General features: G+C 31.1%; 4 protein-coding genes and 1 long non-coding RNA gene across 5 annotated transcripts in view; 3 read left to right on the forward strand and 2 right to left on the reverse strand.

The window, feature by feature from the left end:
* Window positions 1-12241: 12241 nt before the first annotated feature.
* Window positions 12242-12687, reverse strand: LOC136969690 (uncharacterized). The gene is made up of 2 exons (XR_010879853.1): window positions 12568-12687; window positions 12242-12338 (listed from the first exon to the last, which is right to left on the reverse strand). It is a non-coding gene; the product is annotated as an uncharacterized lncRNA (long non-coding RNA).
* Window positions 12688-19034: 6347 nt separating this feature from the next.
* Window positions 19035-48274, forward strand: LOC136969536 (uncharacterized). Its single transcript, XM_067263731.1, has 4 exons — window positions 19035-20166; window positions 25614-25737; window positions 35533-35588; window positions 46802-48274. Exons 1-4 carry the CDS (start codon window positions 19258-19260, stop codon window positions 46937-46939), a joined length of 1227 nt encoding a protein of 408 aa, XP_067119832.1. The 5' UTR covers window positions 19035-19257; the 3' UTR covers window positions 46940-48274.
* A 5154-nt stretch (window positions 48275-53428) lies between these two features.
* LOC136969505 (transmembrane protein 145) lies at window positions 53429-82628 on the forward strand. The gene is made up of 6 exons (XM_067263678.1): window positions 53429-54212; window positions 65871-66042; window positions 66150-66383; window positions 75441-75578; window positions 81009-81264; window positions 82251-82628. The coding sequence occupies exons 1-6, from the start codon at window positions 53740-53742 to the stop codon at window positions 82415-82417; spliced, it is 1440 nt and encodes a 479-aa protein (XP_067119779.1). The 5' UTR covers window positions 53429-53739; the 3' UTR covers window positions 82418-82628.
* A 14362-nt stretch (window positions 82629-96990) lies between these two features.
* LOC136969533 (PHD finger protein 7-like) lies at window positions 96991-117109 on the reverse strand. The gene is made up of 10 exons (XM_067263725.1): window positions 116965-117109; window positions 107735-107800; window positions 104053-104144; window positions 103870-103971; window positions 103672-103796; window positions 100538-100706; window positions 100358-100461; window positions 100167-100280; window positions 99963-100084; window positions 96991-97875 (listed from the first exon to the last, which is right to left on the reverse strand). The coding sequence occupies exons 2-10, from the start codon at window positions 107796-107798 to the stop codon at window positions 97361-97363; spliced, it is 1407 nt and encodes a 468-aa protein (XP_067119826.1). The 5' UTR covers window positions 107799-107800; window positions 116965-117109; the 3' UTR covers window positions 96991-97360.
* A 477-nt stretch (window positions 117110-117586) lies between these two features.
* Window positions 117587-144179, forward strand: part of LOC136969506 (cell growth regulator with RING finger domain protein 1-like) — a 28940-nt gene continuing 2347 nt past the window's right edge. Inside the window, exons 1-5 of the mRNA XM_067263679.1 lie at window positions 117587-117928; window positions 123293-123420; window positions 127738-127903; window positions 130915-131068; window positions 137592-137699. Coding sequence (XP_067119780.1) covers window positions 117831-117928; window positions 123293-123420; window positions 127738-127903; window positions 130915-131068; window positions 137592-137699 — 654 coding nt within the window. The 5' untranslated portion in view covers window positions 117587-117830. The remainder of the gene's footprint in view (window positions 117929-123292; window positions 123421-127737; window positions 127904-130914; window positions 131069-137591; window positions 137700-144179) is intronic.

Here is a 144179-nt window from a genome sequence, read left to right on the forward strand (position 1 = left end):
GATGTTTGCATATTCATAAATATAACTGAAATTTGTCATACTAATTAATTAAAAAACATTTCTAATCTTTAGTTAATTTTTTTCAGATGCTAAACCAAGTTTCCTATGCTGGAATACACACAAATCATCCATTGTTTAAATCTGTTTATTCTATAGATTCTTCCATAAACTTTAAAGCTTGCAGTATGCTACGTCAAATAGGAATGATCACAATCAGAACTGGTTTTATGAACGAAAACAAAGTTTTTTTAGTACTTGATTACTTGCTGTTCTCTCAATTGGTTGTATATTCCTTGGAACCTAGCATAAAATTGCTATTGAGAACTTAGGAACACTCCTGTTGATGTGTGTGATGTGGTAAGTTCTCAATAGCATTTTTATGCTAGGTTCCAAGGAACATAAAAACAAATTTTGCCTACACATTTGGATCAGAAGTGTTAATACTTAAAATGGAAATATTAAGTTTCACAGATTTCCTCCCATGTATTCACTTTCCTGACAGCATCATAATTGAGAGAAACGCCATTGGGTACTACTGAACTAAAATTAATTTCTCATCAATTATTTCAAATAAAAACAAATCAATCAATTGCAAACAAAAAATTTCTGGCAAACAGAAACAAGTACATGTTTGTAATGAATGTGCAATAAAAAAATGTCAGTGCATCTGTAAATCATTTTAGAATCAGTTAAAATATTCTTCTGGAAAATCAATTTCAATACAATTCAAATTAGTGCATGGGGTTCCATTTAAACACTTGTTTATTAAAAACATTTAACCATTCCAATCTGTTGTACTGTGCAGAAAGCTTAATACTTTCAAAAAGTAAAAAAAAAAAATGAGCTTTGGAAGAAATGATGTAATAACTTCCAAGTGCCATTAACAGCAAAAAAGTAACAATTTAATTGGAATTAGAAAAAAATTTCAGAAAATGGTCAATTGCAAATGGAAATTAAAAATCACTAAAACATAATTATATGTGTTTTGTATATCGTATTTATGCATATTGATGATTAACAATGAAATAAACTATAAAAATATTATGACTGAAATCAGTACAAAAGGAAATATATAAATAGATAAAACAACTTCTATTGTTGATCATTTGTATATATTGACTAAATTAAATTACATCTTTCACATACTAAACAATACTAGTATAATTATTTGATCAAACCAGTAACTTTGTATGATAAGTTAAAATTGGTACATTGGTTAAACTGTGTAGTTTAATAGCACAAGAGGCTCTTGGCTCTTCCAGTAACCCGTAAGTTAAAATATCAACTATCGCAGTGTCATTGGTGAAATGGCTAACTGAGAAGAGTGTCTGGAAGCATGCTATTTTATGCAATATTCATTTTATAAAACATTCTTCAGCCAAACTTATAACAAAAGCTTACTATTGTCAAGAAACCTTTGAGTGTTATTTGTAATTAGCATTTGAAACAGAAAATTTTTTGAATAGTCCAAGTATGAAAAAAACTTGATCAAATCAGAAAAAAAAAGTACCATATATTCCAGCGTATAAGATGACCCCCGACTTTTACAGATAAAATATAGAGTTTGGGATATACTTGCCCTATAACACGACACCCAGTGTATAAGACAACCCCCAACTTTTGAGAAGATTTTCCTGGGTTAAAAAGTCTTATACGCCGGAATATATGGTAATAATTAGAAATTATAAGAAATGAAATGTCTAGTACTGATCAGATCAATAAAAAAAAAGAAAGCACTGAATAAGAAAAAAAATCCTGATAAGAAAATGCATCAGAAAAAAAAATGTAATTTCTTCCAGAATTTATGCATATTATTATAAACTTAAATATTTGGTTCAGGTAAAAAAGAAATTTGAATTACTTTTTTTAAGCACATCATTTAATATTTTTCAAAATAATCCCACCCCACAGTTAAGGCAAGTATTCCACCACTTCACAAAAATATTTATTTCCTTCTAATAAAATTGGCTTGGCTGCTTGCAAACCTATTCCATGATTCTATCTCACATGTCATCATCTGATTTCTATAATTAAGAAAATCATGTATTATTGAATATATCAAGCTATATTTAATCTGAAAACAGTTGGCAACTTCGTCGACAGTGATGGGCCAGTTACTCTGGATTAAGACATTTGCAGCATTAATATTGGTGATGGCCTTTGGCAACATACGAGGTTAACAGAAAAGTAGACTAATTTCCACACTGAGCCCACAGGATGGGGGCTATATGCAAGACAGGGTTATTTATTAGATGTGGAAGTTTTCACCAATATATTCTTGGTTCAAGGACTAGTAATGGCACTCACTGGGTGTGCCTTTTCTGTGTTCTCAGGTGGAAAAGAATTTCTTTGACACGTGTTCTTCACTTGGAGTGCTCGGTCCTCCAGGTTGAGGTTCTTGCCATTCTTTTGTGTGAAGAGAATCTTGTTCATCATCATCACCGACACCTCTGCAGCTGTGCATGCCCTGAAAGACAAGGACAGTCTTCAACCACTATGCAGGGACATTCTCAACATCATCTCAATTAGTTCTAACATTTTTCTATTGGGTGGACTGAGCACTGTACTCTGGGGAATGAGAGAGCTGATCAGTTGGCATGGGCTACTGCCAACAGTTGTGACATCATCTCGTCTGGCTACTGTATTCTTCCAACCTTGAGACAATCTTCTCCTTCATAAGGAAATGATTGAGATTTGGCAGCATGAGTGGGAAGCTATTCCCCGGATCACATCTCTAGGAGCTTATTTTCAAGCATCAAGCAGCATCTCCAGTCAGTGGTTTAGTCCAAATTATTAGCTAACTCAGTTTCTTACGGGACATGGGCAGTTCAACAACACTTATCTCTGTTGATTCCTTAAGTCTGTGGTTCTCAATCTTTTGAAGTCACAGAACACTAAGCTTTGATATTTTTTTCTGCAGAACACTTAAAATGCATCAGCTTTAAAGCAGGGGTGGCAAACCTTTTTGAAACCAAGATCACACTCAGTCTAGTATATGATGGCATTTTCTGATTACATTCCCATAAAAAATTATTTTACGTTGTATTAATTTTTCTTTTGCAACAACTTTTAACTGTATATTTGATTTTTTCACAGAACACTTGAAGTGGCTTCATGGAACACCCATGTTCTGCAGACCACAGATTGAGAACCATGGCCTTAAGTTCAATGCTATGCAATTATTTTGGAGAAGAGGATGGGGTTTGGCACTACATCTATGCCTGCTTGATGCTTCACGACATAAGGAAACCATTATTTTTAAAAATTATGCAAAATAAACTTTTATATCTTCAAGCTAATTTACTTTTACTTCTGAGATGGTCTGTGTAAAGGATAAAAAGAAATAGACAAAAAAAAAAAAAAAAAAAAAAATACATAATTCTTTGAAAGTCTTCTATAGCTTCAAATAAGGAAACTTGTAAAAGTTGCAAGCAAAGAATGTGGATTGGCCCTGCAATCTGAGTCTCTTGAGAACAAAGACAACTACATCTTGCTAAAGGACCTTATCAAGAGATATTTTGAAAGGATTTGCATCCGGTGACTAGCTTTATGCACCACAACGTTGTCATATGCATCTGGTGATTGTTTTGTCTCTTCTTCTGTTCACACACAATGTACCAACTGTTGAATTTATTCTACCTGTTGGTCATGACTCGACATGATTCACAACCTAGGATCTGTAATTCATCTGTTTGCCACAAGAATGTGGCATTATACACGGCTGTTCCTATTTTATTTTTCATAATCTTACTATTATAAACCAAATGGCCACTCTACTCTATCCGATTGTGCCTTGTGGTGTCGAGGAAAGAAATAAAGATTGTGTGTGTGTGTTCCAGCATGAATGGTGATATCAGGACAACTTCGATCTGCTACTATGCAAGTTGTCCAGTCAAAGACTTGCATTTTTAACAATGCATTATTGTCCTAAACAGCTACGAATTGATGATGAATTTCACTGTGTTTAAATTTCTTAATGTCAGAAATTCAATGACTGAATGTTATCCCTCCTTGGATGGGCTTGCTACTGATAGATGACATTTTATAGAGTACATTCCCTGCACTGCTATACAGTAGCAGTCCTGATAATGTATGTGAAATATTAATAGCTAATGATTCTACATAAGTGCCAAATTCTGTTTTTCCAGCATGAATGCTTTACTTTTAACAGAATAATTCTGGTTTTTTTTTGACTGAACCACATATAAGATTATATGCTGATAATTGTGACTGAAAACATTTTTAATTAATAAAAACTGGCTTTCTGAAATTAGCAGTAAATTATTTATAGAATGAAAAAATAAAAAACCCCATGTCAAAAATTCAGAAGGAAAAATCATTGGATGCTTGAATGGGGAGGAAAACGCAGAGAATTAGGAGTAATAATGGTTTTCATTATTTAAACTACAGGTATACCTCGCCTTACATCAGTAATTGGTTCCAGGAGAGGCGACGTAAATCGAATTCACTCGTGTAGTTTCGACGAACTACGGTGGAAAATGCCAATAATAAGCACTTAAAGACCGCTAAATAAGATGACAACACAGAAACACACATTTTCATGTTTCGTTCTGTAGGATTTATGATGATTATATTAACATTTATTGTAAATGTATATATTTTAATATAATTTTATGTGCTTTTAATGCTTTTCTAGTAATATTACGACTTCAATATTTGTGGTGGACAGATGTAAAGTCAAATAAAATGACTTAAACTTAATTTTTATTTTTCCATATACTTTTTTGACAAACGACATATAACCGAGAATGACGTAACTCGAAGTATACCTGTATATCACTCACTAAAAAAAAAAATAAAAAAAAAAAAAAAGCAAAGAGTTGCTTAAGTTTTAAATATTGCCAAGAAAGTTATGACATTTTATTTTAAAAACTTTTTATATTTTTAATTATCATAAAATGGCAAAAAGCTTAATTTTGAGGGCAAGGATGGGTTTTATAAAAAATTGTAAATGCTAATAATGAGTAAAATCATCGTTAAGTCTGACTCTACTGTTGATAAAGGGGGGTCGAGTGTATCTCCCCACTCCTCGACCTTTAACCACCAAAATTTAATAGCATCAATCCCCTGATAAACAAACCCCCGTAATAGATACAGAAATTATCCCCAAATTTTGCATTTCTCGACATTTCAAGGTCCCAAGTCTAAAAATGTAAAAATCTGGGGGGGGTCCATTTTTTGACTGATTGCCATATTTTCCCTCTGTTATATATAACAGCCAGGAAAGTAAAAACTACACCTGATCAAGTTATTTTGATCATGCACAAAAAAGATACAACAGAAAAGCACTATTGTCTAGCATGTCAAGAGAAATCAGTTCAAAATGATACAGCTAGATTCTTATTAATTTTATAGCCTGATAAGGTATCTTATCAGGCTCTTTATATGGAAATGTATTTTGACAAGATATTGACAAGATATTACCAAAAAACATTTTCATTAATTTTAACGACACTGTTTCAATTATTTTGTATTATTTTTCTGTGAATAAATATTTTATTCTCTAGAATCATAGCTCATCTGAAATAGTGAAAAAAAGCTATCTATTATTTACACCTATTTGCTATAGAAAATAATATATATAATAATAAAAGCTTAAAAAAAGGAATAATTTTGTTCAATTCAGAGAATAAATCTATTTTTCAAAACAGAAGTATAAAAGTAGATTATAATAGGGCACACTAAGACAGGATACCCACTTGCTGCTATACAATATTTGGTGAGAGTATCAATCTATAGTATACAAATTGTTTTATTTGCAAAAACTTTTGTTTTAACTGAATTGAACATGCTTTTGTCACAAATCAAAATAATAAAATGTCTTCATATCTTGTCCTTCTTCAATAAGCTCAGGAACACAACTATAATTAGTGCTTAGACACAAAAGTTGAACATCTCTTCAGCAAGAAGAATACAACAAAAAAAAAAATTATCCTAAAAACAGAAGGACAAATAAAATATTAAAAATGAAAATAATAAAAAAGGAAAAATAAACTAAGATTCAAAAACCAAATCCAGAACAGATGAAACATAATTACAGTGAATACATAAATTTAGTTATAAAATGATGAAATGTTATATCAATCAAGGTATTTTAGTAATTTAAATAATGTTACCTATATAATTAAAAAAAGATAAATTGTCTATATTCAGAACTAAATTAATATTTGTTGGTTTATGATATATACATATGGATTTCTGTTTACTATATTTATGTTCATGGACACTTTTCAATGAACTTTGAAACTGAAACAGAAATAACTCCATAATAATGAAATGGGTTGAAAATATTTGTTTTGAATGTAAATATTCAAAGTGAATAATTTTCAGGTTGCATGTCTAAGAAAAATCATAAAAAGAATAAGATTCTACATTCAAATGTTAGTAATGTATTGAAATAATGCAACAAACTAAACAAAAACAGTTGTATCAAATTATATAAATACAAATAAATTACAGTACTTCATTATTTTTTAAAGTTTTTTTTATATAATTATAGTTTTTATTTAATAAAAAATTAAAATAATATAATGAAAAATTTTATAATCAATATATATTATAAAAGTAAGTGTACAATGTGCGTGCCACTAAAACTCAAACAAGTCCTGGTACGATGAAGGGAGTTATATGGTGTGGTAGCCCTCTATCCCCCATCCGTGAAGAAGGTTCCCATTTTTACCTGAAGGGCATGCTATTGAAGATATAAGGGCTGGAAGTTTCGGCCTCTAGAAATTTTCCACTGACCAGTTTTCCAGTAGTCCTAAGCATTGGGAAGCATCCCAACGCTTAGGACTATTGGAAAACAACAACCACTGGAAATTAACACTACAAAAAGCCTCAATCACAGCCTCAGCTGAACAAATCAGAGACTTATTCACCATAATTCTAACAACATGTAACCCATAGCTATGGGACTCCTTCAAAGAGAGTATGAGTGATGATATACTGTACCAAATCCAACAAGATCATCCAGAACTGGCCATCGAATTCAACGACAACATCTTCAATGAAATACTCATTCACCTAGAAGATAAATGTTTAGCAATAAAAAACCAGACCTTAGTACAACTTAGGATGCCAGCACCACGAAAAGCTGCTTTCAGTGTGCTAAACTTCAAAATTACAAAGGAAAAAAGCTACATCAACAACAAACTACTTCAATACATTGGTCAGAACAAACCACTCCTCAATGACAATCAAAAAAAAAATTATAACGTTATCATGGACTGTATCAACAACAACACTGGCAGAATTATTTACTTGGACACACCAGGCGGCACCGGGAAAACGTTTCTAATAAATCTATTGCTGGTGGAAATACGTGCTAAACAACACATTGCACTTGCACTGGCATCATCTGGCATTGCAGCCACACTTATGGAAGGAGGACGAACTGCCCATTTGGCCCTACAACTACTGTTGAATATAGCCGAAGAACAATTCCCAGTATGTAAAATCTCAAGAGGATCTGGACGGGGTGAACTTCAAAAACAAACTAAAATTATCTTCTGGGACGAATGCACAATGGCACAAAAAAAATCACTCTAAGCCATGGACAGAAAATTACAAGACTTGCAAGGAAACTCTGAAGTGATGAGAGGAGCTCTACTCATACTCTCAGATTTTCGACAAACACTTCCAGTTATCCCCAATTCAACACCAGCAGACGAGATCAATGCATGCTTAAAAAAAATCACATCTCTGGCCACACATACAAATACTGCAACTAACAAAAAATATGAGAGTTGAATTCTCAAAAGACAAAACAACAGCACATTTTGCTCAAAAACTTTTACAAATAGGTGAAGGCACATATCCCACTGACCAGACGACCGGCCTCATTGAACTCAACAGTGATAAATCGATCGACACGATCGTAAACGTTGAAGAAAGTGTCAACTTCCCTACAGAATTTCTAAACTGTTTGCAAGTACCAGGAATGTCATTACACTGCCTTCGACTGAAAATTGGATCTCCGATCATACTACTCAGAAATCTGTACTAGCCAAAACTATGTAATAGAACAAGGATGATCGTCAAACAGCTATCGAATAACATCATCGAAGCCGAACTTATGACTGGAAAGGACAAAGGACACACAGTATTTATCCCCAGAATATCACTGATCTCTACTGAACTGCCATTCCAATTTAAAAGACTACAATTTCCAATCAAATTAGCCTATACTTTTACAATTAACAAAGTGCAAGGACACACTTTAAAACATTGTAGCATCAACCTCAAAGACTCCTGCTTCTCTCATGGTCAACTATACGTAGCTTGCTCTCAAGTAGGAAATTCGAAAAATTTGTATATATATACCCTGGATAACAAAATGAAAAATGTTGTTTATAAACAAGTATTGTAAATAGTTAGAATATGTTTTCAATAAAATTTTTTTACCTCTTGGAATAAAAGGATAAACTTTAAAATATAACTACCACACAATCTCACATCAACTCCCTAAGCGAAACCGGGTACCCCAGCTAGTAATTCATATAAAGGCAAATTTGAAATTGATGTCTAAATGCCAGCGACTGATTTTTCTAATTTCCTACCAATTTTCATTTGTATAGCTTATTCTTGATAGGATCTCAATCTATGTAAATATTATGTTTCTAATACCCTATATATGCGATAGGGTATCTTAATTTTAAAAAGAAAGTATTAATTAAAATCAAAATTAAACTTTTTAATTAAAACAACCTATTTCTTGAGCTTCAGAATCTAAAAATTATTACAAAATCAAGTACTATGAAGTACCATATTCAAATATCATATTTCAAATAATCAATATTTTTCCTTTTTACTTAATCCATCATAATTAAAATCTGCAATTACAGAACATAATTTCAGTATAATTGGTATACATAGGTATTCAGTTAGGTATACATATAACCATTAGTTTATAATATTTGCAGAATAATTAGACAGACAATTTATAAAATTAATTCAATATGCAGAATCTTTATTTTCCATATTAAATAATTGTAGATATTAAAACAAGTTATTTTTTACAACTCAAAATCTAAGTTTTGTCAGGAGTAATTAAATTTTTAAAATTATTTTTATGATGTTAAGTTATTGTTAGCATTTAATGAAAATAACCAGTCAAATATATATGTGCTTTTAATTCAAAAATTAAGAAAAAAATGCACCATGTCTTAAAAGTAAATGTAAATTTTTGAGATCATATAGAAATTAATTTTATTGTCTAATTAATTAATTTCTATCAGTCTTTTCATTATTATTATTATTATTACAGTAGAGCATCGATTATCCGACTTAATTGGGGACTGGAGTTGGTCGGATAACTGAAAAGTATGAAAAAATACATTATTAGTATAGTGTATTAGGCCTGGTTTTAATACTGGCCTCCCTTCCATGGGCGAGCCAGTGCTGCCAGCTAAAACATGCAAAAATTTAACAAAAATAATATTAAAGTAGCCAAGACATAATCAAATATTGTAGCGCCACATCACTAGCAGATATTTGAATTTGCTGACTAGAACATAGTCAATTAACCGATAAGTCAGTTAATCAAGGGTCGGATAATCGATGCTCTAGTGTATTATAATTTTCAGTGTTTAAATGAAACTGAAAAAGGTGCCTTATTGCCTCAACCTCAAACCACATTTTTTTAAATTTCCTGCTGATTAATCAAATACAGTCAAGCAATTAAGGTCACAAATCATAAATCAAAATATTCTAGCTATCGGTCAATTGATGGTCACTTTAGAATGGTGGCAAATGTCAACATGCAAACATGTTCTAAAAATGTACATTCAATAAAGCTGCAAGTCACAGTAAAATCAACATGGCAACAAATAAACAAATGAGGTTAAAGTAATGTGTATTCTGACAGAAATAACTGAATCTAATTCAGATTTGACTCTGAAAGATGGAGGTTATTATCCCAGTGAAGTTTCTATAACGATGACTCACCTGAATAAATATGCTGTATTCACTCACATATAAGACGAGGTTTTTATTCATTTGTCACAGCTTCAAATTCCTAGGTTGTCCTATACGAGCGAGCGAAGGATTCTTTGCATTTTTTTGCAAATAATTTTTTGTGTATTCGCATTTTTTTTTACCAGATGCTTACCTGGATCTTGTGTTTAAAAACAAAAGAATTTTATCTGGGTTGTTTACTCCTGATAATACACAAGAATGATTCAAAGATGAATAGCAATAGGCAGGGCTGGATTTACATAAGGGTATTTGGGGCCTGTGCCCAGGGCCCCCACAAAACTAAAAAAAATTATGTTTAAACATAATTTTTTTTTCTATTACCGCGACAGCCTATGTGTGGCCTAATCACGAGGGCAACAGGCAGAGAAAACCAAACCCGGGGAAAAAACCTATGAAACATCGGAAAATTTCGGGAAAGAATTTCACATAGGTATTTTTCAGTTAAATTAAAATAATTAGTTTTACACTATAAAATATATGTATGTTTACAATAACCTTATTTACCTTATTTTTAAATGAAATTTACAACTTCCTAGTTCAAATCTAATTGAAAGTACAGTATTTTGTGTAAACTTTCTAAATCATCAAATTTGCCTACTCTTAAAGGGGAGACCCCCACCGAATTTATGCCCAGGGCCCCTGGATTGGTAAATCCGGCCCTGGCAATAGGAAAAACAAAGCTTTTGAATTAAATTTCAAAATCACACGGGACCCTAATATAAGTTTTAATCCATTCCCACATGAAAACAGATGATTATTTGGAAATCAGAATTCGAAAAAATTCACAAGTGTAAAAGACAGAGTGGATTCGACTGTTAAGAATTGACAAAAAGGTTCCCAATTGTCCAGCTTTACATGAACAAATTATGTTGTCAATTTTACAAGATTTTTTCGTTAAAGTTTAAAATTCTGGTAATTTTGTGGGACAAATGTGTGCATTTATGTGCATTTGATATTTTATTTCTGATTAAACAAAATAAAAGTAAAACTTAGTAATATTTATAAACGAAATTTTCTTTATTTTGATGTTTAAAGTCACACCTCATCCTATATGCAAGATCGTTTTATACTCAAGTAAATATGGTATTATTAGGAGGCTTAAGAACCCCCTTACTGTAAAATTTGTAGCTTATGTTTTGTTTGCATTAAAAATTAGATTAAGCATTTTATATCTAACAGAACCATAGACATTATTTATCCACATATTATATTGTCTTTTGGTTTAAATATTTATTTATATATTACATTAATCCCAGTGTTTGTGTTAAAAAAAAAAAAATATGGCTTATCTATATGACTTATATCCTTTTAGACTGACATTTTATCATCACAGAAAATCCAAATAGGTAATGAACGAAGTGTTGATCTTATTAAGAAAGAAAATACTGAAATAAGTGCCAACAACAAAGCAATAAGTTAACAACAACTGTAGCCAATGGAGGAAAGAAGGTGAAGGCAGAAAAAAACTTAGAATGTTCTTATACTAAGTCAGCACAAAGAAACAAGATCAATTGGAGAGACTCTTAAGAACTGTAAAAAAGGTATAGAACAAAGTATATTCAATTCATTTTGGGACTTAGAAACATCAGGAAGCAAAAAGTAATGGCCCAGTAAAACTAAAAAGAAAATACAGGATTTAAAAAAACTTAGCTTTATTAAAAAAACTGAGTTATAGGTTATATTCCATGTATTAATGAACAGTTTTATCTTGATATTAATGGAGACAGTGAAAAGGAATATTGGAACTCAAACATATATAGTCTGAAAAGACACTAAAATAAATATAGATGTTCAGAAAGATCAAAATAGACTACAAGCTCAAGATACTTTTTGAAAATATTGCTATGGCAAATATTTAAAATTACTTTGAAAAGTTTGTATTGTTACTTGAATTTAAAAAAAAGGTCATAAGTCACATTTATAAAAAATAAATTTTTTTAAAATTGAAAACATGCAATTTGTCACTTTTTTTCAGGTTAGTATTCAATAAAGTATTGTAAATGCAAAAAAGGAAAATGAAGTCTCACAAATGCATAAACTTGATTTTAGGATCTGGACAAAAACTATAAACCTATTTCTAAAAAAATTTTCTTAAAAGAGGCATAGGTCCCTTACTACTCAGACCTCTTCACTATCAGAATGTTTTAAGCATATACTGTATTTAAAATAAAAAAAAAAAAAATACAAATTATATGTAATACACAAAAAGTAATTTACCCATTGAGCTGGGCACTCAGCTTCATACAGTTGCTGATATTCCTTGCATTTACTTAAATCATTCTGATTTTTATCCAAACATTCCCAAAATCTATCTCTTGAATCCCAGCATCTTCTCCTTGTATCTTTATTGGGAAAAGACATTATTCAACCTATAACATTAAACATATATTTATATAACTATAAATAAAGCATAACCATAATAGTTCACTTCTGTTATATAAAGAAACATGTGAAAACAGAAAAGTTATTTTAGTCACTTTCCAAATTTGCTTGAGTCATGACTTTTCACAAATGTTAAAATAACAAACCATTTCATTCCAATAAATGATTACTTATAAATTATAAATGTACCTTATTTAACAAAATATACACAATATATCGTAGAAATAAACCGGAAAAATTAATTAATAACTTCTTATCCGCAACACATAACTCGGCACAAACAAACTACACAACCTTCCACGCTTTGGTGTTATATTAGTTTCATATTATAACTACTAGGAGGCGTTTTTCCAAGTTAATATCGTTATATTAATATTAAATATTTATTGTTTTTTTTAAATAAGGGAAAAAAGAAAATGTTCATAAAATATTATGCTTATGCTAATTTAAATTTCGAATAAATTCTCAATCTAGAAAATAATTGTGTTATGGTTACATTTATAAGCCAAATATCAAAACCCAACTTCTCAACCCAAAAATTCTCTTATATTCGTTTCAATATTAGTTTATTTAATCAATATAATATCTAATAAAACAAAAAATATTAAAATAAAATATTAATTTTAAAGTATTAGACTTTTTTATTTAACAATATTTTTACTGACGACAGCCATAAAAAGATGACATATACTCTTGACAACTATATATGTATTTTTAATCTATTGTAAAAAGAAGAAAGTTTATTACTTTTTCATTTTTTAGCTGTTCTCGCCTGGAAAATATTAACAGGGCTTTTTATGCAAGCCCATCATATGCTCGTCCCAGATGCAACAGGGCCGGTGCCCCGTTTAGGTCTGGAATGGAGCCCGACATATCCAGAATCGCGCTACCCATGACAATTCCTGATAATCTGTACTCGAATTAAAGTATTTCACAGTGACAAGCTGAATCTTTTATTGTTTCGGCCATCTCATCCACGGAGCTATAATACTGAAGCGGCAGCCCCTAGAATCAACTTAAGCGGCGCAGGACGGAAGTCGCCATCTTAAGCGTGGAAGAAACACAATAAGCTTGTTGCTTAAAGTTGAAATTCGACGAATCATTTTTGCTTTTTATTTATTTATTAAAGTTTTTGATTAACTTGAAACCTTCGCTTAAGTATTAGTCACCTTTATGTGCATTAGAAAAGCTTTAAAATTAACAATAGAAAATAAATTTTATAGTTAATAAGGAAAACGTGTTTTAAACTTCTTTTATTTGACCGACACGACACACTACTTGTAACCCAAATAAAACGCAGAGTAGTAGAACCTACATGTTTATATGTAAATTTACATCTTTATTTTTATCTTTTAAATACGGAAGAATGATGAAAAGTGCTGACTACAGAAATTGGAGCGTGTTCCTGGATATGTCGGAAATAGATATATATCACGACTTATCAAAACCAAACTTTTAACGTAAATTATTGGCTTCAGTAGGATCTCAGGCAAAAACATTTATACATCGTAAGAAATTTTTTGACGTTAAATGACGTCGCAAAGCTGAAATTTTTCATTCTTGACAATTTTTTAAATGTCACTAAAATTAACTTATTTAAGCCGAAAAATTAGATATTGAAAAAATAAAAAATCCAGCAACGAGTTGTGTAATTTTCCCGACTGTTATGAGATTTTGTTTTAAAAAATAACTTATATTTTTAATTATAATGAATAAAATTGTGTGTGGCGCCATCTGTTATGAGATTTTATTATAAAAACTTTTTATATTATTAATTACAGTATTATAAAATGATAAAATGCTTAATTTTGAGCGTAGATATGAGTTTTATTTTTTAAAAATTGTAAACGCTAATAACAAGTAAAATCATCGTTAAGTCCGATTCCTCTCGAGTTATGACAAGTTACCCCATTCTATCTCCTCACCCTCTTGACCTTTAACAACTATCAAAATTTAATAGCATCAACCCCCCTCATATCAAGTAACTACTACGCTAAATTTCGTTTCTTAATCATTATTCATCCTGAGATATTAAACGAAATAGACGCCAGCACATATACGAAATTTGCAAAAAACTCGGAGCGTAAAATTTGACACGATTCCAATAATTTCCTTTTTTATGTATACACAGTGTACATAACAGCAGGAAAAGTAAAAAGCGCATTTGAAAAAATATCTTTGGAAAGGAGAATTTCAATGATATTTTTCAATGTGATATAATTCGGCTGAACAACATCAGATCAAAAGATATCGAGATTTTTAATAAGGCATAACTCAACATCCCTTAATATAGAAACGGTCCAAAAAGTTTGAGAAACACTGAGATAGAGCATCAAAAACTACTACTAATACAGGCCTGACTAAAATGCCAGATAAATATTTTTTGTTATAATTGTGTCCGAGTCGAATAAAGTACGTTTATTGAGCTAGTGCGTAGAAAAGTGAGATCGAAGATTTTCCCAGAAGTAAGAGATATATCGATGAAACATTTTATAGGAAATGTGGCTGCGCTGCCTGTGATAAATAAACCTAACCGAATGTTTTCTTTATGTTATTCTGTATCTTCTCTTTCTAATGTTAAGTTCGAAAGAAAAACAAACTTTCTTCCTCTCACAATATGGCGGGTTGTTCTACAGTGAAGCCACTTTTGGCTATGAGTATGCAGCTAGTAGCAACAGAACGCTGCCGCTCCAGTTAGATATTATAGCTACATGATTGAGACTGCCAGATGATCGTGGTGGTAAAAGTATCACCTATTGCTCTGTTGGACCAAAATTGAATGAGTTAGAATCCCAAAAACATTTTTTAAACCCGAATATATCGGACGCGTTCAATTACCACCCATCTAACCCATTGTGGGCCTGTCTAAACTTACGATGGCATAAAAATACCCTTTCAATACTTGAAAAGTAGAAAAATTTTTTAAAGTATTGATATTGGTATAATCCAAAAGAACTGCACTTTCTCATTAACAAGTCAATCATTTTAAACTAATTTTGATAGGAAAAATTAATATCTGAGAATGGAGTAAAGATTAACATACGAAATTTGGGATGGTAGCTTGTGTATAAGGGGCATCGGTGCTATTAAATTTTGGTGAGCTTTTTTTTGAAACTCTTTCCGCCCTGTGGGCACTAAGAGAGCCTCTTTTAGCAAGCTCATTATGGGTTCGGCTAGGCCCACATGGTGCGGCCAGGTGGTGGGGGACGAGGCCGACATATCCGGTCGGATCACCCCCCGAAAAATTCCTGGAGAGTTTTTGATCCCGGGTCCCCCAGATCGGCAGATTGCCACCTTAACCGCTCGGCCATCCGGCCGTCAAATTTTGGTGGTTGAAGGTCGAGGGGGTGGAAAGCTAGAAGGATGCCATGTGTCGTATTTCGAGAGGGATCAGACTTAATGAAGATTTTATTCGTTATAAGCATTTACAATTTTCTTTGTAAAACTCATTACTACGCTTAAAATTTTGCTATTTTATAATTAATAATATAAATAGTTGTTTTAACAACAAAATCGCATAACGGATGGCATCACATACAATTTTATTTATTATGATTAATAATATAATAGTTATTTTTTAAATAAAATCTTATAACAGTCAGGAAAGTTGCGCAACTCGTAGCTAGATTTTTTACATTCCCGGCTTGTAATGTATATAACGCGGGAAAGAATTAGAATCGTAACAAATTTGATCCTCCGGATTTTTACAAATCTTCATATTTTGAACCCTCCTGAATCTAAAAAAAAAAAACGTAAAAAAGGGGCAAAAATGGACACGAGTGCGTGTGTGTGTTAGTCTATGGGTGCGTTCTTTAATAGCGGTCGTTCCGCATCGCCGCTACTACGGGAGTGCGCTGCTGTTTGTAGGCATTTAGGAACGACGGTGAAAGAAAGAAAGATGGCGGCGCTCTCACTATCAATAGTATGGTGATGAAGGAATCTATAATTCTAAAATATGAGCTTTTAAAGGCAAAAGAAGGGTCCCAGTTGTAAAATTTAACCATAAAATGGATTATTTGTTGAAAAAGCATTCAAAATAGCCACGAAAAAAATTAGAATGCCAGCTATCATTCGAGAAAAATTCGAAAAGACACTTACATCACCGCGTGCACTAACTTGCGCTTTCACAACTTCTAAATTTTCATTCATAAAACCACATAATGGACCCCGAAACGAAACTATCTGAGCCATGGAGGACGCCATTTTGCTTTCGACCTAAACTACTGCTACAAACGGCTGTTTTTGCCGTTCGACGGCGCGCACTCCCACCGGAATTTAGGAACGCGTTCGACAGGAATTTTTAAACGGATGTCGCTCGCGCGGAGTTACGTGGAGGAATAAAAGAACGCACCCTATTTCGTTTAATATCTCAGAGTGGAGTAACAATTATGAAACGAAATTTGGCATGTTAATTCAATCCAAAATAAAATTGTAAAGTTCAAACCTATCTTTGTTTTTATTCTACATTTACATTACAAAATTTCATATAAAAATAGATAACATCTTCGTTTCTTTTGCAATGAATTTATTAAAACATACAAATTTATCGGCTTTCACAGATCCAAAACTTACGGCCGAAGGGAATAAGGCGTCAGCTACTGCTCTAGTGACCCAGAATCGAATCTTTTTGACCAATTTCAGGAATTAATTTTTCATAGGCGATTTGTTCTGGATATATCGGGCCTCATTCCTAAACACTCAGCCACTACTATTATGAATCTGGCCGAATCTACAATACAGTAGACCTCCATATAACACGGATTCGTATAACACGGAGAGAAAATTGCGATCGTGTTCGTATATCACGCTAAAAAGGACTCGTATAACACGGTAAAACGTCATTGCCGGTTCGTGTTGCGACAGGATTGGTCGAATCTGGACCAATAATGGAGATTGCACAAACCGTTGAGTTTAAACGAGCAGCGGACCTACTAAAAAACATTTATTATTCAACGGCCATAAAAATTATATTTTTATTAATGATGTCTCCAAAGAGCAGCGAATTTTTCGCAGAAAAATATCTTATCAGGAAACACGTGTCCGCCGTTCGATGAGCCGCTCCGCGACGAAAACAAGCTTAAGCAAAGGCGTCGTCAAACGGTGCACACTCGGTAAGTAATCCTACAATATTTTGTTTATAGCATAGTTTATATGGATTATTCCCAAAAAAATTATAGTGTTTTGGAAACTTTGAGTTAAATTAATCTAGAATCGATTAAGTTTATGGAAGAAAATCTTTCAAACAGCCTGTGCAGTTTAGGAGCTACTCCTAAACTGCACACGTGCCGGGCCGTGATTGGCTCATGTATTTAAGTGACTCGTACAACACGAAATTCATATAACACGGAACGTATTTACCGTGTTATAGGGGGTCTACTGTATAATAAAAAAGACCCTCTTAGTTTCCATAGAACAGAAAGTGTAAAAAACTAAAAAAAGCCGAATCCATTGCAGATAAGCCTGCCTATAATGAAAAAAAATTCATCGTTAGAAATACAATTCTAATTTCAAATCAACCGCTAATACAAAACATTGTCAGACTAAACCAATACACTTCCATAGAGTGAATGTGTTAAGATATTGCTTTACCTTTCCCTCGACAACACATTTATCTGAACACAGAGAAATTTAGAAAGTAAAAATTTGTTGAAATAATTAGGTAAGTATTGAAAGTGAAATCTTTCAATACTAGAAAGTAAAGAAACTAGACGGTCAGCTGGTTGAGTAGTTGAGGTGAGAAACTAATGCTGTTGGGAATTCAGGATCGAATTCAGACGGGTCGAAAAACCTCAGGCAGTTTTTACGTGTTGATATGTTGGACCATGTCCCTCATCACTCGACCACTCCATTGTAGGCTTCGTCGAGCTAATGTTCAACCAAGCCTTACTGAATGGCTTACTGAAAAGGCCTTCAATGTCCACAAATCGGAAGAAATTTACAACAGGAGACCAGGGCCGTGTTCAGTAACGCAGAACACCTAAGAATTCTGAGTGGCTTAGTGGGCGGAGCTAAGAATAGATAAAAGAAACTAATGGTGGGAGGAGTCAAGCAGTAGTTCTAACATCTCCATATGGAATAGAAGGAAGAAGAAGAAGAAGAAGAAGTCAAGCCGTAGTCAGAAACGAGTTCAACATTAGAGCATAACTAGACTTAGCAAAAATTCTGCGTTACTGAACACGGTCCAGGCAAATACCAGGCAATTAAAAAACAGGAGACAAACACTTTACAATTTTGAGCTGGACCACTTTTTCCCCTTTCTCAAGACCCTGAAATTGTAGCCTGCACTATAATTTTAAATACATTAGAGTTTTGTGTTAACAAGTGCGTCAATCGTTTTTTGAAATGTGCGACGTAATGTAAAAAAATATAATAGTCTAATTTGTTATAAATTTATATTTCTAAAAGTTTGATAAAATTCAAATTTAATAAAGTAAATTTTTATTAAATGAATTTTAAAATAACTACAATTAATTAACTAATAGTAAATGATACGAAGTCAATTAAGTTACTGGTATCTTTAAATTTATTATTATCAGTAATTTAAAAATAGAAAATTTAAAAATATATTTGAGTTATTTTTTTTTATTGGAGAAAACTATATGATTATAAAATTTGTTTTTGTAAAAAAGCTATAGAAGTGTAGGACGGAGTGTTGATGGCGCAGTTGATTTGAAACACATGCTAATATCGATTAAAGTTTTGTCCGTCGGGAGTCGCTGTAAATCATTATGAGGAAAGCAAAGAGAATTGAAAGAATTTATTAGTAATTTCATTTAATTATTAAATAATAGTAAGAAAGATTAATGGAAAGATGACGTTAATTACGTGAAAGTTAAATGTGCCACCGACTTAAATTACTTTAAGTGGATATTTCGAGCTATGGATGAAACTGAAATCGGAATAGCCGTAGCTAACCCTAACGATAGGCTTAGCTCATCTAATCTGGAATTGAATCGCTTGAATTCTGTTCAATTATTGGATTCACAAAATGTTAAGAAGGACTGCAGTCGAGAAATTAATTGTATCACAAATACGTCTACCAGTAGAACAGATATCAATGATGTTAGAAATCAGTTCAAAGAGAAATTGCATTTATCCAATACTAATATAGGTTTGTTGAATGGTTATAATTGCCATAATTTAAATGGAATAGAGGAGGAGAAAGGTGTTACCGATAATGTAAAGAAATGCTTAAGTGACTGTGAAATCATTAGGCCAGATTGTACATCTGAGAAGATTGTACAAAATTCTGATGATTTGTGTAAAAATTCAAATGGGAAATCTCTCTATGAAACTTGCCATACTGTTTGCATACATAAAAGTCAGCTGGATGAAAATTGGAGTGATACAGACAGTAAATTGTATCATTGTGCTGCTTTGAATAAAGATGCAGCTAAAAATAAAGTGGGTGAGATGTTACAACATTCTGTTACTTTTAGTGAAAATGAGAAGGCAAAAGTAGAAGATTCGGTTATCGCCAGAGAAGTTACTAATAGGTGCAAGAGTGTTAAATCCTCTATATGCAACTGTAAAACTAATACAGACAAAAAATGTTCTTATTTAGAAAATGGTCCTTCTAGTGTATGTCGTTGCTGTGATCAAACTGAAAAAAGACTCTGTGACAATTCTGATACTGCCACTAATGAAGAACTTATAAAATATGTTGGCTATGAATCTGAAAATCAGATGCCGGATATAATGCGACTTATCCAAAAGGACTTATCAGAGCCGTATTCTATATACACTTATAGATATTTCATTCATAATTGGCCAAAACTTTGTTTCCTGGTAGGTGAAATTCATATTGTTATTTAAATTTGAAATCATTAATAATCAATTAATATATTTTTAGTACATTAAATATGTTTAATAACCATTTTGGTTGAGGTTATCAATGGTTCCAAGATGGCGGCTCGTCTCTGATTCCAGCAAATAGAAGAAGGGAAACAGTGGGGATGCACGTTCTAACCTAACCTAACCTATTCTAATAAATTACCTTAATTATTACCAACAAAATTATTAGAATAGGTTAGGTTAGAACGTGCATCCCCACTGTTTCCTTGCTGGAATCAGACGAGCCGCCATCTTGGAACCATAGGTAACATTAACCATAATGTTTCAATAGTTTAATTATTAACCTCTTAAATTTTTTTTTATTGTTAAATCTCAAAAGTCTAAACTAAAGTTATTTGTGAGCTTTTTCTATTCACTTTCATCAAATTTGTTCCCATAAATTTCTTAATGAAAAAATTTATGATTAGAAAAATACATTTATTATTTTATATATAAGCAAATAGTTATAAGTGTGTTATAAATACTGGATTTTTTTAAAAATACAAATATCTTTCAATTACAGTAAAATCTCTCTGAAGCAGTATTTAGTGAAACAAGAAAAAATATTGTTGTAGAGAGATTGTTATAGTGAGTTTTTAAAAAAAATATCTCCTTTCTAATTTTTAATATTATCAGACTAAAAAATAGGGCTATTTCTACAAAGTTAGGTAATATTAGAACAGAAAAATATATAAACATTGGCTATCCGACTTTCCAACCGTCCTCAGTGCACCTGAAGAAGGCCTTTTAAAACGGCCGAAAACGTTTGTGCTCGTTAATTTGTCTGCTAGAAATAGTGTGTGAAAGGTTTTTTGTGCCTACGATTTTAAATTAGTTCTAGCTTTGTGTGCAGAGATTAATATATAGTGTTATTAGTGTCTTCTAATACAATATTTAAATTACCTTAGAAATAATATGGTATAAAATGTGCTAAATATCAAAATCCAAAATCAGTCAGAATCTGAATCTTCATAAGCAAAAATGAACTAAGTAAAACTAAAACCAAGAAAAGTAACACTAAACTGTAGTCAGTGCAGCAAAAGAGTAGACATGAGACAGTCTGAGTGGAAAGGATCTGTCAGATGAAAGGGGTTGAAGAAGACATGGGAGTTGACACATGGGTCACTGTATAACTATAATCCCATATTTGTAAAAAAAAACTTAAAATAATAAAATTATTTATGAGAAAGATAGTAAAAAAAAGTTTTAAAAATGTAAAAAACAAAACAGCTGAGAGAGATCAAATCCATATGTCAACTTTCACATGTCTCATCTGGCATAGACCCTTCCAGCTTTGTCTGACTGGTGTATACTCATTTGCTAAGCTGACTTTAGAATTACTTTTAGTTTAGAATTAAAATATAATTTTTTAAGGAGAGTGCTTTGTAATTATTTTAATATCTGTAATTTGCAACCTAAGATCTTTCTTTGTTCCCGTACACTTTCTAAGAGATCTGTGCTAAATGAGTTTAACATAATAAAATTCCTCGAAAAATTATACATGGATTTTTTAATGTTGCAAATTATACTAATTCTAAATGTAAAAGAGGCTTTTAAGCACTAAAATACCAGAAACATGTTAAATCTGACAACCATGCTCTCATTGGTACTGATGCTTACTGACTGCAAGTATTGTAGTATCACTGTTTTAAGAGATTACTGTATTTTGTTTCCAAAAACAAGTGATAAATTGAAATTTAATTTGCTGCATTATTGTTGTAGAGAAAGAAAAATACTGTGTATTTTACAAGTGCAGTAAAAAAAAAATGTATCACTAAACAGATCTATTGCAGTAGAGGATATTGTTCAATAGGGATAAGTTTTATGTTAGTCTAATACTAATTGTGCAGGGAACTATTTCTTATCATTTTAGAGGGATTTATTGTTATATCAATAATCACTATATTGAGATTTGTATTGTATTAATACATTACATTGTGATGGAATAAATTTGTATATATCTGTTGTAATTTATTTTATACTTAGTGTTAAGTTGTAGGAACAAAATAATTTATATATATTGTATTTTGCATTTATAACAGATCATACTTTTACTAAAAGTGTAATTTTTTTTAAAAAAAAAAACTTAGGTGAGTATGGAGACTTGGAAGTTTTCAATAAACTTTTACAGAAAAATTAATATTTGGCTTAAAGGAATGTATCTTTTATTATCTTATTAAATCTAGGAATCATCATAGTATAATTTAGACAACTTAAATTCTGTTATCATCGTGATGTTTTATATAATAGTTTACTAAATTAAAGAATAATATAAATTTGAATGTTATATTATTGAATGATGATAATTTTATTTAAAGACAGCAAACATATGTAGTTAAATTCATAAATTTTGATAAATTTATAACGAGTGTGCAGTTTTTTTAATAACAGAAAATATCTATATTGCAAAAAAGGTGCAAACTCAAATTTTATAGATTTTAGATTTAATAACTTTCATGTGATTTCTTGATAAAATAAATTCTACAGTTCAAAATTTGTGATTTCCTTCCTTTCAATTGTCAATAGCACTGGTAATTGAAAATCTCCAAGTTTATTGTCACACACTCATTTTTAGAATGTGTCATCTGTAAACATAGAGACATCTAAAAGTGTTAAATATAAATCTGTTGTATATTCTGACATATATAAAATATTTGACAGAAATTACTGCTATATTACATTAAGCAGACACTTACTAAGATTTTGTTCAGAGAGAAATTTTATATAGATTTCTAAAGTTTTAAAGATTATATATTAGCTGTTGAATGCCAGTAAATACATAAATAACCCAAACAACAAAATATTGCAGAAATTGTCTATATTACTGAATGATGATAATTTTATTTAAAGACAGCAAACATATGTAGTTAAATTCATAAATTTTGATAAATTTATAACGAGTGTGCAGTTTTTTTAATAACAGAAAATATCTATATTGCAAAAAAGGTGCAAACTCAAATTTTATAGATTTTAGATTTAATAACTTTCATGTGATTTCTTGATAAAATAAATTCTACAGTTCAAAATTTGTGATTTCCTTCCTTTCAATTGTCAATAGCACTGGTAATTGAAAATCTCCAAGTTTATTGTCACACACTCATTTTTAGAATGTGTCATCTGTAAACATAGAGACATCTAAAAGTGTTAAATATAAATCTGTTGTATATTCTGACATATATAAAATATTTGACAGAAATTACTGCTATATTACATTAAGCAGACACTTACTAAGATTTTGTTCAGAGAGAAATTTTATATAGATTTCTAAAGTTTTAAAGATTATATATTAGCTGTTGAATGCCAGTAAATACATAAATAACCCAAACAACAAAATATTGCAGAAATTCAGATTTTCTCCAAAAGATTTTATTAAAAATTTTTCATATAATTTCTTTACTACTAGTTCAGACATGTCATGCAATTTTAACAAAATCATTATTTTATTCAATACAATGTTTACAAGAATTGTGAGAGCAATAACTTTGAAATTTCTGCATATTCCAATTAGATAGTTTGTAGATGTTATTTTGCATTTTTTTTCTTTTGTACTCTCTTTTACTTGTTTTTTATTTGCTTATAAAGTTGTTTTAGATAGTATTTTTAACATTAAATACAAAAAAAGTCTGACAATTTATGTATTTATTTTTCTTACATTTTATTCAGTTCTCTCACATCAGCTTCTTTTGTTTTAGTGAATAATCAACATTTTCATTTTATTTCATTAAAAATCATTAGTTAGGCAAATAGATATAGTACTTTAATGTTATATAAAAACATGGTAGAGCAGTGATTCCCAAACTTTTTCGATCCACCGTTCCCTTTGTTCCATAAAGTTATACCCAAAGCCCCCTAACCCATTTTCCCTTGTTTGAGAAAGGCTTGAAATAATCTTAGGAAAACTTCTATGAATCTCACACTTTGTGTTCTTACCGTACATTGTCTCAACATCTGGAAATCATTAAACACAATGTTTCTTCTTACCTGTTTACCAGAGGAAAGGGAAAGACTGTCAGTGATCCCAACCTTTGCCTATTGTCACCATTCATTACCCTGCTGCCCACTTGCTTCTTTTAACCTTTCTAGATTTACTCACTACCCACAGGGGGGGGGCGATAGCACTCACTTTGGGAACCACTGTGGTAGAGTGATTGGGTTATGCCTGAACAATATAAAAATTTCAACTATAAGAAATAATCAGAACTCCTTCCTATTTATGAGATTTTGATATAAAAGAAATAACTTACCATATTTCCATGAAAATAAGAGCATGTTCTTATATGTGAAAATTTTGTTTTTGCTGCTTTGAAGCTTATGTCCTGCTTTGCTTATAAAAGCATACTTCATATATAAGAGCATATCATTATATGTGCTAGTTTGTTTAGGTTTATGGGAGCACAGCACTGTTGTGTCAATGTAAATTAAATGTGAATGTACTGATATAGTAACTATTCATTGACATCTCTGTGGTAACCGTTATTTGAAAATAAAAAGACAAAATAAAGAAAAGGTTTTTGATACTATAAAAGTTCTTAAAGAAATAGGTACTTTTGCAGAATATACTGCCAATTTTGCCCCATCTACAAGAGCATGCTCTTTTATGTGTGGAAATATGATAGATGACAATTATAAAAATGCATTTTTTTATTATTAAATCTAAGAAGATATTTTTCATAAAATGCAATCATATTAAATAAACTTAATATTCCATTTATTTTATTAATGTTGTAAAACATAGAATTAAAATTATTTTAATATTGTACAAGGGAAATATGAAGAAAATATACACCCTTTGTCAGAAAAGTTCCGGGACAAAGCTTATAAAAAAAACCCTTTGGCTATCTATACACAATTGCCAATATTTCTGGAGGTCTTGGAAGCAAGCAGAGAAAGCTTCAAGTGTGATGCTTGTTAGCTCATTTGTCACAGCCTGTTGGATGTCTGCGATATCTTGAAACGTCCCTTTCAGTTGCAACCCTTTGTCAGAAAAGTGTGAGTTTTTTCTTGTTTCCATCAGTGAAAAAGCAACTGAAAGGAACATTTCATCAAGATATTGCAGACATCCAACAGGCTGTGACAAATGAGCTAACAAGCATCACACTTGAATGAAGCTTTCTCTGCTTGCTTCCAAGACCTCCAGAAATATTGGCAATTGTGTATAGATAGCCAAGGGGACTACTTTGACAGGAGCTAGGATCATTACTTTGTAATTGCAATTTTCTATTTTTTATAAGCTTTGTCCTGGAACTTTTCTGATAAAGGGTGCACAATAAAAAATCAGTTAAGAATGAATCTTGTAAAATGTGTGCCAATGTTAATTTTAACATTCAGTGGTATTTAAATATATAGATTTTTCTTCTTATGATATTGCATTAAATAATTATACTTTTTTTTTTCATTTTTAGGCAATGGATAATGATAAATGTGTTGGTGCTATTGTCTGTAAATTGGACATGCATAAAAAACACAGCAAACGAGGTTATATTGCTATGTTAGCAGTTGATGAAAACTATAGAAAAAGAAAAATAGGTAATAAAAATGTGTATATGATATCATTATTTATTTTATTAATAAAATTTGAATATTTCTTTAAATTAGTTTATAAATTTTAAGATAATTTTCAGTAATTCAAATTCATATATTTGTTTTATTGTTAAGAAATTTGAGAATGCATTAATAAGTTTTTAATTACAGAGCCAAAGTGACTTACAGAAATATTACAACCTTTTAACAGTTCCAATGGTTGTTGAGCTACAGTCTGAAAAAATTAAATTTTTAATAAATACAATATTTTTAATAATTAACAATATTAGAAAGCAAACAATACACATGAAACAGTAGGCAACAGAAATGTGAATGTTTTTGACTCTGTTAACATGGCATAATAGGACAGATATACAAAAAATATTTATCATTTCTCCAAATTGTTATCCACTGTTAAAGATGTATTATTTACTTTTTCTTAATTAACAGTGTTAAAATTTAAATATGTTGATTGATGATAATCAGCATATTTAAATTTATATATATATATATATCAGTGGCGTGCCGTCATTGGAAGCGATGGAAGCGCCGATTCCACCTTCCAATGACCTTCCCTTGTATTTTATAAAATATAAATTTTCATATTTTAACGTACTTTGAATTAATTAAAATTAATATTTTATTATAACTGCATTATGTATCTTTTACAAATTTTTATACTACATGTGAAAAAAAACGATAAGATTGCTATTGTATATTCGAATAATTCAGTGGCGGAAGGAATGTCGAAACCGGGTCAGTTTCTAATCAGCCAGATTATATAGGCATTAGCACATGCGGTTTACAGTGCACCAACCTCACCCGGTTTAGCTGGTAGAAGCGACACATGCATAAAGAGTTCGACTTTATATCCCGGAGTGGTTGTGGGCTGTTAGCCGCCTGCCTGTCAACTTCCAAGCAGCCAGATTATAGGCATTGGCGCATGCGCTTTACAGAGCACCAACGTCACGGTTTAGCTGGTAGAAGCAACACACGCGTAAAGAGTTCGACTTTATATCCCGGAGCGGTTGTGGGCTGTTAGCCGCCTGCTAGATATTCGGCCACCCTCGCCTGATTATGTGAATCATGAGCAGACTAGATCAACGGCAGGCAACCCCCAGCCTGCGGGCCAGCTACGGCTCGCAAAAAGTTTTTATCCGGTCCGCGAGATCTTTAATAGGTTATTAAATTGGAAAAATAACTAATTAATAGTTATTTTTCCAATTCTTTGTAATTTTCGAAAACGATAAGAGAAATAAATGTAGTAATTAACTTTTTATTTATTTATTTCATATTTGCAGACAAAAAAAAATTACGAGTCACAAGAAGGCGTCAATTGACTACTACAGCCCGCGGAAAAAACATAAAATTTATTCTGGCCCATGTTATAAAAAAGGTTGCTCACCCTAGACTAGATTTATAACTTAACCCAACTGATAGGAATTTACTGGCATGTTTTTATGATAGTTCTGTATAGTTGACAGGAGTTTTAAAAAAAAATCCATTAAAATATTTGATATATTTATTCTGCGTTTATTCCGCTCTCCCATCTTATATTACTTACGGATTTCAATGTTAAACCGGTGATATTACGATTTAGTATGTCCCATCTGTAAGGGGATGCAGAAAAAACGTGTACAATTCTAGTACAGTGTTAAAAATTAACTGTTACTTTGGCAGCATCATTTACAACCAAATTTAATGAATGAGATGTACAATGGTACAAAAAAAAGCTCTAGAATTTATTTTCTTTAAATTTACAATTTATATATCTGTTGTCATAAAAATTTGTCTTTCCACTGTTTTTCCGAGACTACAGATATTCAGGTACAAAGTAACCGGTTTCAACTTATTTCTACTTAGTAGTAGTTAAATAATTAAGCGATTAGGGAATTAGAAACATATATAAAACCCTGATGAAAGAGCCGAAATTTTACTTTAACAGAAGCTTAACCGAACCAATCTCTTGCCGAGTACAGTGCGGTCTGATCTCTTCATAATATTAGATGTAATAAAGACAGAAATTTTTCCAGTTCAATGAGAGTGACCGAAAAGTTGTAAATTTTGGAAATTTCCGTGAACACTCGGTCCTAAAACAAATTAGTTAGAAAACGAACGATGGACAATCTGTTAAGTTTAACATATTTAGATTTTTACAGCTATGGTGAGAAACGTTTAAAATCTACAACAACCCTGTCGCGTCCTTTGAGATATACTAGTAATGCGACAAAAGAGGCATTTGACATTGACCGGTATCGGCACGCACACACCTACTTGGATCGTCTGATTTCATTCATTAGCCACTTGTAGGGAGCTATTTCACTAACTTGTAAGTGGATTGTTTTAAGATTTAAAAAGTAAAGAATATTTTGTTATTTTTATGTATGTTTCTTTACAAAGTTATATTTAATTATAAGTTTCTTTAAAAGTATATTCATACAATTGAAGAATTTTTTTTTACTAAGCATGTATATTCGTCACACATTTTGTTTTACTAAGTAAATTTTTTTTTTATAATTTTAATTTTAGCCCTTATATCGTGGCTAGTGATTCAAAAATTTATTTTAAAAAAGTTTTGGTTCAAGACCATATAATGAAAAAGAAAACATTATTAAAAGAGAAAGACCAATGCCTAAATTAAATATAAATACGTCAACAAAAAAATTTCGACATTTTGACGATAAAATTTATGACGAATGACGATTCTTTCTTAAAATCGAAGCAATTTGGAAATCAAAGCAGAATAGAATTTAACTTTGGTAGACAATATAAAATAAATATTGAAAATTATAACAAGATAATTACAATTAATAGATATATCTAAATTAATAGAAGTTATATATTTTTTTTCAAAGCAAGAATTGGCATTTAGAGGGTGTAGGGAATTTATTGAATCTAATAACAGAGGTAAGGGTAATTATATTGAACTTTCTTATTTATTAAGTACGTCGGATAATTTATTAAAAATACATTTAAAGAAGTATACAGTTTTTACTGGCTTATCGAACAAACGAATACGAACGGGCCCTGACACGCAATTGATTGATTGCCCCTGTAAGTCGGCTTCTTACAGAAACACAGCTTCCCTATCATCAAATGTCACGGCATGCCACTGATATATATACATACATACATACATACATACATACATACACACACACGCATAGCAACAGTAGCAATAAAACTTAAATTTTAATGTTTTTGGTCAACTTTATAGACCATAATCAGATATAACTGATTCACAAGTTTCTGTAATTGACAATGTAATGATGCAGATAGCAAGGGCAAGATAAAGAAAAAGAAAAAGAGCAAGCAAATAGCAAGATAGGAAGTTCCCTGTAATTTTTCCAAGGAAGCATTTTTTTAGAAATTGGCAGAATTCTGCAGTTTCTTCTGAAATTTACTCCCTGATAATTTTTAAGTTGATTTCATTCTATGCATATCATATGTTACCATGTATGTATGTGTGTTGATTTATAGGATTAGGAACTACTACAGGCTCCTAAGTTTTCTCAGGACTTTGAAAAAAATCTCCATTTCTCCTGACAGCCCTGTATGAAATAATGTTACATGTAAATAATCTGTTTCCAATTTCTGAGGATGTTTTAAACTACAAATTAATTATGACAATTTCACTTTCAAACAGAAGCTATTTTCAAACATTTATTGCAACATAATCACAATATCAGGCTGCAATTTTTAATTGTATTTTTAATTTAAAATGTATGCTCTATGCCTCAAATTAGTAGTAGCTTGCACCTGTACAGTACATCATACTTTTCCTGTTAGCAATAGAGTCGTGCCAGTCATCTATCTATCATAAAGAATTGAAATAATGTGACTTCTGGTTTGCATCAGAAGTTTATATATTCTTAATCTGGTCCTCCTGCCCTTAAGGTTTCAATATCTGGTCTCATCTTTCATATATCTAACTTCATTCTCGAGATTAAGGAAGGACAGATAGGCGATAGTGGGAATTTATAGGTCTACAGTTTTTTCAAATTGCAGCCCAATGACATGAATAATGCAAATGATGACCAGATATTTTATAAAGTTATTCCAAGAATTTGAAATTCTAAATTTAAAAATAACTCTAGGCTGATTTTCAAGTAATTCTAGATTGAATGTAGTCAATTCTATTTTTGAGGACTTAAGATAGAGATAAAACTTCTAAGCATAATTTTTTATTAATAGAAAAAGGTTTTAAAACAAAGTTGTTTTTAATACTTCATTGTTTCTTGTTTTCTTTATTTAAGTCTTTGGAAGTAAGCACAAAATTACTCTGGGGAACTTATCATACAGGAACACTGTTGATTCACTATGTAGACTTTATTACATAAAAAGAAAATGCATTTCAGGCTATTCACTCTTCTTTAGCTTTTATTATACATATCTAGTGAAACTGAAATGATGTATTTATTAGTGACAGCTGGAGTAACCAAATTCTTTTAAAACAAAAGGAGCTTAAAAGTAGTAAAACTGTAAAACAAAAATTAACCTACTGAAAATTGTATGTATAGTATTGAATTGAAATAAAAAAAACTAGTTCAATACTGTGATTCAGCAGTATGAGCCAAAGAAAATGTGAGAGACTTAAGAGAGAATTGTAGAATAGTGAAATTTTAACTTGTAATTATAACACCATAGATAGTCATAGAAATAGTGTAGAATAGACAGCAATTTAGAAATAGTCTTGAACACAAATTATCTTAAATTAACTGTAATTTTTATACACCATATTTATTTGATTCTAAGCTGCACTTTACTTTCTCAACAGGTTTTTGTGAAAAAAAAAAAAAAATACTGGTAATAAGATTTGTTTATGAAGTTCAAAAAATGAGAAGTAACAACGAGTGAAGAATTAATTTATTAAAAAAAAATCCTAAATACATAATTTAAAGTAAATCTTAATTGCTCTCACTATCCCTATCATATTGTGAAAACAATTCAATAGTTGCACTATCACAGCTGACTTTGGAATTGGTGTTGGTGTTGTCATTTTCCAAACTAAGTCATCTTCTGTGCCATTCATTGCATCTGTAATGCAGCATTTTTTTAATGGAATGAATTATTTCACTGGGAAATTTTTCTAGGTGACAGTATCCATTTTGCAATTTTTGAAACATTCTCCACCTCTATTTTCCCAGAAATAGTTAAAGCATTGTTTTCCAAATGTAACCAATTTTCATATTCTTTTCTGATGTCCTTAAAAGGCTTGTTGATACAAACATTAAGCAGCTGAAGTTAACTCATCACACTGTCTGGGATTATCATGAATTCAAAATTTTCTTGTATTTTTTTAAAGTATTAAAACACCTGAAAAGGTTAAAATTACTACAAAATAAGCAATTCAGTATTATCCTACGGCAGATCAATGGATTGTTTCTGAAAAAGGATCCTGACTAAAAAGTACTGGTTGGATAACAACAAAATTAGGTCAGGAGATAGTAGACATGGTATAGAATAGATTTATGGTACTTTAAAAAATTATTTTTAGATAAAATTTAGCCACCTTCAAATGTAAGCTGCACCCAATTTTCAAGGGCATTAAAAAAGTGCAGCTTAGAATTGAATAAAATGGTATCTGTTTCTTCATTTTCAAGAGAGTTCTTTTCTTAGTTACTTGCAACAATATATATAATTTTCACGATAGGATAGTAGCAAGAGACATACTGGTAGGGGTGAACAGAAGCATGTCAAACTGGATGAGAGTGCCACACATTGTCTGTTCAGTAGGGTGTGTGTGGTCACCCAAAACTGCTAAACACACCGACAGTGATGGGGCATGGACAGGATCAGATTGTCCAGCAGTTCTTGTGGGATCCTCTGCCACTCTTGCTCCAGGGCAACTTCCAGCTCAAGAAGTTGTGAGAGGCATTGGATGGTTTGCCAGGCGTCTTCCCAGTGCATCCCAAGCACGTTCAATGGGATTCAGATCTGGAGAATATGAAGGCCAGTCCATGCATTAGATTCCTGCCTCCTGAAGCATGTTGTTGACAAGATGCACATGGTGGGGCCTTGCATTATTGTCCATGAAAAAAGTTGTTTTCAACTGCTCCAACATAAGGTACCACTGTTGGGTGCAGGACCTCATCTTGATATCTGACAGCAGTCAGCAATCGTTTCTAATGACATGAAGGTTGGTACAACCACCAATGTTAATGCCAGCCCACACCATGATTCCACCCCCACCAAAGGAGTCCCTTTCTCGTGTGAAATGTGGATTCTTCTGTGTTCCTCGTTCGTGCAAGATCAGGACATGATTATTGTCAGGCTGCGGACTGAACCGTGACTCATCAGAGAAGAGGACAGTTTACCACTCATCATGGGTCCAATGACAATGCTTAAGTGGGCTGATAAAGCCCACTTTCTACAGGTTATATGGCATTCAGCAGATAACAGAAATCATACCATTGGTCACTGGGCATGCAGTCCAACACAATGGTGCCAATTTCATATGGTCTAGGTCAGGGATGGGCAACCTTTTTCTACGTAAGGGCCGCATTTCAAAACTTGAATTGACGCGGGCCGCACACAAGAGAGAAGAGGGGGGAACTGTCGGTAAATCACAATTCTTTATTCATATATAATTATAAATTAGCATATGTATACTTAATATAGCTTCTGGCACCGATTTAAATATAATATATCGGAAATATTTGGTTAAATATTAGTCACCGCTAGTTTTAAATTAGTTCCGATGTGTCTGTTAGCCGGTTTCTTGTTTTAATTTTTACTAAATTCATTGCGAAAAAACTTTTCACGAGTATAAGTTGTAGAAAATAACGTTTGAATTTTTGTTGAATATATCATTAAGCTGGGAAATTGATATATTTATTCATATTTTATGCCACGCGGGCCGCAAAAAATATTACTGCGGGCCGCATGCGGCCCGAGGGCCGCGGGTTGCCCATCCCTGGTCTAGGTGCATATCCATCATCTACTAGCAGAAAGAAACTGTCCTTGCAGCTCTGTTGCATTGCTGCACCTGTTTCTTCTTGCCAGTAAGGTCAAGTAGCAGTCATCTCTTGCTGTTGTAGCAGATGGGTGACCCTGCCCTTGTCTTCTTTGTACTGTGCCAGTCTCTTGAAAGTGATTCCACAGTCTGCTAATCACTCTTTGGGATGTTCCAACTGCTGTTGCCAATGTCATCTGTGTTTGACCAGCTTTAAGATGTTCTATGGCTCTCTGGCTTTGCATTCAAGCAAATCATGTTACAGGGGCATTGCAAGGGCTGGGAAATTGCACGATGTGCACTTTCAAGATCAGGGAACATGCAGATACACCAGAACTTTCAGCCTTTTGTATAGTGCATTTTCACCAATGAAATAAAAGTTGGTTTTGCATCTTATTTGAACAACTTTCTTTGACTTCTTGTTTGATTTTCTGATGATCTTGTTTAATAAAAAAATCAAATGCTTCTTTTTTTTTATTGCTTCATATTTATTTTGAAATATCCTCTAATTTTTGTGTGCAGTGTATTTTGAAAAGATTTTGACATTTCTCAAAAATTTATTTCTGGACTACCACAGGTGTTGGCAACATAAAACTTGTATTGCCAGAAAGAAAAAACTTTATGACAACATTATAATGATTCATTATGTGTACTGCTGGTCACATAGCAAACAACCAACCAATAATTGAATTCTTTCCAAACATATACCAGCATATCATGCAAGAGAGTAGCTGATGCCTCATATATTCAATTCTTTAGTTCATTCAAATAATGTGGCTTGTGTACCACATGTCAAATTATTGTATGGAACACGTTAGCTCGCAACTTGTCTTTCTTTTGGATTTCTACAGGCTCTGCTGTAAGGAAGTTTGAATTCATTTAAGTCTTTTCAGAAGTCAAGGGTTGTCTTGGACTTTTTTCTTTGCACAAGCAACCTTCCTCCTGGAATTTGGAATGCCAATTTAAAATGGAGAGTCTTAGTGGGGGTTTCTTTGCAAATATATGCCAGAAATTCTATTGTACAGTTGTGACAGATTCTATTTTAATGAATTCCAAGATGCAGAAAACCTTCTCCTGTTTGATAGGTGCCATTTTACATTATCAATGGCATCTAGAATTCTGAATGAAATTCTGACTATTGTGTTATCAGTTGATGACCACAACTTCACTCTATAGTAATTTGTTATCCATTTATCAATTCAATTCATTTATTTGAACATATAAATTGAAAGTCGCAATGACATTGATTACAGCATCATAATAGCATAGGTCTCCACATTAATTTTATCAATAAATATACTTACTTTAAAATAAAATACTGAAGAATATTTATTTATTTATTGGCTTCTAAAAAATTGTCTAAGTGCCTTTTTTTCCCCATGTCCTCAATGGGATGACTAGTAGTGAAGAATGGAGTCCCAACATATCCAAGACAAGATTACGAAACAGTTCTGAGGTTCCTACTTGGACTTGAACTCAGATCTCCAAAGAAGCTGGTACTTTTACTACCATAGCCATCTAGTTGTCACTGAAAAATATACTGTGTTAAACTGGAACTGTCATATAAAACAAAGTTTTATTGCATTTTTCCAATTATGTTAAACTGAAATTGTGCTGTGTTAGGTGTAAAATCAAATTTGAATTATTGGATAATTCAGACCATTGTTATTTTCCTTAAAATTCTTATTTAAGTTAGTGTTTAAAAATACAGTTAATTCTAACTTTCAGTATAAAATTTGGATAATTTGTAGTCAATATATACCATATTTCAAAAAATAAAGCTCTAAAAGAGAAAGTATCATGTAGTCAACTGTTTTGTAAAATGCATGCATTTCAAAGATTCTCCAAAATGAGGTTTTCTGAAAACTCTCAATATAGACAAAATTGTCACTTGTTTCAGTTTTAGTGTCTTTTGCATCTAGCTACTGGAGTTGTTTAGCTATTATTTCATGGTGTCTAAGTATGGAACAAATGAAAATTTATATTTTATGATTTCAACTTTTTAGGCAAGAGTGGAGAAGAAAATAGACCAAATGTGAGATTGCCAAAGAATATAGAACACTGCTGTTATAGTAGTAGTACTAAGAAGAGTAATTTGAACATTTTTGAATTTCTCCTGTATTCAGTTTAAAAGGTTTAACTGTATTTCATTGTAAAAGTGAATTTGTCACTGTCAGTAAAACAATATTTAAAGTTGAAGATATTTAAAATATATGAAGCATGCAATGCCATAATGTTGGAAATGTCAAAAAAAACTTTTCAGGAGAGGCAAAAAACACTTTATCTAGTGAATGAATTTGTTTTAATTTTACAATAAAAGGATAAACTTACTAGATTACAAATTCTCTGGAATATCAAAATGATGTAAATATAAGTTGTAACATTTTAGGTGCCAAAAGTCATGTGACTTGCACTTTAGCACTTTAAACATTATGGCTTCACATGAATTCAACTTTAAAATAGAGCCACTTATAGTGCCAATAACACCACAATATTCTTTTGCAGCAGAAAGCATTGCATTTAGAACTCAATTGTTCAATAAAATGTATTTAGAGAAAAATGGCATCTACAACATTATGGCATTGCACACTTCATGTATTTTTTGATCATATAACAGAACAAATTGTAAATTCAGGTGAATGCATTTTAACAATTTTTTCTGGATTCAATTAGTGCTATTTTCCACAAGAAATAAACGTTTATATTAATAGTTCTTTAAAATTGATATGATAGTAACTTTTAGTGTAATAGAATCATCATTTTCAATTTATTATCAATTTTATGTTTTTGTTTTTAATTATGTATCTAGACATGCATAATAATTCTGTATTTTTTTAAAATTTTAGGTTCAAATCTTGTCCTAAAAGCTATTCAGGCAATGATTAGAGATGAAGCTGATGAGGTAAAATTATATTTTTATTAAATGTTTCGTTAAAATTTTTATTTCTCAATAGTTTGAAAATGAAGTTTTAAGAAATTTGAATGTAGACTTGAATATAGTTAATTAGAGGAAAAAAAATTGATCCAAATATGTGTCAGTTTTTCATGTAATGTTAATATTAAACTTTTTTAATATTTATAAGTTTCTAATGTAAAAATGTTTGTATGAGCAACTTTTATCATTATTATTATTATTATGAAGGTTTGTAAATTTGTAACTTTGTAAATAACCCTTTCAGAACCTTTTTATCCAGTAAGGTACGATATTTAGATGCAGGAACAAATGTTTTCGACACTATCGAGTTCTGCTTCAGGTTCGATATTGCGATGTTGTTCCAACTTTGGAATGCCCAGAGTTAAATTTTAAACTGCCAGTTAATTCAAGTGTTCGAATTATTTAATACCAAATAATTTTGCTGTTTTTGTCATTCTCCGTTATATAGGCCCAGCGCTCTCATATTAATGTTTTCATCCATAATTCTATAAATAAGATGTCACTATTATTGGGGATCCTTCTCATAAGCATATTGCCACGCATATGATATTGTGTTATCTTTGTAGTTTATGCAGTTTCCTGCTCCATTGGCCTTATATATTTCTAGTATTTCCAGTGTTCTTATGTAATCAGTTTGGAATGACTGTTAGTGTTTCATATTATTCAGCTGCTATTTGGAAATATGGTTTGTTGTGTGGCTGTAGAATGATCAGATAGACCCAAGAGAGGCATAAAATGTATTCTATACTATGTGTGTTCTAAAATGTAGCTGTATAAGAAAAATAGTACACTGAACCTATTTGATATTAATACAAATGAATAAATAAATACAGTTGACTCCGCATAAGTCGTCACCCAGATAACTCGACACCGTCGGTTAAGTAGTCAGCTTTCTATGGTCCCGGCCGACTTAAATAGGCATTAATGTTAAAAAAAACTCCGGTTTACTCGACACCGTTTAACTCGTCACCACTGGATAAGGGTTGATTTACACACAACAGTGACGTGCTGGCACAGTGACCGTTTGGTGCATAAACATCGATAAATATCACACATAGCCAATCAGAGTTTTATCTACGACATGTGATCTGTATTCTGTCAATTATACAAGTGTTGTACATGAAATTCTGATTGACTATGTATGATATTTATTGATGCTTACTGCACTGTGCCAGCACGTCACTGTTGTGTGTAAATCGACCCTAAGTTGACATACTTTTGCTGTCTCACACTCTGATAAGTTGTCACCCCCTCCCGAAAAAATGAATTCATTCCGCACGTGGTGCGAACTCATTTTTTTTTTTTTTCAGGAGGGGGAGTCGATTTATTTATTAATATATAATTAATATATTTAATAATATACTAATATATTAATATTATTAATATACATATATACATATTAATAAAAATGCCTTAACATTTTATGTATTTTTATGTATAAAATAATAACAGATAAACAAAAAGAAAATATACAATCTGTATCAACGTCACAACAGAATCCAATTTTGCATTTTCTCACGCTAGAAGCATTAAGAATCCTTAGACATTACTTGCCAACGATTGACAATTGTGAAGATAATGTTTTCAAGGCGTTCGTGATCGTTGAAAAAGAAAGTAGAGACAGTTAAGTGCTCAAAACAAACAACACTAAATAAATTTTTCAGTTTATCATCTACAGAGTAATTGTAAATGGAAGACACAATGTATTGTAAGCCTATACTACTGTATAACGCACTACTGTATTTTATTAATTGTATTTTTTTGGTTTTTTTTCCAACTTTGCTTTAGTCGTCACATCGGATAACTCTACACATTTCCACTTCCCCTTGGGGTGTCGACTTATGCAGACTCGACTGTAAATATATTTATAAACTTTATACAAAAATTATTTATGTTTAACAAAGTTAAAAATGACAAAATATATTCAAGAATAAATGAAAGAACAAATGGTCCATAAATGCTTTAGCATTATAATAAAACTTTATTAATTTGTAAAAATTGATTTACATTTAATTTAAAATTAATATTAAGGAAATTAGATTGAATACTTTTAATGTATTTCAATATTATGTCAAGAAAAATATAATAAAATTTCTAGAAATTAATAAATACATTTTATTAGAGACTAATTTTAATAGATTATTTGATTGATTTAAAAATTATTTTTTATTGAAATTTTGTGTAGTTTTTATTATATCATTTGGTAAATGTTCACTTAGTTAAACCTGATGGTGGCACTTCCAGAATCTCCAGGTCTCTCTTGAATTTTAATGTAGGTGTTGCTGTCAATGATTTTCAACAATTTTAATAGTGTTAGGTTTTTAGATTATTTTTTTTATCAATTTGTAAACTTGTTTAGTGTTATTTTATTTTTATGTTTCAAAAATTTATTTTTTGGAGTTTGTATACAATTTTTTCAGAGTTAATAATTAATATTTTAATTTTTATTGTTGTAATTGGAATTACTTAAAGATAAAAAAGTTTTTATGACAAAAGTGGACCTCAAAGAATTATTTTTTGTTATTTAGAATTGGATTTTCCTGAAATAGTTGTTGACAAAAGAATTTTGTCAGATGTCAAGTTTGCCATAAAGTTCGGTTTACAACCTGTAGATGCAGATTGTGTGAAATGCAGTGGTCGTTGTAAATTAATTTATAGAAAGGATCTTGATTCAATTTTATTTCAATGTCACAAATGCAAAATGAGCAGTTTGCCATTTGACAGAACTTTTAAAGATGAATTCAGGAAAATTTCATTGGGAATTATTTTTTCTTCATTTGGCATCTAATTTTCATAGAGTGCACATTGAACGCAACATGTTTGGCTGTGGGCGTGAGTTATCATATAGCTGTTGACTTGGCAGACTTCATGCGACATGTTATGATGATTACCTTGTATAATTTATCCCAAATTAAAATTGGTGGGCCTGGAAAGATTGTTGAAATTGATGAAACTGTTGTTGAGTAAAAGGAAAACTGAAAAGGGGAGGGTTTTGAAAGTAACTAGGTGAGTTGTTGGTGGAATTTGTCGAGATGATAATTCATATTTTGTATGTAAAATAAATGACAGGTCAAAAGAATCTGAAAATCTAAAAAGGAAAAAAGACGAAATGTGTGTTAAAAGTACGGGAAAAGTGTCAAGTAAGATAAAACAAGATGTAGTTACAAGATTTTGCAGAATCATGCTCTAGTTTGAAGAAATTGAACAAAAATATATATAATTGGGTTAATTCTGAGTACAAAATTTTTTTTCTATACAATATGGTTTTGTTATTATTTATGCTGTTTTCCATCTTGTTTGTGAACGCTATGTCTACAAACAAGATGGTGACTGGAAGTGCCACCATCACGTTTACCTAAGTGAACATTTACCTATCATTCTTATAATCATTAATTAATAAGCAGTTTAAAATTTGCTTTTTATTGATAATTTAATATTATCTTGTTAATAAAAAATTCAGTTATAGTTATTTGCTTTTTTGTCCTATATTTCAATTCATTTTTTTAATAGCTATTTTTGTTATAATTGCAGACTTATCAGACTGCAGTTTTTAATTGAAAACTGTGGTCTAACAAGCCCTTAAAATTTATAGGAAATTAAAAATAGCTATTAAGAAGATTAAAAAATTCAATGTTGCTTGCTTTTGCAGTGGAGCACTATTAATGTGTTTCACTTTTTTTTCTTTTTGTCTGTCTGAAAACATTCCTATTTTTTTCAATGATGAAATGTTTTGTTCATACATCTAAATTTGTAATGGGATTTTATTTATAAATCATTTCCCTTCTGATACAGATATTGCAATATTTTTTTAGAAAATATACTGAGAATTTCTAGAAAACATTTTGTTTTAGTTTTGCATTTCTCTTTATGTTTTTGGAATTAAATGATGTCAAATTGATCCTACCAAGAGAGTTGGGATTAGTTATAGATTTTTAACTAATGGTGGGTGAAGTGATCACAATATAGGGAAAATCTACACATTTGTAGTATTCTGTAAGAGCAAAATTAAAGGATAATATAATACTTGTTTCCATTTTGATATTTGTCTTGAAAAAGTAAAAATTACTTTGTACATGAATTCTACTACTAAACTACTGATCTTTACAACTTCAAAAAATGTGTGCAATAAAAAATTTTATCATTTCTTATAATAAAAATAAAAAATAAACATTGAAATATTAAAAGCTGTAATACAATGAGTTTGTCATAAAACTATTAGTTCTGCTATATTCTGGTACATCTTGTGTAACTGAAAAGACATATAATTGAAATTTAATTAGTGTTTTTGGTTTGATTTCTTGAGATTGTATAAACAGTGCTCTGCTGCAGTTTAGGGATTAATTACAGATTAAACTTTTTATTACAAAATAATTGTAAGATTTTCAGTAAAATAAACAATTGTAATTTTACTTGCAAAAAATTAAAACTTAAGTGAAGTAAGATTGTATTAAATGACACATTTGAAATTTAGATTAATGTCATGTTCAACGTAAAAATATTAATCACATTACTAGCTACATTTCCGTTATTATATCATATATATACAAATATAATGTGACAGTAGAAGGAATTTTTTCTACATATATTTAAAACGTAGCTTGTTGTTAGTGATGATAGTCAATACTGCAGTAATGGAAGCTTGAGTAAGAAAATGACATCTATGTTGCCAGTTGGCCAAACTCTTATTTGTGGTTCCAGACCTCTGCATTTTTTAAAAAAATAATTTCTAACAACTTTTGTAAACAATATTAGCTTTGTGTTTATGTTAATATATTACTGTATTTTCATAGATGGTTTGACATGCTGGTTGAGACCATGAAATCAGATATTTCCTTATGATAAAAACTAGCATGCTGGTTTATCCTGGGGGAATGTCAGCATTCCAGTTTAAGTGAGGTTATACATGAGGGCATATGAAAAAAAGCAAATGAGTTATTTCATGTGACATCTTAAGGCATCAATTTTTATTCTAAAATTGTGAAACTGTCAGCATTACATCAAAAACTACAATTATATGTTTAATTTCTGCATTTTGTCTTCTTTCTAACGATATAAAATATTTGTGGAATGCCAAAAGTGCTTTTTTTAATGTTTGTTTTATTGTAATTTGATCCAAAAATGCAAAAATAAACATATCAAATTTCACAAACTCACTGTAAATTATGGCAACTTACACTGATTAATGTCCACTTTGTGTGAAATTCAAGAGGAAGGTGTTATCTTTCAAGGTCAGGGTAGATTGTCAGTGCACCCACACTGACTAACTACTACTACAGGAAATCCTCATTAATTCAAACTGGTACACGACAACAGGACAATTCACAGTGGCCGATCATCTGGGCAACAGAAACTTAACATACAATTAAGACTTATGTGTTATAAGTTACAAACTATGAGTTAAGAGTTATTTCTAACTTAGGAAAAGGAAATGTTTTGGAACAATAGACAGTGGGTGATCGGTTAACAAACAGTTCAGACTATGAACAAATTGGATATTACATTGGATAACACGAAAGATTTTTTTTTCTATGTTCAGATAATGAACACCCGACAGAACAAACACAAGAAGGAGCAACGATGCATTTAAGATTTGTAAAACTATATTTTAATGGCATTTATGAATAACGGTTTATGGAACAAGACTTTCACAGTTGTATACATAACCTTTTTAGCACTAGTTGATTTCTGTTCTCTGAATTTTTGTGTGCTTTTCTGACCTTTTTTATTTAAAAAACTGATAATATTATGGGGCCTAAAAAGAGTGGATTGTCAACAACTGTGTTCACTATAGAAACTTGGCAAGAGATAATAGCCAAGGTAGATGGGTAGAAGATGTCTTGTGTTGCTAGACAGTGTTGCTTCAATAGGTCTACAGTAGGCACAATATTAGCTAAGAAAGATATAATCAAAAAGACTCAAGCAGATAAAGGAGTAATGAAAATCACGTCTGAAAAACAAAGATGTGCCGTCCGTGATAAAATGGAGAGATTGCTTTTAGTTTGTTATTACATATAAATAAACATAGTAAGAAATTATATAATTTTTTATTTAGTTTTTGGGATTTCCAGAACGAATTAATCGGGTAGTGAGCATTGTCTTTTAATGGATTGTTTGTTAATTGATCACCCACTGTACTGTAGCATTGTTAATTATTTGATGTCAGAAGCAGTTAACAAAGCACATCAAAGAAAAGATTTCTTTGAAAATAAATTCTTTTGAAATATTTATATTTTCTTGTAACTCGTTTCTTAAAAATATTATTTAAATTTACCAGGCAGTAGATCAATTGAAAGGAAACATGACTTTTATATAAGAAAACAAAAAATTTTGTATTTTGTTTGTTGTTTATCTCTTAAATAAGAGATAATATTTATCTCTTATTTATTTATTTCTTAAATAAGAGATAAATAATAGACAAAATACAAAATTTTGTCACCCAGATGTCCAGCACTTGCTTACCATTGCACAGTTGATGGCATCCCATTCAAACTCAGATAGTTTGAAATCCTGTTAGTTTATTACTGTACTTTTATCCCAGCCAAGGTGTAGAGATTTACATGTTAAGGAATTCACTTAGTTTGAAATATGGCTACTTTGAAATTTGAAGTGAAAATTCTGACCAAACTATGTTATGCATATGTTAACTAGTTTGTTTAGATCAAAATGCCTCTATGCTATAAAAGAACAATAGACCAAGAACAACTCTAATCTGGTTAGTATGGCTTTGCTTTTACAGTAATACATTTTTGAGTGTAACCTTACACATGGACTATTCTTGCAAGATTGGGCTGCAAAGTAGCAGATTGAGATATTTGTAGGATCTAGGCGAATACATTTGAGTAACTTACTACTTTTTGAGTCACTTTAAAAATAATTTGAGCTACATTTGAGGAATTCTGCTTTATTTTTATAAAACTTAAATCTCTAACTGCACTTACTATAATAACCAAAATACCCAAATAGCCTTTCAAATGCAGTCCAATTTATTTACATACCAAACATTTTCGGTCAAATTTTTGCCAAATGGAAAATTCTGGAACGTTTTTAAATCCTAAAAACCTTCACAGATTTGATTGCGCAAGTCTTAGGTTTTACACAGTGCGGCAATTAAATTCTGGGACTGAAGCTATATCTCAGCAACCAGTAGCGACATCTGTTTAAATTTTATGTCATATGAAGTTTGGACATATATGAACATAACCTAAAACTTTTATTTAAATCGGTTGACATTTATCATTGTTTTTGATATTTTGTTTATCAGTTTATTTGTTACAGTCGGAAAACAATAATGGAACAACGTGGTTATTAAATTTCACGCTAAACTTGGCACAAGTGCCACAGAAACGTTCAAAATGATGCAAAAAAGTGTATGGAAGTGAGTGTTTATCACGGTCAAAGACTTTTGAGTGGCAGAAGCGATTTTTGGAAGGCAGACAATCACTGGAGGACGACAAACGTGTGGGAAGGCCAATAACAATTCGAACAGCAGATTCGATTCAAAAAGTGCAAGAATTTGTATCCAACGATCGCAATGCGACACTGAGAATGATGGAACAGGCATTAAACATTAACAAAGAGACAATACGACAAATTCTTAAAGAAGATTTGGGCAAAACAAAAGTCTGTGCTAAATTTGTTCCGCACACACTAACCCAAGAGCAAAAATTGATGAGACTAGAACATTCCAGAGAGATTGTACGAGCAGCAAATAACAGCTCAACCTTCCTCAAATCAATTGTTACTGGTGACGAGACCTGGTGTTTTCAATATGACCCACAAACAAAACGTCAAAGTGCCGAATGGAAGTCAAAATCATCACCTCAAGCCAAGAAAACACAAAAAGTTCCATCAAAAATCAAGACGATGTTCATTGTTTTCTTCGATAGCAAAGGCATCATCCACCGTGAGTTCGTCCCACAGGATCAAACAGTTACAGTTGCTTTCTACTTGGGAGTTTTACAACGATTAATGAGAAGAATTCGTCGAATTCGTCCAGAATATCGCAATTCTGATGACTGGTGTTTGTTACACGATAGTGCACCAAGTCACACATCATTGATTGTTCGTCAATTTTTGGCACGAAATCAAGTCTGTGTGTTGAATCATTCGCTGTATTCCCCCAATTTAGCACCATGTGACTTCTCTTTATTTCCAAAAATGAAAATGAAGTTGAAAGGGCGCATTTTTAATGATATTGAAACCATCCAAAGAGAGTCTACGTGCATATTAGAGGCAATACCAAAAATTGAGCTTGAGCAGGCATTTGAATCACTATTGAATCGCTGTAAAAATGTATTGAAGCAGGAGGAGAGTATTTTGAATAATTTAATAAAAGAATTTGAATAAAATTGTTTTGTTTTATTTTTATAGATCCAGTCCCGGAATATAATTGCCGCACTGTGTATAAAAACCAAAAAATCTATCTGGCAACCTGTGAGGTTCTCACTAGACGTGTGCTGTTTACCTGTAGTTTATTTATATTATTATTAATTATTAATGAATGAAAATAGTATTCTGTATATGTAACTGTATTCTGTTTCCTTAATAAATTACATCAATTACAATGGCATTTGGCATATTGTACAGAAATATGTAAAATTTGAAATTATTTTGTCCTTTGAATTTTGAACTAATCAGGATTTCCTGAACTAATGTCAATAAGCCACCAATTGTTTTATTGCCTTGTAAACAAAAACTTTCCAGTCAGTCATATTACAATATTATTATTTATTGTACTCATAAGAATGTTTTCTTTAACATGTATTTAACAACTAACTTTGTTAGATCTGATTTGATTTTATTTTTTAGTTACAGTTTAACTGGCATTCTGCTCTTTTCCAGTTATATGTAGCATGCTGGTCAATCTGTGGAAACATAGTATCTATATATCAAAACATTTTTTATTGAAAAATAATCTATAGTGTGATGAAAAAAGCAGTATAATTTAAAATTAGGTAGAGCAATTAATAATAATATAAAAATAATAATCTACAACAATTGGCAGATGGCACTTAAAAATGAACTGTTTAAAATACCATTTTGTTCTGTAAGCATTTATAGTTAAATTTTGATTTTAAATTTCACTGATTAAGGTCAATGCACTTTATATTAATGTAGGGTTACATTTATAGCAGGGCTGTCCAACTGGCGGCCCGCGGGACGTATACGGCCCACCAAATTATTTTTACGGCCCGCGAGTACATTTTACTATGAATAAATTTGTTACTAAATTATTATTATTAATATTAAAATTATTTTACTATGTGAAAATTACGGCCACAATGTTCTCATTAATATATTACGAATATTTTAAAGTTTTCTTTTTAGTTTAAATAAAATATTTCTTTAATTAACATAAACTGACTTTTCATTTATCAACCTTCTTGGCCCCCGAAATGTTTGGTGAAGAAAATATGGCCCGCAGGCTATGATAAGTTGAACAGCGCTGATTTATAGTTTCACAAGATTGTTATTAAAAAGCATTTTAAACTGTTTGAATTTGTATGCTGGAGCTTTTGTTATATTAGCTTGTTAGAAAAGTAAGCTTCCGTGAATGTAAATAAATGAATATTAGAGAAACCCTAAAATTACATTATGAAAATCACCTTTACAGCAACACACTTTGTTATATTGTCAAATACTGATTAATCAGAAGTTTTCATCAGATTTTGTTAAAGTATATAATTTTACCATTTTATGTAATTAATTAAATTTTATATGATAGCTGATAAAAAGAGTTTATTGGCAAATATTTCTGATAAGTTTAAACTATCATTTTCAGGCACAAGAATGCAATAATATGCATAAAAAAAGGATATATTCAAAAAATATAGGTAACACCATTACACATTTCTAGATCTAAATATTATAAGAATTGACAATTATTCATTTTAGAACTTTCCACATGTTTAGACTATACCTTTTAGTTATTCCAACAATTTATTCCATCTGGCTTCATAAAAATATTGCAATTGCCACTTTTCATTCATACAGTTTATGTTAATTCAGCTTTAATTCAAGCTTATTACTCTTTAAGTGACGTTTCATTCTATACATAGTGTTTTCTTTGCCTAACTTTTACAATTTTTACTAAATCAACAAGTTTGACTAACAAGTCCGATTCTTGCATTAGCTCTGTTTGCATTAAAAAAAAAACAATAATGGCTATCTTATCATCATCATCACCACCGCCCTAACAAATCTTAAAGTAAGAGACTAAAATAGTAGAAATACTGATGATTATAAGTTGCTAGATTAATCATTTAATTTTGGGAAACAGTTAGGATAAATATTGATTATTTTCTTTATGTAAAAATATTTTGTTTTTCTTCATGTAGTAATTTATAATTAGGATATCTATTTCATTCTGGTTTATCCAAAGACAACTGTCAAAATTAGAATATTTGCATTTTTATCTAATATGATAATTGTAGCCTTTAAGTCTGTTCCAACTGACTACCACCGTATTAGGCATAGTTTGATTTTTTAGATAAATTTTTATTAAAAAATCTTATCTTATATAATAGAAAATATGATGGTTGAGTGTGCATGTGCCAGGGATAGAATCCAAATGGGCAATTGTTTTCTGTAAGGGTTTTTATTGTTAACAAGAGCTTAATTACATTAACTGTTGTTAAATTTTTATGTTATTTAAGTTTATTTAATTTATTTTAAGCAATTATTAGTGATAAAATTATTTTATTACATAAATTAAAAATTGTTTCCAAGATTTAATCTTGGATCTTTGATGAAGATTTGATCTTTGGCTTGTATATGTGGCTATGGGAGGGTTCATGGAGGGCTGGACCATACTTTTTAGGTATTCAAATCTTATTTCAATAAGTACCATATACATGTTTCTTTGAATCAGTTTATATTTTTCTGTGCATCAATATTTAAAAAATTGCAATTTATCAATATTTAAAAAAAAATTAAAATATCACTATGTACAAAACTGTAAATATTAAATCCAAATATTTTTTCGGAGGTCCACATCAAATACTTAAGATAGTATATTAAAGTAAATTTTGGCTAAGCCATTAATTTTATATATATTTTTTTATTTCTTCCTCTTTAAATCTTAAAATAAGTCTGTTGCATTTTTAATTTATATATCATTTCTAAAGAATTTTTTAAAATAATTATTTAAAAGTAAAATAAATAATTTCATTTTCTTTCAGGTTGTTTTAGAAACAGAAATTACGAATAAGCCTGCACTTAGATTATATGAGAATTTGGGATTTGTTCGTGATAAACGTCTCTTCAGGTACTATCTAAATGGAGTAGATGCTCTCCGTCTGAAGTTATGGTTGCGATGAAGATATATTACGAGTGTGTGTGTTGTGTGTATGGCATTCTCATTTCTTCTGGACTAAGCAGGATTCTTTTTCCTGTGCTTCAAACAGGATTGTTACAATTAAAATTTTAGAATTAGTACTTAAATCAAAATTCTAAATTTCATGGAAACTTCTTTATTTGAACATTTAAAAATATTATTTGATCTTTAAAGCTTACTTTGCAAAAAAACTAAGAACAGTAAATTTATTGTATTTGTCATCACGTATTAATATAAAAGATAAAAGAATATAATTATATTTTAGCAAGTGCTAAACAAATGAATTTGATTATAGTCATATAAATTTAATCATATCATGTTGATGACAAATACATTGTGTTATTCATGAAAAAAATGTAAATGAAAATTTATTTAAATGTTGTAATTTTGGTTAAAGCCATATGTGATATTAATATTTTAGCCACTAAAATTTTGCTTCAGATAAAATTAGCCCATAACATAATGTGTAATTTACATGTAAAAAGTCTGTACATTATATGTGGGATTTATTACTGTTTATGTGAACAGTCTGAGAAGTAAACAGTTTTATCAATGTGAGAAATTGCTTAGAAGTGCAATAGCATGAATAAAAAATACATTTCAACCAAATGAGATAGTTGTTCATTTTAATCTTATATACTGTTAAAAATTTCTGAAATTGTTTACTTTGTATGTTAAAAAATTTCTTAAAATTGTATTTTAGTGTTAGAAATTTTCCAATAGAAATCTCCTTTCTGTATTGAAACTATAAAATTATCTAAATTTTTATTTGAACATTATATAAAAACTGTTATTAGTATGAATTTGAGTGGTATAGTTTATAAAGCTGATCCAAAATTGTTTATGGATTTTAGAAAAATTATGAGCAACTGTGAAAATGTGATCTAAAGTTATCCTGAACTAAACTCTTTTTATTCTTGACATTATATAAAAATGAAAACTTTATCTAAATAGATTTTTTTTTTAGATGGACATGAATAACAATTTACAAATTATTCTAAGTTGAAGTACTGAAATTATATTATGATAATAGAATCCTATCCTCCATTTTATTGTCATTTTTATCCACAGTTTAATTCATTGCTTTATGTGTTTGTGAACAATTGCCAAGATCTATTACCAAATACAGTCATGCTGATTTAAATTTCCTCAAAATATATGCAGAAAATATTTGTTGAGCAGCTTCCAGTGTTTGTTACTTTCTGATAAATTCTTAAAAAAAAATTTGAAATACAAAATGTTTAAAAGTTTACATAAAAAATAATTGTAAAAATTAATCTTTCAGATAATTATGTAATAAAGGAGTGTGTTTTATTTACATTTGACTTCAATTTTATGAATATAGTTACATACATTAACTGAAATAATTATTATTGTTTGAATAGGATTTTTCAACTATGTCAGTGATGGCAAACTGTGACCCCATGTGACAATTTCTAGGTCCCCATATTGAATGTTTAGAAAGTATTAGGTTTTTTTTTTTTTTAAATTACTTTCACACTACTTAAGCAGTTTTGAACTCTATCAAATATATTTTTGTAGAGTCCTAAGACTGTTGTGAAAAGTCTTAAAGGTCACTAATTATGAATGCCCAGAAAAATTATCATCAAATAAACAACAGAAAATAATTTTCAAATGAAATATTTCTTGGGATGCAATTTGAAAAAAATTGTAGACCTATAAATTTCCACTGTAGTCTGTATGTCTATTTAATCTTGAGAGTAGAGTTAGATAGATGAAAGATGAGACCAGATATGGAAACCTTAGGGGCAGGAGACCCCACTTAACTGTATGTGAACTTTTGATGCAAACTGGAAGTCGTGATTTCAATTCAAAAATTTTCTCCTGAAAGGTGTTAGATGACTGGCACGACTCTATTGTTAAAGGAAAAGTATGATGTACAGGGGCAAGCCGCCACTAATTTGAGGTGCAGAGCATATATTTTAAATTAAATTAAAAATTGTAGCCCAACATTGTGACGATGTCACAATAAATAATTGCTTGTTACACATCAAGTGATCATTGCTTGTTTCCATTATAATCACATTATTTTTATCTTTATACTTACATAATTTATTGTTATTTTCTGATAGATTAAAAAGTTAAAATGATGCTTTCAAATTTTATTTTGTTATTTTATAATTTTTAATCTGAAACTGTGTTTCCTTAATTTCTTTGATTCACTAACACAAGGTGTGTTACCATTTCAACACTTGGTTGTATTTCATCTTTATCTAATATCAACTAAATAAAGATGAAATACTGTACAGCCAAGTGTTGAAATGGTAACACCTTGTGTTAGTGAATCAAAAAATATATATATATTATAATTATTCAAATTAAATATTTAGCCCACTCTTGGAAAAAGGTTTGCCAACACTGAACTGTTAATATATTATTTATTCCGTACATACTTCTTATATTAATTTTGTTAATGTAGTTACATATCTTCAGTACTTTCAGAATGAAAAGGGCACAAGGGACTTTTACACACCTTGTACTGTACATATTACCATTTAATTAAAATATTCAGTAGTAGTAATTATAATAATATGCTTGTTCACACTTCCTCTCTCAATTAAACAAATAGATAAAACCAAATTATATGTGACTTCACAAAATGCAATCAGCCATACCATAAGGGTCAGCCTACATCATGGAGGTCTATGTATTTGATTTTGATTTAAATTCATATAATTTTTCATGGATAATACAACTCCAAGTTTGTAAGGTTTAAAAACTGATTTAAAAGTATGGGCAATTGATCAAATGAAAAACCCGACAGATGTGAAAATCACTACAAAGATTCTTGGGCATGGTAAACTTTGGCCAAATTTATCAAACATTCAGAGTTGACAGCACTATTTTACCAGCTCATGTCTGTAATGTTGAATGGCACTGGTATAATGAACACAATAAAGCAGTACAGAAGATCAAGGAATCCTTGAAAACAGCACCTATATTGGAATTCTATGATAGTGCTCCAGTAACACTATCAGTTGATGCAACTGTTCCTGGAGACCTTACTGCAGAATGGGAGATCTTTTGCCTATATAATACAAACTCACTGAAGCACAGAAAAATTAACCACAAATCAAAAAGAGGAATATGCCATTAGGTTTGGCTGTAAGAGATTTTATGAATAGTTTATGGCAAAGAACTAACTGCTTACTGACCACAAGCCATTAGAATTGATAAGCAAGCGATCACTACTGGTAGCTCTGATGTGACTTCACAATATGTAGTAATATGTTCTAAACCAGGCCTGGCCAGCCTGCAGGCCACATGCGGCCCGTCACGTTAAATTGTGTGGCCCGCTAAGCAATATTATTTATCTATTAAAACTTTTTTCCCGTTATGTGTATACCAAAACAATTAAATAAATGAAAATTTGCATGTGTCATTGATATATTGCGCAAGTGCGAGTACGAACTCTTGGTATAACAATAAAATCTTATTCATTTTGTATTTGTTTTACTTTTTTAAAAGCATGTTTGCCTAAATTGTGGCCCACCGTAATGTTATGTGTGATCAAAGTGGCCCGCGAAACAATTTGGGTTGGCCAGGCCTGTTCTAAACAGATCTCTATTCAAAACTGCTTTCTGCCTCAAAGTGACTTGAGCGCCAGTTATCGGCTACCTGATACATTAACTTCAGAACAGCTGAGACCAGGACCCTGTTCAGTAACACAGAACACTAAGAATTGTAAACGGGATTCCAGGAAAGGTTTGGCATCGTAGTCGGGCAGGTATCATTGCTGGTCGTTTGATTGGGCCATACTTTCTTCCATCCCACCTAACAGGTTACAAGTACTTGCTTGGCTTTTCTTTAAGAACTACTGCTGGAGTTATTGGAAGATGTGCCATTGACCATTCGGCAACAAATGTGGTTTCAACACAATGGCCTACCACCACACTTTGCAAACGTCGTCTGCAATCATCTGTGCCCAACATCCAAAAGATGGCCCAATATTTTGGCTTCCATAATCACCGGATTTAACACCACTAGACTTTTTCCTTTGGGGCCTTATAAAGAATCTTATTTATGAGATCCCTATAGAGTCGGAGGAAGATCTGCTTGTATGAATTATGGTGGAAGCACAAGAAATTCAAAACACATCAGATATTTTTGAGCAGGTGTACCAGAACAGGCTTCTCAGATAGGACGGCTGGATGGCCGAGCTGTCGAGGTGGCAGACTACTGCTTTGGAGACCCGGAATCGAAAAATCTCCAGGAATTTTTTGGGGAATCCGATATGTCGGCCCCCGTCCCTCACCTCGTGGGCCTGGCCAAACCCATAATGGGTTTGCTAAAAGAGGCTCTCTTAGTGCCCAGAGTGCAGAAAGAGTACAAAAAAAAAAAAAAAAGAAAAAGACTTCTGGGATACAATGCAAAGTATGTAATATTTACAAAGGACAAAAGTTAAAGGTGAATCTACTTACTATTTTTCTCAGAAACCTTTCAATTTAAATAAAATAAAACATGAACTTGTCCCCATTTGTACGAAAATCCAGAAGTAACGTCACTGAACTTAAACGCTGTAACTCCTTAATAAAGGTTTTATTCAAAAATGTTACTGAACATTTTTATCTTGGGTTTTTTTCGTAAGGAACCTGTTCTGTAAGTTTGTAACGGGAATTTCGAAATACTGTATAAGCTGACATATTATACCTTGCATAAAAATTTTTCAAAAACAACTGCAGTATTTCGAGTTTCCGATTCCCATCGTAAGTCTATGGTTTATGGGAAAAATTTCAATCGAATTCTATTTTTGTGGTTTTTTTTTTGTTAAATACAGAAATGTTTTGAACTACCTTAATAGTGGCACGTGTAACAATGTCCCCATCGTGTCGACCGTTTATTACTGTAATTAAGGAAGTTTTAGAACAAAGGTAAGAATTGACCGCTTATGCAGAGTGACGCGTCCTTTAATCTAACGCTCCTAATCTAACAAGTTCGCAAGCCGTCGCCTCGTTTCAGTCCAGGACGAAGTTCTAGTAGTACATTGTATCATATACGTATATAATAAATATTATATAAAAAGTTAATTATCTATAAAAATTACAAAAATAAATAATTCCTTATAGACTACAGAATGATTTTGGCGTGCGACTTATATTTACAAGATCTTTGAAATTTGGCTTTATAGTACCAAGAGCAGAAGATCTCGTATATCTATCACATTTTGAGACAAAATTTCTTACGCGTCAATTAAAAAAGATTAATTTTTTATAATTTAATCAGAAATTTAAAGCTTCTATTGATATTCTCATACGCCTACGGCAACGTTGAACTGAAAGAAAATGTTAATGTTGGAGAGTGGACAATTTCTAAAAGAACCACCATATAAGCAAACTTGGGATTACTAGTAAATTCATTTTTGTGAAGACGATGTATTAAAGGTGTCATATTATCTGAAAAAGGCGGAGATTTTCTAGCTCAGACTGACAATTGCTTCCAAAGGCAAATTCTCAGCCCGAAAGGTGAAGAGTTGGCAACTATGCAATTGTTTTATAATATTTGTTTTATTATTATTATTATTCCACTCAAAAAATTCAATAAGCTTTTCATCTGCACTTTGCAAGGTTTTAATTTTGCAATCCTGTAAGGTAAAAAATAGAACCTTGCAAAGGGCAGATGAAAACCTTAGTTATGACCCTACACTGGTTTTACAATATTTATCTGCGACAGCATTAAATATTAAACAAAAGTGAGGTTGTGGCCTAAGTTTACAACGTGAAACGTGAACGTCGGACGTTCAGCGTAAGCCTAGAAGTTTGACAATGGCGTTGAAAACTTCAGCCGCACTCTCACTAAAAAGATTTTATACTTTTGAAGAATACAATTTTTTGATATGAAGAACACTTAGTCGATTGATTTTGTAATTGAAACGATCCACTAGTCTTTTAAGAGCTAAGTTTTTTGCTTGAACTATGATCTTTAAAGTATAAAATAAGTTTCTCTCTCTAAAAAGAACACGATTTTTTTGATTTTGGATCTGTCTATGACCTTGACCACGTGAAACAGTGCCAAATGTTTCACGTAAGACAAGCATTTATGCTTACATAATCATGATTTAAGATATTGTTTTCATCTAATTAAACTTTAAGCTACGAATTTTTAAGTACCGACAATCATTAATAATCCAAATACACTTTTTTTTGTAATAAATTCTTAATTTTAAAGAGGAAAATATTTAAATAATTTCTTATTTTCATGCTCTAAATAACAGTTCAAACTGCATTTCTGAGAAAATTTCGAAACAAGGTTAAAAACATATTGCAATATCAAACAAAAATGTCAATAAATATAAAAGTAATTTCAACATGTATAAATATTTTATTTAAAGTTTCAATTTATTACGAATTATTAATTACGATAAATTTGTTTATTTTATTTTAAATGGATAAAATTGTTTCGCTTATCTCATTAACTTTCCCAATCAACGTCGCTACGTGTGACGACACGATTACGTCAGCCGGCAATTAAATCAATCAATTTCATATTAAATTTTTTAAATAAAAATAATATCATTGGCTAATACGAAAACGTCGACATTTAATTAACCAATGAAATTAAACATAAGAAAAAATAATTTGTTTTACTTTTTCCCTAGTATGTACTGTGTGTCGGACGGTCGGAGAGTAGCATCTAGTACAGCTGATTACTCAACGCCGGTAAATTAATCTTATCATAAAAAGTGGCAGATGGTAATGTGAAATATTATAAAAATCTATTTATTCTTAGATAATATAAAAAGTGTGATGTACGGTAAATTTAGCAATGAATTTGTATCTCTTCCTATTTATCGTTCAATTGTACCCTATTTTGGGTCTGCATTTAAATGGAAATTTTCATACCGATCAGTTCTTTCGATTTTTGGCTAAGTTCGGTTTTCAAAAGACAGACATACACGACAGAATAAATACACTGGGCTTTATATACGGGAATATTACAACCGAAATACAGAATGCCAGCAATATACATAAAGCAACTTTTGTGGTTGTGGATAGAGAATATTTCCTGGAGTTTTACCAAAAGAGAAATTTGCCCAATAAATCTATTGCCTGTCGAGATATGTTTCGCAAGATAGACACCATTGCCTACGATAGTTATTGTAACGAAGACGGCACCCAAGATTTCCTGAGGAAGGTACCTTGTCCGACTAATAAACTGTGCGACGACGAGGATACGCCCGAAAGAGTTGTTTCCGGATATCAGTTTACTTATGCCGTGCAGGATAATAATCAGGCGAGGTACGAAACAATATTCAATAACGAGTTAACATTATTAATTCAATATACTTTATTTATAATTTTAATCTGGAAAAATATGGGTTGCTTTTAATCCATATTTGTACTTAACTATAAACAGTTTAAAATTTTATTAATACATAGTTAAGGTATGTGCTTTTTAATAAGATTTTGATACATTTTTTAATATAAAATTTAAAGTGAAGTATTATATTTTGATAATATTTGTAGTTCATATTTGTCATTGTATATATAATGATAAATGTATTTTGCTTACTTTTCCATAGGATGTATGTGTTATAAATGTTCCCTGCTTTTTTGAGAATCCTGCTTCGGGTTGTTTTTGCTTGCAGGAACTTTGTTTTCGATCTTCGGAGGAGATTCCGTTTTGGATTTGTCAAACTGTTTTTTCAGTGTATAAAATACTCATTAGAATGTTAAAATTTTCACATAAAATAAATCTTGTAACAGTTTGACATTAATTTTTATTAAAATATTTCTGGAATAATTAACATATACTCTGCATTTTAATAGAATATAAGGATAAAACTTTTGAAATGTTAAGCATTTGAAATAAGACTTTCAAATATAACACTTTAAAAGCATTATTTTTTATTAAAATCAAAGATATGTATGATAAAAAATATTATCGAGATTCATTGCTTAATTGCTAATTAATCTTAAAACTAACTACTATGTAGCCAGATGCAGAGTATTAAATAACTTTTTGTAGAAATTATGAGGTTTGTATCTCGTCGGTGTGAATGTTTAAGTGATAAGCAAACTGAACTCATATAGAACTGTGTTGCAAATGTTTTAAATTACTGTGCATTTTTTCTTTTATATTTGAATATAGTATGTTCTTGTGCAGTCTAATGCTTTATGTAAAATTTTGGGAGTAATAATATTGATAGAAAGCACCATTTGAGCTATGATTTCTGTCTGTTTGTCACTTGTATATTTTGATATTATAATCTAGCAATATTATCATTTGAAGAGAGAATTTTGTTTACTTCTAATATTTGCCACTGATTCCTCATTTTAATGCATGCATTTATATATCTGGCAGGTTTGTAATATGTATGATCTTTTGAGTTGTCCATATTAAGAATAGCTATTATTGTAATATATAATTTTGTTCTATATCAATTAATACAGTGTCAGACAAAACGTAATAATAATTATCTATAAAAGTTTCTTAATTCCTCTTTAGACTTTTTCTAAAAGTATATTTGATATAATATGGATTTGTCTGATATTAAAAGTTTAAATTTACAAATATGAAATTTGAATATTTAAATTTGTTCATATTCTATGGTAATTGAATGCATTTAGTCTTGAAGAAATGAAATTTGAAATTAATAAAAGAACTTAATTTCACAAAATATTTTATTATATGCAAATTGTTTTGTAGGTATGCTTAGTAATAGTTTACTGTTTTTTCCTTATCCTCATAATTCCAGCAAAAATAACTTTAGTATGGCCAATACTAAAGTTATTTTTCTGGCATTATAAAGTTTTAATTTGTTTCTGAATGCAAAATCATCCAGTAATTTATCATTCTTGATAATGCAGCACCACTTGGGTCCTGTGGATGCCAGATTAACAAACTTCTATTATAGTTTAAGTTACTGAGTTTTGGAATGATAGAAAAGGTATATAGAGAGTGTAATGTAAGTTTTATAAAATAAATTGATAAATGTAAATTACAAACCTGTATTCAAAGAAGATATTCTAGAAACCAACTCTTACTTTTTTATATGAAAGCAACTTTATTGGATCATTTCATTTCAGCCCAGAAAGAATATATTAGTTTAGTTAAATTCACATAGAAGTCTCTAGAAATATGTAAGTTGATTACATAAAGTCATCGAACTTAGTACACTATATTTTTTGAATTGACTAAAAATGCAAATGTTTATATATTTTGAAAGAAGAAAAAATGGACTTATACCACTTTCAAAATAAACAGTCCATATCTACATATTAACTTTTGTTTTGTTTGGTTTTTTAGCTTTATAACTGTTTTTCCAATGCAAACTTTAGTTTTTCTGCATGTAATAGATTACTTCAGATTATTTCAATAGGTCTTTTTCTTTTCAATAATCTTTCTTATATTTCAACAGTTTAATACATCGTGTACTGAAATTATATTATATCTTTAAGGATTTTTTTTTTCCTCAAACTCCTTTTTTATATATGGAATTTTTACATACAGTGGAAACATGAATAGCCTATATGAATGATGGGACCAAGGGTCAGTCAGATAAACAAGGACTTCAGATAATCCAGAAACTTGTTTGTTTCTGTGGTCTGGGTACATCAAGCATTATGTATTTAAAGTTATTTATGTATGAACTATAATTTTTCATATGTGCTATATGTAAATTTTATATTAAATTACTAGAAATGACTAAGTCGTCTGTTCATTTTAGAACTGCAGAACTAGGCCATATATGACCTAGTTTTGCAGTTCTAAAATTGTTGAACAAATGTGGTTATAAAGCATTTAGATAATTAAAAATATGTCACTCCATTTCAGTCTGTTGCTTCCCTTTATACCTGGCACATTTAGTAATTGAGTTTTTTAAAAATATTTTTACTACAGTTTCAACGGATTAATTTTGCTCTACTATTTTTATCTTCTACAAAAGTCATCTGTCTATTTAGCCAATTGTTTGGACTCACTGTCCTAATTATCTTCTACAATCTCCCTATTTTCTTACTTAGAATCAATGTCATAATCACTCTCTTATAACTTTTTTCCTATTAGTTTTTTGACAATCTGTTCTAAAGCACCATTCAACTTCTTCTGGATCAAAGTTGTATAAGAGTGAGAAACATCATGAAAATCTAGCCATCTCAAAAGCTGTTTGATATATTTTCAAACTAATATAAGTCTAAAAATTTATTGAAACCTATGACATTGATAAATAAAGTTATATATGCAATAAATACGCAAAACATAAGCAACTTTTTCAAATACATTTAAAAAATGAATAAAAAAGTAAGCACAAATTATATTTATATTATGAAGCATGTAGTGGCAAGTACTGTACATCACAGATACAGAGTTGCCTAATTCAAAGCTAAAAAAAACAAAAATGGATAAACACAGAAAAACCATTTGATATGTAAATGGTGTCATATGGTAAGAATGCAGAGTACTGAAAAGAAAAACTGCAATATTTATGTACAATGTTCTTACACAATAAATTATTGAAATTTTGTGGCAATTTTCTGTGGACACGCCCTCCAAAGGGTTAAATTCCTTTTGGAATGCAAGCTGAACTGGTTATTTCCTATGTGTATATACAGAATTAAACTACCCAGTAAATGTACTTTGTATTTTACAAATATTTTCTATATTTTCAAATTCATCATATATTATACAAATATCATCTACAAATCTAGTTAAAAATATAACTCCAATTTGTTGGTTTAATTGATAGTTTAACTGTTTCATTCTTAGCTCTGCTAGTTTCGATCCAATAATGTGTAAAATAATCATTATTTAATTTAATTGAATTTTGTTATGGAAGTAACTAACACAACACTAGAATATCTTCAAAACTAGCAAATTGCTTAATAATCAAATGTTTTTGACCTTAGAAGACCTTCATCAGGCAAACAACTGATCAGAACAGAAAACTAATTTGAATAAACTGTTTGAATACTGTGTTTGAAAGTATCCAAAACAGTTTGTTTAAATGTTTGAAGGTATTTTGGTGTTTTGTTGTATTTTATACTATCAATTTATATGGATTTGATTAGTGGAAGTAACTGATTATAATTTCTGTTTCTATTTTCTGAAAGTAATGATTTTTCTATAAGATCATAAGTTATTGAGGTATGCCTATCTTACAATATCTAAGCTTGCAACTTTTTATAAGTTTTAGCTATCTTTGATGAATTAATTACAAAATAAAGATATAATGTTTTTCACTATAAGGGAGAAAAGAAATTGCAATGTATCTACAGAAGATTAGATGATACACGAAGAAAATTTTTAAGGTTTAAGGTGTTGAAGTATTCATAATTTTATACTGAATTTTTTGTTAAAATCTGTGCCTTTTTTCCTCAATACTAATAACTGAAGATAAGTGGATAAAATGAATTCCTGAAATGTATTTTGTATATTGAGGAAGAAGAAATTTCTGATAGTGCTTTCATATAAAAAAGTGAGAGTTGATTTCTAGAATTGTATCTTTTGAATTCTGGTCTGAAATTGTAAGGAGCTGCCCATAAAATATGTCTGCATTTTTCTGGAAACTTTTACTTGCCGTCTTCCCTTGTCCAAATTTTCATAACCCCCTCCCCTCTCTGGATGTTCAACAAAACTCAAACTCTCTTAAAATCTTTATAACTTTATGAATGGTACATACTACAAATAAAAATGAAACACATGAAATTTTGAAATATAATGAAAGGCATAAACTGTGTAAAATTTAATGAAATAAAATGGATATCCACTGAAGCTCAATGACATAATGACGTTCTCCCTTCCAGCGTGGATGTCATTTATAAGCCGCCCCTAATTGATGATAATGTACTGTACCAATGTTCAAAAGTACTAACTTTACATTTAATTTAATAAATCTTTCTTGTTGACGCTCTTTCTTATGAATAAAGTTAATTTACAAAGAAGTTAAATTTTTAATTGTCATTGTCCAAAAAGAGAAAAAAATTGCTTATTCACTTTCAGGAGTGTGATTACTTATTGGGATGTTAAAGATTGGAAAAACATTTAATCCTATTCATATTTAAATCAAACAGAATAGAATATAATGTACTAGTGTTACTACCCATCTGGTTTTCACCTGGACAGTCCGGGAATTGACTCACTGTCCAGGTGAACTATTAATTTTGTCCGGGAATTTCGTAGAAATTGTGAAATTACGATGAAACAAAGTTCTTGCAAATGTTGTTATAAATTTACACTATTTGAACAACGAAAGACCTCACACTCACTGAAACTCATCTGCTGTTCTGCCATGTTACTCTGTTCATGCTGACGTGTGACGTGCAACTTGCCTCTCAACTTTTTTTTTTTGTTGCTTGTATGTTACTCCTACGCAGGTCCCTAGTCCCTAACTGTAACTGATTTAGAGCCAGCATGCATGTTATTCTTTGCATTGTAAAATGACATTGCGCATGCATCAGGAACTTACTTCTGTTCGAAAAAACCTGACCTGCCGTCCGGATCAGCAATTTTGTAAAGATGGCAACATTATAATGTACAAATAGCTCTTTGTTCACAGATTGTATTCTGTTCTGTTTGATCTAAATATGAACCATTTAAAATTTTAAAATACCATATTTACTCACATATAAGACGAGGTTTTTATTCATTTATCACAACTTCAAATTCCTAGGTTGTCCTATACACGTGAGTGAAAGAGTCTTTGCGTTTTTTGCAAATAATTTTTGTAAACTGTGTATTTTCAATTTTTACCGGATGCTTACCCTCTTGTATTTAAAAACATAAGTATTTTATCTGAGTCGTTTGAATTGTTCTTGTGTATTGTTGGGAGTAAAGATGAATAGCAATAGGAAAAGCAGAGCTTTTGAATTGAATTCCAGATTGAAATTCCAAAATCACACGAGAGCCCGATTATAAGTTTTAATCCATTCCCACATGAAAACAGATGATTATTCGGAAATCAGAATTCGGAGAAACTCATAATTGTAATTGATGGAGAGTTGATTCGACTGTTAAGAATTGGCAAAAAAAGTTCCTGATTGTCCAGCTTTATGTAAACAAATTATGGTGTTGATTTTACAAGATTTTTCCTTAAAGTTTAAAGTGCTAGTAATTTTTACAGGATAATGTGTGCATTTACGCTCATTTGATATTTTACTTGAGATTAAATGAAATAAAATTAAAACTGTATTAATAAATCTAATTTTCTTTATTTTGATCTTTAAAGTTACACCTCGTCCTATATGCGAGGTCGTCTTATATTTGAGTAAATACGGTAGTTGATTCTAATAAATAAATGGACTGTTGAAAGTGAATAAGTGGAATTCCACTTCTCTCAAGATAAAACAGAATTAAGTATGTCTCAGCAACCATTCAAATATGTATATAATGAAAAATATTTACATTTTTTATCCTAATTGTAGAAAAATTTTCTGATCTCTGCACACAAAGCTAGAACTAAATTAAAATCGTAGGCACAAAAAACCTTACACACGCTGTTTCTAGCAATCAAATTAATAAGCACAAACGTTTTCGGCCGTTTTGAAAGGCCTTCTTCAGTGCACCTGAAGAAGGCCTTTCAAAACGGCCGAAAACGTTTGTGCTTATTAATTTGATTGCTAGAAACAGCGTGTGTAAGGTTTTTTTTGTGCCTATGAAAAATTTTTTGGCTTTGTTAAAAATTCTTTTTCTTAAATACCAACATCCCGAAACCAGATCTATTGATACTAAGCCAAATGATTGCCATAATTAATTGGGCTATTCTTATGCTATAATTAATAAATTAGAAATTAAGTCCTTTGATACTAGAGGTAGACGTTAGTTCCATCTTTTATCTAAATTAATAATTAAAGTAATTTAATAATTTATTAAATAATTTAGAACATCTTGGAAGCAAATAACTAGCCCGGAGCTTTTCTTAAATAAGCAGTACACATAAAACCAATATCCAGCATGAAACTATAAAAATCTACATAAAAACACACATTTTGTTATTTTGATAATTATCTGATTGTTTAAATAACATGATTTCCTAAAATTTTATTATCACAATACTCAATTTAAGAGAAAAAAGCTTTCTTCAATTATATATCAGTAAATAATGTACACTTGGTAAGAAAATTAGGACTAAGCACAGTAATAAGAGGAAATAATTTATTATTCATGACTATTCCATTTACATGACATTCCATCCATATTTCATTTACATGATTTAGATATAATGATAGCAAATGTTAGGCAGATGCGACTTAGTATTGCTAGATCTTATTTGAAAAGTATTCATTGTTTATGGTTCTACACACATCTTCATACATTAATAATTTGTTTTTTGACTAAAACATTGAAGAAGTTGAAGTTTTTATGCTTATTATATATTAATGATAAAAAATTTTGTATAAATAACTAAAACTCAATATTTTATATATAATGAGCAATTATTTATTGTGACATCATCACAATGCCAGGCTGCAATTTTTAATTATATTTTTAATTAATTTAATTTAAAATATATACTCTCCACTTCAAATTAGTAGTGGCTTGCCCCTGTACATTATACTTTTCTATTAGATGACTGGCACAACTCCATTGCTATCTAACTCCTTTCAGGGGAAAACTACTTTTGAATTGAAATAACATGACTTCTGGTTTGCATTGGAAGTTCGTATATAGTTAAGTGGGACCTCCCTCCCTTAATCTTTTTCATATCTGGTCTTGTCTTTCATCTATCTAACTCCATTCTTGAGATTAAGGACAGACGACAGTGGGAATTTATAGGTCTACAATTTTTTCAAATTGCCCAACAAGTACCCTCTAGTAACTGAGTTGATAAAACCACTGAATACCTGTAGTTGGTTGTGGGTTTGCATCTGGCCAAAGGACTGGCCATATGCAGTTTCTGAATTTCTTCACATTAATAACACCTAAATGTTTATGTTATGGTATTTGATATATATAACTACAATGGTTATCTTACATAAGAATTTATCACACCAAACGACCAATCTAACACATTTTAAAAATTCTTTATTCCTATACTGTACACAATTTAAAGAATTTTTAAAATATGTTAGATTTGTCACTTGGTTTGATAAACCCTTACATAAGAACCTTTAGTTATATAAATCAAATACTATAATACAATAGAAGGAGAAGGGTTAGAAGTACAAAATAATCTAATAATCTTAATGTTTGAACTAACTTTTAGCATGAGCAATGCCGGGCTTACCAGCTAGTTATATAATTTGATCTTATCAGAATTTTTTAAGTACAATTAGAATTGAATAAAACCATTAAAATAAGATCAAATAAACTAACTTGTCAAATGATAATGAATTGTTACATTTATGAAACTGTTAATATTATATCATATTTTATTTGCAAAACTAAAAACAGTTTTTCTAATATCTAAAATCCATAGCTTTTAGTTTAAATTTTTCAAAATGCAAATTAATTAGAATTGTTTTCTAAATTTTAAACAAATTTTCATTAAGTGATGAATATATTTGAAATTGAATTGTTTTTTATTTGTTAATACATGTAAAAACAAATATTTTTAAGTTTTGTTAATTTAGCTATTTGTAACTAAAAATTAAATGTTAAAAGAACATGTTTATGCAACACTGCTTTGGTCTGAATTAATTCAAAAATGGGTTAATCAAAAAAAGATTGACATGACATAAGGTGTTTATTATATTGACTTTCTTACTATTAGTATTAATGTGTCAGTTTGTTTATTTTGAAAAGTTTTGTTTTTATCATTCAAAGATTGCATTATAACTGTTCTTGTTCTTCTAACTCTATTGGTTCAGTGATTACCAAAAATTATAAAACTAAATCAAAATTTTTGTAAGTACACTTGCTTAAATATGTCATCTTTTAACCTATATGCATAACCAACATTTAGACATTGTTAGATAAATATTTGTAAAGGCTTATTTAGACATGTTCAATAATTTAGTTGAGTGACAAATAATTTAGTAACTTGCTATACACAGTGCGGCAATTATATTCCGGGACTGGATCTATAAAAATGAAACAAAACAATTTTATTCAAATCCTTTTATTAAATTATTCAAAATACTCTCCTCCTGCTTCAATACACTTTTTACAGCGATTCAATAGTGATTCAAATGCCTGCTCAAGCTCAATTTTCGGTATTGCCTCTAATATGCGCGTAGACTCTCTTTGGATGGTTTCAATATCATTAAAAATGCGTCCTTTCAACTTCATTTTCATTTTTGGAAATAAAGAGAAGTCACATGGTGCTAAATCGGGGGAATACGGCGAATGATTCAACACACAGACTTGATTTCGTGCCAAAAATTGACGAACAATCAATGATGTGTGACTCGGTGCACTATCGTGTAACAAACACCAGTCATCAGAATTGCGATATTCTGGACGAATTCGACGAATTCTTCTCATTAATCGTTGTAAAACTCCCAAGTAGAAAGCAACAGTAACTGTTTGACCCTGTGGGACGAACTCACGGTGGATGATGCCTTTGCTATCGAAGAAAACAATGAACATCGTCTTGATTTTTGATGGAACTTTTCGTGTTTTCTTGGCTTGAGGTGATGATTTTGACTTCCATTCGGCACTTTGACGTTTTGTTTGTGGGTCATATTGAAAACACCAGGTCTCGTCACCAGTAACAATTGATTTGAGGAAGGTTGAGCTGTTATTTGCTGCTCGTACAATCTCTCTGGAATGTTCTAGTCTCATCAATTTTTGCTCTTGGGTTAGTGTGTGCGGAACAAATTTAGCACAGACTTTTGTTTTGCCCAAATCTTCTTTAAGAATTTGTCGTATTGTCTCTTTGTTAATGTTTAATGCCTGTTCCATCATTCTCAGTGTCGCATTGCGATCGTTGGATACAAATTCTTGCACTTTTTGAATCGAATCTGCTGTTCGAATTGTTATTGGCCTTCCCACACGTTTGTCGTCCTCCAGTGATTGTCTGCCTTCCAAAAATCGCTTGTGCCACTCAAAAGTCTTTGACCGTGATAAACACTCACTTCCATACACTTTTTGCATCATTTTGAACGTTTCTGTGGCACTTGTGCCAAGTTTAGCGTGAAATTTAATAACAGCACGTTGTTCCATTATTGTTTTCCGACATGTAACAAAATAAACTGATAAACAAAATATCAAAAACAATGATAAATGTCAACCGATTTAAATAAAAGTTTTAGGTTATGTTCATATATGTCCAAACTTCATATGACATAAAATTTAAACAGATGTCGCTACTGGTTGCTGAGATATAGCTTCAGTCTCGGAATTTAATTGCCGCACTGTGTAAACAGTGAAATTTAGTCAAGTAGGTCAGTAAACCTCTTCACTTGTGTTTTTCCCAATTGAATAGCAGCTCTCTCATTGTCACTAACCAGATACAATTGCTTTTAGTTGAGCTCATTATTTCAATATTTCCTATAGCATTATTCAGTCAGTAGATGATCCAGAAGTACCCAAAGGGATCTAATTCAAAAATTGAAAATACTCGAATAATTAATAAATACCTTTTTATTAACATATGCATGACAATCGTATGGCAGATGATCTGATAAACCATATTTTCTGACATAAAAGTTTTAAAAACAATGTTTTGAAATTGAACAAATCTTAATTTTTTTTTTTTTGTATCAATGGGGAGATTTTAAATCCCTGTAGCCCTCCCCTTGTATTGTCCATTGTATTCAGTGCTAAACAAATGCTTTGTTTGTCCATCTTGAACCATATTCCATACTCAACTGTACTAACCTGGACACTTTTTTACTGCACTGAACCATTTAGTAGTAAGTGGTTACAAACCATCAATTACATGTCTGAATGACCATTAAGAGAGATAGTGCATAATTTTGATGGAAAAAAATTTATTTTTAAATTTATGTATAAAATGAAGCTTTATTATTTGAAAAGTTTTCTGAACAGATATTATAGTAAAGATGATTGAGAATTTTTGAAAGTATAGATATAATCCTCTTATTTTGTAATTGTGAGTTATGCAAATACCGAGTACAAAGAAACTGGGATTTTCAAAAACAGAATCTTTAATTCGCGTGACAAGATACAGGAACTTTGGTAGGATGCCAGCAAAACAAAAATTAATCTCTCCCTGACAAGTATATATATATATATATATCTTATAACTAAACTTATAACTAATTATAACTAATTTAGGATAATGGAAAAAATGTAGAAGAATAAAGTAGAGGATAGAATGAAAAAGAAAGCGGTACCCAAATATTACGGCATTATTTCGGTGCGATATATACGATGTTTGGTGGATCTCTTCTCGATCACGAACAATGTGAATTTCACCACTAGAACGAAAATTCCTTGACAGACGGGGACAAAAATACACTTGAACTTCCTTTTTTTTCTTTTCGGTCCTAATTTTCCTCCTTTCCTTTGTCTCTTTGTCGTCTCCACGTGGTCCCAAAAACGTGGTGGAGATCTACCCTTGGCGCCTCTTTCCTTCTCCAATCCTAGCCAAAGAATGACCACTTCGTCCCCGTTCTAACCTGAGGACCGCATACCGTCCCATTGTCCTCAAGAGACCACCTGCTGTTGCGCCGTTAAGCACCGGTTGGAAGAAAATACCAGGAAGGGAAGATAATAGTACTAGGAAGAAGGAAGGAAAATATATATTCTAATATAAAATAAAATATAACTATACAGTACAATAATGGCATTTAGCCACATAATATTAGAGATAGACTTATCATATAATTGTAATAAATAATTTTATCCTTAAATTTAAGTTATTTATTTAATCAAGTTAAAAGTAGATTTATTTAAGTTTTAGAAAAGTGTAATGCAAATAATTAAATACACTAAAAAAACAGGTAAAGGAACAACAAAGTTAAAATTTGAATATATTTGTACATGTTTAAACTGGTAATTTTTATTTTGTATATGTTATGTTTAAGAAGATCTATATTTATTTTCAATAGATTCTGGTATGTTACATTGGTTTCTTGTTATCGTGAAGGAGAAGGTCGCAACTGTACTTGGAAAGATTCCACAAATGAAAATATTAATATAAATTATGATCTTTGGTTAGTCAATGGAAATCCATACGGTTCTCAATATCCTTTTGAATTTCAGTTTTCATTTGATCAACAAGTAAGTTTTACTTACATTAAAGATATTTTTATGTATTTGAAAATAAAAATTGTTAAATGTATTAATTTATTATAAATGAAAGCATAATCTTAATATTTTTATTATAGGGCACAGTTGAACTATATTTAGGTTTCTTTTCTGTGTATTTGGTTTTGGTTCCACTTCAGTTGTATGCAGCCTTGCATCAGCATCATCATATTACACGTTTATTTACTATCTCTGTTGTACTACAACTACTATCTGTATCTTGTAATTTTATACATAAAGTTAAATTTGCTGTAGATGGCATTGGAGTAGAAGGTTTGGCTGTTGTTGGTGATGTATTGCATCTATTAACTCAAGTAAATAGTTTAAAATTTTTTTTTATATTCAGAAATGAAACTTAGTACCATATTTAAACAAAATGAAACAAACTGTTTGTTAGGAAAGACAAACGTAGGACATGCTAGATTGGTGATTTACTTTTTGTCCTTATGTTAAAATATGAATACTTAATTGAATGAATACTTAATACTTATATTAACAAAACTGGATATCACCTTATTGTAGCATCATTTCTGTAGTAGAAAACATCACTTACAAAATTAAGAAAAATTCTTAAATTTTGTTTGTACAAGTTGACTGACTGCAAAAACTTTCTTTACTTCACAATTAATTTCATTAAGCAACAATTATAATCTCTGGTTGCTATTTGTGCAGAAAACATAATATAATGTCTGTGAAAAATCCCAAAAATGAAGTCATCCACACATTAGCAACAAAATAGAATGTACCTTTTAAATGTCCGTAAACCTATCAAATTGTAACAAATATGGCTAAAGAGAGACAGACAGCCAGTCATACCATTGTCATAATAAACCCGTGTCTATCCACTTCTGGTGTGATTACTCTGACGACATTAATACTGCGTGATAAGTTTGCCATAGAGCCCAAAAACTTAGTGCCCAGATTCATAGGATATCCTAATAAAATATTATTTTTGGACTCCTTATCCTTAACAAGCAGTCTGTTTTTCTTTTGTTTTTATATTATTAAGAATAGGTTAATTTTCATAAGAACTCATTATTCTTATTCTCGTGTATAATGAATAATAATAATAACTTTCCCATCGTCATCACCTGATTATGGTAGGAGAGCTCAGTAATTTTACTGATCCATAGAGCAATGCCAGCTGGAGCACAAGCTCCTGGTAGGGACACCCATGCCAGTAAGGTCTATGGGGAGAAATGAAGCTAAGAGTGACCACACCCATCTTCTGTGGAGATAATTACCATGGTAATTATCTCCACAGAACCCTTAACCAGGTAATTATCTTTACACATATGTCGTCCCAGTACTCACATATTCTTTTGGATTATACATTGGATTCACAGAGATCTTGAGCAACTCCAAAGGAAAACAATAACAACACTTACTAAGCATAAACAACATCCTAAATTCATTGTAGAAAGATTAACCCTTCCACATAGAGATGGCGGATGTGGCCTGATTGACATAGTAAACTTTCACATACAAACAAATGCAGACACTGCAAGAGTTTTGCTATAAAAAATAAGAAACCTCACAGTTACATAAAGTAGTAACTCTAGCAGACTCAAATAACACACCATTAAAATTACACTTGCATCATATGGACGTGACACAACATATAAAAAGCATAGACACCATTAAGCAATCATGGGCTCAAAAGGCATTCCATGACAGACGTCCCTACAACTTAGCCCAGGATTTTGTTGACAAAACTGTATCAAACAGCTGGTTAGCTCGGAGATGTTTCTTTGGGGAGATGGAAGGGTTCATGATTTCCACACAGGATCAGGTCATAAATACTAAAAACTACAGAAAACATACTCAAAGATACAATACTCACAAATGACATGCAGAAAATATCAAATTATGCCAGAAACTATGTTGTATAGTTACATTACTTCTAGTTGCAAGCTCTTGGCACAGACAGATTATTTACATAGACATAATCAAGTAGCAAATATAATACACCAAGAGCTTGCAAACAAACACAAATTATTAGACATCCACGAACCATACTACAAATACATTCCACAGAAGTATTGGAAAACAACACGCACAAAATGTACTATGACAGAGCCATAATCACAGATAAAACAATTTACCACAACAGAGCAGACATCACACTCATTGACAAACACAATAAAATCACATACATTATAGACATATCCATTCCAAACACTCACAATATACAAAACGCATGCACTGAAAAAATCAAGTATACTGAACTCGCTCAGGAAATAAGGCATCTGTGGAGGATGGATACCTGTTGTTCTCTCTTCTATAGGTGTCATACCACACACACTATGCAAAAGCCTGGGCACATTAGAATTGAATAGAAACACATACATCACACTACAGAAGGCCACTATATTGAATATACATCATATTGTTAGGAAATTCCTGAATACAGACACACACACTGATACACTTATTTAATTTTTGTCTTGTTTTGGTTACTATGCCTTGACTGTGGTCTAGCATAGTACACAGCAACTGCTGTCAGCCGAGTATAACCCAGTACACCCAACGTAGTAATAATGTATTTATAATAATTTTCTTATTTTATACCAGTTTTAAGATTTGATAATTTTTATTTTATATTTCAAAAATCTATTGAATTCTTATAAAAGGGTTGAGCTTCAGAACTAACTGTTTGTTTTGGTTTATAAACTAAAAATTTCTAATTTATTTAGGATTGGTTGCATGAGTTACCATTTGTGGAAATACTATTTGTGGAATAAATTTAATTTAATGATAATATGATGAATTTAGCCTCTGTAATCCAAATTATTCTTGGCAGACCAATCTCACAGCAATCTTATTGGCAAATTGATTTTATTTTGTAAAGACTACATCATATGCATTTCGGGCTGGTCTAATATTTTCCAGTCCCTCTTCAGTGCTAAAACAATAACAAAGAAAGTAAAATGTTTAACTAAAACACGACATAGATGTATAGCTACATCTATGTTGTGTTTTAGTTAAACATTTTACTTTCTTTGTTATTGTTTTAGCACTGAAGAGGGACTGGAAAATATTAGACCAGCCCGAAATGCATATGATGTAGTCTTTACAAAATAAAATCAATTTGCCAATAAGATTGCTGTGAGATTGGTCTGCCAAGAATAGTTTGGATTACAGAGGCTAAATTTGTCATATTATCTACATATACAGCAAACCATTTATATATATATATTAATTTAATGAGTAAGCCATGCTTATTTCTATGAGTTACTTTGGCTTGGCAGATAGCTATTGGCCAGTTAGCTAAAAAATTTTTACTGTGCATCACATTATCAAGAGTAACAGTAAACAAAATGGATGAGTGGAAAATGAGAAACTGAAAACATGGAATGGGTTGGAGTATAGATTTGGTAAATGTTGTCTAAAATATTTTAATATGTGTATTTTATAACAAGAAGTGATTATTATGTTATATAAAATAAAGTTCACTTAACTCTGACAAGTAACAGAATTGTAGATTTTTAAATCAAAATCAATTCTTCAAATTTACAGTTACACATTATAAGATCTGATTTTCTTAAAAATATTCTGCCTGTATTAGGATAAATAGTATAAATAAAGTTTATAAATTTATCAACGTTAAATCAGAGATGATCAGTTGTCTTGTTTCTTCACTAATCTAAAGAATAAATTTTAGTTGTCCAAAATTAGTTGTGAACTTAGCTGGCAGTTTATCCCAAAGATTTACATCTGTACTGTGTTCAAAGAATTCTGTAGATTAAAGTGCGTTTAACTTTGAGATTAAAACTTGTGCAACTGGCCCTTAAACATTTTTTGCTCAGAATTTTTCAGGTTTTATTAATAAGCTGAAGAAAGCTTATTAACAAGGGGGAGAAAAAAAAATAGAATAAGATGATGGTCTAAATTATAACATTGGTTTAAATAAGTTTGTCTGTTCTATTTTGTTATTTAAAAATGAAGAAGCTTAGCATTGCTGTTCACAATGACTTCTAATGTAAGACACTATTGATTCTAAGACACGCCTTTATTTTGGACAAGTAAAAATGATTTTAAAAAAAGTGCATCTTAGAATTGAGAAAATATGATATTTAGTATCTTAAATTTTTACTGATAAAGTTTATCAGATAAATAAGATATATATATATATATATATACATACATACATATACACAAGGGTCATTCTAAAAGTAAAGAATATTTGTGTCTCTAGATATTTTTATTTAAGATAATGAAACAAAACTTATTTTACAACACACATGATACCTTAGCTATTTTTCTGCGTAGTCTCCATGCAAATTTAAACAGCTTATCATAGCTTATCACCAGCTTTTCTATGCCTTCTGCACACTCAGTTACTGCCAAGTTTTTGAACCAGTCATTAACGGCCTCTTTCTGTTTGTTGTCACTTCCATAGTGATTCCCAATCAAAAAGTCTTCAATTTGGAAAAAAGATGGTAATCACTCCGAGCCAAGTCCTGGCTCGAAGTCCAGCAACATGCAGATGTGCGTTATTGCTGCTGTGTTGACGAAGAACTTGCTTATGCAGTTTAAGTGTGAAGTTTTTGAACATTTTCCTTATAGCCAGCACTCGGAGTGATTACCATTTTTTTTCCAAATTGAAGACTTTTTGATTGGGAATCACTATGGAAGTGACAACAAACTGAAAGAGGCCGTTAATGACTGGTTCAAGAACTTGGCAGTAACTGAGTGTGCAGAAGGCATAGAAAAGCTGGTGATACACTATGACAAATGTTTAAATTTGTATGGAGACTATGCAAAAAAATAGCTAAGGTATCATGTGTGTTGTAAAACAAGTTTTGTTTCATTATCTTAAATAAAAATATCTAGAGAGACAAATGTTCTTTACTTTTAGAATGACCCTCGTATATATCTTATTTATCTTAAATATTTAAAATTAACATTAATTACTTTTTATTTCTAAGTAATTGTTTGTCATTCTGTCATCAGGTTGGACCACAATCTGATGATGAATGATTAACATTATGAAAATGTTAACCTCTTCATTTATTGAGGCAGTGCTTTAGTGGCTTATAGAATTAAGTTCATTCTCAAAATTTGATTGGTCTGTTTTGATTAAATTTTGTTATTTTACATAATATGAGGTGAGGAAATTAAAAACGTTATAAAAATCAATGTCCAAGATTTCATTTTCAAGATACAAAGTCAGTAGCATGAGCACATGCAATTTAAAAAATTTTTTTTTATGCCAGCAGCAGCTGCAAGTGATCATAGTAAGTGGTTCCCCAAAACAATATTATAGACTTGCTAGCACTTAGACTCAATTCTTAGTTCTTGTTTGGACAGAAAATAAATTGTGTCTAATTAAAGATATCTCCTGGCTTCTTGAGAACTATGCTGTTTATTTGAGGATACTCATTGGCTGACAGAGTTGCTGGATTTGACCACTTTGGACTTCTTGTAATGTATCTGAAAAATCAGGTGTTCACCACATGACCTCACTTGCTGACCTTAAGGATTGCATGTGGGACACTTCACAGAACATTCCCTTAGACATGTTGTATTGTGTGATAGAAGTTTTCATCTGATGCTTGGAGTAATGGGTTGTCTGTAATAGTAGACATCTATGGTGACAGGTTAAACTGCACCCCCTCAGGTCAGGTCTGACACATCTGTGACTTCTGGCTTACAAGAATCTTTTGGTAAATGTGTGCGTGACTGCATATGAGGGAACTTATGGGTAAGGGACAGAGAACCTGGAAGTAATGCACTCTAGACTGGTTAACAATTAAACAACAAACATTTATTTCACTAAATCTTATTGTATACATACAGTCATAAACTAATAGGTACTTAAGGTTGAATTAGACTTATCAGTGAGAGAGAGAGAGAGAGAGAGAGCTTACACATATTGCACATGACAATAAATATCTGCAATATCACTTCAATCTCCAAGTGTGTCTTGGAAGTTATGTTTTTAGGTTTAGATGGAGGAGTTTGTGGAATCTGTTTGGGACGTATCCTTTCTTGGAAGTGTAATTAAATAGGTCTGACTTGTATAGATTTAACTTGTCAATGGTGTGATTGAGTTCTTCTAGGTAGAGCAATTGAGGAATCAGCAGACAGTTGGTAAACTGAGAAGGTCAGAGGTGGCAGAGCACTATAGTCAAGGGTCATATCTATCATGATGAATGAACAGACAAATTTTCTTTCCATCTCTCCCTCTACTGTATCCTTCTCTCATCTTTTCTTTTATTTTGGTCTCATCCCTTTCCACCCTTATGCCTAAATTTAGTGAACTTGTGCAGGGAGTTAGTCCAATCCCCAATTTTTGCAAAGTTTCCTTTAATGATTAGGTTTTACCAGATGTTGCTTACAAAGGAAATAAAATATAGAACTTACTGGAATTGGTAAAATAAAACGAAAACAACATCTTTCACAAATTTCCAGCAGCTAGGACTGTGCTGTCAACAGTCCAATCATATAAAAATGTTTTCAACTGATTTGATCAGCCTTTTTCAGTTAATCAAACAAAAAATAAAAAGAATGAAACTAATAATTCAAATTCACGAAAGCAAGAGAACGGAAAGATTTTTGCGGTTGCGCAGACGATCTAATAATGATACAACGATAAATGGTAATAAAATTGCAGGTTCTTGACCAAATATACATTATCCAATTCTTACGCTATCCAATAAACGATTTCCAGGCAGACGACAGCCCATCCACGTCTCTGTGGTTGATGCATTGAGACGTTAATTGTGCTCTATATATCTCTAATTTCTCCATATGTCTAATAGCCTGTTTAGATCTAGTGGCTTTTATGATGGCAGCACTATTTCAGTGTACTGTGATCTCTTGCTGTCTAGCAAATGCTGCTAGGACTGTGCTGTCAACAGTCCTATTAACAGATTGCTTATGTTTTTTTATTCTCTGTTTCAAATTACGTAAGGTGGCTCCAATGTACACCAGATCGGCGTTAAAACGTTGGTCTCTAATTGGCATCGAGTACACTCCCGTTAGTTCATTTGGCTTCTCTTTTCTCTTATCATTCCTTAATAGACGGTAAACCGTCAGGTTGCGTCTATAAACTACACGTAGGTTCCTATCCTTGGTCACCTTCTTAACAATCCTGTTAATAAATGGAATATAGTCCATCACCACCATTTTCTGCTGTTCATTTCTGTGCAGTTGTCGTTTACGTTTCTGCATGCTCGTAATTAGTTGGTCTATGTCCTTCCTCCGGTAACAATACTGTGTTGCTACGCTTCTTACATACTCCAATTCTTTGTGTGTGTCACAAATATTTGCACAATGTGTGTATGCTCGTTTCACCCATGCCCACAAAGCCGCTAACTTAAATTGGTCAGGATCTATGGAGTTTCTGGGTATGATGATAGTCTTTTTGTGTCATTGTCTCTTTTTATTTTTTGGTTGATTAACTGAAGAAGGCTGATCAAATCAGTTGAAAACGTTTTTATACTATTAAATTTGTAGCTGGAAATTTGTGAAAGGTGTTGTTTTCGTTTTACAAAGGAAATGTTATAAAAAAAAACTCTTGCAAACTTCCTCCATTGTATTTGTCATCTCAGGCTTAAGTAATTTTTTTCTCTTCAAACAAATATTAAATAATTAAATTGCCTAAACTACAAAAACACTAGCCTGGATTGACACACTATCTGGTTGTCCTGGATGACATCAAGAAATGAAATTTGATGTCTATGGTATGAAAATGGCATCTTTTTGTGTCATTGTTATTTTTAAATATATTCTTCCATTACTTATATTGTGCTGCTCATTTATTTCTTATGCATTTTGCCCAAGCCTGATTATTTTATAATAGTTAAATCATTAAATGTTGGACTATTTGGGCTATATTATGGGTAACTATTAACAATTAATGTAAAATAATTGTGAGCTAGGTAAACTAATAGGTAAGTTATTGGGTTTTCTTTGTCTAGGAGTTCTTGAGTCTTTTTAGTAATCATTGTCAGAAAAAGCCTTCTAGTCTGGAATTCTAGTCTTCTAGTCTGGAAGTAAAGAAGTTTTGCTTGTTGTTCCCTTTTGTGATACAATCTGTCTTTTGGTTTATTTTATGTATTTTCATTTAAAAAAAAATATTCATTCACAGACTTGGTCCAATATAATCTTTTATTTTGTTAATCTATTAAATAATAGTAAATAACCATGTGCTTGCTGGTCTTATTGTTGTTATAATTATCATACTTGTCACACACCTTTCCAATTTCTTTAATTAACACTTAATGTCCTGGAATGCACTTTGGCTCTTTTAATAGTCTTCCTAGGCTGGGTTACATATATACTTCAACAATACAATATTATAATTAAAATATACATAAAAGAAGCCAATAAAACACAATACTCAAATTTGTAATAAATATATTAATAAAAATATTATTACTGTTCAAAATTGGTTATAAACTATTATCACCCTCTCTATATTATTATTATTATTATTATGGGTTAAGTGAGATATACTCGGTTAACACTGGTGGCTGTGTACTATGCTGGACCAAAGTCAAAGCATAGTAACCAAAACAGAAATTAAAGAAGTGTATCAGTGTGTGTGTCTGTATTCAGGAATTTTCTCACAATATGACATGTATTCAATATAGTGGCCTTCTGTAGTGTGATGTATGTGTTTCTATTCAATTGTAATGTGCCCAGGCTTTTGTGTAGTGTGTGTGGTATGACACCAGTAGAGGAGAGAACAAGAGATACAATAAGCACCCTATCCATCCTCCACAGATGCCCTATTTCCTGTGCGAGTTCTGTGTACTTGCTAATTTTTTCAGTGCATGCGTTTTGTATATTGTGAGTGTTTGGAATGGATATGTCTATAATGTACGTGATTTTATTGTGTTTGTCAATGAGTGTGATGTCTGGTCTGTTGTGGTAAATTGTTTTATCTGTGATTATGGCTCTGTCGTAGTACATTTTGTGCGTGTTGTTTTCCAATACTTCTGTGGAATGTATTTGTAGTATGGCTCGTGGATGTCTACTAATTTGTGTTTTCTTTGCAAGCTCTTGGTGTATTATATTTGCTACTTGATTATGTCTGTGTAAATAATCTCTGTGCCAAGAGCTTGCAACCAGAGGTGATGTGTTGTATAGTTTCTGGCATGATGTGACATTTTCTGCATGTGTCATTTGTGAGTGTTGTATCTTTGAGTGTGTGTTTTCTGTAGTTTTTAGTATTTATTTAGTTTTTAGTATTTATTTAGTTTTTAGTATTTATTTATTATTATTATTATTTTCAGTTTCAAAATTTATTTTAAAATGCGATTTTTTTTTAAATATATCTATTTTTTTAAATAGAATTTAATGTATTTAATAATAAATTATTTAATTATTTACATTAAAAAAAGTAATTTTATTTATAGAGTTTATTCATGCTTTTATTGCTTCTGTTGGCAAAAGGATGGGCTATTACTCGTACTGAACTTACTTGGAAGCCTGTTTTGTTTTTCATATGGCTGTTATATACATGCATTGGAGTTCTACTATATGTGTGGAATATGGTAAGAAATTTTAAATTTCGTGTTTCATTTTACATATATGTAAAAGTATAATTAAAGATAATTTAAATGAATTGGGTGTTATAATTTTTTATTTTGTATGCATAAATAGATCACTTATAATTTTAGACCAAATTGTGAAAATAGATAAAGTACTTTTAGTAAAATAAAATGAAACCCATTTCAATATAAAGTTTTTATAAGATTTTGTAGAATTTAACAATATATGTATATGTAGTATTTATATTTAGTTTAGTTTATCAAGTTTAGGACATTGTACAGTTAAATAAGAACATTTTTTGTCATGTCCTAAACTTGATAAACTAAATATAAATACTATTAAGAAAATTATAATATTAAACAGTTCAAAAATAGCTTTTTTTCATTGTGCTATCTCCTACTTTTTCCTCTAACTCCTATCATCATCACTAGTTTATCATTGAACATATATTCAGAAGTATTTAAGCAAAGACAAAATTCCTGCTGTATTCTTTAAAGTATGCAGTCAACTTGCCAATTTTATCCCTTTTATTCACATTTGTTAAAATGCAGCTTTGTCCCTAATTAATGATTATCCTCTTTTGTTATCACAGTCTCAAAACAACAAGCAGCATTTGACTTGAATTTGTTTTATCTTTCATGTATAAAAATATTTATACAGTAAGTCTTCACTTAATGCTGTGTTATCATAACATTGATATAAAAAAATACTAGTACATTTGTAATCATTTACAATATAGGCATTATTAAGATGTTTGTAATTGTAAATGATTATAATTACAGCATCTAGGCCCAATCAAGGTGTCTAGTTGCTGTAGCTGCTACTATATAGTATTAATGAATCAAAAGAAAAAAATGAAGAAGTATTTGGGTTAGTAAAAGGATAGAGAAGAAAATTGAATTTGTATAAAGTTATTAAAAGAATTAATTGAAGATGATACATCACTTTTTTGGGTGAGCATTTACTTATCAGTTTAAATTATCATTTACAGTTATTTCACTTCCTGGCACTTTTTAAAACTTTGATTTGTTTTAAATCTTTGGCTTTTCTTTGCCTCTTTCTCTACATTCTTAGACATGTTCAAAAGTATAATGTCTTTAGTACATTGTACTTAAGATCAGGGCTACCTACAGGATTGGCATAAAGATATATTCTATAATTTTGGAAACATTTCATATTGTTGTATGAATAAAAATGTTTTCTTCCTATTCATTTATAACCTTTATTTTTGCTTGCCATTTCTTTTGACCAGTGGCTATTGTACATAGAGCATGAAAATCTATTTGAGTAAACAAATAGTGTGTTGGGGGCCCTTCACTATACCATGATTAGATTATGATCAATGTAAAATGTCAGGATTTCTGACACCAGTCAATTTTTTCTGAAGAGAACTGACAAACTCAATGCACACGAGGCTTGAGGTTGCACAGGTTCAAACTTATATCATGTAGATTCAGTGCCTAGCATCTCATCCAATCAGCTATTGCTGTTACAAGGAGAATGGGAATTTCCAAGACTTATGAGCTAAACACTCAATTTTCAGAGGCCTGTTTTTTGGAAACACTTGAGAAGTGGGTCCTATTTGGACAAGGAGTTTTGTGTTTAGGGCTACTTACTCACTAAATTTCATTCAAATTGGAGACCCAAACATCTGGCTCTCTCCTTGTCAGATCCTCCCTTGGATACTAACACAAGTGTTTGTTGGAGTCAATTCACCTTTCATTTTGATTGGATTCTTGAACTGTCACTGGATGATGATCATCCAGGGACTGACTCATTTTTCCAGGAAAGTTCTAAACAACTTTTTCTGTATTTGAACACTTTGTTCACACAAGTTACAAAATTTACAATTATCTGATCAATACAAATTCCTTAGTGTTGTGATTGGGTCAACCTCACAAGCTAGACATGTCTAGACTAGCTCTGTCATTCACACTATCCCTCTAACTATTATTATTAGTACCTTATTTTTAGTATCTCAGGAAACCGACACTAACTGCAGCCAGTAAAACTTCCGTTCACCTAACGGGTACTTTACGTGGATTCGAGATTAGTTTGCCAGGCCTGGGCTTTTACACGTGCACCAAAAAAATTAGTAAGATAACGACAAATATCAAGTCAAAGAAAAAGTTTCAAATATATTTAATTAGTAAATCGAATTTAACTATGTACAAATGTCTATAATCCAAAACAAAATTTATTAACGAAAATCAACAAGTCAACCTGACAATAAAACTCAGCTACTTAGCTTAACTTAATCTTAATTCCCCTTTGAAAATTTGACAAATCAAATACTTAAGAACTATGAACAAAATCTCTTATGAACTAAACATCTATCTGTCACCTCACTATACTAGGAACCTGTTTTCTCAATCCTTTTGCTATCGTCAAATTGAATTCCTCTTTAAACACCTTGGATCGCCTAATTCTCAATCTGGACTTTGCCTCGAATTTTTCACTCAGTAGTACACCTCGATCAGGAATCACTTCGTTCGTCTTCGGTTAGCAGCTGGTTTTATGCTGTGAGGTGACGTCACAATTCAGCTAGGTTATTCCCCTTATTTACATACTTAATTTTCTAACATCAAATTTCTTTCTGGCAGCTTCAATTCTCCAACAAAATCTTATAAACCATTTACAAAGCGTTTAGCACAATTTTCTGGGATGTTTTATGATAGTTTAGTAAGTATTTCTTTTCTAGTGAGTGTGGGGATTCCCCCCTCCATTTTTTTCTGCGGACTGTTCATTTCCGCTGGGCAGCGCAAGTGCGCGTGATTTTTCTTACGGCGCTCGTTCTTTCGTGAGTTGGTTTATTATCTTCTTTTTTGGTTACTAAGAGAGTGGTGGGGAACCTTCGTCCTAACTAAACATAAGCCCCAAACAAAATATAATAATAAAATGAAAATAATGCTGGGACTCAGTTCCTTACAAGCTGAGATAAAGCCTCACTAGAGCAGTCTTGTTAATATTCACACTATGTAGATTTCTAATTAAAAAGAATGTTTTTTTTTTTTCGTATTTGTAATAATATCGCAATAATAAAAAGAATGTAATTGAAACTCCTTAGACAAGACATTATGCAGAAACATTACCAATTTATTTCATCTTGAAGTGTTTTATGTAATTTTTCTTTTTGTTAACTTTGTAATTGATTGCGTTCGATTCTGGACAACTGTGGTTTTATTCTAAACATAAAAACGTTGTTAACACTGAAAAGTTTTACTTATTTGATAAATTCTCATATCTTTCATCATCTGATTCTGCTAAGGTTGCAAGAGTGAGATTGAGGTAACCTAGTTTTTTTAAAATCATCTAATGAAATTTGATAGGTTTCTATTTTATAAATACAGTAAAACTTTGATTTAATTGACCTTGAATTAACGGACTTTGAATTTAACAGACAAAATTTCCGGTCTGTTTGTTACGTGTAAAAATTAACAGGTGATACTCTTTTCAAATCCAGGAGTCACAGCTCTTTACTTCATGCCACAATGAGTGTCTTGCTATATCATCTGAAGACAAATAAATAGGAAATCTTTGTTTTTGTCAAATTTAAATTTTGTATATTTTTTAAGACCATTATTTATTTGTTTAGTTAAATACAATTAAGATGTATGTTCAAAGAAACATTTGTTTATTTTGATTTAGATCATATACTTGTTTATTACAGTCACAGAATTAGTGATTTCATAGATAATAATACATGTAGAAAACTTTTCTGTAAAATTAAACTTTTCATACATATGTGAGATGATGGGCAAAGGTATCAAGATATTCGATCCCTCTAGTCATTAGAATGTTGGGTTCTACTCACTATTGTCTAGGAGGGCCTGTTATGAGTGGAGTTCAAAGATCTTAAAATCCCGATCTTTGTCAGGACTGACACCAGTCAAACTATTCTTCTGCGGTTTAACTTGCAATCTAATATTTGTGAATAAAATTAAGTAGGAGGGCTTTTTAAACAAGTGGGGAAGATAACTAGGTAAGCAATGAGGCTGAACTCAGAGACAAAACCATATTGAATTAATGTAACAAGGTTTAATAAAACTAACAAATAAAAATGTACGACAACATCGAGAGGATGATAACTACCACCTTAATTACAAGAATAACTAAATTCTACCTATTTCTCGAGAGAGAGAGAGCTTACAAATACATCAAAGATATACTACGTCGTGACGTCGTCTTCTCTTTCATCGGAGGAATATGGGAGATGGAGGATGAATGTGGGGCTCTTTGTGTGCTCATAATAAGAAGAGTTATAATATTGTGACGGAGACTGTTTTATGGCAATGGACTGCCTGGAGTTATGTGGCAATTACTTCTCTAGGTGAACCGCTGTAATTCATGTGGCAAATTCCTTTTGTTGTGGACTGCCTCCTATGGCATCTACAAAATATCGAGGACTACCTGCATCTATGTGGCAATATCAATTAGGATGAACTGCTCCGAATGGTGGAAAAATCTCCTTTTTACTTCATTCTCTAGCCAATAGTGTCCAAGAGAGACACAGGATGTGTAACGAGTGCAGAGAGGGTAAACAGACATATGGCCATCCGAAATATAGATAAGACTGTGTGGGAAAGGAAGTTGATTTCCTTTTTCTCCAAAAACGATGAATGTAACTTCTTTTCTTGTGAGTAATATTTAGAGAAATAATATAATTTCGTATAATAATTAACTTAATAAATCCCAATTCTCACACATACATAATTTTAATTACAAAAATGTATCTACACAAGTAAAAACAAATAAACTAACTAATTTGTCAATGTTTTAACATGTGCATTTGGAAAACCTACTTTATTATACTTAACTTTTGCCTTTAATGGACACCCCATTGCCCAAATTAGTCCATTAAATCGTGATTTTACTGTATTTCAATGGAATTCTGCTAATGGATATTGTCTTTCTCTGTGTGCTGTCTAGAACTATTAGAAACACTTCTTGTCTTCATATGCAATATAGTAATTTCAGTCATCCTCCCAATCAAGGTGACTTGGACATTATCAAATTTAAATTGTTCTGTAAAGCCTTTTTGTATAAAAGAAATATTTATGCTTGATATTTTATTATTTATTTACTTTATTATATTATTTGCTGCATTATTTTATAAAATTGATTGTATAGTTTTTATTGCTTTGTATATTACATTTTTTTAAAGCATTTGTATTGTACTTTGATTCTTATTTATTTTAGACTGTGTATTCCCCCAAATAATTCAGGCCACTTTGTGGCTTTATCTTAAAAGTTGTAAAAATAAATTAATCAAATATATTATCATCTTAAATATATGCAATAAAAACAATAACTTTTGAATTTTAAATATTTGAATAGTTTAGGAAGTTTTATTGTAATTATTACATTTTTAATTTTATCAAGTTATTTATTAATATAAATGTACATTAAATTATGGATATTTTTCTGTGCAGACTGAAGTTGATGTAATAGATGATATAGATGAATATCAAACATTTCCTGGATGGATCACACTCATTGTCAGGCTTATTATAATGATTTGGTTTTTATATGAATTACGATCTACTATGCTGGATGAAAATGATAGAGCTAAACTGCGATTTTATGTACATTTTGGAGCAGGAATTTTGGTATGGTTTATATATTTGCCTGTTGTTGCCTTGATTGCCCTTCAGATATCTGCTCTTTGGAGACAGAAACTTTTACTAGGTAAAATATTTGAGAATAATTTAATTACAGTTTACTTTTATGTTTTGGTATGTTTCTAATAAGATTTATATTGATTTTAATTAGAGATAACTTTCAGAAAAATATGCTACAAATGTTATCTAGTTTTTACTTTCCCGGCTGTTATGTATATATAAGAAGGGAAAGTAATGGAATCGTCAAATTTGACCCACTGAGTTTTTTGCAAATCTCCATGTTTTTTTGAGACCTCCCGAATCCCAAAAACTTATAAAACATGGAAAAAAAATTCCATGTGTGTGTGTGTATTGGTGTCTATTTCATTTAATATCTCAGAATGGGGTGAAGATTAAGAAACAAAATTTGGCATGATAGTTTGTGTATAAGGGACATTAATGCTATTAAATTTTGGTGATGAAAGTTTGAGGGGGAGAGAAGATAGAGGGTGGTCTTGTGTCATATCTCACGTGGGATTGGGCTTAATGAAGATTTTACTTGTTAATGTTTACAGATCCTTATAAAACTCATCTATACCCTGAAATTTAAGTTCTTTGCAATTTTAAAATAATTAAAAATATATAAAGCTTTTAAAATAAAATCTCATAACAGCTGAGAAAGTTACACAACCAACTTGTTGCTAGATTTTTTACAAATATGATTGATTTAATTTTATAGATACTAATAATATAATAACTTATACTGATTTTATTTTAATGAAGCAAATTAATTTTATTATGTAGTTTTTTTTTATAATGTCCACTTTTTTAATTTTTATTATAAATTTAACATTTATAATTTTATTTATAATTTGCTGTAGTCTAACCTCAACACTTAAATTCTATTTGAACAATATTTTGAAATTTAGGATTTTTAACAATTAATTTAATTTTATATTACTCTAAATTTGTTTTAATTAAATTAAATATTATCATTTTATTTTACATTTTACTATAATGTAATTTTTATCAAGTATCTTTAAATAACTATTTTAATTTTTAAATATTTTCTAGGTATAACCTCAAGTGTAGATTTTCTTGCATTTGCAATTATGACGCACTTATTGTGGCCTACAAGAAGCGAGCAGTATTTCCAGTTAGCTTCAGAATCAGATCCTGGAGAAGAGCTTGAAGAGTTTAATGAAGCACCGCACAATGTACAAAGATGTCAGAAAGTATGAAACCTGATTAATTTGACAAAGCAATCATTTAAGGAAAATTTGGATATAATAATTGGAAGTAAATGTATAATGTGTGAAATGGTTGTAAAGTAATTATATCATAGCATTAATAATAATTGTTGTACTTGATGCAATGACATTTGAATATATTTGCATTTAGCACGTTTTATAATTCATAAAACAATATTTTTAAATATGTAATTAGTATTTTTTTTAATATAAAGTAAGAAATTGTTTAGTTTTATTTTCAATTGTAAATTTAGATATATTTGAATTGCTTGTCATTTGAATGTATTACTTGTCTGTTTTTGATTGATAAAACATTGAGATATACTTAGTCTGTATAACTTTATAAGTTGAATAATTATGTAGAATTCAATTGAATTATGTACTTAAAAATATATGTCTAATTTTATAAGTTAGATGTATTTTTTATGCACATATTTGTGCTAGTCTCTCTAAGTAATTTAAAGAAAATGTTTATCAAATTTTGCCATTTTTTATCAGTATTAATATTTCATTTTGTAGTGGATAATCATTGATGATGATGGAATTTGATATTTCATGCACATGATTATTAAGCATTGAGAGTATAAAAATATTAAGATAACAATTTAAAATTTTGTTAAATATGTAATTTCAAGTTTTTAAACTTGCAGTTTTAGTATGATGCAAACCTTTTAACTGCTGGAGAGATGAAAGTAATGCATACATTTTGTAAAGTTGTATAGTTTGTAATATGCATTATTTGAAAAATTTAAATCATTGCATTTTCTGTCATAATCTATTTATATTATGTATCATGTCTGTGATAAGATAGTTTTGAATTTAAAAAAAAAAATTGAAAAATTGTTTTAAATAGCTTATGATTAGTAACTGTGATGACAAAGGAAATCGGTTAAAGAAATCCTGGTCAAAATTAAACAAACTGTTTTCTGTTATAGCTATTTCTCATTCAAGATGATGCTAATTTCACTTTTGAGATAAAGCATTCAAGCAAGAAAAGGACCAAGATGTCTGCTCGTACTGCTACATTTTGAATGATTAGAAATGATAGAATGCAGTTTTTATGCAAGTGATTGGTGATTTCCTTTAAAAAAAATGCTATTTCAATTGCCAGAGTATTTGATTCCCATGAATTTTTCAATACAAATATGGTAATATCATAAGGAAAAATTAAAAGTATTTTATTTGTTGTATTCCAATTTTATTGTACATATTATTGTATAAAATTAAAAAATTTAACTTAAAAATTTAGTAAGTTCATGATTACATTTTTTTATCCTGTATGTTAGTATCAATAAATATGTATGATTAAAATTCCTTATGTCTTAATAAATAATTAATAACTATATAAATATTTCTTATAAATTATTTCAGCTAAACATTTCTTAATGACTATGTAATTCATGCTTATTGTATGGTATTCATGATAACTGAAGATCTGGATTTTTCAGGTGTTATGGAAGAATATTTTGTCTACAAAAACGAGAATATGTTGTTGCCCTTAAGTTAACATATTTCAACTATTTACTCTTATTATTTATTCAGTAGTTTAAAGGGCATTAGTCCCTCATCCATGCTAACAGACCAACTCCAGGGGATATAATGTTCCTCATCCAAAAAATTAAAATGAAATAAATCAACCAACCTTTACGGTCATAAAGAATTCTTTAAATTATTAATTTATGAAAAAACAGTAGAATGGCTCTTTGGAAGTAAATGTCATACATCATCTGCAAAATGGTAGGTTCTACAAAAGTTTCATTTAATTGAAGTTACTTCAAGCAGTTTTATTAACGTCCCAAACGGGTGGACTGGCCTTAAAATTTTTGTGTGGAAAAAATCATTACCGGCCCAGCCCATGAATAAATAAAAAATGACTTTTTTCTATTTATATTTAAATACAGTATATTCAAAATACAACATTGACAAAAATTGCAATAAGCACAAGTCTAGAACATTAATTTTTTATTTAGAAGTTTGCTTTGTCGAGCAATAATATTAATGACATCATCAGAATCTATTTCATTTAAAATATCCTTCTCCGTTGACATTAACACGAAAGCTTCCAGATTTTCTTGCGAGATACTTGATCTTAATGAATTTTAACTTAGAAAAGCTCCGTTCACAGGACACTTGTGTTACAGACATAGATAGTAAATATTTGTATGCTTGACCAAGTGTAAAATAAGCACCATTTAACACGTTATATCCGAATAATATATTATAACAACAAATAGGACAATTTTTGCAAGCTTTGCAGTAAGAGGATGAAATCGAATCTTTATCATTTTCTACTTGATCATCAGTAGAATGTTCATTTTTGTTTAATTTTATAAAAGTTTCACTGACATTTTCCTTTAAAATATTCCACGACGATAAAATGTTGCAATTCTGAAATAATGAATAGTGTCTCATTTAATCATTGCTAAAATCCCGATGCCACCTTTTATAATAATTATTTTCTAAAAAGTGACGCCTATTTACATGGAGGAAGCATAAAAAAGCCATTAATTAATTAATGGCCTTTTACAGGGGACAGGGTTAAGTGCATGGGGAACAGGTGTCGACACGCCATTTTAAAATGCGTGTATTTTTTTATCTATTAAATGCTGGAAAATAATGTCCTCAGTACTTTTCTTCGAAGTACTGAAGATCGCACTGAAAAATTTTCAAATTTGTACAAAAAAAAATTTTTACACGAAGCCACACCGAAGTTCCAGGGTAACCGTGATACCCCGCGCGACTAATCGAAGGGGTGGAACCGAGTTAGGGTTCTGAAAGAACGCTCATTGCTTGATATCGGGTCAATCATGAGAGAAACGACCAATTGGAACATAGAAGGCGAATAAACAGGATTTTCAAAGCCAATTAACGTTTGTTCGAAATTTGTCACGCATGACGATTCGCAGTTCGATTGTGTTTCTTGTTGTGTTCTTGGATTGTGTTGCTTTTTTTGCTGTTTGAAGACTTTTGCAGAAAAGATTAAAGATTTTTCAGGTAAGTCTTAGTCCATATTGACCCTAGACGTAAGAATTTATTTAATATTACTTGGAGAATCGGTCCCAGAAGACATCTCGACGCACCGTCGGATTCAAATCTTTTAGGTTTAAAAAGGCAGCTGCCTATGCTCAAGCAAACTTACGCCTTCACGCGATTGAAGCGCGTGAAGGCGTAAGTTTGCTTGAGCGTAGGGAGAGTCATCTGTAAACATTCGAAATTCTTTTAAAGATCTTCGTGCTCATCGTATATTTCATCACTTCGTAACTAAACTATAACACGCATATTTCATGTAACCAACGTCCGAAGATGTCAGGTAATCGCTTTTAAAATGGCGTCGGATAAACGAAATATTACGAAATTTAGTAAAAATTGCAATCGGAGAATACTGGACGAACGAGAGGAATGATTTGTTCTAGTTTTGAGGGTGGAGACGTTCGATTATAGAAAATCTTGCTTCTAACCCCTTGTGGAGAATGGAAACCGAAGGCGTAGGGTGGTAGGGAGTCTCTCGATCCCAATCCGTCGTCATTCGGGGGATAGAAACGTAAAAAATGCAGATATTTAGCCTTAAAATTCAAAAAGAATCCATTACGTCAATCGCATTCGAATTCGTTATGCGCTTTCTAATCTCCATAGAAACGGCAACAATTGCCGTTTCTATTGTTGCAACACGATTTTGCGTCACTTTGCACGTTTTTCGCTTGCCGGACGGACGTGTGCGCTCTGTGCTCTTGTTTTCGCTGTGTTTTTTGCCTTTTGTCAGTGTTTTTTGCTACCGGAATGTAGTTTTAAGAAGACTTTTGGACGCCTACGTTATACCAAGTAAGATTTTAATTAGAATTTAGCTAGCTGTAAGATTTTATTTTCGTTTCGTTTAGTCCAACTTTCAAAGACGACATCGGCCGGCGTATTTGCGTTTAAATGTGCCGTCGCTTGTGAATTCTTCTTCTTCCTGGTTTATATGGAGATGTTAGCCTTGTATGCTCTTTCTCCGAACAGACGTCGCTTGTGAATCTTCTTCTTCTTCTTTGTTCCGGTTTATATGGAGATTTTAGCCTGTTGGCCTTTTCTCCGATGTACACCGCTTGACGATTATACGAAGCGGTTGGAACGATATATGAAACGTTCTAAAGCTTCCACGTGCTGACGAGGAGGAAGGTCGTCCCTTGTGAATCGGAATCCGAAACAACTTTTAAACGAGCCGCCACATTGGAAAGCGACCAAAGCGCCGGAAACGGATTAAGTATTTGCTAATTGGTTTATTTTCGTAATTAATTCTTTTATATTTTATAAACACGGTCAAAGAATAAGGATTATTTATAGAAATTCAATTAAAAATTATTTAATACTAACTTTAAATACGAATTCCATCGTAATTTTAACTGAAATATACTCTGGTAACATTGATGGACGGAGACCGTATTCCGAAGCATGGGATGTTCCTTGGACAGGTCAAAACTTTCGCCCTTTGACCTCCGACTTCTCCATGCAATTTATGTACTACTTACAACGCTTTTCAATGGCTTATTTTGTCAGAATTAAATTGTCTGCAAACACATCTAATACTAATACACTTAACAGTTATCTATACAGGCTGGACACAAAGAATTCTTTTCCTTAGGCTCTTTGTCTCTTTCCACGAGGTGGTCTTTTCTGAGTGCAGTCGATCTGCCAATGCTTTGTGCCAGTTAAACGTTCGTGTCCCGAATGGCGAGTTGGGATGTGGGCGGGTTTCGCTTCTTCGTACGTTTGTCTTGTGTTTTGGTCGACTCGTTGGCAATTTCTTTGCACGAAACTCTTTTAAATGCCGTCGTTGCGTTTATGTGACGTACACGTTAGGTAAATTGCTCTAGAACGAAACACTTGTTACGACTCGGGCTCGAGTACCTTTTCCTCATGGCTACGTGCGGCGTGTCTTTAATTTACTGTCGTACAAATACAAATTACACGTAAGAGAGTTTCTTCGTTCCGGGTCGGTCTTCTCTACTGCAAATACAGTAGGAACGTTCTAGCAATTTCCGGTAGGATCTAACGCGAGCTATCCGAATTCCGATTCGTCGTGAGTATAATCTTGAACTTTTTCTGCGTTAATCGGTCCCAGAAGACATCTCGTCACGTCGTTCGATGGTCGGATTCGAATTTTTTAGATTTAAAAAGGCAGCTGCGGTGAGCATTCTGCTTATTCTCGGAAGAATTTAGACATTAATTTAAGCTTTTGTTTTAATCGACTAATTGCAATTTTCTTTTTTTTTTTCAGAATGAAGATGTTGGAGCGGTTTCGCCGGAGGTTCCGACGGAAGAATGCGGTCGCCGGCGCCGGAGGGAGGGGGTTCCTCGGACGGCTCCGATGAGACGTTCGAGGACCCGGAGGTGGACTTGGTCTCTGCCGAATGTTCGGTGTCGTTGGAGACCGTCGAGCGAGAGGCAGCGGGTGGTGACGACCTTCCCCCAGTGCGTGTGGCGTGGGACTCTCCCGGAGGCGGGAGAGTTCTGAGTCCATTCCACTTGGCCAAGGTCGTCAGGGATCAGCCGGCCACAGGCCTTGTTGTGGAAGACGTAGGGAGTAACAGCACCTCCGAGTCCTCTTCTTGGAGTTCGTCGTCACTTCCTATTTTCGCGAGATCTGCCTCTTCGTCCGCGCTCGCGACGGCGCGCCATCGTCTTTCCGAAGTCGGAACGGGGAAGAATCGGAGGAGAGCGCCGCCGAAGTCGAGGAACCGCGGTTTTGTTGCTGCGGGTGGCTGCGGTTCCCTTGGCCTAGGCGGTGATCTTCTTCGGTTTTACCCAACTCGTCTTTTGCACCCGGATGCGACATTCTGACCGGATTCGACACTTTTCACCCGGACATGACACCTTTACTCGGACGTGACCTTCTCTTACCCGGATGTGACCACGGACTTGTCTCCCGAACGTGACACTCGGTCGACGACAACGGATTTGACTCCCGATTGTGACCACCCGGACGTGACACGTTTCTTCACCGGACGCGACATTCGGCCGACCTTTCTTCCCAAACAGCTGTTACGAGGATTGAGCTTCCGGTTAGGTTAGGTTAGGCTAAGATAGGCTTGGTCAGGTCCTTCGCTCTCCTCATGACACTGTTCGGGAAGAAAGTCTATCTGATAAAGGTAATAATTTTGATTTTAGATAATAAATGAATCAACTTCTCGTTTTCTCACTGTTTTTGTGTTTTGTAGGAACATTTGGGAGGGAGAAGAATCTCCCTCCTCAACTTTACCAGGAAGAGGACCAATTTGCCATTTATCGTACAAGTGAATATTTGCCGAAATCTCCGATGGTAAGAACTCTTTCATTTCATTTTCAACACATCTTATTCTCGTATCGAAATTTACTGGATTTTCTGTTTTCAGACGTGCCGAAGATGTTCTCCGAACACACAGACACACACACACGCACGCACGGACATAACATCACTGTACACGAAGATATACACCGTTTAACCTTTACTCGAATCCTCGCACTCACGCACTTACACGTCAAGCGCCTCGTTTTGCATAATTCCACACAATGAAACAACCCGAACACTCGCTTCCCACAAATCCAACCCCTGGGTCCTCGTCCCGGGAAGTGGAAACGCCAATTTTAAAGATTAAAACACTTTAAATTGGCGGCCGAAGGGGCTCTGGTAATCACAACTTGCATGGATTAAATGGAATTTCACACATTCGCATCAATAATCGCTTTGTGATGAATTTTTCTGTTAAAATCTCTGTAAATTTATTATAGTAAGAAATTATCTGCGCATAAATCTCGCTCGTATTTCAATATTGCTAACTCTTACCTAACATCATTAATTAAAGATCTTCGTGCTCATCGTATATTTCATCACACTTGCAATATGGCAGCTGAGATATTATCGAGAACTGTCTTAATCTTATTCATTTCTGGTTTCTTAAGATCCACAAGCTTGTTAGCTTGTGGATTAAAAGCTTGTTAGAAGCCAGCACTTTTTGGAATTTTTTTCTGAGTAAACTCGGCGCGCAATAAAAATGTTATTTATTGCATTTTTTGCAGTTCGAAAAGATTGGCGAACTTAAATTTTTTGAAATTTTTTGAAAAATTTCAGGAAAAATGCCACGAAAATAACGACCAGATGGCTTCTCACAGAAGCCGCGCGACCAAACAAGGGATTTATAATAAAACATTTGATTTTAATTTTAGTTATTCAGAAAATATATAAATTATGTAACTGTTAATTAAAAAAATAACTGACTAAAAGGCAATAGAAACAATAGCAAATTTGGATAGTAAGTCGTGTGCTGTTTCATTTTGTCAATGTGATGTACTGCCGGAGAATTTGTATAAAGTTGGTCAGGGAATGTTATAAAATTTAATACAGAAATTTCAGTAGGAACCCTGTATAAACTTAATCCTGCCCCTTTAATTATCTTAATGAACACAGTAATAATTAATAAATTTATTTAGAAAGCCAAAAATTCAAGGAGAAAGAATGGTAGCTTCTCCCCCGGCTCGGTCTGTTTTCCTCCGTGACGATTTCCCCTTCGTCTCCGACCCGACTTCATTTTAGTTCGGGCGTATTATATAGGTTTTTCGGTATTTTTAATATTAACTTTATCCAGTTTGATGTCGCACTAATACGCGAAACCCGCAACCCCGACGGCGACCGATGAATCTTTCCGTAAACGGCGTAAATCGAAATCCTAAGAATTTGATTTATTTCATCCGATGGACGAAAAAGATATTTATCAAACGAATTTCGGGCAATTTTCGGAGATAATCAAGCCTCAAAACGTAGAATTTAAAACGATCGTCTTTTACCTGTCCACGGTGGACATTCTGCACCACGTAAATGCAGAAAATAATTTATTTATCAAATTCCGAACACAAGAAAATGATCGAAGCAAAATTTAAAAAAGAAAAAACATTAAAAATTAATTTAAAAAAAATAAAATTGATTATTTTTAATTCTTATTTTTACGTAATTCGAACATCTTTTAACGGCAAAAAGATCTCCCATAGACTTAACATTAAAAGTTTGAAAGGTGGAGTTTCCCGGGAATATTTATTGCTAAACGGTTTTGAGAACATGTTTATTTGTCTAAATACTGTCAAACAACTTTTCATTAGCAAATTAGAAGTGAAAAAACGATTGAAACAAGCGATTTTATAGCGATTGTTTACATAATTCGAAGTGGTAATCTGAGGGGGCGTGGCATTTCGCGGGAATTTTTCCGGCAATTGTTTTTACAGGTTAATCTAATAACACAAAGAAATTAACCAATTACAGTGTAAAAGAAGTGTACTATCGATGTTACCTGCCAATAATCTGCCTTTTTACCTCTAGTTGCTGTAGAATTTTAGGGGGTGTATTTTTGGAAATACTGAAATATTTTTGGCCCGGGGTTTGGGACAAAACATTTATTGGTTGCCATAGTTAAAAGACACATACAAGAAAGCGAATCAGAGCTTAGATAGCAACAGACTTGTTTGTTTACAGTTTGTAAAAAACTCCTCTTGCTTTTGCTTTTTTTCAATAAATGATTTATAAAGAAATTAACGAGGTTGAGGTCGAAGTTTTAAACGCGAAAACGTGTACGTCGGACGTTCAGCGCCGCTTTCCTGTAAGCCTAGAAGTTTGACAACGGTTTGGAACATCGAGCATAATTCCACTGACTTTCCAAACACCATTGTCAAACTTCTAGGCTTACAGGAAAGCGGCGCTGAACGTCCGACGTACACGTTTTCGCGTTTAAAACTTCGGCCTCAACCTCGCTATTAGCCTACACCTAAGCCACCACAAAGCTGTTAAGATCGTAAATGACGTCGTAAATACCAGAATAACGAATATCTTCTCAAACTTTAAAGTGGCCGGCAAATCTCCTTAGTAACACGACCTTTGAACTTTCACCCCAATAAACGCCTTTGTCGTAACCATTTTAACTATCTTGTTACTACTGTATTACGGTTCTTGTCGAATCAATGAATAACTCGGGAAAAGTTTGATTTCACGGTACCGTAAGCTTAATTCTAACAATAAGAAGTTTAATAACATTAATATAAATGACGAAAAGCGATGATTGATAACTTAAGTTATATAGTGTTTTTTTCCTAACACAATAATTAACAATACATTTAAATTAGTATTCAACTTTTTGCATTTTGCAGTAAATTTGTTTTTTTGTTTTAGAATGTGCCATTCTTGGAAGGATTTAGCTCTCATGCAGCCTTCGAATGAGAAAAGGTTCCTCATCCCTGGACTAGACGCTTGTCGTTTCGTGTGCGCCCCGGTGCGGAAAAAATTGACATTAACGCTCGCTCGCTCAGGCTCCAGCTGTTGGAAGGTCAAGAGCACGTGGTTGAGAGTGTTTATTTCGTTTAGATTTTTAATTAAAATGGCAGATTTTAGTCCTCACGGAAAAGTTTTAACTGAAGACGATCCCGTAGAAAGTTTCCTAAAAAAAGCCGGTTGCCTTGATTTTCATTATGCTATTCAGGTAATTTGAATTTCATCTTTTAGATTGTAGTACAGTATCAGCACTCGATACACATTAAACGAATTGGCTTAAATTTTACCTACCTTTGTTTGAAATGATCTGATAAAGGAGTTTCTAATAAAGAGATAGAAGTTAATGAAGTGCATAGTTACATTAGAACGAATGACATTACTTCTAACAAACAAATACACATTGTGAATGAAACAAATAAAATGGAGGCAAGAATCTACAAGCCATCTAATCACGGTGCACGAGAATTCGATGTCATCACATTTGGAATTAGATTATTTTCTTTTTGGAAATATTGGTCAGCACTCTTTGTATCAAATGCTTCGTCTTGTAAATTAGACACACACTGTAGTAGTGGTTATACGGGGTGTCCAAAAAGTTTCCATACATTGACACAAATCGAACCCACCAGTGGCCGAATAAATAAAACCGTCGAACACTGGTAATTGGTCGTTGGTTCGTGCCTGACCGGTGGACTGGCCACCATGCAGTGTTCTGGGTTTTCTTCATGTGTCTAACACCTAAACAGAATCCATTTTCCACATAGGAAGTCCTGCTAGCAGGACTTCCTATGTGGAAAATGGAGTTCTGAATCTGAAGTTACACTATGGCAGATCACCCACATGTTCCATTGTCAATCCACTGGCACAAATCTTTATTCACAAAACATTAAAATGTCAGCATTAAGTTACATTTCATCTTTGTATGTATGGAAACTTTTGGGACACCCCGTATAATAATGAAATGTATAGAATTTATAATGCTTAAACATGCAATTATGTGTTGAAATTATTTATGTATTATTATTATAGAACAATGATACTTTTTTACAGGAATGTATATCTGAACATAAAGACTGGAGAAAATGTCAAGATGAGGTGAAACAATTTAAAAAATGTATGAATGATTATAAAAGTGAACATAATAAATATTGATTAAAAGAATTTTAAACTTTTTTTGGTGTTGACTTCTGAGAATTCTTATTATAATTATTTTTATTATTAATTATATTACAAAATTTATACAATGAACAAAATTCTACAGTTTTTTCCTGAGATTTATTCAAAATAATTGACATATATAATTATTTTTAAAATAAATATCAGATTTTCCATGCAAACAAAAAAATTTATATTAAAGATGTATTAAAATGCTTCAGAACTCAAATGGAATCAAGGACTTCTTAATGTAATTAACTGTGTTATTTTAATGCATTAATATAAATTAGTAAAAGCATGCATTTATTTTTTGATTTATTTGAATCATTTTAGTAAAGTATCATCAATAAATCTGAATTTTTATAAGAAAAAGTGCTTTATTTATTGTAGTTTAAAAAATTAAAATAATCTAGACTACTGGCATCATTTTTGTACTAAGGGTTATACATCAACAACTATACACATGCCAATGGTTATAGCACAACTATAAGTGTTTAGTATCACATATTAAATATTTAATTTCCAAAATCTCAAAACACTATAGAACGGGTCACAAACCTAAGGCACGTGTGCCCAGAGTGATACGTAAGGAGAAATCGTGCGGCACGTAACGTATTGTACAATTTCGATTTATCGTCTGTCTTTTTCGATCGTCCTTTTGATTTAACACCCGATTGTAAAAAAGCTGATTGAAAAAAGGACATTTATTCTAATTAAAGAGTATTTGTTTAATTTATTTAAATATCGTTATTCAAAGCCCAAAACTTTGGCACGCATAAACATCTTTAAATTTAAGTATGCTTACTACGTGGCACATGGGCTCAAAAAGGTTTGCCATCCCTGCTATAGAAGGTTTGTGGGAATTTTATGGGTGAAAGCCATAAAGACCATGTTGCATGATCCTGTGAAAGGAAGCTGAGTAGACTTCAAAGTTTGAGTTAGATGCCAAAAACATGGCATCTATCAAAGCCTATATTGAAGCATGCTAGATTCCAATACATAAGCATTTATACATAAATGAAGCTAGCATGATTCCATAGCTCAAAAAGAAAATAAATTTGAACTGAAACTTATTATATTCCTATTATTATATTAGGGTAAATGAATTTTATTACATATTTAGATTAATTTGTTTAGCTGATTTGGATGGGGACTATACAGTAATGATCACAAAACTGTGAAGCATCACTATCAAAAGTAGAAATATTGTATTTATATTTGTATGTTAGCATTAGTTCAGGATGAGAAGAGTATTAAATTAATATTAAATCATCAGGTTTTTAGTATTATACAAAAAAATATCTAGAAAATCTAGAAGTTTAAACTTGTCCTTAGATTTATGTAAAAATTAAAAAAAATTTTTTTACGGAATAATTTATATAACATTATTAATTTTTGTTTTTTGAATTAACTTGAGCATAGATCAATTTTATAGCATTCTTCTTTCTAGATTGAAATTTTCTAAGTGCCTAATGCCTAACTCTAAATTTTTAGATCAAATTCAATATTATCCTAAATACAACTTGCAACTGCACTGCAACAGCTTAGTAGTTAAACAACTACTTTTAGATGTCCATATCTTGAACAAATAGTCAACTTGACAGACTGGCGCTATATCTCATGTCCACATCTCGAGAAATGCTGTTTTGGAGTTTCGGCACGTAGACAATGCAGGACATGCCTATACCTAATCACAATGTGTTTTGTGATCCTCTTCAATTATAGGGAAATGCAACAGCTTATTAGTAAGCTGTTGCATTTCCCTATATCACTGTAGAAGCAATTTTCAGAACTAATTTTTCTTCTGCACCAAATAAAATCCTATCACTGAACATATCTTCACTTTAATTTGAAATCATTCCACTATATAGTTCTCCAATTATAGCTTTTCAAAATGTAAAGTGCTTTTCTTCTACTGTGATATAGGGAAATGCAACAGCTTATTAGTAATTGAAGATAAGAGTACCTAAAGAGAAGCTTTTACAGTAGCTTCTCTTTAGGTATACACACTTCTCTTCAGTCAAAATAAAAAAGTTTCATTTCTTAGAATTTAATAATTACAACTATTCCAGATTTTTAAGAAAAAAGGCTTTCAAACATGTTTAGGATCAAGATTGCTTTTCTTGTCACAAACTAAACCAGAGGTGCTGTCTACACATGTGATATTGGAGGTACTTGAATTTCTTTATCAATGTTATAGTGAAGATTCATCCTGCTCTAATTACTATTAAAATTCAATCATAACTCTAGTGAAGCATCAAAAATCTGGACTAATTGGGCCAGACTATCTGGATTTTCAAAATATACATGTAAATTTGCATTTTAAGTACTGTAAATTCCAAATATACTAATTCATGTTTACATGTTCTAAGTTCAAGCCAGCATTTCACAAGGAATATAGGAACACTTATTCTGTATATAATATTTTGAATATCTATAAGAATTATTTATTGTGTAATGATGATAATGTGATTATAATGGAAATGAGCAAATGATCATTTGATGTGTAACTAGCAATTATTTATTGTGACATCATCACAACGCCAGGCTGCAATTTTTAATTTAAAATATATGCTCTTCACCTTCAAATTAATAATGGCTTGCCCCTAACATCATACTTTTCCTTTAACAATAGTCATGCCAGTCATCTATTCATCTAACACCTTTTGGGGGGGGGGATTTTTGGATTGAAATAACACGACTTCCAGTTTGCATCAGAAGTTCTTATGTAGTTAATCGGGGTCTCCCATCCAAGGTTTCCATATCAGGTCTTGACTTTTGTCTAACTCCATCCTTGAGATTAAGGACAGAATACGGACAGTGGAAATTTTTCAAATTGCAGCCCAATCACTATATTTAAACAAAAAATATATACTAATTATAATTTCAAAATTAAAAAATTACAAACTCTGAATGAGTGACAGAACAACAAACAAATTAAGTTACATTATATTTAATCATTTTTTGATGTATCACTATTTTAAAGAAAAAGCATTCTGTATTACATTGATGTGAAATATATTGCATAATTCAAGGCACAATTTACATAATTTATGATCAATTGAAATCACTTGTTAGTGGCAAATCATTTAAGATAATTCTGAGGAGAAAAAATATTGAATCTATTATTCAGAGCTCATAATTGAAAAAAAAAAGTCACGTAAAAACTGAAAAACTTGATAAAATCAAGCATACCAACTTAAAATAATGAGAGAGTAAAATTATTCAAAATTTAAACTTTCAAACAAAACAAGTACAGTATTTTTATTAAATGAATCTTGCAAATGAGGTTGAATTCAAATTTATGCAAATTTTAAGTGTACCTAGATATGCATTCCTATGTAAAACGAGACCATACTGTTTAATGATTTTATTATTTAAAAATTAGTTGATCTATCATAATGAAAAACTAGTAAATCAATAAAATTCTTTAGTCCTTTTTGAAATTTGGATTTTATATATCCTAATTAGGGAGGACCTATTCTTGATTTTTACATCTCTCAATAGTGCAAAAATAGGTAATAAATTTCTCAATTTTTTAAATGTATTTATAACAGATCATTTCATAATGGAAAACATTGTGTACATTTACCAAACTAACTGAATTAGAATTCGATAAATTTTTAAAGTAGAAAAATAAAATAAAAATCATAATTCACAAATATTTATTTATTTAAAATTTCTAGATATACATTTTCTCCACTTGAAAGTGGTAAAGTTTTGTGTGAAAATAATACATACTACAATTAATATTTTACATATACTGCATGCATTTTGGGTTGAATTTTATTATCCAGTTAGAAATTAGTTTTTGTATGGATAAATGATAGATTATATATATATATATATATATTATTTATATATATAATTCAATAAGTGTATACTTAACAAATCATCATATGAAAAACTGTAAAAATGATAAATACATTTTCTGTAAAATTAATATACTTTCAAAAAGTAAACACACTTTTAAATCACAAATAAAAGAGGAAAAACAAAAGCTTAAATATGAATAAATCTATGATTATTCATTTAATAACTTAATTTTAAATGAATGATAATTATTCTTTAGAAAGTAATTCAAATTTTATAAAAAATTTACTTTCAAAAAGTAAGGAGAGATTATTATGTAAGTTCATTATGATGTATAAATTAACAAAAATTTTCTGATGTCCTGGGTGTATTCTAAACAAGCAATTATTGAATAATAATTGACAATACTGTTTTTAGATGATTAAATTAGTAATGAAAATATGCAGTAACTATATTTAATTTCATCTTTTCTAACAATTATAAAGCACTCATTTTTTCATCAAATGTTATTGTATTTGAAATAAAACTTAAACTTCAACATAATACTGAAAATTTTTTCTTACATGAGTAGTTTCTAGCTGTTTTGGAAAAAAAAAATTTCAAATTTCATATACATTTTATAACCATCAACATTGAAAGTTAAAAAAAAAAAAAAAAATTGTCTCATAGTTGATGTCTTGTTTTAATTTATCTACAAATGTCTAACTTAAGGAACAACTGGTAGAACTTTTGTTATGGACAGAAATTGGTTGAAGGCAACCAATCAGATACTTTATGCAATTCTTTGAATTTTTACAGTCAGAACAGCATTTTGGGGAGAAAGATTTTGACTTTACTCTAGCAATTTTGGAATTTTGACTGAGAGTCGGTTTCTTTATTGCGCTGTGGCCATTCCTTTCCACTTGAACTGAATGTCTGCGTCTAGCATTTTGTCTCCTCTTCATTTGATTGTTTGACAACAGAGGCAAACAGTTTCCATTACTGGAGGAGTTTCTGGTGGCCCTTTGAAGATTTTCAAGAAAATTCATTTGAGAGTTATCCAATCCAGTTTCTTCAATACAAAGCTGCAATGCATTATTTAATTTTTTTGTCATCTTATTTTTATCTAATGAATTTTCTTTGTTATTGTGCAGCAATGAAAATTTCATCAGTTTTTTCTTTTTTTCAGATTCCAATCTATCCTGTGATTCTTGTTTTCTCTTCTCAGATGTAGGAACTAAAACAAAATCAAAACTAATTAAAATTTCAATATAAGATTATTATTAATGACTTAACTGTAAAGATAAAATTTTTCAAAATACTTGAAAAACAAACACCACAGATTATCTAGATTTTTTTATTAACAATAATATTTCGGCCAGGTGGTGAGCAATTTAGGTAGCGACAACAACAAACTAACACTAGTCAACCTCTCAAAAAAGTCTTTAAATTATGATTCATTACTGGTATTTACTGATAATTATGAACATTTTAGATAAAAAGCAGGATGTAAATGTTGCCATCTCTTACCAAGGCAAGTCCAAAAGTCTTTGGTGCTTAACTTTTGATGAGCGGGTTTTTTAAAAAATATTATTTTTCATAAATGTTAAATCTCATTTTCAAAAATCATTTTTTAATAAACTAGGCAATATTTTCTTCTGATTTAATTGTGTTGGAAAACTCCACTTATTCAGGAGAGGACAGTGATTGTGGACAACTATTAGATGTAATGTTTGTCTTGATTCTAGAAAATTCTATGCTAAATATCTCACAAAACTTACAAAAACCACATGGAAGAAAAATTTTCTAGACCTGTCAATAGATTCCCTATCTGTCTACAATGTTTCACATTTGTCCATAGACGTACGAGCATACTACAATGAGACAAACTTGAAGAATGTGTATATTTATACATGCTTACTCTGTAGAGCCCACCACATACATTGTATATTTACAGGAGTATTCATTAAAGGGTTAAAAAATATTAATTTAAGAAACTTAAGTCACATACAAGTGTAATGGTTGAGTTTGGATGACAGCTTTAAATTTTCCAAGAATAGCTTATAGACTTGGATAATGGCATTTGCCTAAATGTTTTGCAACATCAAGTGTTATTTTTTGATGGATAATGCTTTATCTCAACACTAGAAATGCCAATGTGGAATTTCTGCCATCAAACATGATATCTGTTCTTCAACTATTGAATGCTGAAATTATTGCTTCAGTTAATAAAAAGGTACAATATCAAAAAAATTTATGAAGAACAGATTAAATGAAGTCAAAAGAGATCCTATAGCAAAACTAGCAAGTTGCCAAAAAGTACATTTAGGATGAAATTTGTTTTGACAATTTTGTTGTGAAAAATTTGCAAATAAATTCAGATGACAAGAATGATATGAAACATATCCATCCAAAATACCCCCAATATAGAAAATTCCTGTACTGTTAAAATCAATAACTGCATGGAACTTGCCCAAGAAATAAAAGTATCTGTTGAAAATCTGTATGATGTACTGTGTATGTAATCCTCTTTTAAACAACACACATGACACTTGAAGAAAAATTTAGAAATACTGTAGATCTTAATCATAATATTTACATTGTGCTACAGAAAGTAACAATATTAGATAAATGCCACTTGATGTATGTACAGTAGAGCACTGTTTATCCGAATCAATTGGGGACTGGGGTTGTTCAGATAATTGGTTATCCAAAAAATAAGTTATGTATTAAAAAATATATTAACCTATCCCATGTTGAAATTTTTCTCCATTGCCTGTTGCTTTGAGTTGAATTTTCGTCGATTTTAAGCCCAACAAAAATCTTTATAATAATAATAATCGTGGCTATTGTATCATTAAAAATTATTTCTTTGTTTGTACAAACAAAATAAATATATTGAAAAATATAAAAACAAAAAAAAAATTATACTTTAGAAGTTAATCTAGTATCAAAAACGTTCAATTAAGCACGACACAGTCTGACTGGAAAGCTTTCGATTAACCAATGTTTCAGTTGATTGGCTTTTGGATAAATGACGCTCTACTGTATTTGTGTTTAAAAATTTTGAGTAACAACATAAATAAACAATTATTTTCAGTACCTATCTTAACTTTGGTCTAACATAGCATTTTGTACTGGTATCAATCAAGTATTACATTTACACCACCACCTTAATTTCAAACAAAAATGTTCTATAAGTTTATTAACTTATAGAACATTTTTGGAATCTGGATATTATTTAGACTTTAAAAAAATAGACTATGCTATAATATACTTTAAATAAATTTAGTAATCATAATTTTTCTTATGAAAAAAAATTACCTAGAGTCCTCACTGACTGACAGTCGTCACATTCCCATTCCATGACTGAATCATTTATCATTCCACATCTTCTATGACATCCTTTTGAACCACAAGTATTACATAAAATGACATTCCATTGACTGAAGAAAAAAAAATTTTTTTATTTTATTTAGAATTTCATTGTATTAAATAAGGGGAAAAAAAGAACAAAAACCTACTGACTTTCTACTTTTAAATTTTCTCCCCTTTGGACAAAGACACATTAAAGCATCGCATTGTGAATATCTAAATAACAAGTCTCGATAAGCATTTTGTTCCAATTCCCAAGCTGCATCTCTACAGAAACAAGAAATTTAAATAATTATCTTTACATTTATAAATTCTCAAAAAAGAGAAATTATTCCAAATGTTACTTTTCTGGTATATAAATTCCATAAGTTTTCATTTCAGATTTAAATTCATCACAGTTATTGCATAGTGGACATCTGAAGAAATATCCTGAACTTAATGCTTGTTTCTGAAAAATATAAACAAACAAATTAGCGCACATAAATAAGTAACAGTTCAATTTTAATGTGAGAAATAAAATTTACTTGAAGACAACTTCGATGAAACCAACTAGTTTTACAACAGTTTGCCCACAAAGTATTATAAGTTACTTTATTTTCAACATTATCAAGACAGATAGGACATAATGTTAGTTTATCGCTTTGTTCTTCAGGAGGAACTGGTTGCACAGGTCGATGCTTTTCACAATATGATCTGGAAATTAAATTGTTGTATTACATACATGTTCTGTCATCACCAACTGAAACTAACACATTACAAAGAAGTGCTATAAATACAGACTCAACTGACTGCCTGCATGAAATATAAATCAAATCAATCAAGATAGACAAAAAGTAATATTTCAGAACATGTGGATAAAGTATGTTTTAATTGATTTGATTTTAATTCTACTTTTATGTAAAAAGCCAGAGTTAAAAATAATAATAATTTAAAATTTAATTATTATTTTTAGTTTTAATTAACTGGCTATTTAGTATATACTAAAGCCAAAATTAAATACAATTACCTGTAGTAAACATCTACCATGGACATCAACTTTTATAGGTGTTATTGGAGAAAATATATTTCATATTGTTAGTTCCATGCCCTTAGAAAAAGGTATGCGATTTTTGTCAAATATTAATATAAATCTTATTAGATACATAAGGAATATGTGCAATTAAATTATATTAGTACAAGCTCATTTGCATTGTGTCACTTATATAAGTTTATGCATTGTAATGAATAAAAATGGCTCCTAAATATGAGTTGTCTGAAGACAAAATACTGGATAATTCATTTATTAAAAGAAGCAAATTGCAAAAGGATGTTGCCATTAGTGCAGTATCAAAATATTTGAAAGAAACAGACTAAAAGGAACAGAAAAATACCACCTTTGTTGTGGCCATTCTTAAGCAACAACAACAAAGCAGGATAAACAATTAGTGAAAATATATTATGAAAATAATAAAGCAACTTCAAAACAAATAAATACAGAATGGAAAAGGCAAGGAGTTAATGTAAGTGATCATACAGTGATAAACAGATTAAATGAAAAAAATTATTCATTCAACAAATTAAAAGCTAAAACTGATTCATGTACATCAACAAAAACATCTAACTTGAGATAAAGAACACAAAGATTGGTTCATTTATGACTGGAAAAAAAAAAAAATCAGTTTCAGTGATGAATTCCAGAATAAATTTGGAAACAGGCAATAATGGCAATTTGTTTGATGCAGACCATATGAAAAAGTCAATGCAGATTTTTTATGTTCAACAATCAAATTTCCACAACATTTAACAATATGGGCTTGTATTTCATCTGCAAAAATAGGAGAATTTTGTATAATACATAGATCTGTAAATGCTAAAGTGTATTTGTATGTCCTTGAGATATTTTTTATTCCAACATTGGATAATAACTTTGGAGATCCAGATGACTTTTTGCTTTCAAGACAACAATGCTCTCTGCCATTGAGCCTGTGCATTAACTCCTTGGGACTCCGGCGAATTAAATACTTTTTAATTTTAATGTAGTTAAACATAAAAACGAAAAAAAAATTATAGAAATGTGTTAATTTTGAAGAAAAAGCTTCAAAGTATAATTTCCTTTGTCTCGCCTTAGCGCGAAACTTGACACCGATGTGTCATTGTTTACACAGCTGGATGACCTTGAGAACAGCTGGTGTCGTCTTTCGCGGGACATTCTCATGAAACTCTCGGGAGGAGAAGGGTAAAAAGTAGGGTGAATACTAGATGGCGGTATATTTCTAAATATTTTTTTAAAATTACGATTTTAATTGAAATTTCCGACCCCCCGACTTAATTAAACGTATATATAATAAAATCTATTAATTAAAAAAATTAAAAAACTATTGGATGCTGTTTTTGACATCAGAAAATAGCTTTAAATAACTTTACCGAAGTAAAATCGACGCACTAGAACTTTAGAAAGATGAATAAAGTTTTATAAAAAAATCCCATAAAAAAACCATTAAGCGTTAATTGCGTGTCATTAAAGGTTAATTAAACTCGCAATAAAATTTTTTCGCGCGGGTAAAAATTTTTCAAAAAATTTGGAGACTTAGAAAACATCCGAAAAATCAAAAAAAAAAAAAAAATTTTTTTAGGGGTCCTAAAGGACCCCATTTTTTGTAACGCTATACAACTTGCCCGAGATATCTCGGGCTAAGGGCTGAACGCGTTAAAAGCTTTTCTGAGGCAGAAAACATTTCAGTGTTAAAATGGCCTTCACAGCTTGACTTGAACCCCATTGAAAATATTTAGTGGGAATTGGATATTTTTATTGATGTGTGTTCTAACTGTCTTTGTTAGGCAATGTCCCAAAGTCACTAGCACATGTATGGGCTTATAGAATTGAGTTTTTTCTCAAAATTTGATGGGCCAACATATGTAACTGTTATTTTCCATTAATTGTGATGAGGATTCCAAAAATGTAATGAGGGTCCATTTAAATGTAATAAATAGGAGATCACAGCTTCATTTTCAATATACAGTGGAAGTCCATGTTCCCTGACACAATTGAACACTAACAGAATTTAGGGGGGAACAGAATGGTGTGCACTTAACAGAAAATAGGTGTAAAAAAATGAACAAAACAAGCGTCTCCCATGGTCGGCAAGTACAAGCAAGATCATGGAAAGGCAGGGGCACAGGGTACATACCCCTGGTGCCAAAATTCCAAAATTGTTACATGGGCAAAGTAATAAATCCATAGAAAACAGTCACACAAGTATGAAAAATTATATGAAATACAATATGCATTATATTAATAAAAAGTGATTTTTAAATTTGTAACAGACTAATGAAAAGGCTTATCCAAAAGGTGCTATATTTAAGTTTGCCCTAAGTGCTAAAGTTCTGGCCACATATATAGGTACAAGGATAGCCTCTTTTGTGCAGCAAATGCAAAATTTGCCTGTCTGCAATCAAATGCAAGGCTCATCTCTTCTGTGCTTAACAAGTGCAAGGATCACTTATCTTTCTGGCTCTGAACCAATTCTATCGTAATACTGACAATGTTGCACGATGTCCTAGTAAATACAGTGGTGTAATAAAGGTAATTTTATTTAATTTTGGCTCCAGTATAATATTTATTTATCTATATATACAAACAAAATGCATTTATTTAATACATAATTTAAAATTAACTTACTTAAATACTCCAAAAAACTGATGTAAAGAATTATTTTTCAAGCCACATGGTAAATGAAATGATTTTCTGCATGTATTATGATAACACCCTATGGTCCCACCAACCTTTTTGCAGTAAGAGCATTTCTGAAAATAAACATATTCTAAGAACTTTTAAAAATTTAAACTACTATCCTTGTTACCATTATTTTACCCTTACCAGACGTCGCCCACGTCGATATTCTTGTTGAATATCAGAAAGTCTAAAACCAATAATTCCTTCTTCTATGTCTTCCTGTTGAGCTAAACCACATGAAAACAACTGTAAAAATTTTTTAGTCAATTTAATAATAATAATAATAATTTTTTTAAATTAAGAGTTACAGAAAACATGATATCTTACCATACAATAATAATGCATCTCAATTCCATTCTTTTTAATTATGTTACCACACAGAAGTTCATTGTTTGTATCAGTTTTACAATAAAGACAAACTGAAAAGAAATCATCTGTTGTTGTAAAAATAAAATATTAAATTTCAATATTAAATTATTTAACAATTTTAAGACTATGGTTAAGATTATTGTGGGTTAAAACTGCTATAATTATTTTATGTACTAAAAAGGTTTCTATATGACAAATATAGTATTGATTTTATATTATTTCATTATGAGTAACTTAGAATAGAAATGAGCAATTATTTATTGTAACAGTCACAATGCCTGGTTAAAAATATGATTAAAAATTGCAATGTGTTTAATTTAAAATATATGCTCTCTACCTCAAATTAGTAGTGGCTTGCCCCTATACAACATACTTTTACTTTAACAATAAAGTCATGCTGATCATCTATCTAACACCTTTCGGGAGGAAAATTTTTGGATTGAAATAACAAGACTTCCAGTTTGCAGTGGAAGTTCGTATATAGTTAATCGGGGCCTCCTACCTCTAATCTTTCCATATCTGGTCTCGTCTTTCATCTATCTAACTCCGTTCTTGAGATTAAGGAAAGACAGCAGACGGACAACAGTGGAAATTTATAGGTCTATAATTTTTTGAAATTGCAGCCCAATAAATAAATAAGATCTAACTGGAGAATATGAAACAAAACAAACAGTGCATCTTGTAACTCCAGTGGTATATTTCATAATTCAAAACGTTTTTGAACTAATATCATAGGCCTTCTTCAGAGAAGTACAGTACACCAATTTAAAATAAAATGAAAAAACATAAGCGTATCGAATGCAATGGAAATAATTTTAAAATTAAAAAGTGGTCTAAAGAGAATGCTTACGCAGAAAATTAAAATTAATAATTAAATTAAAAATACAAATACTGTAAATGGTATGAAAGTGATAAAAATAAAGATTAATATAAACAAAAGCAATTATAAAAGGACCAACTCCCAAGTTACATTTCATAAATGGACTTCCATGCTGTAGATAAGGTGTCAGTACCCTTATGATTGATACAAAACAGTTTTGGTTGGCTTTAAAAATTTCTAACAGTTCTAGGAACTTAATAATATTAGGGTTCCTAGCAGGTCTAATTATCAAAAATGTTTTGAATTATTAAATATACTGCTGGAGTTACAAGGTGCATTGTTTGTTTTGTTTAGTATAGAAAAAACTGCCATCTTAAATTGTTTTATTAAAATAAAATATTTTACTTCATTGATAATACTGTCATGATCAAAAAATCTAGTAACAAGTTGCTTAACTTTCCTGGCAACATTTGGTGGTGCCATCTGTTATATTTTACTTAAAAACCCTTGTTATATATTTTTAACTATTATAAAATGGCAAATAGCTTAATTTTGAGAATAGGGATGGATTTTATAAAAAAATTATAAATGCTAATAATGAATAAAATCATCATTAAGTCTGACCCTATTAGAGATACACGTGAGTAACCGAGAGTAAGGTCAAGGTCTTACCCCTTTATCGGCAACAATTTGGCAAAAACTGTTCACTGGGTCAGTGGATAGTGCGTTGCGTTTTCTGATCCCACCGTATCAGGATCAGTTTGTAAGGTCAAGTGGAGGAGGGTGAGAGGGGTTGTCAGTAAGGCGTATGAGATATATGAATAATAGACACCATTAACAAAGAAAATTGGAAATTTAATGAATAGCAAGATAACAAAATTACAGAATTACAAAAATATAACATCGAATACAACATTGGTTAAGCTATAGCATACCTTTAAATGTGAGGGTACCTGAACTAACTAAGCTCTCGCGTACAAATTGAAGGACTGGGAAAGAGTTTACGAAAATTTGGATATCATCGTACCTCTTTCACACTAACATCCATAGACATACAGAAAAAAATCTTAAATGTTTTGCATTTCTCAACATTTCAAGGTGTCCTGAGTCCAAAAATGTAAAATTCTTGGGGGGGGGTCATTTTTTGACTGCCATACTTTTCCTCTGTTATATATAACAGCCAGAAAGTAAAATAAGCATAACTAATTTAATTATTAAAATTATAATTATTAATTTAGTTAAGAGAGAGCACCTAACGTCTAAGTATAATTATTAATTTGGGCTCTATTTCAGAACTACTGATCAGAATAGAATGAAATTTAACATACTAAACAGAACATTGTATTCGTCATGCAACAAAACTGAAAATTAGAAAATTAATCTAAATTAGGTCAAACCAAAAACAACAGCATCATCATAAATCTTTGCACACAAAATAATTAATATGACATGTGGTTACCTCCTGAAAGCATGCTGCACAACAATTTCTCAAACTGGTTATAACATTGTTTATCAGCTCTGTCAGGAGCAAATTTTATTTTTGCACAAGAGCATCAGTTCCCAACTTATTTTACTAAGGTGAAAAGGGTTTTGTGATAAAAAATATGTTGGAACCCTGATAATCTTAAATGATTTATAGATAAAACAGCAAACAGAAATACCAAAAACTATTTATCGAAAAGAAGAAGAAAAGATAATTAATATTTGCTTTCCATTATTAAATTAATTCAAACTGGTCATTAATGTGAAGGGTTTAACTCCTTGGCAATATGTGATACTCCTGTCACTAGTCTCGTAGTATGTACAGTACCATTGGGCATCTGACTGGTCATTCCCTTCATTAGATTCAACATGCTTGCACTGCAAATATTGACTAATTAAAACATATTTAACAATTGTCTTATTATTTATATGTTGGATACTTTTTAAGGTTATTTTTAAAATAATTTTCTAGCTTTAGGTTAAGCTTTACCATTTTTATGGTTTTCATTATCTTGTCAAACATATGATTTCATTTCGTTACCGATAAATCGGTCCTCACTGTTTATAAAGCTATAAATAACTCTAGCACATGTATAGGATGTCATTAAGAGGACTATTTGGGACTAGAATAATTACACCTTACATCCCAAATTTGCATTGGCACATTCATACATCACTAGACTCAACAGATTTTATTGTGATACCCTAGAGTTCCACAGAACACAAGTTGGGAATTCCTGCTCTAGAGCTTTCCAAACATGTCTATGGGAGTTAGGTTGGAGATCTTGCTGGCAATCTCATGCAACAAATATCTTCATTGTCTAGAAAGTAATTAACTAATGCAACCCTATAAACAGTGGCAATATTGTCCTTGAAAATAAAGTCTGCAATCAAAGCATCTCAGAAAACTCATATGGGGTTCTGGACTAATGGCTATGATGCTCTGGGCAACATTGAAAGTCCTAGACATTTGTCTGCAACTGGCCTGCTTCTAGTCTTCCAATAACTTTTCCTCTTTAAAACTGCCTATGCAGCATACTTATGACATTATTATTATCAGTATCTTACAGGAAAAACTAACAAACTGTTCTCAATGCTTAAACCAAGAAACAATGTATGCTACTGTTGTATTTATGGAGCCCTCAACCATCTTCTCCATCCCAAAACCTAATAAAACATAACTAAATGTACAATTTAATCCTGTGTGTGTGTGTGTGTGTGTGTGTGTGTGTGTGTGTGTACGTGCATGAGGAATTCCTCCTTACCTCAATCTTGAAAAATATAACCAATAAAAGCATTTCATTTTTAAATATATATTAAAATTATTATTGTTTTTACCTGACCCTTCAGGGGCTTTAAGATTTGCCAGAATATCTGACTTCACATCAGGCCTACTCGCCATTTCTGAAAAGAAAAAAAAATTATATTCATTTAAGTTTATCATTGAATAATAATAAATTTTGTATAAACAATAAACATTGTGAAATTTATATGTCATTAATAATTCATATCAGTTTACTTTCATTAAAAAAAAAATAATAAAAATAAATTACAGTAGACAGTTGTTAATCCGAACCCTGGTAATCCGAATCGCTGGTAATCTGAACGATTTTCAGTCAGACTGTGTTGTACTGAATCGAACATTTTTGATACTAGATTTACTTCTAAAGTATAATTTTCATGTTTTTATATTCTTCAATATATTTATTTTGTTTGTACAAAATAAAGAAATAATTTTTAACGATACGATAGCCTCGATTATTATTATAAAAATTTTTGTTAGGCTTAAAATCGATGAAAATTCAACATGAAGCAACACGCAACAGAGAAAAATTTGAACATCGGACAGGTTAATATATTTTTTCATACATAATCGGTTATCCGAACAAATCACTAATCCGAACAACCCCAGTCCCCAATTAATTCAGATTAACGATTCTCTACTGTAATTGCAATAAACTGGTCCAACTGCTAGGTCTTTAATAGCTAAGAATGAATGTTTTAAGAGTTTAAAGAGTGCACACAAATTTATTGTGAATAAAAATTAAGGAATCTAACATACAGTACAAGTGCCAAACTTATGGTAATTACAATTACATTCTGCAAAATTGCTAAGAGACATACATTGTAAAAAATAAGGCAAGGGAATTAAAAGTATATATATGATTAAAAAATAATCATAGCTGGCCATCATTAATCTAGGTTTATATAAACTATATTTCTATAGTTATAGAAAAGATCTGACTTTATCTAAATGGTTAATCAACCAATTTTCTTTCAAGTATTTCTAAATTTATCTCATTGATGAAATAAATTTCTAATGTATCAGGTCAGTTCATAAGCCCATGTGCATTTTTATGACCTTTTTATGACCTTGAGAAAAATCTTGTTTTGCTGTTAAAAATGTCAGTCTAATGTGATAATTTTTACACTGAAGTGTTAAATTGGATCTCATTCATATAATACTGTTCAGAATTGTGAACATTTCAGTTGTTTATTTTCGTTAAAATGGAAGTAACCCACGAATACAAAAGACATGTTTTATACTTTTTATTTTTAAGTGGTGAGAATGCTACAAATGCAGCCAAAAAAATAAATACTGTACATAATCAAATTGTAATTAGTGCAAGGACTGCACAGAAGTGGTTTAGATTTAGAAACAATGATTTTAGTGTGCAGGATAAGACTCGTACTGGAAGACCTGTTGACTTTAATGATGATGCTCTCTCTGCACTAGTTGAAGCAGAACCGTCTTTAACAGTTGATGAAATTGTGGAACGTTTAAATTCATCCCATGGAACTGTTCATAGACACCTACAACAAATCGGAAAAGTTTCAAAGGTAGGAAAATGGATACCACATGAACTGTCAATAGCTAACCGACAACAACGTGTAAACATCTGCACGTCTCTTTTATCCCGTATTGCTTTAGAACCTTTTCTTGGTAGGCTGGTTACTGGAGACGAAAAATGGATTCTCTATAATAATGTGACAAGAAAAAGACAATGGATGGATTGCAACAAGCAGCCAAAACCGACTGCAAAAGGTGGATTGCACCCAAAAAAAATTCTTTTGTCTGTTTGGTGGGATATGTCAGGTGTAATTCACTTTCAGCTGTTAGAACCTAATCAAACAATTACAGCTCAAATGTATTGTGAGCAATTAGAGCGTTTAAATGAAAAATTGAAAAAAAAAATTGACCGTCATTAGTGAACAGAAAGCAGGTTCTCTTGCAGCATAACAATGCCAGACCACACACTGCAAAAACAACTGTACAGAAACTTGAAAGCTACAACTGGGAAATTTTACCTCATCCACCATATTCGCCAGATATTGCTCCCAGTAATTATCTTTTTCGCAGTTTGCAGAATTTTTTAAAAAGGGAAAACTTTTGAGAATGAAAACAATTTAAAAAAGGCTATTCCTGAATATTTTGATTCAAAACCGAAATCATTTTACGAAGACGGGATTAAAAAGCTACCACCAAGATGGCAAGAAACGGTACAAAATAATGGTGAATACATTATAGATAGATTGAAATAAAATTTAATTAAAAATTTTTGCTGTTATTTTTGTAGATAAAAATACGCATGAACTTGACTGACCTGATATTTTAATTATTTGACAGTTGTGTCAGCAGTGTACCCAGGATCCGAACTACAGGGGGGTAACTCATTAGTTTCGAGGAAGTGGGGAGGGAGAATGAGATTTTACAACAGCTCACTCTAGTCTAGTCACAATATTAATTATTCAAACTGATACTAAATTGATACGTCTGTGCTGTGTGTCAATTACTACACTTTAATTTATCTTCTAGGGAGGGGCAGCTACTCCTCCCTGCCCCTTGCTGGGTACACCCTTGAGTTGTGTGGTAGAATAAAAAAAAAAAAATAACTTAAATGCTTTAATATAACCTATTAGTACAAGGTTTTGACATTAGAGGGCAGCACTAAGGAGTGAGGATAACAAGTGTAAACAAAGTTATTTATTCCTGTTTGTGATATAAAAAGTATAACAATAATTTCTATTTATTTAAAATTTTCTTTTATAGTCATACCTTTAAATAATAATTATAAATGAACAAGGTAATGAAGATAACAAATATTATTATATTAGTTAACAAAATTTAATAAAAAAGCGATAAAAAAAATTAGAGCACATAATTAGTGTAAAAAAAAAAAAAAAAACCTTACAAAACCATGTCTGAAATTTAGAGTTGTAATACTTAATATGTTAAATGTCATTTGATACAAATACAAATGACAGTATCAAAAGTAAACAAACATTTCAGCTTTTAACATGTTTAATGTGCTGTGAACATGTGTAATCTGTGACTCAATGAATTCATGAACTCACTTTTGTTCTGCAAAAAACAGCAGATGAATGTACTTATGCTTATTATTATTAAAGCATTGAAATCAGAACAACAATGGTCATTAAGTTACACAAACTTATGTGGATGACTGATCTTCACTATGACTATTTCTGAAAATAACTTCCTATTTCAAAACATTTAGTGAAAAAATATTAAACAACTTAGCCCATTTAAGGAAAGTATCTGAAATTCCTGCATCTGATTTTAATGAAGCTTTTGTTACATTTTGCATCTATGAAAGTTGTGTGAAGTGTTATTTATTGTAACCATCAATAATGAATGTTATGAGGGTAAGAAAACTAAAGCAATCCCTGTATTTATGTAGCTCCTGCAATGATGAAATATGATCTTTCACAAAGTGTTGCTTATCATACTAAAAAATTATTTTTAATCATAATAATCAAATGGTATCCACAGGAAATAGCAACAAAGGAAGAAAAGACATAGCAATAACCTTCAGTTCAAAACTTTCCAGAAATGGGATGCAACCGACAACATTAGTATGAGCAAAATTTAAAAGTACATAATGTGTAATAAAATTTATGGGTAAATGTGCAAGCATGCACCAGTGGACAAAGTAGATTCATTCTTTAAAAAATTGGAAGACTGCAAAAACTAGTTGTAATGAACATCTAATTACAATACAGTAGAGTCCCGAAAACTTGGCACTCAATAACCCAGCAGTCCAGATAACTCAGCCACACTCCCACTCCTCCACCACGTGTCTGGTGCATTATGTCTGATGCAGAAATTATTGCTGCTGTTACAGTTAATGAAAAAATGCCAGAAAATGATGAAGACATTGATGTTGAGAACTCCACCGTACAAGTTCCTAAAATACCACATAGTGAGGAACTAAAGACTGTCGAAACCGCCCTTCAGTATTGTGAACAACAAGGTGCGTCAGTAATGGACTTACTGTTCCTTTGTCGTCTTTGTGATGAAGCAGCAATACGCAGAGTGCAGTGCAGAAGAAAATAGGACATTTCTTTAAAAAAAAGTAGCCAGTTTTTGCAAAGTCGGCTGGTTAATTTTTATTATAGACAGTTTTATGCCTCAAAGTATTTTTCTGAGGGCTATCTTATCAGATAAATTACTGTACACTGTGTATTCCTTAATTTTCATTTTCATGTAGTAAAGGCTCTATGCCTTCATAAAGTACATACTTTTCCTTTGTTTAAGGGTATTTGGGCAGTTTATTCTCTGTTGTATTCTCAAGCAAACAATACATACAAGTACAATACAGTATTTTCTGAGGAAACACTCTTACTTATTCTTTTTTAACTCCATTCCTGATAACCCGGCATTTTCATAAACTCGGCCACCCTACGGTCCACATTAGGCCAAGTTTTCAAGACTCTACTGTACGAAATTTTAACAATGGATTAGGAGATAACAAAAAGTTACGAAAAAATTTTAGTCAAGTTTGGAGAATGAAAACAATGTAATGATGATGGGATTTGTCCTCAAAATAATGTTGGTAGTGAACTTGAAGATGTTAAAATATTATTTTATGATATAGCTGGTTTAAGAATAAAACTGACAATACAGAGTTTTGGAATTTAATTAATTTGGCAGAAATATTTTGTTTAGTTGAAACGTGGTATGGTAATGATAATGTCAAGTTTATTTGATAATTATTTATTGTTACATTGTCACAATGCCATTGCAATTTTTAAATCATATTTTTTTAAAAATTTATTTAATTTAAAATATATGGTTTCCACCTCAAACTAGTGGTGTCTTGTCCCTGTACATCAGTGGTTCTCAATTTTTTTGAAGTCGGGAACACTAAACTTTTACATTGTTTTCCGCAGAACACTTACTATACATCAACTTTAAAGCAGGGGTGGCAAGCCTCTTTGAAATCAAGCACACTCGGTCTAGTAGATGACAGCATTGGTATTTGCTAATTACATTCCCATACAAAAATTATTTTACATTGTATTAATTTTTCTTTTGCAACAATTTTTAATTGTATATTTGTTTTTCGCAGAAGTGGCTTCACAGAGTACCCGTGTTCCGTGGACCACGGATTCAGAACCACTGCTGTACATCATGCCTTTTCTGTTAGCAACAGTCATTCCGGTCATTAACTCCTTTCAGGGAAAACTTTTGAATTGAAATAACATGACTTCCAGTTCACATCAGAAGTACATGTATAGATAATTGGGCCCCCTAATCTTTTCATATCTGGTCTTGACTTTGATCTATCTAACTCCGTTCTCAAGATTAAGGAAGGAATAGTGGGAATTTATAGGTCTACAACTTTTTCAAATTGCAGCCCAACAACTATGACAAAACTTTGACTTCTGTATAGTGGTGAACTGACTCATCAGGAAAAAATCAGGAATTTGCTGGTGGGCCAATCCTGGCTGTTTGCTTAGTGGCCTTTTTTTTTATTTTAATATATGTTATATTTCATTTGAGAAAAATCCAGCAACATTTAATGGCACCAACTGTTATAAAAAGTTTTTAAAATAAAATATCATATTTTAAATCATTATAAAATGGTAAACAGCTTAATTTTGAGGGTAGGGATGAGTTTTATCAAAAATTAGAAATGTAAAATTGTCACTAAGTCTGACCCTACTAGAAATACACATGCCCCCCTTTATCTCCCCACCCCCTTGACCTTTAATCATCAAAATTTAATAGCATCAATCTCCCTACTAGACAAACTTTCCTGCAAAATTTCAGAAATTTAACAAAAAGCACAGGAGTTAAGCTTCAAAGAAGGTGAACAAAATTGTGCCCCACACACTAACATCCATACATACAGAAAACAAAAACCCCAAATTTTTGCATTTCGAGGTCCAGAGTCCAAAAATGTAAAAATCTGTGGGAATAATTTTTTGACTGATCACCATACATTGTACATTGACCTCCATTGTACATAACAACCAAGAAAGTAAAAATAAATAAATAAATAAAGAAAATACAATTCTATTGTCAACTGTCTATTAGAATAAGACTATTTTTAAATTTTTAATACAATTCAGGCTGTAAACCACCATGACATGGATCATACAAACAGATATCCATCTCACAGAAAACATGATCTTACTTAAAAATTTCAAATAACTTGCTCCAATTTGGACATTAACACTGGAACAGTCTATGCCCACGGTGACCAAACTGTGGCTCTTTTCTAGTATACTTGTGGCTCACTGCAAGATACTTAAATTTATACCAAATTTGTTTTTATTTTAATTTTGCTTTTATTATTTTTTATGTATGATTCCTGGATAATATAAAATAAATAATATATTGTTTGAAATAAAAAAGTCAAAATATGGCAACGTTATACATTATTTATTGAAAAATAAATGTAATATTTATTAAATATCATATTACGTAAAAACATTAATTGAAAAAAATAATTATAATGCTTATTTATCCAAATCAACATTAAAAATGAATATATAATGAATAACAATTTCTATAACATTAATAGTTTTGAAATTTATATTTCCTTATTGACAATTGAAACTAGGAAACATTTTAGCATTTTTTGGTTTTTAAATTTAGATTATGCTACTTAATACGACAATTATAATTTATTTATTATTAAAAAAAAATTATATTGTATTATAAAACATAATATAAAATGAAATAATAGCTAAAGTGTTGTTTTTTTTTTATAAATATTTAAATGAATTGCTGTGGAAAAATATGTATATATGTATATGCGGCTCTTCAACGAATTCTGTTTTCAATATATGGCTCAAGTTCTAAAGAGTCTGGCCACCCCTGGTCTATGCAAACTGATATTCAGCCTAACACAAAATGCATTTTATAACTTTTAATTTGAAAATAAATAATCATAACTGGAACCATAGGCTCCATAATTTTTTTGAACTTATTCCACTCTGTGGACACTAAGCGAGCCTCTTTCTTGAGCCCATTGTAGGTTTAGCTAGGCAACACAATGAGGCGGCCAGATGGTGGGGGATGATCCCAACATTCTTGGGACGGATCACTTCTGCCTAGGTTTTTTTTTGACTGCCTGGATTTGATTTTGAGTCCCTAGAGAGGTAGGCTGACACATTAACTACATCAGCTATTAATTAGGCCAGCAGTGATACACATGGGTTTATATTTGGTATATATTGAAGGGCTGAAATTTGTTGCCAGTCCATTGCTGTTTCTATATGAGGAACAGATTGATCATAATGAATACTATATTCCAACATGAAAAGTGTCATCTAGTCAATGGAAAGAAAAATGAGAAAAATTCAGACTGATTTCATCCTAGTGAATTGTAGAGCAGAAGGCACCACAGCTTGACCTCTGACCTATATATTCAACAGAAATGAAGAGAGACTTTTTGCAAAGTGAACATTTATATCAACATCATTCTCTGTCCAGCAACTTGCCAGTTCATCAGTTCATCTGTAGATATCACACAGTTGATTAAAATAAAGAGTTAAATTATTGTCTGGACTGCTGTCTTATTCTGGCCTTACCATTGAGACAAAGGCACACAGACACATCATCAGGTTTGATGTCGAGAGCTTGGCATGGTAAGACAAAATTACATTAAGTGTAAAGCTTAGTTCACATTGAGCGTGATTTGCTGGCGAAAGTGAAAAACAGAACAAATAACACATCGGACATGATGTCATTTCCAGCGAATTTTACCATTTTGCAAATCGCTTCAAAGTTCGAAACTGTCAAGTTTTTTTGCTAGCAAAAAAATTTCGCCACCAATCATATTCCCGCTAGTTGTCACGTGGTTCTTGTTGTTTTCAAGATGGCTACAGAAACTCTCACACAATGGAATAAATGATGCTGGGTGAGAGACCCAGCATCATTTTCTTTTTATTTATTGAGAAAGAAAGATACATCAAACAAACTTGGTTAATGAGGGAATATCAGAAGTTGCCATTTTGTTTTTTTTGAGATGACGTTTGCTCTTGCTTGCAAATGATTGGCTCCTTAAAATTTGCAATTGCTTTTCACTTTTGGTTGCATGGGTCAATTTCACTAAGTAAATAAAAATCACTTTTCACTTTTCTCATTCACTTTCACTATTTGCTCAGTGTAAATTAACCTTAAGGTCTAAAGTCTAGGACATACACACAATTCTTTTATTAACTTAATACAAAGGGTATTAAATTTCTGGCACTGCAGAGCATAGCCAGTTACAAAGGAGAATGCTGAATACATATACATGAAAGCTTGGGTATGACAGTGTTTGATAAGTATTACGGGTCATCATAAATTATATGATGATTACATGTAGTAGAATAAGGAATAAATACAATTGGATATACAAGTTATTTCATAAGTATAACAAAATGTGGGCAAGTTCTACAAAAGTTAATATATGTTAAATTACATATGGATAAGATAAAGTACATATGATTTAATATATTTAACAATATATTTATCAATATATAGATGATAAGATGTAATTACAGGTGTATTTATATTAATAGTATTCCTTAAATAGATTATATCCAATACAATCTGGTTTGTATTAAAAATTGCAAATACAGTGCACTGTATATATTAGATATTCTTTTGTATTGGTTAACTATTAGTGCTACGATTATTATGTTGGGTGCCATGTGTTTGTAAGCTGACAAGGGGTCCTTGTACCCGAAATGCATTCTTACCTAAATTTGAAATGTGATTATTAAAAACTAACTTTTTTTTGTAAAAGATCTGGTCTTTCTTTCTGTCGGACTTGGTGTGATAAGCCCTCCATATTATTAAATCCTATTTATTAGGTTATCTATCTATCTAATTTATAGTCGTGAGCTAAAAGCGTCGTTTATTATTAAATAATTGCTTGTTGATTTACTCTACAAAATTACTTTATAGTATACGAAATGCAATAATTGTAATCAAAGATTTCAGCATTTAAATATTATTATTTCTTCTATTTTATCGGGAAATTTCAATCCAGCTTTGACAGCACGTATACAACTGTAAAAATTTTACAATAAAATAAATATATTTCTCTACATTTACTAGAATTATAAATCTTAACACTAAAAGTGATTAAAATTCGCCATTACATATGAAAATCGTGCACAGTACATTTCTACTTTCATATCGAATGCAATATCATGGCTTAACGTTCGAAATAGGCCTAATTGAATATCTACTATAAAAATACATCTACATTAAAAGACGAAGTAAAAGTATGACAATTCGGCATTCTATTGACTAAATACATTACCTGAAAAATGAAAATCTCTCAAGCGATACCGATTTGCTGATTTTTGTTTACGAACGATCGGTAACTTATATCACGCAACTTATTCAAACCCTCTCCGATTTAGCGGGATATAAGCGTCCTCTGACGACATCACATAACGACCAATCGGTGCAAAAATATAGATTTCAAAATTTTACGTCACGTAAAGCATTGACGTCACGACGATTTTTTTAAAAATATTTTTGAAATGAGTAGATGATGTTTAATGTTTTCTATTAAATTTTATCCGTTATTTAATACTTGTTTTGCTTAATTAAATATAACAAAAATATTACAAATTAAATTATTTATGTAAAATTATTTCAAAGGAATTTTTAACGCTTTGTAATTCTGTCCTTGAAAACTGGAATTCCTGTTTTTTTTTTTTTTACACAACACATGATTAGTTTGTGTGTAGATTATATCTAAATATAACTCTGATTAATATTAAGATTTTATATTTATTCGAAATTGAATCCGAAAACAAAAATAATTGTGTTAATTAAGTTTTGTGACGTCACATTTTTTATACCCTTAACAAATTTACGAATTTTTTTACTAAAACTAAATATATTTTACTGAGAAGATACGTAAATATATTAAGCCATTACGCAGTTATATGCTAGATTTTTTCCGAAAGCAAAAATCATTTAAAAAACCACATGATTTGTATTTCCGAATAGTCACGTGATTACACTGTAGTGTTTCAAACATTCAAATTTTGCGTTTAAGTGTTGTGTTTTCTACGCTTGCTTCCGTCGACGAATCGACTATGGTGAATGTACGAATGAATTGGACACTTTTCTAAGCGCGAAAATAAACCGAATTACTTCGTATAATCCATAAATATGGTTTCGTCTTTAGTTTCTGTTGCAGAAATATCAAATGGATTAGTTGTACTTGTTATATTATGTTCACTTATAACAATGGTCTCTTTCCTCTTCAGGTATTTAAAGTTTTATACAATTTAATATAGATTGATGTTAAATTCAAAATATATTGCTTTATGATTATGTCAATAGGTGGTAAAGTGGCACCTACTTATTATAAATAGGTTAAATTCCTAATGTTTATTTTGTATAGTATATCTTTTTCAACGAATGTAATATGTAACATTATCCAAGACTGTTATGCATGATGATGATTGATCTGTTTTGTAATTGGTCCTTGATTCAATTTTAATGGAGAGAGAAATTATTTGTGATATAACCTTGTTAACATATGCATATTATTACAACAATAGAATTTCTTACATTGAATTTGTCTTGCTTTAATAATTTAATAAAATTCTTTTTAAATAAAAATTTTTCTCAGATAATAGAGAGAAAATTTTATCACTATCAGATGCTATTGATAGACTATATAACTCTAGTAGGTTGTTTAAACTGGTAGTTCTTGAACTTTCTGAGGCTGCAGACTACCATTCATATATTTTTTATTACATAGAGCATTAGCATCAATACAGTCAAAAATTGATAAGCAATTCCATGTTTACTATTCTCAGGAAACAATGAAGCAATAAATTAATAAACTTTAATGTATTGAATAAAATAGACATGGAATTATCTACAAATATAGCAATGGGAATAAATTTGAATAAAAACTTTAAAAATCTTTTCTTTCGTGGAACACTCAAAATAAGTTTGCAGAACACTGGTTAAGAATCACTGCTCTAAACAAATAAAACTGTGGAAGGAATTGTGGATCCGGATAGGATTGCCAACTGTTAGGAAAATTTTCCAAATTACAGAATTTCAGTTATTTTTTAAAATTGTTTAGAAAACACAAGCTGTTCAGAAATCGTCTGAAAACTAGAAAAGGGGTTTCTTTTTTCATAAGAAGTTGGTGGTACTAATTGTTATCCAAATTATTTTCATTCCCATTAGTTTGCTTTTTCTTTTGTTTTTCTATTTTTCTCTGTTTATGTCCATGGACACTAAGATGGCATGGTTTTAATCATATCCATCATCACCAGACCCGTAAGGATGGTGAGGAATGGACTCAACATATCTGGAATGGTTTGTTCCTGAAAAATTCCTGGGGTTTTAAATCCATTCAAATTCATTCCTGGATCCCTAGAGCAGTAGACTGAGACAGCAGGGTGGCTAAAGCAGGTTAATGCTTTGCCTTTCCTGCTGTCTCATTATTCTCATTATAATCATCAAGAGGAGGAGGAAATGTTCCCAAGATTATAGGTTTTCTTTTTCTCATCAGTTTTTTCAAATTGCATTTATAATTTCATAATAATCCAGGAATGACTCTTTCAAAACAGTGGATTTGATTATAGAAATTAGATCTAGTCTAAATAACAACATAAACCACCTCTGCTACTTGGTCCTTGCCTTTAGGTAAATACAAGTAACTGGTTATTGCTCACTACTATTATGTCCAAACTCATTTTAGACTAGAAGAGAAGCAGATCTAAACTACAGCTTAGGTCTGATGAAGTTTTCTGCCAATATATACTGTTTAATGAAAAAAGTGATTTGTAGTGTTACTGTTACTGACAATTACTCTTATATAATCAACACATTCTCAAAATTTTTCTTGTTTTATAGTCGACCATATATACCCAAAAATGTCCTATTAAAGATTTCTCTCAACTGACTTCTCAAGAGAATTTTATAATCTCTCTAACAAACAGTCTAGAAATGATATAGGCCTATACAGTATGATTACTTATTGTAATCACTAATATTGTTATTAGTCATTTAATGTTATCAAAATTAGTATATCCCAAAACATACAAATTAAAGTACACTTATAAAACTTAACAAGCAAATTCCAATTACAATAAATTGGGTAAATAAGCATTTTTAAGCTCTTTTTATATTATTGATTGGTAATCAAAACTGCCTATCTCACCATATAAACAAGTCAAAAACCACATTTTTGCATTAATGAGGTTGTAAAGTCAATTTCCACATACTACCAAAACCTTATAAGTGAGATGTACTTTTTAGATCTCTGACAATTTCAAAAATTTGCAACCTTGTATTCAAAATATTGCTCTTTTGAAACAATGTTTTTTAACCCTCTTGTAAAATTTTAGGAAATACAGTAAGTTTTGATTACCAACCAATAATAATCAATTACATGCAACTGTTATCAGTTTTAATCAGTGCCAGAGTGCTAACAGGCATTCCAAGTTTGAATTTTCACTGCCTATGGCAGCACTACCATCTGGAGTTTTGTATGAGCAAAGTGCAGCTTTGCAAAATGCAATGTCTGCAAAATAGCTTAAATATGCCAAGAATGGCCTCCAAGGTACATAGTCTAAAGGCCAACTTAATTGTTCATGAAGTACAAGGGCTTGCCTTTCTTTAAAAAAGCACCAGGGTGCAGCCTTTGTATGCAATGGTATGACTACAGTACTGGTTTTCCCTCAATGCAACAGTTTAAGTTGCTGGAATTTCTCAATAAGCAAATTTTATTGTATATTTATTAATTTTATATTTAAAATTTCATCCAAAATCAAGTTAAGATACATTAAGATGAGTGAATTTGAAAATGTTTGAATTTTAATAAATGATTTTTAAGTTTTTTAAGTAGTTTTATTTCTATTTTGTCATTTATTACTGTTTGTCTAGTTAATGTACAAAATTACCTTTCTTATTTCTTTCTGAATTTTGGAACTGAAAGAATAATACTTTGGCTAGTATTATTATTTTTATACCAAGATGTTGCAAAATATCATGCATTTGTTGAAATTTTGTTTTATTATTCATGACAAATTGTATAATAAACAGTTCAGTATAGGGGAAGAAAATGTAAACTATTGTATGTTAGCTATTTGAATTATAATCTTTTTTGATGTCAGGGAAAAGCCACATATAAAGTTTCACTAGTGCAATATTGGTTGTACTAGCAGTTAAGATAACTACAATTTCTATAGTTACAGAAGTGGCACTTCCATTTCTTACTAACTTTTCCCTAACTCTAAATTTTTTAAGTTTTATTATGCAGTTTTAATTATTTAAAAGACAACTCCAAATTTTATAAAATGTATTTTATATTTAAAATTTTTAAAATTTAAAGTTAAAAACAAACATGTAATACTAGAACCAAATAACTAGAACTAATGAATCACACTTATTTTGTAAAATTAGTACTGCATGCCAGAAGTTTTTTAATAGATGTAATATTTTAACTTATAAAACACATGTTCTATTAAAAGTATTAAATTTCTCACCAGATAGTGACATGTTTAGTTTTATAAGTTTGGCATTACAATGGAAGAAATTAGGGTACTAAATTATTATAATTCTGCAATGAAATATTGTAGAATGTAATAAAATATATTATGCTTAATTCTACTGTTTAGATTGATTTTTGGATATTTTATATTTCATAATTATGTGATAAGTCATGTATATTTACTGTAAATTAAACTGAAATGCCAAAAATTAAGAGACAGCAGTAGCACAAACAATGTTGTTACCTTCCATCAACAGAGGAATTGCAAAGCATTTCCCCTGTTGATGGAACATTTTTGCATTTGACACTATAGGTACAATACTTATCAGTTGTGTGTGAGCTTAGAGTAGCAATGGGCTATGTAAAGGATTTATTTCCATTTGATCATGGACAGGTTGTTGGAGCAAGAGCAATAGGTCACTATCAGCAAGGTAACCAATGCTCTTGGATTTTCTCATGCAACAGTTTTGAGAGTTTACCAGGAATACTTAAATGCTGAACAGCCATCAGCAGCATGTGCTCAGTGTGAGTGCCATGGCTGATGCAAGTACATGACTGCCAGTGGCTAATCGTGCAACAAAAGGCATCAGATCACATCAGAGATCAACACAGGTGATGTTGAACCCATCAGTTAATGCACGTACAATACACTGCATTACTTGGGGTTTGGTAGTCACCAACCCACTCTGATATCACTACTAACATCCAGGTATCATGTGCTTCACCTGGGCCAAAGAACACTGAAATTGGACAGTGGATATAAGCAGGGCCGGATTATCAAATAGGCAAAGTAGACAAATGTCTAGGGCCCGTAATTCGGAGGGGCCCGGCTTCAGTGCAAAAGATTTCTTCGTTTCAAAACGAGTTAAAAATTATGTAAGAAATTCGATAGGACAGAAAAGGCTGTATTTGACAATTCCTACTAAGCTCCGCTCGACTAGCTATTACCTAAAAAAAAAAACAAAAAAAAAAGTCAACAGCCACCTGTGCGTCAGAAGTAATGTACGCTACGGGATCTCTCGCACCATCTAGAAATATTCCTAGGGCTGCCTCTTGTGGTAGTACTGATGTATGGTTATGATTTATTTTCTAAATCTAAACTTATACGTCGCGACATTGCATATTCGATATAGCGTTCAAGTTGCTCTAGTGCGAAGATATTACAATTCAATAGTGTTTTATAAAAGAGTTAAAAAGGGTGACACTACAGTGTGACTTGGGGTGACACCACGATATACGCACCGGGTGTCACCCATGCTAGCTACTCTAATGTCACATTATATAAGATTTGTTTAGAAGCAACTTATTTAAATGGGGCCCCAATTTAAATTTTGTCTAGGGCCTGCTAGAGGCTTAATCCGGTGCTGGATATAAGTGCAGTGTTACATGACCAGATGAATCTCGTTTTCAGCTCATTTGAGTTGATAATCATGTTCGTGTGTGGCAACAACCATATGAATATTTTTCCATATGAATATGAATCCATCATGTCAGCAAGGTGTTGTACAAGCTAATGGTAGCTGTCTTGTATTTTATTGGCTTGAACAGGGACTAATGGTGAGACTGCAGTCGACTTTGACAGGTGCAACGTATACTTTTCTTGTGGCAGATGTTTTCCACCTCTTTATGCTTGCTATGTTCCCCTAGAGAAATGGTTTATACCAGCAGGATAATGCTGCTCCTCACACGGCACAGGTGGCACAACAATGGTTTGAGAGAAATGCAAATGAATTATAGAGAAACCATTGAATGTGTCTGAATTGAAATACCTGTGCAAAAACTTGCGCCTTATAGAGACTATGCTACGATGTGTAGCTACTGTTATTTGGGCTCAGGGAAGAGCTACACATTATTAGGTAGATGTCTCTAATTGTTTGGTACTTAAATTTAAATTTTAAATAAGCAATATAAAGTGATGTATATGTTTGTTTAAATTTTATATAGCTTTTGTACTTTTAGCATTTTATGTAATATAAAATTTTATGTATCTTAACATATTTTATTTTATTATTTGTTGAGGGGCTTGTACTTAGGGGGAGGAGATCTACTGCCATTAGACATTCTTATTATAGATGTAATAAATAAATTAATTAATGCAAAATTTTTCTTACAGATTTAGAGGAGATCTCTATGAGACGTCTGTTAAATATGTACAAAATCTAAGAAGTGCAAAACCAATGGTGTGTGTTAATAATCCATTTTTCATTCAGTTTCATGATATTCAAAATCTCTCTCTGTCAGGTAAATCATATATATTTATTTTAATTTTAATAATAATGAAAAATTTTTGTTATAAAATGTTTAGTCAATATTATAATTAATATATATTTTTAAATGTTTTTGATTCTTTATGGAAGACAGTAAATGCTACATAATTAACTAAATTACAGAACAAAAATAAAATTTGATGAATTTCAATATCCATAATAAAAATGGAAGAAGTGAATACAGTAACCTCCCCTTATCTGCAGGGATATCTTACTGACCCTGGTGGATGCCTGAAACTGTAGATAGTACCAATATATAGTGGTACAGTACCTTGTATTTCAAATGCTTCATAGTTCGAACAGCATTGTGAAAAAATGCTGTTCCAGTGCATTGTGAAAAAATGCACTGGAAACATAAAAGCAAGTTGCTGTTCTCCCAAGTTGTCTCTTGATCTCGTCTTGCATTACACTTGTATGTTTCATTATATATTGTGTGTTGTTTGTTGATTTTTAACAATTTCTTCTTGCAATTTTTCTTTGTAGACAGCTTTTGGGTGCCCCACACATTTTGTATTCTTTAGTTCAAAATTTCCTGAACAGAACTTTTTAAACCATACTTGACATGTTCAAAGTTTAGGAGTATTTTCCCTGTACATATTACAAGTTTTTTTTTTACTGTTTGTATAGCATTATATTCTTTCCAAAACTCATAAAGCAAAATATGCTTAATATGCTTTTTTTTTTTTTTAATTTGAAGACATTTTGATTTGATTTTATTCAAATAAAGTATGAATTAAAAAATTAAAATAAGTTTTTTATAAACAAAGAATACAATTTCACATTAACAATAATGTCTTAGATGTGTAATTTAATTATAACAGAAATTCAGATTAAGTGGATCTGATGGGCAAATTTAACATGCAGAAGGACAGTGTGTGATCAATAAATGCAATTTTCATTTTATTATACAGTATTTATGTATTTTGTTTACTGTTTTCATATTTTAATTTATTATTAGGACATTTGATTGTATTACTATTACCTTAAATTATGTGTATTTACTGTTTTAATTTGTTGAAATGAATATTGTTTAGAGTCTAAATTAATTCATTCTTAGATTTCCATTATAGCTAATAGGAAAATTAATTAGGATTTGAATGATTCAGAGTTTGAAGAACCTCCTAGAATGAATCAAATTCAAAGTTCACCACTGTACTACTTTTTCCTATATGTATTGTACTGTACTGTACAGTACATACTAATTTATATAAGGGGGACTGGAAGTAATGTTGTTTTTCTTTCATCAAATTAAAACAATAATTTTATGATATATTTTTATTCTGAGTCACTGATGTAATTGCCATCATTATCAATGATCTTTTGTCACCTAGTTGGCAAATTTTCAACTCCAGATCTGTAGAACAAAGATTGCTTTTGGTCAAAAAAATTGGAAATTCCATTTTTGACTTCTTTCACATTTCAAAATTTTCTACCACTCAGGAAATATTGCAAAGATCTGAATAGATAGTAATCTGAGGATACAATGTCAGGTGAATAAAGTAGGTGAGGTAACACCTCCCATCCTAGTTCTTTGATTTTATCCAGTCTTTCTTGCAGAGTGTAGACTTGCATTGTCATGTTGTGGAATGACACCTTTTCTGTTTACAAGGACTGGATACTTTTTAATCAAAGCTTGGTTTACTTGATCTAATTGTTGACAATAAAGGTCTGCAGTTAAGGTTTGACCTGGTTTTAGCAGCTCAAAATGAATTATGTCCCGAGTAATACTCGGGGCATAATTCGTGTTGACTAAACAGACAACAGTACCTTTCTAGGGTGTAAGCTTGGCTTTGGGGTAGCTAATGGGGTTTGATTGGGAGAGATCCATTGTCTTTTACATTTGGGATTGTCATTTCTCATTGCCAGTCACTACGCAGTCAAGAAATGCTTCTGTGTTATGTTGTTGCAACAACAAATTTCAGGTGCTTGAATGATTAGCTTTGTTTTCTTCTGACAGTGGGTTCTCCAAACATATTTTCTGTTAATTTTACCAATCTGCTTCAAATGTTCTTGATTGGTCAACCAAGGTGTGTTAAGATTATCTGATAACTTTTCTATTGTTTGACAAGGATTTGTCTCCACTTTTGCATGTAAAACATCATTATCAAGAGACACTGGTCTTCCAGAATAAGACAAGGGCAGTATTCTGGGGCCGTATTCTGGTCACCGTCTCTCGTCTCTCACAAGCCGGTCGCTGATTGGCTAATCATTAGAATTAGCCAATCAGCGACCGGCTTGTGAGAGACGAGAGACCAGAGACGGTGACCAGAATACGGCCCCTGGTCTCTCGTCTCTCACAAGCCAGTCGCTGATTGGCTAATCCAAATGATTAGCCAATCAGCGACCAGCTTGTGAGAGATGAGAGACCAGAGACGGTGACCAGAATACGGCCCCAAGTCACAAAGATCAAAATTACCCGACCCCAAACCTAGCAATTTGGCATTTACGGACATCTAATGCAGCTGGATAAACATCACAAGTGTTTTTTGTAGCTTTTGTTGCATCACTGCATGTTATTTAAGTTTCAGAAAGGTAATGTTGAATGTGCAACTCTTCTGGTTTTTGGCTTAAAATTTCAAACAGGGATGTTATAAAAATGAAATTGATCTGTGAAACAAAAGAAAAGAAGTCACTTTTACTTGCAAAAGTACCTTGCACAACTTCAGCGTACACAATCAACTAATTACATAAATCAACATTTACATAAATGTTGATATGCACAAAAACATTATTTTCTGGTCCCCCTTATAAATTAGACACAATAAGAGATTAACAAGAATAACTAAAAATTGAATCATTATAACAGTATACTGTAACAAAAGTTATGTGAATGTAGCCTTAATGCAAGAGCTTGTTTTCTCATTAAGTAGATATCCATTTTAGGATGACAATTTTGACTGCAAAGTGTTCTATTGAAATTGAAGCATTAGTTGCAACTTTTAGGTATCTTGTCCATTGTTTGTTGGCTTCTTCCTGGAAAAAGTAGAAGGTAACTACTGTAGGATAGATTTTTGGATTGACATGCAAATTTTCTGGTGAAAATTAGAATTTTTTTTTCATGACCATGACCAAAGCAGTGTGGTAGTGTGTGTAATGAACCAGTCTGGAGGATCAAGCTCCTTTTTTCTCATGATTTGCTATGATTTCCATGGAGACTCAAATTAAATTAGTTTAATAGAATTGGCTATATTCTTGGTGGATGGTGTAGTTATGGGAGCCCCCATCAGTTTTAGATCATCTGGCAAGTATAATTGAGAATTCTGCTTTTCACAAATGAAACAATAGTGGAGAAACTGGCTTCTGCAAGGAGAATTTCCTTAGACATTGTCTGTGGGAGACCAGGTGTCTTGCTTGGAGCCAAATGGAATAGCAGATCCAAGTGGTGTAAAGTTGGCATTGGGATGATTGCATATTCTGGTTGATAGTTATTTCAGCAATAATGCATTATTTATTAGTTGCAGTAAGTGTTCCTCCTCTTGTGAATACAAAGAATTGAAGATATGTTACTATTTTTAAAAGTTTATGCTGAAGAAAGTTGACATCTTTCCCTGTCCAGAGTGATGCCAAAAATAATCTTTTAAATCAAAGGACTGACTTGGGGCAGAATTGCCTGGTTTAGTAGCAATTTTAGAGCAGGCTGGTGCTGTTTTTGTAGGTTTTTGCTATATTATTGACTTTTCATTTGCAAATGCTTAATTTTCTTCTTTTTTTTTAATTAGGCATTTAATTATTGAACATTACAATTTTCATTTTTAAAACATAGGATCTGTGTGTGTTTTGGCAAATTTTTCCAATTAATAACTAAGGTGCAACTCCATTTTATTGTGACATTTTTGTGGTTATTGCAATATTTTTCTACAGCAAATTTTTCTGGAACCACAAACACTTGCTTTAATTTTTTCCAAACCTTGTTTGTATATTTGGACACATTTTGCATCTATTGAAATGTTTTGTAAAATTTGGTGTAATTTATTTTTTCTCCTTTTTCAATGCATGTTTTGTGTTTTACCTGACAATAATAGATTTTAATCAAGTGATGATTGCTAATTTTTTTTCATACTGATTTACTTGTCTTAAATTTTTAGTTTTAACAAATCAGTATCATAAAACTAATACATTATTTAACCAAAGTGCTTTGTCATTTTGGAATATTAAAATATTAGCAATATGGTAATTTGTCTTTAATACTAGACATATTGTTAACTTTTATCATATTTATAAATATTTTTTATACAGAAACTTGGAAAAGATAATAAATTTTAACTATTTACAAATTTTTTTTTTTTAACAGATGTTTCTTTGAATGTATCTGTACAAGTAAAATGCTTGTTACAAGCATTTTGGGGTGTTACATTTGATAGCTACTTTTTATCTTTGCCTTGGAATATCTTAAAAGAAACATTGATAAATGGAGATAACTTAAATATTTCTTGTATTTCAAGATCTGAAGTTAAACAGTATCCTTTGATTAATAAAATAATAGTTTAAACATTTCAAATTACTTTAAAAATTATTACATGGATGATTAAAATAAAAAATATATTTTTCAGTTTATCCTAGAGATAAAATTAAGATCATTTCTTAAATGACATTGAATTTAATTTTATTTATGTTATTTTTAATGAAAATTTATCTTTACTATACAACAAAAAAAATTGTTTTCTTAAAAAATTCAGTTAAACTATATTATGCAGGTAACTTGTAAATATCACTTATTATAATTTGATTTTTTTTTAAATTAATGGTAAAGGCTGGTTCTTATGATATAATCCATGACAATAAATGGCAAAGCTGTAATTGTCATCATAACATCAAACCATTATAGAAAGGAAAATTGAATCAAGCTCAACTTTTATGGTGATGGCAAGTGAAAAACATATATTGACCAGTGCAAAAGTATTATTTATGTTGATGATATCAAACATAAAATTCAATGTGGATTGCTTTTGACATGGTTACATGCTTGAATCTTCTTTTAATTATAAAATGCTAATTGAATTAATAAGAAATAATAGTTTATTTGAAAAAGAATAGTCCTCATGTCAAGATATAAATTTAAAGGAATAAAAATACAGGTAGGTGTAACATAAACTAGCAAGTTGTTGTTCTTGCCAGTGTGCATTGCATGGAAAGCTCGTCCAGCAGTGTGTTACAATAATGAGAAAGACAGTCAGTGTTGATAAATTGAGATTTTGTCACAATGAGAACCTTAATTTCTGTAATATATATAGTGTGTGAGATAAAAAAATACACACACACACACACACACACACACATATATATATATATATATATATATATTAATACTATTATTAATACTAATTACTAATTTAATACAATCAGCTTATATACATTAATATATATAGTCAAATCTTGTTTTAAATGTCCCTGCTTACAATCAAAATTTTGAATGCCATATGATAACTTGATTGCCAAACAAGCTAATATGAAAGAGCCATCCACAGATGGTCAACTCCCTATACCTCCTGTGTTAAAGAAAATCAACAGCCTGATCAATCAATGACGGGACTACCGATTCAGAGGTTAATGATACCGAGATTGCCTTGCATTATTAAACATTGCGACACGAACCATCAATGATGTAGTTATTCAAATTATATTTCAATGTGCTTGTAAAGTCCTGGTCACACTATGCGATTTCCAGCTGCGCAGGCGACTGCAACCACGACAGCTGTTCCCATTAACTAGTAATCCCCCCTCGAAAACTGGTGCGACTGCAACTGCAACTAGAAATAAAAAGTTTGTTTTATTCGTGACGATTGCAAATGTGCATCAAATTAGAAAACATCTTTGTGCCACGTCATACTTTGTGTTGTATATTTGTCAACATATCTTGATTATAACATTTGTATTAACTCAGTTTCAGTACATTTAAATGCTATATTTGATATAAATCAAATCTGAATTTATAAAAGTTATTGTTAGATTTATTTTTAAAAGTTTGATTACTTTTAATAATATACAATTGAATAAAATGAATGCTTATGTAAAAGAGAAAAATATATCGATTAAAAATGAATTAAATCATTCAAGCTTTCCTCTAAACAACACTTACCCTCAAATATTCACTTTTATAAGATTGATAAATAGCATCCAAAACTTCTGGGATAATGACTGATGTCGAATTATGGGCCACTCTAAATTGATATGCCAAACTACAAAACGTTTTGCCTAAATTATACAGTATATAAGTATTTGTATTCATACAGATATATCCCCTATAACCTTCGGCATCCGAAAGCCTTAATTCATTCATCAGCTGGTGAAAGCAAGATTGTTTAGCCTGTTGATTTTCATTTCGCCAAGTTTTAACCCAGCATGAACGTTTTTTCTTATTTTTCTTTTTGTGTATTCTCACCAGCTCTAACAAAATTATTTTCTTTTTTCTTTTATTCATTCCAGAAAAGGAACTGCTTGCCATTTTAATAAAAAAAACAAAAATGGCTAAAATTCCATAAATAATCTGAGGTGAAACATAAAATGTCGGTAAACTCCCGAAAGAAGTCAAAATCAAGCTACTGTAATTTTATTGGTTTATTATAGGGTCACGTGTTTCCGAGTTGCAATGCCAGCTAAAATGTGTGACCATGAGAAGACGTGCGCGACTTGCGCATGTTACAGTCGTGGTCGCCTGTGCGGTTGGAAATCGCATGGTATGACCAGGACTTAAGATACTACTTTCATTTTTCAGTATGCATTGCAACTGATTTTAATCAAATTAAGTAATAAAAACAGTGTTAATTGATATTCATGTAATATAAATGATATCCCTGAATTCATGTTTAAAGATACTTAACTCAAATTAAATAACAAATTTATAATTTAATATTGTAATATTAATATTTAATTTGAAATTTATTAATACTAGGTAGCCAGTTAATTAAAACTAGAAATAATAATAAAATAATAATTAAAACTCTAGTTTTTACAGCAAAACTGAAAATAAGATCTTAATTAATTAAATTTTAATTGAAATTACAAAAATATCGTGTTTCAATTGATTTAAATGTGGTACTTGTCCCGTCTTGACTGATTTGGTTATATTTCATGTGGACAGTCAGAATTGAGTCTCTATTTATAGCATTTCTTTGTAAAGTGTTTGTTTTGGTTTCTGTTGGCAGTGATGGAACATTTTGCTTTTAATATATATGTAATAATAATATATTGCATGTGTAGGCATTTTTATGCATGAAATACAGCTAAAAAGGTAAAGAAATAAGGCTTTGTTTTGGGGGTAGGGAATGGATTAATCTATTTTATATTGTTTCTTAAGGGAAAATTTTGTTTCATTTTTAAAACAAGTCAGTTTTAGAACAACTTTTAGGAACAAATTTAGTTTGAAAACTGAGATTTGTCTGTATAAGCTGATGAATGGAATTAGTGTGTGCACAAAATTAAATTAATATAACTAAAATTTTTTTTGTGACTATATCCATAACAGAAATAGTTTAGATATTTGTCAGAATTTTGTTATCCATCTTTCTCCATTTGAAGAAATTTCAGAACATGATTTAGGTGAAATTCCTCGCATAAAATATCCACTAATGGTGATTTTAGTCAGAGAATCTGAATTAAGTGAAGATGAAGATCCCAATACTGTGGTAATTACATAAACATTATTATATAAATTTTACATATTTTTCAAAATAAAATAAAGATAAAATTAGAAAATTTTTCTATTAGCTAATTGTATTTAAGATAATTGTTCATATGTATTGTGAAAAATATTTTCAAACATTTTATAAAATAATCATTTAGGGCAAATTTGGCTTATTTTATATATATAAAAAAATGAATTATTGATAATTTTTTTTAGTTTTATTTTATAGATTTTTAAAATAAAAATCCTTATTTATTCAAAAATGAAATTATTGCTGTTCAAAATATGAATAGTTTAAATTCTTCAAAATATAAATGGTCATAGATATTTGTATGTCCTTTGGAATTAACATAAAGTTGCTGTTGAGAACAAATCACACAGGATCCTGTGATTTGTTCTCAACAGCAACTTTATGCTAATTCTGAAGGACATACACTATAACTAATTGAGAGCAGTAAGCAATCACAGTACTGGTCATAGATACTTTTTATCCTCTTCTCTCTATAGCACTTTTACTGATTCAAGAGAAAAATTCACATAAAAAGGCATTAAAGAACATTTTAAGAAACTTTTTAATATCCTGTGAGTGCTTTTGACATATTTATAAACATTGTCTTCAGACAGAACCGGCGATATATAGCACTTTTATTTTATCATCTCTTCATAAATTATTCAGTTTATAGCTTACACTTATTTTACCTGAAGATAACTATTATTGATTAGAGAACTTTCATGCTGTTGTTTTTAAAAATCCTTGGAAACCCTTGGATACACTGAGGTAATTCCAGTGGCGTAGCGTAGTGGGGGTGGCAGGGGCGGCCTGCCCTGGGCGGCACTTTTAGGGGGCGGCAAAATTTCACAATAAATAATATCATCTTGTAAAAATACCTAAATAAGGGGGCAGCAAAATTTTCCTCCGCCCCGGGCGGCTGACACCCACGCTACGCCACTGGGTAATTCTGACTGAATGTGTGTACTGAGTCATTTTGAGCTATATAGTCTCAACAAATTTTAATTTTAGATGATTATCATTAAACTGTTTGCTTTTTTTAATTTATACTTAAAGGAAAAAATATTTTTATATTGACATCTGATAATGTTTATAATTTTTGCATAGAACTGTGTAATAATCTGAACAAATAAAACAATTGCATTTCAAACAAGTTGACTATTTTTAGCCTTTTGATGTTGGACAGATAGTATATCATGTTCAAAATACCAGTGCAGTCAGGAAACTTGTTCTGTTCTTACTCTAAACAATTCCATGAGTGATATGATTTGCTTTGTTGAGTTTGATATTCTTGAGCATTTTTTGGATGTATGTCAACACGAGCTCTTTGGAAAGTCTTACAAGGAAGTCTTCTGGCATGATTGATTTCTCTAAAGTATCTGGATCGGTTTTTAAAAATAACATAAACATTGAATGCTGCAACATTGATCACACTGTTCTGTAGGACTGTTGGTCACTTTTGAGTTATTTTTGTAGTGTAACATCTCTTCTGACACACAAACATCCATTATATCAACATCACCTTTTTGTTTTGTTATAATACAATATAATTCCAGGTTTTTTCTTTTCATCATTACTGATTTCAGTTGTTTGGTGCATTATGTTCAGAGCTATGTTCTTTTTGAAACCTAAATTATTATTTTTTTTGAGTTGCTAATTAGTTTTTTCTTTTGGTGTTAACAAATACTGCAGAGCAAACAAAATTTCTTTAATAATAACTTTAAACATTTTTTATGAAATTCAGATTTCCACCATCAGAAAAAGTGAATAGAATGAAAATAAAGAATCTTGCATGTGGAAGAATATTGTGAATTTAAAGTTGTTCATGTACACAACAAGTACAATATAAATATCATTTTAACAAATAAGTAAAATACATGGGCAATCCAGAAAGTAATTTATGTTTTGGCTGCAAGGGAGTGTGGGATTGGGCTAGAGCCACCATTTGGTGTCAGTGTCCCCACCTCACTCATTAGACGTTCAGCTGTGTCAGTATGGTTTGTGTTTTTTCTGCTTTGTCCACTGTGAATTTTTAAAATGTGTGCTGCAATTGAAAATTCCACAAGTTGTGAAGTGCAGTCAGTGATTAAGTTTTTGTTGTCAAAAATCCACAAACCAATTGAAATTCATTGGCAACTTTACATTGTTTCTGTACACCTCATAATGAGTGAAGGCAGAGTGAAGCAGTGGTGTATTATGTTTAAAAATGGCTGCACTAGTGTTTACAATGAAAAGTGAAGTGGCCAACCGAGCATTTTGACTGATGAACTGGTGACAAAAATCAATGGAAAGATTTGTGAAAATCGCCACTCCAATTGGAGCTCTTGTTTGAGTTTTCACAAATTTCATAGAGTTTGTTGCATGACATAATGCACAAGCTAGGCTACCATAAGTTGTGTGCCAGATGGATACTGAGAATCTTGTCAGATGACCACAAAAAATGGCACAAGGTAGTATCGTTGACATTTCTGGAAGCATGCCACAGAGATGGTGACTCACTTCTCGATTGTGTCATACTGGGGATGAGACATGGATAAAATATGTGGACCAAAAAAAACCAGTCTATGGAGTGGAGACACACAAGTTTTCCTACAAAACCAAGGAAATGTTTGCAAACATTTTCAGCAAGAAAGTTCACGGTGACCATTTTTTGGGACAAGAAGGATGTGCTTCTGGTGGATTTCCTCGAATGTGGTTCAACAATAAACTCTGAGAGATACTGTGAAACATTAAAAAGGTTAAGAAGGGTGATTCAAAACCAACGTTGGGAAAATTGAGTTCCAAGATTTCGTTTTTTCATGACAACTGTCTGCATATGGCCAATTGCACTCGACAACTCTTGGATGGTTTCAGATGGGAGATCTTTGATCATCCACCATACAATCCAGATCTTGCACCGAGCAACTACCATTTGTTTCCATGTATGAAGTTGTGGCTCATAATGCATTACTTCGACAATGACATGGAACTGCAAGCATGCGTGAATGAGTGGTTGAAGTCTCAGGTGGCAAAATTTTATGATGATGGAATTAATAAACTGGTGCACCATTATGATAAGTGCCTCAATTTGAATGACGACTATATTGAAAACTAGTTTGAATGTGGCTTTCGAATGTATATAATAAAAAATGTTTCCTTTCACTTGGGTTTTTTTAATTCTAAAATATAAGTTACTTCCTGGATTGCCCTTGTAATATACAAATGGAATCAACAAGCATTTAAGTTTAAGGAGATACAACATACAATTGGTAGAATATTAAAAGTAATGTTGACATTTCATTAGCAAAAGTGTGAGTTTAATATATATATATATATATTATGTTTTTTTCAACTGCCAGTCTGCAGAAAAATATTTGACCATACTGAAGCTGGTGTAGTTGATTATTAGTGATTTTTAAATACTAATCTAGAGTTACTATAAGTTCTTTTTTACATATGGATAAGTATATATAAGCCTAATAAATAAGCATAATTCATAGTTGTGTATAAATACTTGGTCCACATAAAATTGCAGACTGATAAAATTATGGATAATCAGAAAAACATCAAAAAACACTGGTTTATAGGATTAACATATTTGAACTGTCTTCTAAAAATAGTCCAACGTTTTTAGTGTCCTAAAGAGTTTTAATAATGGTGTTATTATTCCAATTAGGCTTATAGTTTTCATCAATATATTTAATAGTCAATAACCAATTTTGCAAGTTCTGTGTCTTTTCTACATAGTGCTATCGATTTTTGATGTTTTCCTATCTTAACACTTAATTGCTGTGACAGTACTGATGTGTATAGTACTAAGAAAGCCTTTAAATTTATTTTGTGAATACCAATTTTCTTGAAAATGGACCCAAGTCTCTCATTTACAATTAATCTTAGATTTAATCTCACATGGTTGAAGGGAAAGGAGGAGGATGTAAATAATATGAACTTGTGAAAGAATGAAGCAACCTTTTAGGGATAAGTTCCTACATAATTTTCTCCATGGATAGATGAACATAGTTGAAATTGAGTGTAAAGCCTGATATAGGTTTATTTACAATAAAAACTATTTACTATAATATAGGTTTATATAGGATATCTAGCATTTTTAAGGAATTCTAGTTTATATTAAGTTCTTGTGAGTACTGGAAATTAATAGATATTTTAATCAGGAAACTAATAGCTAACATGTGTGTTGGCTTTTAATTGAAAAGAATGACTAGAGATAACAAGTTGAACTTATTGTAGGTTTGTTTAAATATTAATTTGTAAATTGTGTAACAAGTAATTTACAAGATTTGTAGAAACAGGAGCAATAAATGACTTACCCTGATGAGGATGACCAAAAATTGAACAACTGAATATTTTGTATAAAGTACTAGACTATTGTAAGTTGTATGTGGAACATAGAGGATTTCATTTTAAACACTTTATGTAAAGTTTATTATAGTTTCTAGTTTCTACTAATGAAGCTCTTATTTTAAAAGGATTTTGACTATACTAAAAATATTTTATATACTGATCTAAAACCATTTATTAATATTCAATGTAAAAAAATCTTTTCAAGCTAATTTTTCATAGTCTATGCTTACAATCAAAGTAATCTCATGCTAGATTTCTTTTAAAAAGCCATGTATTTTTTTTAATCTTTTATTTATTTAAGCTGATAAAAGTATGAGGAGGATTCAAAAACTTTGTGATGCTGCAGTTTCACCTGAAGAACATTCTAGTTAACTATGTAAAGTACTTAATTTTAGTATCTTAGGAAACTGACTATAATTACGGTTGGTGAACCTTCCGTTAACCTAACGGGTACTTTACGCGGATTCGAGATTAGTTTGCCAGGCCTGGGCTTTTAAGCGTGCACCGAAAGATTAGTAATAATAACGATAAATATCAAGTCAGATCAAAAGTTCAAATATATTTAATTAGCAACTAGAACGTACTACGTACAAATGTCAATAATCCAAACAAAATTTATTAACGAAAATCAACAAGTCAACCCGACAATAAACTTAGCTACTTAGCTTAACTTAATAGTAATTCCCCTTTGAAATTCGACAAATCAAATACTTAGAAACTATGAACAAAATCTCTTACTAATTAAACGTCTATCCGTCACCTCACTATACGAAGAAACTATTTCCTCAATACTTTCGATATCGTCAATCGAACTCCTCTTTAACACCTTGGATCATCCAATTATCAATCTGGACTTCTATCAGAAAATACTTCGCTTTCGAATCTACCTCGCTCTCAACATCGCCTCGATTTGGAATTCACCTCGGTTTGGAAGTCACCTCTCCTTCTTCGGTTAACGTACGGGTTTTATACTGTGAGGTGACGTCACACTTGAGCTGGGTTACTTCCCTTATTTACATACTTAGTTGCTAACATTAACTTTCTTTTCTGGCAGCTTTAAGTTTCCGACAAAGCTTATAAACCGTTTACAAAATATTTATCATAATTTTCTGGGATGTTTAAGACGGTTTATCAAGTATTTCTCTACTAGTGATTGTGGGGACTCCCCCTCCATTTTTTTTTTCTGCGGACTGTTACTTCCGCCGGGCAGCGCAAGTGCGCAAGATTTTTCCTATGGCGCTTATTTCTCCGCGAGTTGTTTTATCTTCATTTTTCATTACTAACAAGAGAGTGGTGGGGAACCTTCGTCCTAAATAAACATAAACCCCAAACAAAAGATAATAAAACGGAAATAATAATAATAAAATAAAAATAACGTTCGGACTCAGTTCCTTACAACTATGAATGCTTAGATTACATGTCTTGTCTTGTGTTAGCTTAAAGTAGCATTGTTGTTAGTTGTAATACATCAAGTTTAAATGCAATAACACTGATATCAAAATGTTGATGCATATAACCAGAGCATCTAACTGCAGGGGAGTTATCTGAGAATCTACTACTACTGGAATTCAAATCACCGAGCTTAAATGCACATAACTACTGCACCACTTTAGATCATCTGTGTACTGCTATTAAAGCAAAGCAACCTCAAAAACTGAGGTCTGGTATCATGTTGTGTTCATAGTATAAAAGCTCCATCATGCATCCAATGCAATAGAAAACATGTATCCTCCTTATAGTTCAGATTTCTTGCCATGTGATATTTCTGTGTTTGAACTCAAAGACAATGAAAGGTTGACTATTTGAATCAGAAGGTGTGGTTAAAGAGTTTGTTTTGCACTGGTTAAAGTTTCAACCACAGGAATTGTACCAGAAAGATATCTTTGATCCTTTCAAACAGTTGGTTAACAGGCACACATCCACTGCTCTAACACCCTAATGGGGTTCTTTTTTTTATTTTCATTGCTTATTCATTTATTGCTTGTGAATGGAAATTTCTTGAATTCTCTTTAAAATTTTAAGTCCTTAATGTAAACTCTCAGCGTATTCATGATTGAATTTTACAATTTAAAAAATAAATATTAATAGTATTTATAATTTTCTTGATTTATAATTTTCTTGATTTATATTTCTCTATTAAAAAAAATATATTCTATTTTTATTATTATTACAGATTGGAATGATAAGCATAATGCATATCAAAGATTCTATATGCAGAATGGAGTCTCGCTTAATTGCACAATATCTTAAACAAGCAAATGGACAGACTTGTTCTTTAAAGGTATAATAATTTTGAATAATTTTTATTAAATTAAATTTATTGATATATTTTTAAGATTTTCAAGGTTTCCTAAAAATTCTGTGTAAATAAGATACAAAATGTTTGCATTTTATATTCATAAAGCATTAGCATAAAGTTCATTTGTAATCTTTTAAGCAAATTATCTGGCTTAATAGAAAATATCAGTGATAAATGAAAGTGCTAATCTAATGACATTACTGCTAACCTAAATTTTAACTGCACATTCAACCCACTCCCACATTGCATTTGTATTATGCAGTGATGTACAGTACTACCTCTCCTTAGGTAAATGCTTCACCACAAAACATATATCATATTTGACTACCTGTTCTAGTATCCCATTTGATTGTATAATTCGAAATCGTGTCTTCTTTTCTTTGATTTAATTTGTTATCACTACTAGGTGCATATACAGATACTTGGCAATTTTATCAACTTTTATTCGGAAATTTCTTATTTGCTGAGACACGTTTTGGGCCTTAGTCCCTCTTCCGTCGGCATTACATTTTGGGATATCTTGTAGTATGACAATCGAAAATACATCATACTTTTAGTTAAATTTAAACATTTACAAATGAGATTACACAGTGCTTCGTCATACTGTTGTCTAGAGTGTACTCTATGAGATGTTCAACTGAATAAGTAATTGTTATGGAATATATACCAGTGACATAACCTATAACAGGGGTGGCCAGACTCTTTAGAACTTGAGCCATATATTGAAAACAGAATTCGTTGAAGAGCCGCATATACATATATACATATTTTTCCACAGCAATTCATTTAAATATTTATAAAAAAAAACAACACTTTAGCTATTATTTCATTTTATATTATGTTTTATAATACAATATAATTTTTTTTAATAATAAATTATAATTGCTGTATTAAGTAGCATAATCTAAATTTAAAAACCAAAAAATGCTAAAACGTTTCCTAGTTTCAATTGTCAATAAGGAAATATAAATTTCAAAACTATTAACGTTATAGAAATTGTTATTCATTATATATTCATTTTTAATGTTGATTTGGATAAATAAGCATTATAATTATTTTTTTTCAATTAATGTTTTTACGTAATATGATATTTAATAAATATTACATTTATTTTTCAATAAATAATGTATAACGTTGCCATTAGGGATTGCAATTGCTGGATCCCTCATCCAGCAATCCAGCTGGATCCAGCGCATTCTTCGGCCTGCTGGATCCGTAAATACTCAATTAACTTTCTAAATAATTGCGCAAAAGTCTACGTTGTCGTGTTTCCGCTTTGCTAACTATTAGACTGCTACTAATTACTTACTAATTACTTACTCACTACTTTACTAACACTAATAATTAAATTACTTATAAATAAACTATACCTTAATCAATCTAGCAAAATTTAATAAAATAATAACGTATTCAATCGCTTTTAACGATCTTCCTCAGTTACAAAAAAAAAAAAAAAAATACAACATTAACTATAGAACATAAAATGTGTTTCGAATAAATATAAAAATAATAGTGCTTAATTACATCCCATTTTTTTTATACAAGATACATAGATGTACTGCCAGGTCTGATAATTTTCGTATTGTATATCGACGTAATCCCACTGTTAAGAAACCATTAAAAAAAAAAGCGGATTGGAATTCAACAACTGGTATGTATTCGGTGCCTTTACACAACCAACGTTTCAATTCCAAGCTTGTTTATGTGGGTGCAACGATGCGCAGTTTAAAACAAAGGCTCAAGATCAGAAATATACAATCAGTAAGAACCTTGACAACACTGCGCTGGCATCATACGCAAGACAGAAGGATGTTAACGTCCAATGGGATCAAGCGGCAATTATAAAAACGACGACGAATAGGCAAACGGTCAAACATCTTGAGAGATTGGAAATCTGCAAGGCGCACATGACAACTGGTTGTATAAACCATAGAGATGCGGACTCATTGTCTACCGTGTGGAGATCCTTTTACATTAATTAATGTTATTAACGGACAATGCTGGTTTCGTTGTTATATCTTATATACAGTAATACCCCGAACTTATGCGATAGGTGAGACCGAGCGATAACCGCGTAAGTCGGGGGTATAACTTCGCATATAAATACATACAAATTATTTTTAATTGGGGCCAGAGACTAAAGAAAACAAAAATTTAGAAAAAAAATGTTTAATAAAATCTTAGATAATATAATTTGTTATACATATGTATTATTAAAATCGTAAACCGAAGTTATTTTGTTATAGAAGGCTTCCTAAAATCTAACAAATTCATCTGACGGCTCAAAGATTTTTTTTTCTCCCGCAAAATTTCCTCGTAGCATGCTAATAATTTTTTTATTTCTCGTTTTGTAAAAGAAATGCGCTCTTCATTGGAGTCTATATTTTCTAAAATTTGTAACCTCTTTTTAATTAAACTGAGGCCTTCTGTCAAGTTTCCAACCATCATTCGATCATCTGATTGAACTGGGTCTAAAGGATCAAGTTTTGCCAATTTACAAATTTTTATTTTTGTATCGAAGTCTTTGGAATGTAAAGTTAACATTATTAAAGATGGAGTTTTTCTTTTCTTGTTTGATGCAGAAGAATCAGTTCTACTTCGTTTGGATGACACAGTAGAGTCTCAAGTCTCCGTAGATATAACAAACAGAAATAAATAAGACAAAATAAATTGTAGCTATGCGTCGATTCCGCGCGACACGTCCGAACCTATAAGCTGAACAATAGTTTGGGGGGAGTGAGTAATCAAGGGTTGCGTGGCGCTCAAACAAAAGACGAATCCTCGAGATTTGAAAATCGCGTAACTCTGGGTTCGCGTAAGTCGAGGTATTACTGTACAGGGTGTTTTTTTTAAACTGACGGTACTCAGAGACATCTGTAGAGCAATCTAACATCCGGACTGTCGCCAAATTTGAGAGAATGACTAAGGACGACATGGGAAAGAGATTCCGCGAAGAAAAAAGTAGTACCCAAATTTGCCGGTAGGGGTGGATTTGGCGCTGTTGTAGCGAAACAGCTAAGAATCTGCATAAAATCCAGCTGCAATTAACAAACACACGAATAAATAATCAGACAGAGGTTTCAGTGTAATAACGAAAGTTTAATTAATCAGCAAATAACCTTCTCCCTTCTTCAATGTGATCACCGTCCTGCTGGACAACTCATTGCATCCTGAACACCGTGTTCTCTATGGCCGAACGTAACATGTCCGCAGGAATGTTCATCACAGTTCGAGAAATGTTGTCCTTCAAAGTCATCAAGTTTGGGACACTACTAAGATAGACCTTGGACTTTAAGTAACCCCACAGGAAAAAGTAACATGGGGTTAGATCCGGAGATCGAGGCGGCCATGCAAGTGGAAAAAAGCGACTGATGACCCTTTCTTCAGTGAAGTGCTGGTAGCTTTTTCACTACAACAGCGCCAAATCCTCCTCTACCGGCGAATTTAGGTACTACTTTTTTCTTCGCGGAATCTCTTTTCCATGTCGTTCTTAGTCACTCTCCCAAATTTGGCGACAGTCCGGCTGCTAGATTGCTCTACAGATGTTTCTGAGTACTGTCAGTTAAAAAAAAAAACACCCTGTATATATTTTTTCCGCTATATATTTTGTTTATTTATCTATATTTTGTTCGTTTGGGCGTTTTCCGTGAATTTTCATATTTATTCCAAACACATTTTGTGTTCTATATTTAATGTTCTATTTTTTTTGTAACCGAGGAAGATCGTTAAAAACGATTGAAAACGTTATTATTTTATTAAATTTTGCTGGATTGATAAAGGTGTAGTTTATTTAACTTATTCTACCTCCAGTACATAGTTTTATATACTTATAAATAACTACAGACTAATATGTAGAGCCTATATATGAAAACTGGTAAGACTGATAGCCACCTAGCCACTGATTATTTGTCCTTACATTATTATAATATATTAATATAAATTAATCAGTAGAATTACCCTTGCTATTATTTAACTTAAAGATTACATTAAATGTTTAGTTAGAGATAATTAACTTTATAATTATAATCTATCTCAAGTGTTAAACCGAAAAAAGTTAAGTTTACTACCTAAATGTGTAAGAAGTTTTACTGATTTATAGTGACCAGTCTAAATAATAAAAGCTTCTTAAGTATTTTTTAGACAGATAATACTATTGCACCAAAAATACATCCATGCTGGATCCGTGCTGGATCCAGCTGGAATGATTTCAATCCAGCAAAAATCCAGCTGGATTCAAAACACTGCTGGATTGCAATCCCTAGTTGCCATATTTTGACTTTTTTATTTCAAACAATATATTATTTATTTTATATTATCCAGGAATCATACATAAAAAATAATAAAAGCAAAATTAAAATAAAAACAAATTTGGTATAAATTTAAGTATCTTGCAGTGAGCCACAAGTATACTAGAAAAGAGCCGCATGTGGCTCAAGAGCCACAGTTTGGCCACCGTGGACCTATAAGATAACCGAAAAAAGAATGGTAGTTTGTGATAAGTACCTGCAAGATGTCTGGCATATGGATACAATATGGTTTATTTCCAAAACGTTTAAATTAAATTAAAAGTATGATGTACTTTTGTCATACTACCAGATATCCTGAGATGTAATGCTGATTGAAGAGGCCTGAAACGCATCTTGGCAAATAAGAAATTCCCAAATAAAAGTTGTTGATAAAATTGCCAAGAGTCTGTAGATGCACCTAGTAGTGATAACAAATTAATCCCATTTGATATTTCAGAATGTACTGAAGATATTAAGTAGTTTTCAGAGTTATTATATAGAAAAGGAAATTTATCAGTAATTTATCAACTTTCAAAATGCAAATTTAAATGTGTAATAATATCAATTAAAAGTGAATTAGTATGCAGAAAATAGGAGTAAACTAAAAGTGAGAGATACAGTCAAACTTGTTTTTATGTGGTCTTTTTTTGTATGATTTTTTATGCGATTTTTTTTTTTTTTATTTGTGCAGTTTTTTTTGTGCAGTATAGTTGGTGACTAGTCTCGTGTTTTGTCATGTCTCACGTTAACTTATTATAGCATAAATGAACTTATTGTAGTAATATTATTGCATGAATATGCGAAAAATGAAATAATTTAATTTTTAAGTCAACAAAACATCACCTGGACAAAAATATGTAAAACAGACGATAGACAAGACGATGCAGTCAAGTGCTGACATCTGTTGTCAATAAATTCTACGTGTGTTTTAATTACGTTAATTAAACCTTCAAAGTGCTTTCACATTCCTGGACCATTAAGATAAGATTCATTTCAAAGTGTAAATTGAAGCTAAATGTACTGTATTATTTTTTCTATTTAGATATAAAATTTTAGGATTTTGATTTTATGTTTAGACATAATCCCTGAAAATGAATAAGGGCAAAAACAAAGCAAAGAGGAAGGTAATTTCCTTAGAAACTAAGACTACGATTTTAAAACGAGTTATTTTCTATGTGAGACTTTTTTTATGCGGTCCCTATCCACCGCATGAAAACAGGTTTTGACTGTACATGTGTGTGTCTTTTGATAGTTTTCAAAAAAAATCAATGGCAGGTGAATATGACTGCAGCATGAAAAGGGATTTTCATCTGTTTTTAAAAATGCATTTGGTAAGTTTATACAAAAGAAAAGTTGTTAGATGAGTTTGTGATTGATAACCTAGTTATTTGCAAAAAAATAACTAGGTTATCTGCTAAATAGATGTTTGTTTTTCTTGAATATTTTTCTGATCTAATACATCAGTGGTGTTAGTTTTGATTTTTTTTTTCCCGTCATATTGGATAGTTACTACTTAATTGCTGTTCAGTATTGTTTATTTTTCTTTGTCAGATAGACTTATGATTTGCTTTGATTGTTTCTATCTGTAGTTGTATTTTTAGTCCTTAGCATGTCATCACAGTAGCTACATCTGCAGCATAAACAAATATATGTATATTTGAGTGTGTTACATCTGTAGTTTAAGCATAAGATTTTTTTTGTTTTGATGCAATAATTTTTGGTATTATGTCTGAATAAGACCTATATACTCTAATAGACTTTTAATATGTCTATCTTCATTAAGTTGAATATCTTGCTGACTCTAATTTAATTTTTGTCCCAACATAAACTCAATCAGTTTGTGCATTTGAGTCAAAAGTTTTGAGGATGCATTTTGCTACTAATCTATTGTTCCTGTGAATTAAAGCAAATATAACAGTAATTCATATTTTACTTTATCCAAAATTATACAAATTATTGTCATATTTTCAAGGGAACAGACTACATTAAGGTAAATTTGGAATTAAAACCTTTTAATTGTGTACACTTGATAAAATTACATTTACATATAAAATTACTTGACATGTCTAAGCCACAATGCAAAAGTATAAAAAAAAATTTAGAACTTTCATGCCTAAAGTAAAAACTTCATTCATAAATGTATTAGGATAAATTAGCCAATTAAATGTAAGCTTCT

This window comes from Centruroides vittatus, unplaced genomic scaffold (assembly GCF_030686945.1).
Source record: "Centruroides vittatus isolate TY-2023 unplaced genomic scaffold, ASM3068694v2 contig_18, whole genome shotgun sequence".
Classification (NCBI taxonomy): domain Eukaryota; kingdom Metazoa; phylum Arthropoda; class Arachnida; order Scorpiones; family Buthidae; genus Centruroides; species Centruroides vittatus.

What these genes read in the sequence shown, in the direction of transcription:
- LOC136969536 (XM_067263731.1), top strand. Translation starts at nt 19,258, where the DNA reads ATGGATGAAACTGAAATCGGAATAGCCGTAGCTAACCCTAACGATAGG. An exon ending in GGCCAAAACTTTGTTTCCTG is followed by an intron (nt 20,167 to 25,613) that starts GTAGGTGAAATT and finishes TTTCATTTTTAG; the next exon opens with GCAATGGATAATGATAAATG. An exon ending in CTATAGAAAAAGAAAAATAG is followed by an intron (nt 25,738 to 35,532) that starts GTAATAAAAATG and finishes TTAAAATTTTAG; the next exon opens with GTTCAAATCTTGTCCTAAAA.
- LOC136969505 (XM_067263678.1), top strand. Translation starts at nt 53,740, where the DNA reads ATGAATTTGTATCTCTTCCTATTTATCGTTCAATTGTACCCTATTTTG. An exon ending in AGTTTTCATTTGATCAACAA is followed by an intron (nt 66,043 to 66,149) that starts GTAAGTTTTACT and finishes TTTTTATTATAG; the next exon opens with GGCACAGTTGAACTATATTT. An exon ending in TACTATATGTGTGGAATATG is followed by an intron (nt 75,579 to 81,008) that starts GTAAGAAATTTT and finishes TTTTCTGTGCAG; the next exon opens with ACTGAAGTTGATGTAATAGA.
- LOC136969533 (XM_067263725.1), bottom strand. Translation starts at nt 107,798, where the DNA reads ATGGCGAGTAGGCCTGATGTGAAGTCAGATATTCTGGCAAATCTTAAA. An exon ending in TAAAGCCCCTGAAGGGTCAG is followed by an intron (nt 104,145 to 107,734) that starts GTAAAAACAATA and finishes ATTTCTTTTCAG; the next exon opens with TTTGTCTTTATTGTAAAACT. An exon ending in CAGTTTTTTGGAGTATTTAA is followed by an intron (nt 100,707 to 103,671) that starts GTAAGTTAATTT and finishes TTTAATTTCCAG; the next exon opens with ATCATATTGTGAAAAGCATC.